The sequence below is a fragment of the Lepidothrix coronata genome, unplaced genomic scaffold, assembly GCF_001604755.1.
Source record: "Lepidothrix coronata isolate B3197 unplaced genomic scaffold, Lepidothrix_coronata-1.0 Scaffold40, whole genome shotgun sequence".
Classification (NCBI taxonomy): domain Eukaryota; kingdom Metazoa; phylum Chordata; class Aves; order Passeriformes; family Pipridae; genus Lepidothrix; species Lepidothrix coronata.
In genome coordinates this window covers 3,327,551-3,471,729 of record NW_016690220.1, presented here as the reverse complement: position 1 = coordinate 3,471,729, position 144,179 = coordinate 3,327,551, and the positions used below count along the sequence as shown (strand labels likewise).

At 40.2% G+C, this 144,179-nt stretch overlaps 4 protein-coding genes and 1 long non-coding RNA gene across 11 annotated transcripts; 2 read left to right on the top strand and 3 right to left on the bottom strand.

Annotated features, from left to right (window-relative positions):
• The first annotated feature begins 28,638 nt into the window (after positions 1–28,638).
• On the top strand, positions 28,639–32,119 carry LOC108496504. Its single transcript, XR_001874495.1, has 3 exons — positions 28,639–29,052; positions 31,674–31,760; positions 32,026–32,119. It is a non-coding gene; the product is annotated as an uncharacterized LOC108496504 (long non-coding RNA).
• Positions 32,120–38,171: 6,052 nt separating this feature from the next.
• On the bottom strand, positions 38,172–81,161 carry ANKS6 (ankyrin repeat and sterile alpha motif domain containing 6). 7 transcript variants are annotated; one of them, XR_001874493.1, is made up of 19 exons: positions 75,957–76,312; positions 72,061–72,560; positions 69,718–69,762; positions 66,168–66,372; positions 63,986–64,092; positions 62,435–62,583; positions 57,921–58,131; positions 57,259–57,308; positions 56,035–56,238; positions 54,075–54,240; positions 53,243–53,409; positions 51,885–52,074; positions 50,346–50,462; positions 48,390–48,457; positions 47,032–47,148; positions 46,040–46,136; positions 44,150–44,537; positions 38,884–38,929; positions 38,663–38,681 (listed from the first exon to the last, which is right to left on the bottom strand). XR_001874493.1 is itself a non-coding variant. In XM_017813267.1 (18 exons), the coding sequence occupies exons 1-18, from the start codon at positions 81,144–81,146 to the stop codon at positions 38,582–38,584; spliced, it is 2,610 nt and encodes an 869-aa protein (XP_017668756.1). In that variant the 5' UTR covers positions 81,147–81,161; the 3' UTR covers positions 38,172–38,581. The 7 variants fall into 7 exon arrangements, 4 of the variants coding, with proteins under 4 accessions (XP_017668756.1, XP_017668753.1, XP_017668755.1 ...); XM_017813267.1 differs by lacking the exons at positions 44,150–44,537; positions 75,957–76,312 and adding an exon at positions 81,076–81,161 and having other exon boundaries at positions 38,172–38,681; XM_017813264.1 differs by lacking the exon at positions 44,150–44,537 and having other exon boundaries at positions 38,172–38,681.
• Positions 81,162–82,670: 1,509 nt separating this feature from the next.
• Positions 82,671–86,139, bottom strand: LOC108496459. The gene is made up of 2 exons (XM_017813169.1): positions 86,055–86,139; positions 82,671–83,382 (listed from the first exon to the last, which is right to left on the bottom strand). Exon 2 carries the CDS (start codon positions 83,307–83,309, stop codon positions 82,671–82,673), a length of 639 nt encoding a protein of 212 aa, XP_017668658.1. The 5' UTR covers positions 83,310–83,382; positions 86,055–86,139.
• LOC108496460 (endogenous retrovirus group K member 18 Pol protein-like) lies at positions 84,883–86,095 on the bottom strand. The gene has a single exon (XM_017813170.1). The coding sequence runs from the start codon at positions 85,891–85,893 to the stop codon at positions 85,066–85,068; it is 828 nt and encodes a 275-aa protein (XP_017668659.1). The 5' UTR covers positions 85,894–86,095; the 3' UTR covers positions 84,883–85,065.
• A 10,198-nt stretch (positions 86,140–96,337) lies between the features above and the next one.
• Positions 96,338–142,402, top strand: GALNT12 (polypeptide N-acetylgalactosaminyltransferase 12). The gene is made up of 10 exons (XM_017813165.1): positions 96,338–96,717; positions 109,917–110,086; positions 110,775–110,964; positions 114,231–114,416; positions 116,652–116,769; positions 122,733–122,909; positions 125,464–125,595; positions 131,779–131,892; positions 137,859–138,014; positions 140,621–142,402. The coding sequence occupies exons 1-10, from the start codon at positions 96,338–96,340 to the stop codon at positions 140,756–140,758; spliced, it is 1,761 nt and encodes a 586-aa protein (XP_017668654.1). The 3' UTR covers positions 140,759–142,402.
• Positions 142,403–144,179: the final 1,777 nt, after the last annotated feature.

Here is a 144,179-nt window from a genome sequence, read left to right as displayed (position 1 = left end):
GAACCAGAATATGTACATTTTTGTGTACTGTACTATCAGTCTGGTTAATATCTCCAGTTGTTATTTGCAGAAGCATACAGTTGCTAATGTCTGCATTTTATTACAAATATATAGATTCAGAACCCTGAATTTTCAAATAGAACATCAGAGCAACTACATTTCTATTATCATGTTTTACTCCTCTTTTTATTCAACATAATTTCTAAACAATTGTACTGTCTAGTCGATTTTTACAGCTTCATCTGATATTTAATAAACAGAAACTGCAACTCTCATACACAAAAGATATGATACCTCTTTTTAACAGGAAAACTGTAGTTCCTTCAAGTATTCATTTATGAGTCTATATAGAGAAAAACATAAGTTCAAGACCACTTAATTCTGCGTTATTACACATAATGAAGGCTGAGAGAATAAGCATTTAACATTTATAGACATTTTTTAATATAAAATACATAGCATGACTCACCTAGTATGTTTGTAACAGAAATGTTAAAAGATAATTATCAAAGATGTTAAAGAAGTCTTGATATTTCTAAATCTCCTACAGAACTCCAACCTGCCAACATACAAGGACAAAAAGCATAACAAAAGCTTAATGACTCTTGTACATCATTATTTACTATTAAAAACAATCATATCTGATGTAATCAGTTTATGTTCAAGTATATATGGCACTTGAAGCAACTTTGTGATATAAAGGTTACATTCCTTGGTGTTTGAGATTTTATCTACCTCAGCCCATTGCAAAAATGGTTGTCTAACACTTAATAAGTGAGCCAGTGGAAAATGTAGAGGTATGCTAAAATGTATTTTCATACATTTCCCCTCAAACTTCAGGGTGACTGCAATCTGGTCTGGAATTGACAATTCACACTTTGAACATAGTAAATAAGACTGGTTATGTCATAGCATATTATACCATGATATATGTGGATGATAGTATGCAATCATATATTATTATACACTTACATAACTTTGCAAAATATAAATAAGATTGCATATTAACATAAAAAGAGCCTTTCTACAAATAACTTTTCTCTTACTGTCTTTTCCCCTTCAGGAAGCTCTTACAGAGAAATCTGTCCTTTACAGAAAAAATTGTAGTTGTTAGTTCCAATAACTTGGACAGCTAAATAAATATTTACAATATCAGAACATACAGTAAAAACTCATTTGCATGGACCTAGGTGACCTTATATGGATTATCAATTTTTGCAATTAGTGTGTGAATAAACAAACAGGATTAAAAAAGTCAAGGATACTGCATCACAGAGTGTACTTTGTTCCTTTATTTTGACAAGTACAGTTTTGTTTAAATTGTGAATAATAACACTACCAATCATTTTATAGTTAAAGTGTTATGGGATGTTGATGAAAAGAATGTACTTTGAAAATACATCTGCAAGGATACAACAGGGAGATAAGCTCAAAAGAAAATTTGATATCTGTCTTTTCAAATGAGTTTGAACTTTTTTCCTTTCATTTCATAGCAAAATTTCTTTATATTTCATTTTAATTTCAATTAACCACAAATTTTTTTGCAGTTATCAGTTGCTGAGGCAAAATAATTTTATTTTTTTTTAATTTCACACTTCCACATCCTTTTCCCTTACTTTACTCTTTTTCCGCTCTTTTCAAGGGTATTAACTTAGTTGTGTAATGTCTGGCAAAGCAGATTCTCCATGCTTTGGCTTACTCACCTACAAAAACTGTATAACATGCTGATTGTGCAGAATTAGTATGATGCTTAATCAACCTTCATAGAAGCACTCAGCTTCAGAATCTTTCGAGCACGTACATAGGAAGTACCAACACATTTGATTTCCTGGGTTTGCAGCATCGACAGAGTGGTAAAAAAGGAGTGGAGTTCCACTTATTAAATGTTAAAATTATTAATGAGTCATGCTTTTCACATTTTAGAGACAGAACATTTCTCCAGGTCAGAGCTGCCATTTTGCTAATGCAGCACTGAGTGTACTGGAAGCATATTAAGGTATAAATGAAACTCTGTAGTAGTGCTCCTGAGACTGAGAGATTGTCAGAGATTTCACAGTATGTTCCATTTTATTTTTCTCCAGTGTGTAAAAAATGTTAATGCTTAAGAACAGGATGTGCTATATGTCATCAAACCATCTTTTTAATGTCCTCTGTTCTGAACTATGTTTCCTATGCCCAATACTCTTATCAGATTGCAAACAGAGCAGCTGCTTAAGTAACTGTTAAAGATTTCCAGAAGTTCATTCCCAAAACATATCAGATGCTAGACAAACTTTATAGCAAGATGTTCCCACCCTCAAGCCCCCCCCAACCATATAATGGGAAAATGTGTCAGTGATGTTCCTAATTCATCACCTCTGAAAGGTGATGGACAATCAGGCTATATTCTTGCAACTAGAGATCACAATTAGAAAGTTTGTAACGCTGTACTGCTTCATAGATATGATAGCAGTTGTAGTGCAGATGCTTAGTAAGAAAAACACCATGTTTTTCTCACCGTTAATGTTGTTTCTACTTGCTAAAATACATCTCTTTAAATAGATTTGTTGGTTAATAATATTTTAAATTAATGTGTTCTGTTGATCATTAAAGAACAGATTGGAAATTGAAGTAGCTGTGCCTAATTGAGTAACTATTACTACTCCAGTAATGGGATGTGTGAAGCATTTTATTGGCCTTCTTTGCAGATTGTTAATTTAAATGGATGGCATAGCAATAAACCAGTTTGAGTTAATTAGCTGAACAAAACTGTAGGAAGACAAGTAAGGATAATTTTAATGCTAACTCAGAAAACTACAGCTGTTGTAAAATATAAAAATTAATAATTAATAAAGTTGATGAGAAACTAATTTCTGAAAAATGGAACATCATTCTAAAGCTACTCATGGGTAAAAGTCCCTGAATTTCTTCAGCATAACAGCCTGAAAGGGTCTCATATTCTAATGAGAAAGACTGAACTGTAGCAAAGGAAGCTGGTATTTCTCAGCCTCTGTACTTGCAGTGAAAGCAACTGCAAGGGCTATGTACAAGCCAGCAGCCCAAAAGGGTGACACTTTCAATTGTAAAACCACAGAAAGCTGCTTTATGTGCTTTCAAAATTAATTAAAAATTTCTTTTACACCTACCCAAGGTCTCAGTTTTTCACGGACCCTTAACAAAAAGTGTGTGTTCAAATTATCAGTACTAAATGGTATTTTTTGTACAAGTTTTCTCAAACATGAACAGAAATTTTGGGGTTTGGGATTCTTTTTTTTTTCCCCAGCAGTTAGAAATTTATAGTATATATCCTAAAGGACTAGGACCCTGGCCCTACTGTCATTATTAATATAAATTCATCTGCAGTGTGGCACCAGTTCTACCAAAGTTTTAAAAATTCTGTATATCCTACTTCTGTTTGGAACTGGAAGGGCAGTGGAGGGAAGATTCTTGTCTCGTTATTAACATCTGTTTAAATAGTTCCTCACCTAAACATTCACAGTGTTGGATGCTCATTGTGATCCATTCCTTGGGAACCTTTGCCTACGCATCCCTCACAACCTACAACTTCAAGGACCCTACAGCTATTAGAGTGTTCCAACACAGCACTTCTTCATCAGAGTGTATGGGAAACAAATAGAAAAAAAATACATTTTTAACAGACAACCTTTACAGGCTGCAAAGTTCTTCTTGAAGTCTATTCACCTTGTGACCACCACAGCAATGGGTTGTCAATAACAACTGTTTGTTGCCTTAAGGAGACTGCAGAGAAAAAGACTCCAGGCCAATTTAGTGTATTTGATGAGATATTGTAATCTCAGGCCTGAGGCCCAGGGAATACATGTGACACGTGTGCTTCTAGACAGTGGTTCTACGATTTTATAATAAGGTCCATCCAATCCCAGATTTGTCCACTCCCGGTTCTGGCCCCTGACACGCCCCTTCGGTAATTGGGTCTGGGGGCATATGGGACCCCTTCTTCCTCATCTTTCTCTTCATCACAGCATGTCCAGTCCTTGGAGCTCCTCCAAAGTTCTGGGTTTTGAAGGATGCTTTGACTATGATGTATCTTGTTGTCCAGGCCAGGGTGCAAATGTTCTTAAACAGAATGATGGCCTACCTTGAGAGAAGTCTAATCAAGCTAAGGAATTTAGAAAGTTTGATATGAAAGGGGGTAGTAGGGTTGGGTAAATGTGTAAACTACTATGTTAAGGGTAAGGGATATAGTACAGTTACATTAAAATCTACATTCACTACACAACTACTTCTAAAATCTACAAAAGTTAAAAAACCAAAAAGCTCTGAGGCAACAGTTCAATAAGTCAGTGGAAAAATATTGATAGCAATTTGGTCCTAAAGTCTTGCCTGACATTTGTTCAGGTTTAAACTGGAAGTCTCTTTAAAGTTGGTGTATTGTAATCTGATTACTCAAACCTGTAGAGCACAAAGGATTACAATCTGTAAACAAGGTTTCTAGGTTAATGTGGGGGTCTCAAGGGGAACGCATCATTACATAAATACATTGAGATCAGTAGGACCAAACAGCTGTAAATGATCTGCTGAATGTGAATCAAGTTTAATAATGGTCTGGATTTTAGACTAAATAAAATCACTATAATCTGAAAGTTTTTACCCTAACTCCATGGACGTTTGTTGGAGGTCCTACACAGAGCCATTCACTTCAAATCATGAACAAACTTTGGACTGATAGCTAACACTGCCACAGAATAAAATTTGTAATACCGGGGATAATTTATACAAAACAGACCATGACTCACATATTAGCAGTTTTGATGTTTCATAGATCTATATTAGAGGAGAAGATAAAAATATCTTTAGTGAAATTATGGGCACAACAAATATTGCATCTCTTCAGGTTCTATGAGTATCAGCTTAATAGCAGGGGATTTAATATTACATCTTATAAAAAACTCTGCTTACAAGAATAGAGAAAGCAAGAAAGCTGGCTTATGTTTTTGCATAAATTCCCAAAGTGGAAGAAGCAGCACCTATGTTAAGGCACAGACAAGAAAGATATGTATATGCAGGCTTTTAAAGGATGACATATCAAAGACATTGGCACGAATACGCACTGGGCCACTTAACCCAATAGAATGAGGACTGCAACATTTAAAAATTCCTTTGTCCCCAGTCTTCTCAAGATCAGAGAAATGTTTAAAATAAACTACAAGGTGAGGAAAACTAGAAGACTGGGTAAGCAAAATGTTGTGTTTATCTGCTTTGTCAGCCTCCTTTGAACCAGCAGGCAGAACAGCCATGAACCAGCACAAACTCAGAATGCCATGGAGATGCAGATGCCTTTGAAACGTGTTCTTAAACATCTGTCTGAGCAAACACATCAAGAGGGCTTCCCCTCTTACCAGCCCTTTGCCAGTCTGACACTGAAAAGTTGTCATTTCCATGAAAATGCCAGCCCTTACTCAGGAATGCATCCTGTCCCTGTGAGGGAGAGAGGGGTCCATATTCTTTACGTGCATACTGTTTGTATCACAGAACTGGACAATGTTTTTGTTGTAGTTTGATATGCTTCTTTGCTGATATACTGTAAATGTACAAAAGTATTATTGCTCTTTCTCAGATGGAAACTACCTTTTATTGGGTGCAATTTTATGATTATCACCAAGAAAGGCAAATACTGGGGAAATCATTATTAAACACAGTAGGCATGACTTTTCCCATGAGTCTTGTGGCAGTTTTTTTTTCAGTCAGAGATCACTCGAATCTCTTCATTAAAGATTCCTTAAGTTTTTGGAATTATTGTCCTCAACCTGTTAAAAAAACAAACAAACAAACAAAACCAACAAAAACAAACCACAAAACGCCCACAAAACCAACAACGAAATATTCCTTTTATTCTTCTAATCGTCATAATTTGACAGCAACACAGATCCATAAAACCCCTTCCTGCAGGGAAGCCAGCTACCACAGCACTCCTAATGCATGACAGAGATCAGTGAATGATGGTGCACACCCCTGACCTCCAGCTATATATACTATATATACTCTGTATATACTATGTGGGCATACAGATGGGCAGAACCACTCTGCAAGTCTCCACTACAATGATATTTCAGAAAGTTGGAACGGGAAGTGCTTCTGTGATCCCATTCCCATTTCTTCACTGTGGTGGTGGACAAGGCTAATTGACGAACAAACCAGTAGAATCTGCTAGGCCACCTAGGGAGTTATGAAGGAATGGTAGTTTTACCTCCACCCTGGAGAAAGAAGAAAAAGAGTCTATTCTCCCCTCCTTCTCTGGCAAAAAGACCTTAAGAAAACTTGGCTCTTCCAGGTGTAACAGCACTCTTTCAATTTAAAACATTGACATTCTTGCTGAATACTCCACAACTGCATCAATAATCATCCTGCCTCCAGATATGAAATAAAAATCTCTTATTTCCCTGCTTACATTGTGGCACATGATCAATAGAGGCACTTGCATTCATGAGGGTACAGTCATCTCAGCAATAAAAAAAGTCTGTAGAGCAAAAGCTCCCGCTCTTTAAGAAGTAATCTATAATAGCCACCAAAAGCTGAATAACCAGAGAAAATTCATAATGAATCTTGCCTAACACTACATCATACAGATCACTCCAAATAAAAGGAAAGTTTAATTTATAAATATAAAACTACTCTCATCCTGTGTTGATGTCCCTTTTCTCGTATTCCACAAGTCACATAGTGAAAACAAGAATCTGATGCTTTGCACCCTTGGGTCCTATTCAAGTTTGTACAGAAATGTAGCTATTTTTGATGCTGAAATATTTTCTGGCATCAGGGCCTGCTTGCAGCTAAGTACCAAATGCTGCCAGAATATCTCCCTCTCTCCTCCACGCAGTATTGGACAACACAAAATGCTGCTCATCCAGACATGAAAACCATATATGGATGCAGCCTTCAAACAAGTGCTGAGCACTCCAAATCTTCTTTTGGATCCAGCTGCTATACACATCTGTCTGTAAGAACCAAGCTAAAGCTTATTTATGCTTTGTCAGCAAGCAGACTTTCTGTTCCAGGCTTCCTCAATACCCATATTATTAGTCCACTCAATGCTAAAGTATCAGAGGATAAGCAGGAAGCAAAGTTGCTCTGGTTCCTTACTGCAGTGGAGAGGTGGAGAAATAGCAGGAAATCAGAATATTCAATAACTGCACACACAGGTGGCTTCTCCTCTGAAAAACATCAAAACCAAAGGAGGGAGGAAAGATTAATTCCTTCACCAGAAATCTTCTCTTCAGTTCCCCTAATGGCAGCATAGTCTACCTCTTCACAACATCAGTAATTTCCAAAACTTAAATACAATTCTCATCAAAGACCAAACACCATACCGATTAAAAACAAAACAAGCAAAAAAATCAAACAAACAAAAGCAAACAAGCAAACAAACAAACAAAAAAAATAGTAGAAATAATTTTAGAAGAGATTGCCAATCTTTTTGTCATCAAGCCATATTTCATAAATTTAGCATTATTTTGGACTTCTTCAGGGAGAGCTCTCTGTCTTCCTTGCCTCTTCTTCCTTGCTATCTCAGTCTCAGTATGGCTGTTGTGCTTCCCCTACCACAAGAATGTGTTGGAAAGGGTTTCTTGGAATTGGCACCTTATCCTTCCTGCCTCAGAATATCCCTGCCACCTTATCTCTCACTGTTTGGTGAAAAACTGGCTTCCCTGATGAATAATCAGTGCCCTGAAACATTTAGGAGTCAGTGTGATCTCTAAACCACTCATTTTTTAAGAACTTAGAGACATTGGCAGAGTAGCAAAAGTGAAATAGTGTACCTAAAAGGAAGGAAAAGAAAGATGAGAGGAGCTACAAAACAGCCTGATTTCAAGACCCCAGGACTATCTATTAAGCAATCAGCATTTAAGCATATAAGAGACAAAGAATTTGCCAACACATCAAGAACCGGTAGCATCAGTTCGAGCTACTTACTTTCCTTGACAACATAACTGGAAAAATGGGAAAAGCAGCAGATGTGATACACTCATTTTTCATGACAGTCTTGTAAGTGGACCAGCAAAGGCAGCGGAGATTAACTCACAATAGAGCGAGCACTCACTTGATAGAAAACGTGCTCCTTAGGAACATAAATGTTAGGTTGGGAATACATTTCAATTGGAATAGAACATGAATTTGGCCAAACTCTCTTCAACACACTAATTTAAAATTTGAATGTCAGAGCAAACCAAATTACCAGTTTGCAGATGCCACTGATCTGAAGACAGCACACCAGGGATAGAAGTGTTATCAGAATGACCCTAAAAGGTCAGGAAGATATTCCATAGGCAAATGCAAAGAACTGTGGCCTGAAGAAGTGAAGTGCATAATAGGATATAAAGAATAACTGAATAGCTAGTGCATAGAGATCCATAAATTGACAGACTCAATATTGTGATGTTGCTGTTGTGAAAGGACAATCTTTTTTAGCATTTTAGGACTGCCATATATATGACCAAAGTGATAAAGACCATTTTACTCTGTGTTCAGTCAGGTTGGCTGGAATACAGCAGCCACTTCCCAGCACCATACTTTAAGAAAGCAGAGAAATAATGGAAATGCTCAGGAGAAAAATGGTGATAGGTTTGGGAAACCAACAGGGACCGGCAAGGGCTGGTTTCTCCACAAGGTAAAGAGAACCAGACAGCAAGGGAGGCAGAGACTTCATCAGCAAGGGCACAGACCTGCAGTACCTAAAAAGGAAGAGCAAAGTAGGTCTAGTGGCAACAAGATTCCAAACTAATCAACAAATCTGTAATGCTGAGGCAGGTCTACAGCGAAAACAGGGAGTTAAATCCACAAGTCCGTGTTTGGCTCAATGGAGTATGTAGCCATAGCTGCAATAAGGGTCAGGTAGCAGCAAGGAGCAAGGGTCTGAGTTTAAATACAGCACTCAAGCAAAATAGAAAAAAAAAACCAACAAGACTTCTCACAGCTCTTTCTCAGGCTTCCTTTGCTGCAGCTGCATCCAAGGCCACGTTGCTGGGCCATATCAGCCCTCGTGCCCAGGCTGCTAAACCCACAGAGTGGAGTGGATGCACTTGGAGACCAACAAATATATAGGAAGTGACATAAAAACCAGTGTAGCATTGATTTACCTTTCTTCAGTAGGTACCTCCTAATATTTTCGTGGTTTTAATAAATACTATCCACAAATTACTACTCTGGCAAAAATCAACATTTTTAGTTGCCTCTTTAGGAGTGCTAGTACAATTCCAAGGTAAAACAACTGAATCAGCATAGTAATAGAAAATCCTGACATATGCATGGAAAATACTAATATACTAAAAAGAATGACTTCTTGGAATGAATAAGTACACATTTATATATAGAAGATTACAGCAAATGAATTTAAATGTCCTGATTGCTGATAGTAATTGCAATGTTTTTAAATGTTAATAATGTTTTAATAAGCTAAATTTTGTTAGGCCAATTGTGAATGCATTCTGTAACTGTAAATATCATTATTAAAGTCAAGAGGTTTCCAAGTATTCTTAGTGATAAAATGAAATTACTTGAGAGTATGCCATCAATTGAGTAAAAATCATAATCTAAATGAATTAAAATTGTATCACTAATTCGTAGCAATGCACCAAATATTTCCTTTTAAAAAAACTTCAGTATTTCAGAGCTACACCATTACAGGAGTGTCATACCTGGATTCCATCCGGGGATCAACTACATCCCTTTATAGTAGATATTTCACCTGACCTTCTAATCTAAAGCTTGTGCTTGCTACTTTACAGTCAGCTTTTCTTCAAGCCAACTTGTCAAACACATGGGTCATGTTTTTCAAATGCCAGCGATAATCTGAAGTACGATCACCCAGAATGCCTTATCTTCGGGAAAGCAAGAGGTGGGGTCATTCTCTTCTGTTAAGAAAACAGAAATAAGTGTTCAACATGACAAGTCTCAGATCTCTGAGACTCAGCTAGCCATGCAAAGCTTCACTTATCAGAACCCACAATTCCCGTTCAGCTCAGATTCCTCTCTCCTTTCGAACTAAAAAGCTATCTGCCAGCTTGAACTGCTGCACTGGGCCTGGGCTTCCCCACAAAACTCCTCTAAAGAAATGGAGCTGTTCCCCAGGCCTGCCATGTTCCTACTGCAAAATACTTTGCTCAAGTCTCAACGAAAGGGTCAGCAGTGGCTGATAATTGACTGGTGAGAAAAACAAATAGCAACTCCAGTACCAATTATTGTTTTAACTATAAGGAAGTTCCAACACTGCTGAAATCAATGGCCAAAGATCCAGAACAGGATTTTAGTTTTAAGATCACCTCATCTTTATAATAAATGTGAGAAGTTCTCCACTGTGTTTAATTCAAGTGTTGCAAATTTAATGTGTTGTCTGTTGGATAAGACTGTGATTTTCAGAGCTAGTCTATGTAGGTGATGGAGATGATGTTGCTTCTGCATTTGCATTGTATCTGTCCAACATTAATCTTTACATGAACTGGCACATACATGAGGAATTGTGCTGTTTGTGGTAACTGCTATCAAATCATTCAATGTATACAATATTTGCAACTGAGTCCTTTTAATATTCTACCACAGAGTGTATAATTGAATGGATTAAGTCAGTTTAGCTGATGCTTAAAATGACAGAACTTGTCATATTATACTGTGGTGGGATGTTGTAAGAATGTGTCAAAAATTAAACCTAAAGTTTGGTGATAAATCAGACAGATTATGAGGTGGTGTGTTAATCAATGACATTAAGATACCTCCGGTTCCCTGTCTGCCAGAGCTCAGAGTAGTTTCTGATACTTTGACACATTTTTATAAAAGGGCCTTTACATTATTAACCAAGAAGAGTGAATGATTGAAAAAAAAGCTCAGAGTTGTGAGATCAGTTTGTCAGGCAATAATATCTGGAGACAAAACAGTGAGCTGACCAAAAGTACTGAAGAAAAAAGGACAAATAAGGACCTTTCCCTTTGGATATGAAATAGGGCAGCATTTGATATATTCAAATTCTCATCATTTTCTCAATCTAACGCTTTCCAAATCCTGCCCCCTCCCCAAAAGAAAAGGTGGTGTGGTTTTTCATGTTGAAGCTATTCCTTCTAGATCCTGGACTCCAGTCCTTGTCCTCCTATTTTCATAAAAACTTACTGAAGTGTTTCCTCTAGTTCTTCTTGTTAAAAAAGACACATAAGATACTTTTATTTCATGAAAGTTACGAGAATTTAACAATTAATAGTATATTTTTCATACTAGTAGTGCCAATTATATGCTGTTTAAGCTTATCATCTAATTGCATGGTAGTGCTGGCTTCAGAGACAGCATGACATTAAGTCAGACTTGTGCTGCATTCCCCACTAGTGGAATATTCAATTATTTGTTCTGACTCATGTAATTCCCTGTATTCCAAGCTTGTTAATGTCATTACAGGGCTGAAATAAAGTGATTACTCTAAATGAGTATTTATCCAATAGGCAATGCAACTCCTGCCTCCTCTGGCTGACAACAGATGATTGCAAGTGTTCTCCTCTACTCCCTCACCTGCACCTCCCCCTCCTTCCTCTGTCAAGGAGGACACCATAACATTGTGGTGCTCTGTGAAATACTGTCAGATGGTGTAAAATATATATAATAAAATAAAAAAAACCTGCAACCTTCCCCAGCAGAGTTAAAGCTAATGACCACTGCTTCCACTCCCAGTCAGTGATGACAGGTTGAACTAACTGATAATGGCATGCCTGCTGTTGAGCTGGCCACTTATGTTATTTCTCTTGACATGGTTCTGGGGAAGGCCTAATTTTTTTGACATTTGACCATGCAAATTTGAGTCCTGATACATTATTCTGCATTTACATCCTCCCAGTGTTGCTGTTTAAAATGTGCTACAAGCTCCTTGAGCTCAGCTAATAAAGGCCACAGAATGAAAGAAAGTTAAATATGAATGTAAGAGGAGACCTAAATGAAGGGCTAGCTTGTACATCTCAGAGATGACCTTCTGGAAATGAGCAAGTGCAAAATCCTTTTTAAAGCAAATGGTAAGAAGTGTAACACTGATTTTTTTTCTTCAAAATTTTTTTCAAAGATTCTAAAATATTCACAAAAAGGAAAACATTAAGTTTTACATAGACATTTCTTCAGTCAGCAATTCAGCTGTGTGTATTTTAAGCCTAGGTTCCATTAATGACTCTTAGTAATACACCTTTTCCAAAGAGATAGAAATTCATAGTGCTTCATTAAATATAAGGAAAAAAATATGGCTTGCTCTCTAATTCTTTTCACTTGGTCTTAAATTTTTCACATTGTTGAAGTCCACCTGTGAGCAAACTCAACTTTTTTCCATCTCCTAAAATTAATTTGTATAAATTTACTGCTTATGAACAGCAATAGCTTGACAGCTCTGAGAAAAAAATCATCTCCATTAATTACAGAGAAGGTACAGACAGGACCTGTAGCTCCTCTGCTAAGGCTTTTACATTAAAACTGAATGCATCATATGCAGGGAGACCTCAGAATTACATGGGTCTTTTATACTTCTATAAGTCAGGGAAGTTGTGGTAAAACTTTAAATCCCAGGCTCTTCTCTGTTGTCTTTTCTCTTAAGTGACTCTGTTTACTACAACAAACCTGTTGTTGCATAAGCCAATATGCACTGAAGTCAAGAGAAATTTTGGGGGGTTTTGTGTTCTGCTTCACTCTCACGTAAAAACTCCAGGAATGCCATGGCTGCAAGAGGATTATGCTGCATCCAGATTCCAGTGTCTGGCATGTGGTTAGCACATGGAATATATCAGACTTCCCCCGGTCAATCACTCTTGAAAATAATGCATTTTATAAAGAGCACAAATCAGCATCTCTACAAACAAATAAAATAGAAATCTAACATAATAAAGAAAACTTTAACCACTGTGCAATCTGGACCTCCAAGGGAGACATCCACAGTTTGTTTTTAGCTATACTCATTTATACTCTCCTTACTTTCGTTTTAAGTTCACCTGATTTCACATTTGCCAATGACTAAACACTGTGCAACACAAAATATAAGACACTGTCTCTGTGATCTTGGTATGTTTCAGCTAGAAAATTTGATGATATTGTGTTGTATTTTGTTGCAATTACATTACACTATATCGTATCATTCCCAGTTTTGGATATCATGTTATAAGGAAAGCAAATACCAAGAGACTGATTTTATTTTCTTTTTATTTCTGATATCAGCTAGTATCAAGACCTGGTTTTCAAATTATTTTTTGATACACATATTAAATAGGTACCTAAAATTTAGCTCATACTGTCCAACAGTGGGGAAAAAAGCCATCAGTGATCTTATTATCAGTTGCTAACCACGTAAATATGAAGGTACTTCCTCCAGTTTTCAAATAAGTGTTTCTTTTGCAAGACCAAAACCAGTAACAACTTGATCAGTCATCTTGTAGTAACACTGAGGTCAAGAAAGATGAATTTTTTTCTTACTTACTTTAAATGTATGGTCCCTTCAGAAGACTCAGCCAATTTGCAGAGGTACTTGATTGTTAATCCTCAGTATCTCTCCTTCTCACCTGATCCACAAGGAATAGCTCCACGACAAGGAAGCCATTTGCCCTATCTGTTCCCAAGACTAAGGCAGAGCCACTCACCAGTCTCTTCTCCTGTCTCTGTGGCTTACATAGACAACAGGAAAATGCCCTCTCTTGCCCTGTGAAGAAGGAGAGGACTAGCAGGCAAGCGCACAAACCTACCTCAAAAAAAAGTGTATAGCAGTCCAAATAACTATCTGCATATGCCCATTTTTACCAGATTATCCCTGCTTCTCCTATGATACCTCCTAAGTTGTTTCTTCAAACTACCTGGAATAACCCAGTTTCTTCTTTCCTTTACTTTTACGGAAACATAATTAAAAGTAGATGGTGGATTCGTAGCACGGTATGGACCAGAATTTGCACATCATTTAACAGAAGCAAACCAAAGCAGAAACAAACTGGAGTATGCATTCATTGTGCTGGATAGTGTTGTGAGTGAAATAAAGGGAGGAGAACAGCCAATAAATTAACTCAGAAATTAATTAGATTTCTACTAGAAAGCCATCACCTGAGCAATTATCAATATCTGTAGTTGCTGAGAAAGTAGCAGTAACAGCACCCAACACATTAAAAAATCCTGTACATTTTTCTATTTGTACATCTGTCTAAAATATGTTCTCATTCTGCTAAAGTATGAATCATCTTGAAAATCCCGCCATGTGAAACAACTGGCTATGTAATATCTTCTCACCATTTACCTCACTTAAACTACAGAGGATCTAATATAAGGCACCTACTCCAAATTAAATAGCATTTCCCACTGTAATTCTTTAATTCCATGAGGACTGATACCTGAGACACAACTTGAACATCCCTATCAGATACCCATCCGACAGTTTTAAAAATGACAGTGTGGGCATGTGAAGTCACAAACTTGCTTTGTAATTTCCCTTAGAAAACTCAACAGACACCTGCAACATTTGCTGTAGTAAAGGGAAATCACATTTTAGCACTGTATTTCCCTGGAGGGAGAAGTCATGAACATCCCAGAATTCATCACCAGTCTGGTTTTGTAATCCAGTAACACAATAGCCATGAATCCAGTGACACAGAAAATAAAAGATCTGAAACAAACAGCCACCAGTTTTTCAAAGAACTGTGGTGCAGACAGTTTTTAAACACTGCAAAGCATGTTTGTCTGGGAGAAAAGAGTTCCAAAGGCACAGTGGCATGAGTGGAAACTAGAAGAGGGAAAAAGGACACTGGTCAAAGCTATAAACACCCTCATGATCATGTTTCCTCTCCTTTTACTATTGGAAAAAAATTCCACTGAGTGCAAATGCTGCTCAGTAGTTATTTAGTTAGAAAGGCTGATGTCCAGCTTTGGACATCAATGTAAGCTCAAGGGTTTCTAGATCTACCCAAGNTCCATTTCACATCCAACAATTATCACCTAAGTACTTCCCAGGGAAATGAAGAACTAAAATAAATGCTAAGAGATGACAATGGAATGGGATCATATTAACCCCTTAGAAAAGAGTAAAAACATGAGAGTTGCTATTTTGTTTCAAATACATACAGTCTCTTCTCATGGTCTGTTTATCACACCTCTCCTATACCAACAAAAGGCAAGTTGGAACTAACAAATACCCTACAATTCCAATCTAATTAGTATAGCATGTAACAGCACTGCCTAAATTGCATGGGCTGTCTTTTCACAAATTGAATTAAGCCTATTTCTACAGCAAATTACTTTAAATATTAGCATTTTTCCTTTTATATCTCAGCAAATAATCCAAATTTTGTAGCCATATTAAAAACCAGCTACTTACTACACAATTCATCAGCTTTTTTTCAACGGAAGGTGACTTAATAAAGAGTAATGCAAATATTTAAGTATTAGATACACATATATATATACTGCCCTCTGCAGAATGGAATTATACCACCTGGGATGTTCTCTTTCAAGTAAGATCATGTTATTAAAATACATAAAACAGATTTACAAACATTCAACTGCTATCTAGGTACTCACATAACTTGAAGAATACATTCCATCCTTTCCTGAGCTAGGATCATGTTTTATGGAATCACATTATATACATTGAGATTTTCCCACTGTAATTGAAAAGTATTTAGCCAGCAGCTGCATCTTTAAAAACACATCCTGAACTGCTGACCAGTTATGACAACATCAATAAATCTCCCAAACTGGGACGTCTAATGATCAGTAGAATTTAAGAGCTATTACAAGGATTTCAATTAAACTCACAAAACTCACAGATAAGTGAGCAGTAAAGCTTAGTCAGGTTATCAATAATAAAATCAGAATGACAAGTTCAGTTAATGCCTAAAAAGAGAAAATTGGTCTATGCAGAGGAAGCAGGTAGATCCCTTCCAAAGACCACTACTTCTTAAAATCCCATCTCTTTACAAGATTAATACAGGATTAATATCAGTGCAGCTGTATTTTTGTCACTTTAGCTATCCACAAATATTCTGCTTCTACATGACATTACCTTAATGCTAGCTAAGTATAACTTGCCACGTTCTGGGGTTATTTGCTGTTGCAATTTTAGCTTGCATTCATACTTTGTCCCAAGCCAATAAATAAAAAAAATCTTACCTGACTAAAATAACTTTTGCCAGAGCCATTTTGATCTTGCCTGTCCCTACTTGCAATTTCTGCTACCTTTGCAGCTTCTGTTATTAATATATATAACCTCGATTAAGCAATAGAGTTAGGCCACAGGCTTTCTGCTCTCTTCTGCTTTTGTGCTCTCTTAGACTACAGTCTTTATGCTTAGCTTACAGAGTTATGTGGATTTTCCATTTTTCAGAGAATCTATAAAGTAGCAGTTAGTTAATTTGGAGAGAAGAAGGAACAGCAACATACAATGCCAAACTTGTAACTCAAAGGCATAAAAAATAGTTTAGAGCCTAGCCTGAACCAAGAGAGAACAAATTAACAGCCAGAAGGTGGACAGCAAAGACCAGGTAACCAACCTGAAAGAGCAAGAATGCATTCCTGACAGAGAGGATACAGTGACACAAAGTGGAAAGGATATGGCAATAAGGAAAAACTGATAAAATCTCAAAGACTCTATGTCAAAATACACTCACTGATTGTTGCTTTTGAAAAGAAAAATCTACACCAAAAGTAAGAGAAAGACCAAGGGCTGCAAGTGCCCTGAAACACAGCTCAGCACTGCAAAGGGTTAATACCTCCCGGATTATCCATAAAAAACTCCACCCAGTTCTCTCTGCAAAAAAAATAGGAAGCAGTATGTATTGAAAGTAACATGAAAGGAGGCAGGGAGGCAGACTTTAGTGGGAAGTGGAAAAGAGGCATGGTTAAACAGTGAAGCACATGCTCCAGATAACTTCAGGAGGCTCAACGGTAGCTGCAATAAGGCATTACCAACACTTCAGACAAATCTGAAGTAGCTCTGCTGTAAAAGAACATACTGATATAGAACCCATAACTAACTCCTGGCAAACCTAAAAGCACCAGTGCCATTTCTGTGTAGGACTTAAATGGTTGGACTCCCTAGGAGATGAAGCATGCAATGACAGCAATGTAATGCAGAATGTGCCACAGACAGAATATTTCAGAGTGTTGTCAAGAAGCAACTGGATCAAACACAGTCTGATCTCAATACAATGTTTTATCAACATGCTTGATCTTCCCCAGATAGGACATCTTCTTTGACTTGGAGCAGTTTCCACTATTCCCAGAGGAAACACGGGATTTGGACATGTCTCCTGGACTACAGAGCAGGGGCAGTAGCTTGGACTATTTGCCAGGTGCCCAGAACTCAGACATAAATGACTACTGTGTGTATGCATAGCACCCTGGATTTACCACTCAGACGCAGAGGAGACACTCTGGGTGCACAGTGTAAGCTCAGTGAATCCACAGCGTGTGAGATTTGCTACACACACGGAGCTTGCACACATGGCAAGCCTGGCACGACCAGTCTGTCAGAGGCATTGCATGTGCACAGCATTGTGTGTGTGTGTGTGTGTGTGTGTGTGTGTGTGCGCAGGCATGTATCTGGGTGTTAAGCTGCTGGGCAACTGCAGTCCCAGCTGTACTACAGCCAGGCTGGTGGGATATTTACAGGTTCACTGTACATACAACTGACTTGAGAGCAGCAAACCTACCTGTAAATGTCAACACATTCCTGATCCAACAGCCCTGCAGCCAAAATCGTCATGGAGGTGTAGAGAGTAGCAGGTGCCGTTGCAGGAAACAAAGTGACTTCCCTATAAACAAAAATAGGGATGGAGTATTTGTGAAAGGAAATACCAAATTTCTACCCTCTTTCCCTCCATTTCATGAACTTGCTTAAATACATGGTGGCTAAATCTCCTTTAGTTTTGCAAAGGATATCAAGTCTGCAGAAATGTGATGTCACTCGACCTTGCAGTTGAAAATAACAAAGCAGCAAATAATACGGATCATAGTTTAGTCATAAATAAGCTGGTCCAAATGAGTTGGTCCATCTATAGGAACCAGTGCTATGCAATGAGACTGTCCTGAAAAAAAAGATATACTTTCATTAATCCACATAGCTTTCTGTGTAGGCCAATTGCCTCTTTATGGAGCTAATTAGAGCAGAGTACATTAATCCAGGCACTCTCCTTATCTTGCCAGCTGCTCCACTGAGATGCAGAACACACTTGTGTCCTCGCGGCCAGCCACAAGACAATCGCATGAATGTCTGCTATGAAAAATTCATTGTTAATACCCATTCCATAGCTGGCAAGCTCTCATTTGTTACCAGTCCCATCGAGTGACTTCAAAAGATGAAGAAACTGTCCTTGCAAAACTAACAATCTGGCTGCACATTTAAATATGACAAACACAAAGGTGGATGCATTAATTAGATCTTTTCATGGAGATGATGCCTTAGAATTTTTAAGATTTTTAGCTTTTTGTGGATTTTAATGTAGCTGTGTAGTAAATATGGATTTTTAGTATGGCTGTGCAGTTTCTCACATTTTAGAATAGCAGTTGACACTTACCAAACCCTATTCTCACGCTTCATAGCAAATTTGATAAATTCCATAGGCTTATTTAGTGTTCTTCTCAAGGAAAGACTCCAGCAAACACATCCTGTTTAGGACATATGCACCTAGACTGGAACAACAACATATCATTGTAGCCAAAGCAATTTTGAAGGCCCAGAACCTTGGAGAAGCTCCAAAGACAATGTGTGCCGTGAGGATGAAGAAGATGAGGAAGAAAGGGGTCTTGAGACCTCCAACTCAATTCCGGGGAGGCATGTCGGAGGGTAGATCGGGGGAGGATCTAGGGGCAGATAGTTCTTGGATTGGATGGATTAGTACTATAAAATTGTAGAACCCCTGGGCACGGGTGTGCAGCTTTGTACTCCATGCACTAGAAGGCCTTCATTCAAAGAGCTGCTCTTTATCTTCTCTCTACCAACACTGTCTGGACACAATGTTTTTCTCCCATTTTAGGCATCAGAGGCGAAAGCAGAACAAACATCAGGAAAATGAAACTGGCATCCAGGCTACCCAGCTTATAGCAGTGATGCTAGATGAGTGAGTTCAGATACTTTACCAAGGCGTTCACACAAACCATGAGAAAAAGTTCTTTCCTACGTGTCACAATCTCTTCGCTAGTGCTTCTGGAGTGTGAAAGTGCACCGCCCTATTGTGGGGAAAAATCAGGCATTCCTCCTTCATAAAACAGCTGCCAGAATCTTCTCAGAACTGGCCTTCATATTTGATTACACTTCTGGAAAATTATTCTATTTGTATACAGTGAAGGAGGTATAATTCACTTCGGTTTCCATTTGACTCCCAACTTCCATTCAAAAGTGGTCCCTCTGCTAACATCAGTATTGTTTAGTGTTGTTTCAGAAGTCAGATTCTGACCATTTCATGGCTTTGCTATAATGGTCTGTTGTGGTTTAGGAATGGTGTTCTCCAATGCAGTACTCCCATTGAAACCATGTGCTCCTCCCCCCTCCCTCTTCCCCTGCAGGGCGCTGCAGAGGGGAAGCACAAAAAGCAAAGATCACAGGTTGAGATTGATTCACATATCAAAACGCTCACCGCAGAGCCTGCAACCCAAGTGCAGCCACACCACCCCAACTGCAAGAGAGACCTTCCCTCTGGAAAGAGATTACCTTCCCCTCACTCCTGACAATGAGGCAAGGTGGTACAGAATAAACTCTAGGTCCTGGCCATGACCCCTCCTGGCTACTGCAAAAATCAACCCTGTCCCGGCTGGAACCAGAACATGGTCATACTGGGGAAAACTGATTATTCTTAAGTAATAAAACTATAAAGCACAGCAGCATTTGAAGATATTAAATCTTACACTTAAATTTTGTGTTTGTACCTTTTAAAAACTTTGGATAGCACATAGAATTTGAAAGCATCTATTTATTTGTTTTAATTCTCTCCTTGCAATGCCATTTTTCTGATAGTCTTATGAGGATTCGGCTGAATCAAATGTAAGTCTTTTTTTTTTCTAATTTTTTTTCCCCAAAAGGAGCTGGATTCTGTTCTGTAGCCTCATTTGCAGTAATCTGGAGCTGCTATCGGGCTTTTGATCAGACCAAGCCTCACAGATGGGAAAGTTCTACTTTAAAATTCCTCACGTGTTTAGAGATGTCAATAAAGTTCTTTTAAAGTGTCAGAAACAATTGCTCTGTTTGTAGTTCTGCAAATACCAATTACAATGATATCGTCTCCAGTCAGGAGAGGGTATAAAGAAACAACTAAATGAACCCTTCTTATTCCACTTCCTGCTCAGACACTAGATTGCACACAAACACCTAGGCATAGAAAGAGATGCACACATGCACATGCATGTCACCCTGCTTCTTTGGAAGGAATATATTGAAGTATTTGCACTGTGGAATAATGAAGGAAGTATGTAAATACAGCACTCTATTCTTTCAGGAAAAGCTTTCAAAATGCACATACTCCACTCCCCCTAAATTATGGTAGAAGATGGGTCATAATAGCTAATGTAGTAGGCAAGAAGGGAGAATTGAGCACAATTCCCTAAACTCGATAAAATAAGCAATTACTCTTGTTATCTGAATGGCTCTGTCAGTGGAGAAGTTGTCTGTGTCATAACAGAATCTAACAAAGGCTGTTGCCTTTAAGCATCAAAGGCTTTGGCCTTATTATCTTTCTAAGATGTGCATGTATAATAAGTTTTCCAAACAAATGGTGAGGAAGCATCTCTGGCAAAATATAAAATGGTGATAAACTATGTCCAAATGATTAATTCACAGAAATTCTCCATCACACTGCAGCTACATGTGCCCATCTCTTCTGTTATGCCCTTGGAGATTTTCATACTAAACGTATGTGCATATTTTTCATGGCCACTGATATTTGAATTGCAGCCTGCTCCCATGCAGAACATAAAACACTTCAAACTGCATAATGCTGACTAAATTATAAGTTCTCCAGTGGCCTGAGGTAGCAAGGGCCATAATAATGAGTGTGCTTAAGTGGTTTGTGTAGATTTTTTTCCCCTTTAATTTTAATGCCCTGACTTGCTGCTGCCTTTTCTAAAGCCAGGGATTGTCTCATACAATCATAACAACAGGGAAATAGAAACTGCATTATGCTTTGAAAAAATGTAGGATGCAAAGCAGAAGCTTCCATCATCAAGCACAGTGATAGCCAATTCAGCCCTGTCGGTCACAAGGAATAGAAAATGCTTTGGTGACTTCGTCCATACCTGTAATTGTATTTGGACTGTTTCATATACAAAGTCGATTCAGACCACATTTACTGCATACACCAAAAAGCTGTGACCCTTCCAATCACATTCATATTGCACATGCAAAAAGAAAAAAAACCACATCTGAAATCTCATTTGATTAAAACTATAACGAAAGCAGGTAAATGAAGCCTGCAAAAATACCGAGAATTTTATTTATGGCATTACAATAGGTCAAAGTGGACATCTGTATGAGCTGTAATGAACACTTAGTGATTTTGCAATGTTTTCAGTGTTCTGGTATTGGTTATTTTTCTTGGGTTTACTCAAAAGACAAATGGACAAAAATGCTTACATAGCAGCAATGCTCACTTCCATGGTAATTGGAAAAATATACACAAACTGTGCTAATATCCACGGATGTTTACAGTCAGGCAGATAAAAAGAGCCTGGGCACATGTTAACTGTTTCCATCAACTTCCCCCACCTCTAAATAGAGACCATATTTGGCTAGCACATCGAGGAGCAAGGAGCTATTGATTTCACAAACCAGCACAAAGGAAGACAGGCTCCTTGCAAAATCTTTTTCATGTGCCCCTCTTTTGTTCCACAGTGTTTTGGGAAGTTCATTTCTACATTCCCTGCTCTACAGGATTCAGGCAGATGTTTAAACTCACTTCTCACAGGAATCAGAGTGACCCCCATCTGCACCTAACCACTTTATCTAGCCTTAGGTCTGAGGCCTTCTTTGCAGACAACTGCAAACTGATGAAGCTCAAGTTCTCCTATATCCGTATGGCTACACAAATCTTTCTCTGGCAGCAATTCCTGGACCTCTTCCTCACTGTGAAAACACAGACCAATATTCTTTTGTAAGACTTAAACGGAAGGAGTGAATATGACAGACTTCTGCCCTACATCCAGGTTGCTCCAGAATCCTGGTGTAGAGCTCCTGGGTCAGTAAGCAGTAAGGGCAGCTCTGCTGTTGCAGCAGAAAAAGATCTTCAGTGGCTCTGACAACTGTCTACAACAGGTAAGAACTCCTGATGCAACACCAAGAGCTCTCAGGAAGTATCATCTCTTCTCTCTGGCCTCTCTTACACATCTTGCATATTCTCTTTCCATAACTGAGAGAAATGAATACATCTTTCATGTGGCTGTTTAATTCCCCATTGTTTTGGATACTGTTCAGCCATTTTACTTACTCAAAGCAAGTCCAAAGTGAGACATGAAAACTACCTGTTAGTTTTCAGAGAGTACAACCCTACTTGTTACAGTGTCTTGACCCTCTGCAGCTATTTTCTTCACTTTAATTTTATACTTTGTGATTCAGGCATTGGGTTGCAAACATAGATTAAATTTATTTATTTATTTATTTTGTCCTCATATATGAAATAAAAGTATGGTTAATTCACTGAGTCACAGCATGGCTGAGGTTGAAAGAGACCTCAGGAGGTCACCTGGTCCAATGCAGGGCAACCTAAAACTAGCTGCCCATTACCATGGTAAGATGACTGTTGAGTAACTACAAGGACAGAGACTCCACAACCACCTGGCTCTGTCATCTTTGCACCCACCTTTCAAATATTTGTACATACTGATGAGATCCCCTAAGTGGTCCTTTGCTGAACTCTCTCCAGTTTTCATTCTGCCTCACTTTCTGCTCAGCCATTTTATACTTTATCAGCTTCTCCATGAGCATCTCATGGGAGTCATTATCAAAAGCCTTACGGAAGTTGAGGCAGACAATATCCACTGCTGTCCCCTCATCTACTAAGCCAATCATTTCATTGTAAAAGGGTATCAATGTGGTCAAGCATGACTCCCCTGGTGATGACTTACTTGTCCTTCACATGCCTGGAAATTGTTCCCAGGTTTAGTTGCTCCATCACATTCAAAGGGATTAAGATGAGGCTGCGACCGGTCTATAGTTCCTTGGATCCTCCTTCTTGCCCTTCCTGGAGACAAAAGTGACATTTCCTTTCCTCCAGTCCTCAGATACTTCAAGTGACCATGTTGTTCAAAGATTATCAAGAGTGACCTCTCAACGACGTCAGTTCCCTCAGCTCTTATCAGTGCATCCCATCAGAGCCTGTGGACTTATATATGTCCAGTTCGATTAACTATTTTCTAACCTGATCCTCTTCAAGCAAGGATAAACCTTCCTTGCTCCAGACTTTCCCCTTGGTCTCTCAGCCCCCAGATTTCTGAAGATTGGGTCTTACTAGTAAAGAGTGAGGTGAAGATGACATTTCATTCAGTACCTCATCCTCTTCCACGTCATGTATCACCAGGGCTCTTGCCCCATTCAAAAGTAGACATGTATTTTCCCTAGTCTACTTTTGCTATTTATGTACTATGAGAAGTCTACTTGTTACCTTTAACATCCCCAGCTAGATTAAATTCTAGATGGATTTTGGCTTTCCTAACATCATTTCTGCATGCTCAGACAGTTCCTCTTCTTTTTATGTTTGAGTTTTGCCAGGAACTCTTTGTTAATCCATGTAATCATCCTGGCACTTTTGCCTGACTTCCTGCTTCTTGCAGTGGATTGTTCTTGACCTTGGAGGAGGTGGTCCTTGAATATCAGAGCTTTCTTAGGCCCCTTTTCCATCCAGGGCCTTATCCCACAGAGTCTACCTGAACAGATCCCTGAAAAGGCCGAAGTCTACTCTCCTGGAGACATGATCTTGCTTTTTGCCCTCTTTCCTCTTCTTAAGATTCTGAACTCCATCATCTCGTGGCCCCTGAGAACCTCACATCCTCAACCAGCCCTTTCTTGTTTGTAATTATGAGGTCCAGCAGAGCACCTGTCTTCACTGGGTCCTCAATACTCTCCAGGAACCTCCAGGACTGCATATGTCCGTCTGTGTTGTTCCTTCAGCATATATCAGGTGGTTGAAGTTTCCCACGAGGACCACAGCCTATAACATGAGGCTTCTTCTCTCTACAGAAGGCCTTATCCATTTGTTCTTCCTTCTTATGCCTGCGTATGCCATATAGCACACACCTACTACGGCGTCAGCCACATTGGTGCGCTCAGTAATAGACACCCAAAAGCTCTCAGCTGGCTCACTGTCCATCCCCTAGGCAGAGCTCTATATACTCCAGCTGTTCGCTCACATTAAGGTCAACCCCACCACCTTATCTTTGTAGCCTGTATCCCTCCATTGCAGTACTGCAGTCCCATGAATAATCCCACCTTGTCTCTGTGATTCCAACTTCATAGCCCTTCAGCTGCACGCAGGTCTCTCCTTCCTGGTGTTTACTCGCCATGCTGTGTGCATTAATGTGCATGCTCTTCAGAGAGACACCCCAGGAAGCTGACTTCCCAGAAAAGGTCTGAGATTTTTTGATAATGATGCCTTGTAAGCACTTCCTTGCTTATGTACAAATGGTTGAGGTGACCCTGCATAAGCCCTGTTTTGTTTACTTTGTTTACTACCATTCTGACCGCTGTTAATATTAAACAAGGTCCTGAAAGCCCAGTAAACAGGACGATGTTTGATGTCTGAGCAATTATTTTGACTATAAGCATACATGGCTACCCATAAGTAATGACACATATCATTATAATTATTCATGATTTTTGTAGAAAAAAATAGGCAAGGCTTACTCAGCATACCTGATTTGATTTCAAGGGGTATCAAGCATATTTCATAATTTCTTGAAATATCTATCTGCATATTTTGTTACCTTAGGCTGCCTGAATTTCCAATCTTGGCAGGCATAGATAAATCATTCATTTGGTTTGGGCCACTTTTTCATTTTATAATCTGTTCAATACATTGTTTTTACTGGCAAAATTAAATCGGGCATGTATTTTAACACAGGAAAAGTAAACTGGTATGCTGGTTCATCACCTGGATTCATTTGACAGAGATTCTTAAACTGCAAAAAATTTAAAATTATTCTATTCTGATATGTGAAGATCCTTGCTTGCCAAATAAACAAATGGGCAGTGATCTGGCTTCAACCTTTTTGTCTCTTTTTCTGGCATAACTTGTCCCATATTTTAAAGTGCAAACATCTGCAGCACTTCAGACTTCTTCAAGTCAAAGGTGCTTTACTCAGTCCAAGTTGACAGCTAACCTTCAAATAGGCTTTTTGAGGAAAGTGTGATTTTTGATTTGTATGCTTATTCAGAGAACAGTGAGCTGAGAACTCATCTGTGGCTTCAGGCAGATTTTAATTTAAAACTGAAAATACTACTAGTACTACTAAAAGAATAGTCAGCTCTACGGATGGTGTGACACATCCCACATAACACTCTTCTGAGGAAGACATCCCAGTTTTTAAAGCTGAATAAAATGTTTTCTTTATCATACTAAACTTCGCTTATCCACAGAGGTTTTTCAGAGGTTTGAAAATAAAAGTGTGTTTCAGAAAATGTCATTCACAAAACAGTATGTAAAATAGTCAGGTTTCATTACCTTTTAATGAGCAGGTAAGCTTTGTTTAGACCTGCCTTCAGAAGCAGAATATTTATATCACCTTCCTCAGTAAAACAATGCACTGCTTATCTCTTGGGCATTCACATGTGAATTTTGTCAAGATCTATTGCCAAGTTTTCAAGTGTCATTTTTAGGATGAAAGATTCTTAGAGAAGTATCTCACAAACAAACTTTCAAGAGCTGATTGATGTTTGAGGCATCTCGCTGTGAGTAAGACACTGTAGTTGGTTCAAATTAGTTTACAAGATTTCTCATTTTAGCTCATTAAAACACAAATGCTGGATGCTAATGACTTATGGAAGTAAGGTGCTTTTTATGTATCCCTTTGGAACACACCCTGTGTTCCCTAGCTCTCTTAGGACTTAATATGTGATGAAAGGTTCAATTTAGAAAAGGCTAAATTAACAATAAAAAAGGCTTCCAGACAGTACTTCAAAAGGACATGTAACTCATGTCTTTAAAGTTCAATCCCACAGAACTATACAAGTTTTGAGCACCTATCTCCTACAGGTAAACTAAATCTATCCTTTTCTAAATCCAAACCTAATGCTCATCATTATTCTTCAGATAAACACTCATAAAAAAAATCAAAACCACATTTTTCAAGCAAAATGCTGCACAAAATGGTCACTCAAACTGAAAGGATTATTTAACAAGGCCTTGTTTGTGTGGCTTAGCCCCCTTGTTAAGGATTTCCTTTCCCCATAAGAAACAAATACAGCTTTCCTACCACAACCAGCCCTAATGAAACACTTATCAAGAGCAGGAAACAAGCTGATAACTTGGTAATGTGGCCACCTGTCAGTTAGGCACTGGTCCAACGTTACTGATTACACAGAGGCAGCAGAAAAAGCTGCAGTAGAAGCTGTAGGCCACAGTAATCAACTTGTAGTAACTTTCAGGTGTAACTGACATAGAATTAATAAATCAGATGTCTCAGAAGGGAGTAGATTGCTTATGATGCAAAATTTTAGTCTCCCCGTCTTGGAACCTCATCTCTTTGCAAGCTGAAACAAACTGCGGACACACGTTCCCCTTTCTTAAATTACTCTTGCCTTGATGTCATTCATGCTGTGATTTTAAGACTACATAAATAAAATGCCTGTATGTTAACCAAGCACTGGGCAGAAATAGGAGTATAAACTGGTTTCACTTGTGACTCTAAGTAAATGTAAGCATTTTAAGATTTACTTTCTAGCTTCTGTGTAATATCTGGTAAAACCCTCAGCCTGGGTCTATGAGAAACTACCTACAGCCAAACGGAGGACACAAAAGATGGGTACATGCCCAAGTAGTTAGGGACCTCATTCTGCTTGGATTTACAGTAATGCCTCCCACATGTTACAATTACCTAACAGCTCACCAATTTTTATCTAAAAGCCAGCCAGACCATTTCTCTATCCACCAACTCAGCAAATGTACTAGATATAGCTCTTGTGGTTCAAGAGATGCCATTGTCACTATAAAATTTTCCTATTAGCATAGTTGAACACTTTCCACAGCAGTTTTGCCCATCTTAAGGAGCCATTGCTGAAAGACATAAAAAGGAATAACCGCTGATTACAAAAATATTCTATTGTCAGAATTATATACAGCATTTGCTCTTTATGGTTTTTAATTCAGTTTGGAGACCGCAACTTTTCTGATGATGAAGACAGGTCATAGAGCTTTAGTGATGAAAATGAGCACCTTCAATCCCCTTAATTTATTAAGTATTTAAATCTTTGTACTTCTGCAAGGGCTGTCACTTGCATTATTTGTCCTTCTCTCTTTAATGGATAGTTGTAGTTCCCCTACGTTGATCTGAAATCTGACACATTCTTTTCTAATTAAGGACATCTAATGGGGAAGTTACACTTTCCCATGATGCCTACTACAATAAATCCTTCTAATTATTAATGTATCCAGGCAAGTGACATCTCATTATTTTGGGTGACTTCACAAAACCATTTGGCAGGGAATAATGATGACTCAACGCCAAAACTAAATTTGGAAGAAATTAAGCAGATCAGAGATTTTTCACTACCACAAATATTTTTGATTCATATGGATTAAACTAATAGATACTCAAGCGGAGGTTTCAGATCAGTTATACTTCTTTGGGGATGCCAACTGCAATGGAGAACAGCGCTGGTGTGTTTTGAAGCATACATGTGAATATGCTGTTCCTGTCACAGTTCCCTTTCTTGAGCTTTCTAGACCTTATTTCTACAGCAAATATGTAGCCTAATGACTGGAGCAGAGAACGCACAAGGGCAATTTTAGATAATACTTAAAACTTGGTTTGCCAGTCACTCACCAGTGTTATTTTGTGGGTTCTCCTTTCCCGTCCGTAAACAGGGGGGAGCTCAGATCCCCGGCTCTGTTCGGAGAGCTCAGCCGCCACCCCGCGGAGCTGCCGGAGCATCAGCTCACACGCAGCGACCGCCTTACATGGGAGAGGACTGCCAGAAAGGCTTCGAGGCCGGCATTAAGCCGCTGTGTCAGTGCAAGTGGACTCCTCGGACGCCCTCTCCCAGCAAACCTGGGGACTCTGCTCAGGGCACAGCAAAACCAAGACGCTGCAAATGCTTTAGGAGCCTCTCTCACCGCCCAAAGCCACGCTGTCGCTGCCAAGGCAGCCACAGTGACACTTTCCCAGCCTCCTTCCCGCTCCTTGGGGCACAACCCGGGGCAGGAGGTCGCACCGACTTCCCACACTGTATTTTCGGAGACCCAGTGTGTTCGAACAGCCCTTGGCGCTGGAGGGGAGGGCTTCTCCCCTGCTGGGAAATGCCTTGCCTTGAGGCAAGGCGAATCGGAGGGAGAGCCCATTAGCTCCACACCAGTTTGCTGAGGAAAGGGCCACGCGGGCGGCCAGCTACCCCCAGCTATCCCGGCCCGGCCCGGTCCGGTTGTTCCTCATTCCCGCCGGTTTCTGCTGGCACGGACGCACCGCCAAAGCCGGGCCGGCAGCTCCCCCTGGCGGGCGGCCGCCGCCATGGCGCCCTCCCGGCCTGGACGGCCCCGGCGCTGAGGGGGAGCCCCAGTAATCTCACCTCATCTTTGATCATTACTATCAGGGTGCTGCATTGCGCTTCTGCTGAGGGAGCGTTAATTTCTGTGATTGTCAATAGCCATGAATAATTCAAGGCGCTGCCGCGGAGGCTGAGGAGCCCGCGATAAGGGTATCGAGAGATCAGCAGAGCCTCAAACTCTTTGGAAGTGAAGGGGAAAGTGTCCAATTCGATCCCTGGTTCGCCTGTATCAGCTGGCCCCCGCGCAGCAGTTCACATCCTGGCAGCAGTGCACACTCCTGTGCCGGCGGGACGCTGAGGGATGTGGGGGTCCAGCAGCAGACCTCAGGGTGTCCAGTGCTCTGGTCCAGCTCCCTGATCAAGGCTGGGTCAGCTCAGAGGTATGAGCAGCCTGTCCAGGGCTTCATCCCCTCAGGTTTCAAAGTCCTGCAAGACTGGGGAATGCACAGCCCTATGAACAGCCCTATGGACAACCTGCTGCACTGCTTGGCTATCTTTGTGGTGAAAAGCACCCCAGATAGGCAGTCTTGTTTCAAGACTGTGACACTGCCTCCTGTCCTCCCACCCTGCAGCGCTGAGAAGAGCCTGGCTTCGTCTTCTCAACAACCTTGCTTTAGGAATCAGAGGGCTGCTGTCTTCACTAGCTGCATAGCTATCAGAAGGTCCCACAAGGCCCTCTTTCCCCCATGCTAAACAAACCCCATTCCCTCAGCCTCTCCTAACAGGGCAACAGCTCTAGTGCCAAACCATTTTCATGCCCTTGCTGAACTCATCCCAATTTATCCATAGCTTTCCTGCACTGTGGGTCCCCAAACTGGATGCAGTGGGGTCTAACAAATGCTGATCAGAGCGGTATTGTCTCCTCTCATCCTGTGGCTACTACAACCCAGGATGCTGTTGGCCATCTTTGCAGACAGTCTGCACTCCTGTCTTATGTCCACCAGGGTTCCCAAATCCTTTTCCTCAGAGCTGCTGCTACACTGCTCTGCCTGCTCAGGGTTCTTCCTTCCCAGGTGCAGGACTTGGCATTTGTACCTGTTGAATTTTGTAAAGTTTCTGCTGGATTAACCACTGAAATACTTCACTTTCTACTACTCACTGCTACCAGGTAAAGCATGAACTATCACTATCTGAGCTTGACCATCCAACCCATTTTTTTACCCATCTAGTTGTCCACTCATCCAAACTGTGGTATCTCACCTTGTATATAAGAATATCATGAGATATGGTGTTAAAAGCCTTGAAAAAGTCAAGGTGCTGCCCTTGCATCCACAAATCCGGACATTTTATCATAGAAGGCAATCAGGTTGGTCAGGCAGTGGGTAAACTCATGCTGACCTCCACCTTTCATCATGAATCTTGGGAAGGTGCATGATCCAAAGCCTGGGGATGGTGGTGTTCCTGTCTGGGCACTAACACACTTACAAATATTTTTGTAGTGCTTTTACTTTCTCATTTCAACACCTAGAAAATATCAAGAATGTCAAAGAGCAGTTTACCACTGCCGCCAATGTTAATTCTTCCCAGAGCTTCCTGTTGTCACTCTTGGTGGCTGCATAACCAGCTAAGGATGAAACATGACCAGCTATTGGTGAAGGGAAACTGGCAGGAAAGCGATTTACTCAACATCACACAACGTGTGTGTTGTCAAGGCAGGAGCAGAACTTAGGATGTACTTCCTTCTGGTCACATACTTGTCCCCAGATTCACCACATGACAACTATTGCCAAGAACATACTCTTCCATTCAAACCTGTGAGACAAATAAATACTTATTCTATCCAGTGACCTCAGCTTGAGGTTTCATTGCATTCATGTCTAACGCGTATAACAAAAAAGCAACACAATGGTGAATTATTTGGATTGCAACATGCACTTGGCTCTGGTAACTTACAGGGAACATGAGCTCATTGGGGAATGTTAAAAAGCCTGGGATGACAGACTGAAAAAAGCAGGTACATGAACTAAAAAACAGTAAAGCTGGCAAAAATATTTTTATTGGAAATGAAAAGTAAAAATTTCTTGGTTTATGGGAAATTTCTAAATGTGTGTGGTTTTGTTTTGATTTTAGAAATACTACATTTTAACAGAAATGTAGTTATACAGCTCTTATTCATGTTTTAAAACTTTCTGTGCAATTTTTAAGTGCAAAAAGCACAGGACAGTGTCTTTCTCCTCTTATTCCCTTCCTGAATCATCCTTGTTCCACCTAAAAAATTACTGGTGTGTCTTTGCCAGAAGTTTTCTTAAAGGTACAAAACAAAGAATCTAGTTTTTCTGTGTCTGTGTGGAAGTAAACCAGAAGGAACCCCATGTAAAATGGGGAGCCAGACATAGAAGTTGAAAACAGTCTAGCATGGATTCCCAGCCTATCATCAGCTCTACCTTCTGTATTTGCTTTTTCTTTGGCTTTTCCTGATTGTGAAGAAGAAAAAAGTTACAACAGAAAGCCAAGAACACTTTTGTGAAATGGTTGTGCAACTCTTCTTATATTGCACGTTGTCTCCAGGAGAGAAATTAGGAGTTTGTCATGTTGTGCTTATGCACAGTTCTCCCAAATTAATTTAAAATATACACATGTACATAATGGCTAACATATGAGAAGGCTCTTCCTAATTTCCACAGGCTAAATCAGTGGCTTAGTTTTGTTGATATATCTAGCCAGGTCAGGGGTTTCTGGTGGGTTTTTTTTAGTTTTCTTTTATCCTCTTAGTCTCCTCATCTCTTTAAATGAACTGCTCTTTGTGTTGTTTTGATCCAACAGAAAAGAAAGGCATTATAAAACAAGTCTATTATTAACATTTGTAATACTTACCAAATAACTACTCACCAGATTAAAGAGTGGCAGGGGCCTCCAAGGGGTTAAACAGTGGCAGAGTGAATGCCATCAGGGAGATGAGCACCAACAAATTAAAGAGATATCTAAAGCGACATGACAGACTCATTCTGCAGCTCCTTGTCTAAGAACATACCAATGGTCTCCTTGCATATTCCATTTCCAGACTATCTTAGCCCAGATTCTGTTGCAGTTCCCTGCACTAAAATCCAGAGCGGCTTGGATGTGGTGGAGTTACAGCAGTACAAATCAGGTCAGTATTTGGCTTTTTAGTTTAATACACAAATTTACCCGGAAGGTAAAAAGGGGCATTTCTTTTGTTATTACAACTTTTCAGCAAGCATTTTGCAATAAAGTAGTAAACCACTATCATGTTTAAGCAGTGCTATCACAAGCCCCAGCACATATATGAGCTGTCACAGGACACTGCCTAATTCAAGAACACCAATCCCCTCTAAATCGAGCAACAAATTGACACTATTAATGTTAGAAGTCAACATCTTTGTCTGATTATCAAGGATTTCAGGATACTTCAGAAGGTGCACCCCTCTCCAGGCAGAGGAAATGAGGAAGAGCTTGGCTGCAAGTAATTGCTGCTGTGTGGAAAATAGCACCTGGAGCAATTGGCTTCCCTGAGAGCTGGGCCCAGATCTGCTGGCTGGCTGGCTGAATCATATGACTAGTCAGCACGACTTCACAGTCTGTAATCTGAATAAAGCACAGGAAAACACCTGTGGCTACACTAAGGAGATGTATTCCGTTACTGCAGGATTTGCTATCTGTTTCTAAATCTAATAGCTTGTTTCCTAACTGTGCATGTATTTGAATGAATTTGTTTTATTGTACTCATGAATGTGGTGAGTGCCAAGAGTGATGTTAGGTCAGGCTAGGAAATATAGGGTATTGCAGTCTTCAGTATGTACCAGTTCCTTTTCCTCAGAATATTCAGAGCCCACCAAAGTCTCAGCATTTTGAAACAGATCCTTGTCCACTTCATGATGATGTTGTGTTTACTGGCATGCTGATAACACAAAAAAGTGCTGGCAAATTTTAGTTGCAACCTGTTCACTCACTTTGTCCAAGGAATTGGAAGGAAAATCCAAAAGTTTATATATCAGTGATATGTTGCTAAGAAGCAACACAGCATGCCCAGAGAATGGTAACCATGAATGCTGTTGCTGCATAACTAAAATGATGGGAGCTGACAAACCACTATGAAATCCACTTGAAGAGGATGTCCATAAAACACCAAAGGACTAGCAGAGACATAGTATGCACAACACCTGTGGTATAGTCTGAGGGGGACATGCAGATAACAAAATGTCCTTACATGGCATTTGTTGCCATGGGATTTATGGTGCTGAAAAATCTCCGGAGCAGTTAATTAGGGGTGAGATAAGAAAGGGTTTATTTTGCCAAGGCTAAAGATGTTACAAGACGCGCGCCCCTGTGCCCGAGAGGTTACATTTTTATAATACCCTCCATCCAATCCCAGATGTGTCCACTCTGTGGCCTTTACTCTGGTCCGCCTTGGGTCCACCCCCTGAAAATGGGTCTGGGGGCATTTCGGGACCCCCTATTCATCCCATCTTCATCTCCCTCAGAGCACAAAGGGTACATAGTTACCCAGTTTTTGACCATGTTCTGTGGTTTAGGCCCTGCTATGCTGTTCTGCCAACAATCTAGGCCTTACCTTGACAAAAGACTAAACATTTCTACTGGATTCAAGAGTAGGATTGATATAGGGAGCATAGAATGGGGTAAGAGGGTTAAGGAATGTATAAACAAGGGTGCTACAGAGAAAGGGAAAGGGACAAGGGACAAAGGAGGGAGGGTTGCTGCTTTTAAAATCTACTTATAAAACTTATAAGGCTTACCAATATTAGAAAAATAAAAAACCATTAGGGGCTTAAGGCATCATTCCAAGAGATGTTGTATGATAGAGGTGAGTCCATAGGACCTGATAGGATGCACCCCACAAGTACTGAGAGAGCTGTCTGGTGTCACTGCAAAGCCACTTTCAATTATCTTTGAAAGGTTGTGGTGATTTGGCAAGGTTCCTGCAGAATGGAAGAAAGCATGTCATCCCTATCTTCAACAAGGGCAAGAAGGAGGATTCAGGGAAGTGGAACCAATCAGCCTCACCTTGACTGTGGAGAAAGTGAGAGAGAAAAGAATACTGAAAATCATTTCCAGTTGTTTTGACGTGGTGTTTGGGAGTAGTCAGCAGAGATTTACATAGAGGATATCATTTGGCCGTGGTCCTGGACAACCAGCTCTAGGTGGTCTGCTTGAGAATGTAGATGTACTTCAAAGGTCCCTTCCAGTCTCAGCCATTCTGTGATTCTGTGAAATGCATCTGTGGCACTGTTAAAGACTACAGGTTGTGTGTGTGCTTGACACATAAACCAAATAAGCAATTAAAATGCAGGATAGGAGATAAACAACACAATGTATTAGGAGCATCTATAAATTGGAGCTTTATTTTACATTCAGTGGCCCAAACAGCTGGAAAGGTGGATCTCTGCATACACTACTTAATTACTAGCACAGAGGATGATGCTTTCTGTTTGCTCTATGTCTGAGTAAAGGTATGTGAGCAACAGATTTTGAGCAAAGTCCGTGATAAAAAGTAACTGCTTTGGAGTCCTGAGCTGCTGAGGTAAGTGAGTCCCAGGGCATTCACTTGTGGTGGTCCAGTATTAATTCTGACTATTCAAGAAACAGCCTAAAGGAGAGGCAGATCCTGGAAAGAAAATGAGAAATCCCAATTTTGTAAAAATACTACCCGTGCTTCTATGCCTAGCTTTTTTCATTCTGTTTTCCTTTCATTCCATCTTCCCTTTCTTAGGACAAACTGGCAGCAGAGAATGACTTAGAAAAATCATATATGAAGGAATCTTTTGAGAACAGTTGAAATCGGGCCCATGGTGATAAAATCCATGGCACTTTGCTGGCTGCTCTCTGTGCAGTGATTTTGTTCCACAACTCAGAAAATCAGAAATCTCTGCACCAGCTATTGGAGGCCACCAGTTCTGTGGGGTAACAAATCACTTAGGCTTACTAAAAACAAGAACTCACAGCCATGTATCAAGTATTTCCATGAACACAGAATATTTTTAGGTTGTTTATAATGAGGTACCTTGAATGGGCCTGTTTTTCTACATGCTCCTTTACCTGTTTATCACCTTCAAAACCCTGCTCCAGGTATAGCAATAGCCTCTCTGCTAACAGCCATGATAGCACACTCCTCTTAAGACCAGACAGACTGATTTTGAGAGTATTTTACCTACCTATGGATAAAAACTGAGAGAAATAAGAGGCCAATTAAACTGCTATAGATACAATGTTGAGAATATGGCAATCATGCTTCAAAAATCTGCTTTTGTTTTTATTACTGCATGTTAACTCCATTAAGTTTTAACGCACACTGGAATGCTGTGAATGACAAGTGGCAAAAATCGCTTTGAAACAATTCTTTGCTGTGACACTTTAAGGAGGACATTGCATTAATGGTTTATTTCAATAATACAAACTTCTGAGAGACTGGAAATTAAGTGTTCCAAATGAGCTTTAAATATAGCACAAGAAGTTTCAGTTTTAATGGACAAAGCCTGTTCCCACTAAATGTACCCTTGTACTGCCAAGAGGGCTTTGAAATAAAATAAAGTGGCAAGTTTGAGGCTATTAGTGTCAGAGTCAGACCAGCCAAGCAGTTCTAAATTAAGCTGATCTTGGTATTAAAGAAATCTCTTTGCATGAACTTTTATGTTCCCCTTCACTCTGGAAACCAAAGTTATTCCCTTGAGAAACTACCTGGCTTCTGAAGCACTTGCTGAAGCATGATAAATACTACAGATGACTGCTTGAATCATTTTCAGATAACAAAATATCTTTATTTAAAATCTGATCTTGATTAATGCTTAAAGTTCAGAAAGAAAAAATTAAATTCAAAGAAACTTATAAAAGTTTCTTGTAAAATAACAGTACTCCTCAGCAAAATATTAGTGTTAATAACTAAAGATTAGTGAAGTCCGTAACTCTAAACTGAATCAGAACAAGAACTGTTTCTTGTAGAGTTTCCTTCTTTGGCAAAACCCAGAAGGTATCACTTTTCATTATGAGGTAAGCAAAGTTTGCTAACAAAGATTTTCATTTAAACTAAAAAGGAGGACATAGACTATGAAGAGCGAATGAGAAACAGTTTCTCACCTTTGAAAGTCTGTGACAAATCAGGACAAGTCAATGAGTCTCCATCTCTGAATGGTCTCTTTGTCCAAGTAACTGCAACAAACAACGTGATCATAACCTTAATGTAATGTCATGTCTGGCACCTCTTATGGGTGCTTTGGATGCCTTAGGGCCTGGCAGGTGCCAGTGGACGTCTCGAAAAGTGAATCAAACTTCTGGCCTAGACCGGTGAGATACTGGGCTTTGAGGCCCCAGTGATGGTATTAACCAGACCTCCACTACCTACCGTGGAGTTTAAACAGCTACCCACATCAGCCCTTACACACACACACATAAATGCAGGTGTCCATCTCAAACTTACCTCCTCTCAAAGCCAGAAAAAGCAGCCATGGTAAGCAACCTGTTTTGTTTCTCTACTTATGATGGCAGCTGAATCAGGAAGAAAAAGCAGGCCACCTTTAAGAACTGAGTGCAGCAGAAAATAAGAAAGGTTCCCAAACTCTTTTTGTTCCTGTGTTAATAAAGCTAACTCTTCACAAGGTGGGACTCATTCATGGGACAGCCTGAGGAGCCCTGTCCGCCTGCTGTGTAAACACAGAGCCTACACATGTATGCTGGTAGGTCTCCTCTGACAGTGTTGCATTCCATTTAAATCCATTTTCTGCTTGTTCTTTGATGCACTTTGGTTAACATTCCCAAATTTACAGCACTATTTATCTTCAGTCACTAAGCAGGAATTGGTAGATAAATCTATCAACTAGAGGACTTAAAGCCTAACTCCTCCCTATCCTAGACCAGTGTCTTACAGGGCCACAGTCCATGAATCTTGAATTATCTTCTTCACAGTGAGACAGATTCAACCAGAGGAATTAAGCATGCCCCTACCTTGCCTTATAGCCCTGAGGTTATGACAGTCTTCTGGGCAGTGGCATACATGAATCTGAACCCTCTCAGATTGTACAAAGAATGCCTCTCTCCACTTTGCAAAGTGTTTTCCACACTGAACTGTTCAATGTCTTACTAAAAAGGACTCGAAAGAAAATGAACACCCACCCCTCAATCTATTGCAGGTGAGTCTGCCTTTCGAGGAATATGGTCCACAAGCTCTTCACAGGAATGGCTGAAGTGTTCTCATGTTGAGGTTTCCCTATCAGCAGGCTTCAGGTGATGCTCTGCTGAGAATGTTGGATGTTTGGATTAAAAGCACAAAACTGTACAGGGAAATGGAGCTGCCATAGGGCCCCACAGGCACTCAGTAGTAAGTGAGATGTTTCAGCTCATTCCAGATCATCTATTCCCAGTTACACTGACAGGAGGCCAAAGGTGCCATGCAGTGTTTTGGCTCCAAAGCAGCAACTGTTACAGTTTCCTAATCTTAATAAGAAGCTGCAATTGTTTATCTGCTCCATTTTGAAGTGCTTTAACCAAAACCGTCTAGGTTTCTTCAGGAAAGGACAGGGCCATTACCTTGATGCTGTATGGTTTGCACCAACATTTCTGTAGATCTGTCCTGCCATTATCATCTTTGGCTGCAGATCTTGAAAACTGTGAAAGCAGAAATTATATATTTTTATGTTAAAGCTGAAATAAATCCTGAAGCACAATTCTGCCTAAGGAGTGATTTTCTTCAGCCTAAGATATGTCAGAAAAATAAAATACCATGCTAAATGTTGATAAGTGTTCTAAATTTGGTGACATATGTGCACTGAAAAAGAAAAATGGAACAAAAATTATTTTGCACATGGCTATACCATTCCACCTGAAATGTTATTAGCACAACCACCAAGGACCTGAAGGTACTAACAGGTTCTGATTGCCCTAATCAGCTCATAACCATCCTTTTTTCTGAAATACCCCTCTGTAATCTCTTCTCCTCTTCCTCCTAGAGATTTAAACTTACTGTCTTCAAAGTCAGCTCTCACAGCACAGCTGGGTAAGCTGGTGCAGCTAAGCTGCTCTGCTGTTTGCGGGCAGCAGCTTGGAGCTGTACCTCAGATGGCCAAGCCAATGAAGCCATCACACAACCAGCTGACACATTCAGGCACCCGAGGGACAGCAGGGCACCACCACTTTCACTGGTGCTGTTATCTCTATCAGTGCACCCAACTTCTATCCCTATTTTTGCTAAAACCAGTACAGTGAGGAGGGTGGAGAAATGTGTAATCTTTAGGTATGTACTGAAGTAATTACTTGAGATCATTCCTCTGCATTGGAGCTCCACTATCTTCTTGCCTTTACTTGTAGTACTCCTGGACTCATATTAAAAGTCACGTATTCGTGAGTCTTCAGAAAGATAAACAGAAGCTTCTGATGACTTGTATTTTAATTGCTCAATAAAAATTGTATTTATTAAGCAGAAAATTATTTCTACTCCTAATTACTACAGCTTTCCTTTTAAAATTGCTACAAAAACAAGTTACAAAAACGTATTTTAAGGACATGCTAGCGTTAGCGTTCAAAAACACCCAGCCAGTGTCAGTAGAATGGTTTTATTCTCAAGAAAAAAAAAACCAAACAGCAACATAAAATATTTTAACACTATTTTTGTTTAAATATTGGTGACGGATTATGCATTTCCTCAAATAAAGTGCTATTTTTATAAATAGGTATTTCATATTTACTTTTACTGTTGTTCTAACCTCATAATATTGAATAGATAAAGTGTATTTCAGTTAAAGAAGAATGCAGCCTTACTCTTCCTCTTCCTTTATATTCCTTCTCATGAAACCATTACATTTTCAATTTGGACTCCTTTATTTGTATCCAGTCAATAGTGGCATATTCAATTTATATACTTCTTCATGTAGAAGCTGCCATAATTTGTGGTGTTTTCCATGCCTTCTTCGGTGCTTTTGTTATGTAGGTCTCCTATGGGTTGTTCATCTATGGGTATGAGTAGAATGAAAACATCCATCTTCTTGTACCATCATTCATTTTTCTTGCTCTTCTGACTTGGTTCTTCTCAAATCCAGACCACTGATGCCTTGAACAATTCAACACTTAGGTTGAACTATAAAAGCAACCTCTTTATTATTTTCTTTGATTCTTTGTGAGGTTTGTATTTTACTGCAGAAAGTACTACACAGGTGTAGTTAGGACTAACTTTACAAATTTTCATTTGTACGCTTGGATTTGCTTAGTCAGATGCCAAACTTCAAGATAAGAAAAAAATCTTTTGTTGCTACCTTTTAGGAGAAACAGCTTCTTGTGGTTTTAAAGAGCAGCCAGGTGCTATAAGAGAAAAAAAAAAAAGTTTGAAAAATTTCCACCAGCAAGACTTACCGCTTTAAAGAAGAGAGAAATTCCACAACTACTGGAACCAGGCCCACATTTCCCAGTGTAATTGTTACACCAGAATCCAACAACTTGACCCTGTAATTCTTTGTACTCATCTTAAGCTATCTCCTGTATGGAGAAGGTATGAAAAGTCAAATTCATGTGTGAAAAAGTCATCTACTAATCTTTCCATTATCCCTCTTTTTTCAATTTGTACTTTCCAGCAAGTGACTATCTGAATCCTGTATGATTTTTATTTGCAAGTCTACATTGATTTTGTTCCTATTTTTACTTCTCACTCTACAATCCCTAACTTCTTACTCTGGATAATTTCCATTTGATATTTTTTGACTCTGAATCCAAAAGTGGAACGTAAATATAAAAACAACTCTCTACAGATACATATGTGTAACTATCTATCAATATGCAACATACTATAATATGTAAAGAAAAACCAGAAGACCAGAATTTCCACAAATTATAGACTGAATGGGATCATATTCTTTTTATCATAATCATAGGCATAGTTACTCTTCATTTAACTTTTGTCTGGAGAATATTCAGCTTATCCAAATCCTGCCTTTTTTCGTTGCCCCTGCCAGATGCTGGTGTGTTCTCTTTCATTGCCACCTGTTAGAAGTATTATGTTTAGATAGGGGAGACCACCTGGACACTTGTACCAAGTGACAAGGCTCATTATTTTCTTTCAAACATTTCAATAAACTTGGTATTAGAAGGCAAACTGAGCTAACCAGCAGTTAGCTTTACCTCCAACCAATCTTAATGGGTTTTTTTTCCTAATGAGGTTTGTGTCCTTCAGAGTACAAACCTTGGGTGCTCTCTTGCCTTTTTCATGTCATTTTTGCAGAAATGGCAAATTCTGTTACAAGCCATAGACTTGGGAAAGGGAACTTCCATGAAATGTTTCCATTTTTTTCTCACAGATCTAACATGTAACACTTCCTTACATATCTATTAATAACTAGCATATAGGATTTTATTTGTACTCTTCTGGAGGAAATAATTTCAGTTGGTTTGCTCCTTTTTTTCTTTCCCATAGAATCCACATGAACTTTTTTTTCCTTTTCATTTCTGATTTGGCAAGTTTGTGTTGAGATGCAACTCCCTCTCCTTTGGTGCCATTTCTTTCAATTAACCTGCAGACCACTGCCAGATCTGTTCAACCTGTTAATTATCCAGTTGATGACTGCATGAATCTTGACACACACATCCAAAATAAACTACACAATTAGTCTTGGCAATTAAGCATTCAAAAAGTCCTTTTTTTTTTTTTTTTTTTTTTTACCAGAATCATGTAAGCAAAAAGGTCACCTTAAGCTACAAACAGAAACTTTTCCTGAGGTGATATAATTTCTCAAATCTCTTTCCTCAGAAATCTGGACTTTATGCTGCCACTTACTGTTTCATCGAAGCTGAGAGTCCACACAAAGGAGGACCATTTTGTTCCACAGAGCAGTCATTTTGCCTTATGCCTCCATGGGCTGGTCATCTGCTCTAAATGGTGAAGCAACAAGCTAATTCTGTGTTTGCTGGACACAGTTCACTGGGTTATTAAGAAGTAGTATCTTCCTAGTAGTTTCTCTTACCAAAGACGGAGTGATTACTACGCACTGGCAATTTTCCAAGCCATAATTTTTTTCCTTGAAAACCAATGAAGTGTCAAAACTTGTGGTAACATGCACTCTTGGAATGACCTAATTTCATCAGAATTTTCTGAAGGCGACCGATTCATTTCCATTAAAAAAAGAGATGGAGGCAACACTCCCTATTGCAAGTACTGTTCACCTGTTCAGAATACTATGGTGCCTCCGAGCCTAATGGCTTACAGGTCCAGTAACCACTGCATTATTTGCACTGCAGTCAGGGCAGCCATCTGCCTTATGCCAATAAGGCAAGGACTGGAATGTGGACTTTCCATAGCCTAACCTGGTATCCCTGGCATGGGGTGGGGAGGAAGCAGTCTCAGTATCCTTCTGACAGAAAGCAAATTGTATTTTGAAGCCTGTTGTTTTTTGCAACACAGAATCATCCCACTTCCAGCCCCAGGGATGACACAGCAACTAATGCACAAAAGAAACTTTCTCCCAACCGTGAGCTTTATTATAACTTAAATAGCTCACCTGCCAAACACTCAACAACTTTTCTATGAGTTCTTGTAGTAAATATCACAGGGAGCTCAGAAGCAACAATCTGAGCAGGAGATGCTCAAACAGAAGCTACAAGAAGTCAGCAACTGATTTTGAACTGCCAAAAAAACATCCGTAGGAAACTGTGGTATCTTCTGTGAAGGACCAGGAATCAGAATGGGGAAAATCTCAGAAGTGGAAAAAGATGTACAGTGATTGAAAGGACTTTATGATACAGACTTTACAGTTATTATGTATATATGCATTGTATGCTTCCCCAGAATTTGTATTTCCCAGGCATGTCCCGGGCATGTCCCGGCCTGTCCACCTCCCTGCTCCTCTGTTTCTCTGCCGATTGGCTGGAGAAGCTGCAGAGAGAGGGGACAGCCTCCATTCGCCCCTTCCCTTCCCGGTTCTTCCCACGTTCCTCCCTCTTTTGCCCGTGTCCCTATCCTGGTTTGTCCCCCCACTTGTCTGCCTCATGCTCCGCCCTATGTTCTGGCCCTTTCCCCTCCCGAGCTGATAAAAGACTGGGTGCACGCTTGGATAAAGCATTCTACCTGCATCCCATCCTCGTGTCCCGGACCCGTGCTGTGCCACGGTCCCACCCCCCCTTTTCGGACCGCGGTAGTCTTCCTAAACAAGCCCGTTGTGTGAAATTAGTTATACCATCAATCCTCTACGTCTCATGGTCTTGCTTTTATTTATTCTGCCTCTCCTTGTTTTCTTTCTACTGCATTCCTTAGAAGAGTGAATGTAGGTAATCACTGCAGCTCTTCTTTCCATTCTACAAAGACTCATCCAGATGTGTATCTATTTCTGCTGCCTTCCAATCTCCTACCAGATTTGACAAGCAGCAACAGCTCCTGACTCAGGGGTAGCAGCAGAGGAACTGAGCCTGAGCAGTGTGGATTGTGGCATTTTGGGCAGAACTAAAGCTAAGGGGACACTGGAGCTATGGATGAGGAAGGGTGTAAGAAGCTGTAGACATTTACAGGCTTGGTGTTGGTAACCAGCCTACAGACCTCCCACAATTATAAGCTACATTTCTGGAAGGTAAGGATTAAGTTTCTTTCCCTCCTGCTTTTTCATTTCTGAATCTTATGGATATATTCGGACTGTATTTCATTTTCTTCTTTACAGCCCTACAGGTTGGAAACTTCCTAAAAGCAGAGCTACACTGAGAGCCACTCTGGTTTAGGTACTAAGCTTTTAAAATGACTCAAAATATTGAGGAAATCACAAGGACAGTGTGGAAAACAGTGGTACCAACATAGCTGGAAGAGCAGGATGTTTCCGTCATCCTGTGAGCTACACCTAGCTTTCTAGAAAGGCAAATCATGATGTGGCTTTCTTGCTAATGGTGTCCAGACAGGCTCCTAGAAAGAGCTGTAGAGAAATGAGTGGTTGTGGACCACGCAAAAATGATAAAAATTTCACATATTACTTTTCAAACACACCACAAGAGGCAGCCAGTTACAAATGACATGATGTCAATCAACGAGACCGTAATGAGCTAGAGAAGTAAGCTCACATCAGAAAAAAAAAATGGTATTCACCCTGGAAAAACTTGGGAAGGTTCCCATTTCAGAAGCTTTCTTTATGTGGGAGTCCAAGATATCTTAACCTGAGGTACTAGTAAAACAGAATATGAAACAAATACACAGAGCAAGTAACAGCAATTTTCCAAGCCAGATGTCCTAAAGAAGCAAAAGGATTAAGCAGCTAAACTGCTGTGTACAGAACACAGGTTGTTGTTTAAATTGCCACATAACTGAGATGTGATAAAATGAAGCTAATTGTTTTAATAGACAGTAATACCAGGCAGATTAGCAAAAACTGTAACAAAGGATCTGAAATTTTGTGCAAAATCAAAAAGGGATTTGAGAAGTCTTGCCTCACCAATCTACTGGAATTCCTTGAAGGTGCCAACAGTCTTGTAGACAAAAGAGGTCCATTTGATGCCTGGATTTTGACAAGGCATTTCACAAGATCCAAGGTTAGCTCTTAAGACAATAAATAACCCACAGGATAAAAAGAAAATTTCTTGTGTGGATAAATAATCTGTTAGGGAGGCAGAGGACAGAAGGTTGGAGGAAAAAATTATTATTTCCATAGCAGAGAAATTCACCCACAGCATTTCAGAAGGATCTACATACAAATATTCAGGATATGAACAATATATTCAATATATGATTTCGAAAGGGCATACAGGGTGAAGGGACAAACCTTCTTAAGTTATCCATGTAAATAAAGAGAAAGACAAACAGAAGATTGGCAAAAGGACTTCATGTGACATCAGTGCCCAAACAATAAGATGGCAGACAAAATTTGATGGAGATAAATATGAAGTAATATGAAGGCAAATGGAACAAAAAGATGTATGCATGGTTATATAAAATTATAGGCTGTGAGCTCAAACTCTGTAGACCCACCAGGGTTACAAGACATAGTTCCAATTAACAACAATTCAGAAATAACTAGGAAAGGGTAAGAAAACTGAAAGAATACAACTGAAAAACAAACATCACTGTGTCATGTAAATCTGTAATATGCCTACATCTTGAATATTGTATGCTAGACTGGTATCTCCCAAGTCTGAAAAGATTATAGTAGAAAAGAAAAAGAGGTGAGAAAAACTATGGTATTGGGAATGACAAAGGAGCCTGTAAGTCTTCCATCTAGAAAAAACATGACTGAGGAAAAGTATCACTGTTATTTGTAAAATCATCAGTGGCATGGAGGCAGTGAAGAGGAAACAATTGCCCACTGTATCTTCTGATCCAGTAAGATGAAGCGAAAGAAGTCAGGACATGTCAAGTTCACAGAAAATGAAAGCAAGCAGCTCTTCACATCAGTGTCAGATGAGACTGGATGAAAAAGTTGAACACAACTGTATGTACCTTGGATCTGACTTGGTACAGGCGCTCTTATGCTCTAAAATATTACACATTCCTGGAAGTTACTTCAAGTTCCAGAGACTGCATAAGGGTCCCACTGCTACTTTTTACAATAAAAAGCAGCTTACCTGGTGCAGAAACTTCTTTTATCTACATGCTCTCTTCCTTCTCTGTCAGTGCTTCTGTTGCTATTTCACAGCCAAATCTGTATCATGGAGCTCTCATACACAAAACCCCAAAAGCTAGATCTCTCACGGCAGCCTCCTTGCAGCATCCTGTCAAATGGTTAGCAGTAGCAACTGTTGCTTCCATTCTTACAAAAGGATGTTCTCCCCAACTCTGTGCCACCATTACTTCCTTTGCTGTCTTCAAGACACATTCAAGCTCAGTGGTTAGGTTCAGCAAGTTGCTTGGAGACACGTTACATCTCTATGCTTCTTCGGTTCTCGAGTAATTCCAGTTCATTACACCATGTTATCAAATCCCAAATGGCAGCTTCTGCTCACCTAATGGTACCTATAGAAGAGGCTCTTCAAGTCTAGGATGTTATCAAGAGACATCCAGAAGTTCCCACACAGGCTGACTACTCTGAGAACGGGAAGTAAGCTGCACAATGCATAGAGGGATATCTGAAAGTGGCTTTCAGACAAGAAGACAATACAGAATACTGAAAGCAGCCCACATTCACTAACTACCCCAGCAATTCCCAGTTTTCCCCAAGACACCACGAGGTCTGCAGTTAGCACCTGCTTTCACACATGTAGTGATAAGCAGCTGACTGAGACTGGAACTACTGGGACTTGTTCGTTATTAAGGTCTCCTAAAGCATACAACACCTGAAATATTATTTAATATAGCCCCTAAACAAATGAAATTATTTTGTGAGTGGATGCAAGCAGCAAAATGAGCAAATGAAAAAGAGGCACTTTTAACATAGTGAACTTCTCAAGGCCATTCAATGGCTTCCATTGTTTCTCCTAAAACATGGATATAGAAGTACAAATCTGAATAGGTTTTGCCCTTTTCCTTAACCTTGAGTAACAGATGAATATCTGCCTTTGTCCCAGGTGGCTGGCAGGGCAGGGATTTGCAACTTTTATATCTGTGACTGTGATAAACGTATTCATCAGTTATAGGTCAGCAACACCTTCCTGTATGTTTTGGTTATAGGCAGTACATTTTGAAAGGCAGTTTCTCCAGCTTTGCTAGCAGATAACACTGGTGGTTGGTGTAGATGTATTCCAAAGAAACCAACTGTAGACAATCACATAAAAATACTACCTATGCAAAATAACTAAATGCATGCATACAAAAATACATAATTAACATAGCTACCTAAGCCACTATACTAAACTGTAAATCTTGAATATATTTATTCTACTTGATCACACTAAAGAACTGTCTCCTATAAAGAGTATGCAAAAGTAAACTATGTATCATAAAGAAACGCACCTGCCACTGATGCTATACATATACACATACACTGTACATGGTATACTGTATACTCTAGTTTGCTATACTTACATCCATTTGCAGTGTTTAGTAATTCACAACAAAAATCTTATGCTTATTTCCGATAGTACTGTAGTGTGTATAAACTTCTTACAGCATCCTCTACCTTTTTACATTGAAATCTTCTCTACAGTCTCAGTAAGAGACAGGGACACATATGAATCATTAACCAGGAAACCAGTTAACTGGCTTGTTTGTCACATTCTGTCTTCTAGCCAGTATTAAATGGAAGTATCCATACATTCGGACATTAGGAAGAATTTCTTCACAGAAAGGGTGATTACACATTGGAATGGGCTGCCCAGGGAGGTGGTGGAGTCACCGGACCTGGAGGTGTTTGAGGAAAGATGTGATGTGACACTTAGTGCCATGGTCTAGTTGACAAGGTGGTGTTGGGTCATAGGTTGGACTCGATGGTCTCAGAGGTCTTTTCCAACGTAATTGATTTTGTGATTAATTCCGTGCTTTTGTGATTAATTTTTCAATTAATTTCATGTGCTACTTACATTGAGAATGACCTGGTGGTCGTGTGTTACTAACACTACTCTCAAAGGAAGAGTGGAAGTTGTGTATAGTTTCTTGTAAAATCTGTCTCTCTCGACCCTGTAAAAGAAAAAAAAATAAAACAGTTTTTAAATTTCTGTTTAAAAAACGAATTTATGAAGAGTTCACAAAAAATGTGTAAATACATGTTTCCATGCTAAATATACTATTTGAAATAATTAGAAATCCTTACCTCACAGATATATATAGAGAAAACATGAAAGTAATCTTTTCCTGAAACTACCAGACAGCAATAGAAACATTTTCATTATTTTCTTTATCTCTTTATAGCATGGAGCATCATCCACCTCCCCTAATTTTTAGCCTCATCACTTGTTACTGTCGCTCTTAACCTGGGGAAATTATGTTTTGTTTATTCAAGCTTCCACTATCAGAGAGAGAATGGACCTCAAAACTGAAAAAGCAGCTGAGAAGTGTCAGCAGGCCTAATCAAAGTCATGTTCCAGCACCAAATCCCTCCGCTAAGAACACTGCTTACTATATTCTTAGCAAATTTGTTTCTGTCATTAAAAAATTCAAAGGCAATGAAAGTGTAAGAAATTAGAGAAGGGCTGTTTACCTAATCACAGAGGAATCAAAAACTGTTAGGCTAAACAAGGGACACCCTTCCTCTTACGCTATACTCTGCAGCTGGACTATCGCAGCCAGGAGGTTCTTTTTAGCATTGCTGAAATCAATATTTGGTAACTGCAATACTGCTCTTGTTTACCAGTAGCTTCTTCACTGGACTAGGAAAGAGTGATTGAAAGACACCAGGGAGTACCACAAAGGAAAATATTTTTCACACTAATCAAATAAACGAAATACTTTGTTTGGAAAAAAATAATTTAGCTTTTCTAACTAACATCTGCAACTGAATTTCAAAATGTATGTTGAATTAACAATATAAACAAGCCTTGAAATAATTTACTAAGTACAGTACTTCAAAACACACCTTTCCTGCATTCAGTTCAGAAATAGCTGCCAGAATTTGCTGCCTTGATCCATCGGTTTTAATACCAAGCTCTTTCAGATCACCGTCAGTAAGTGTAAGGAAAGCTTCCATATCCACCTGCATATGAAGAAAAAAAAGAAGAAAAAAATATAAGACAAATTTACCTATGAAAAGATTCATCACTGCAGGTTAAACATGGTTTGTTGAGTTTTTTTAACTGTATAGACTTACTGTAAATATTTTGCAAAGAAACATTTTAATGAATTACCAGCAGCAAATGGTACATATTTTAACACGCTGTTGTAAGGTTTTTAATCTGTCGTTAATCATTCAACTAATTATGATAGTACATTTAAAATATTAATGGATTTTAATTTTTTTTCAGACAAGCTCTATTAATATACACTCTCCACAAAAAATTCCTTTATCTACAGTAGCAGCTAGCTGAATAAGCCTAAGGTTTCTCTCTCTTCTTTTCTTCCCCCCTTCCCCCAAGTATTTTTGGAATTTCAGAATACTGTGTTTACTTTTACAGTTCATCCTGAGAAAAACCTATGTTTTGTTCATATATCAGTTTTTATTATAACACCACATCCATAAGGCTGTGGTAAGAACAAACATCTAAAGCATTTCATATTGATATAAACTTCACACATAAAGCATATTAATTTCTACACAATGCTCCCTTGCCTATCATGCAGGGGAACAATAATAACCCATTGTTTTGTGATGCAGCTAAATAGTCTGTGTTTGTGGTGCTGAATTCTGAACTCTGCAGCAACGTCTATTTATTGTATGTTCATTCACTACTCTTTGCCTTGACTGAATAAACACACAATATTTGCTCACATCTGATACTGTCTTAAACATTGTAATGAATTAATTTTACTTATTTTCAGCAATATTTCTTTTCATTGCATCCCTCAGCAACTGTCACAGGCCTCACCTACAAGGATGCCTACGTTCCCCCAGTTTAATTCTCCTGTTGCTTATTCATGGTGGATAAAAAAGATAAAGCAGCCATCTCAGTGACTCATACCCTCCTGTTCTCCATCTGCAAATGAGGATCCAGCTGTGACTGCAGGGATGATACAGTATGTCCTATAAACTGTTTAGCCACATTGGATATAGACACATATAGAAAAGCCAGAGTGTAAAAACAGAGAGAAAAAGAAAAACCCTGAAGCACCTATTTATACAAAAATTGTAGGTTAAGCATAAAAAGCTCTGATATTTGCAGTATCCTGGAAAATGCCATGAATATTGCTTAGTCCATGTTTCAAGGTCATCTGCAACTGGAAATGGTTGTAGAACTTGAAATCTGAGATTCTGGATCACAATTCTGATGCAATACATACCTCTTGTTCCTCAAAAATAGGCTGATATTTCTCAAGAGACAATTTTTTAAGGATGCCAGTCAGCTCATCTGTAGTAACAGAAAAAAAGAAAACAACCCGCACATGGATCAGAAAATATTTTAATGATCTCTGCATTATGAACTGCTGAAAATATATATTAAAACATACATTCCACATAGTCAAATACATTCATTAAAAATCACCACATTTATTCTCCACCAGAAATTGAAATATTTGCTTACTCTGTTCTCACCTACTTCCATATACTGTAACTCTGTCTAGCCTCACCTTGCTAGGATAAAATCTTTCCACTGAATTGCCCTTTCTTCCTCATTAGAAAGGGCCTTAGAAAACCAAACCACTAAGGCAATTTAGGCAGTTCAATCCCTAAAACGCAGGGGCTTGGCCCCAGATGGCTGATTATGCAGGTTAATCAGCAAAACTCCTCAAGCAGACAAGGAACTGAACAGCATGTTTCTACATCATCATCCAGGAAGGCAAACTGCAGAGCAAACAACCACCCAGCTGCTCATTCAGAACCTCAATACAACACACATCTATCTGAACCTCTTCTCCTTAAATGCCTGACATCCAGGCAACCTTGAAGTCCAGGTAAGATGAAAACTGGTCCGAATCTAAGTTTTATAAGCTTACCTTCCAAGGCTAAGAGCACTGAATATTGGCTTTCCTCTCAAAGTCTAAGGAAATTAAAATTTGGAGGACCTGATAGTGACTCTTCCCACATATTTAAAACGTGTTAAAAAGCATAAGTGCACTTTTAGAATAACCTAACATTACCTCACTTAATTACATGCTACCTCTCTCAACTCAGGTTTTCTTTTTATTGCTTTGATGTCACAAGTGACTAATTATCTTTGTTTTCCCAGAAGTACCAAAGCAGTCAGTTAAACTAAGAAGTCGGAGTCAAAATTAAGAACATGAATGATTTACATTATACAACAAAACTATATTTAAATTCACCATATAAACTCACTTTCACTTTAAAAGACACCAGTAGTCCATTCCCAAATGTACTTTGGTTTTATTTATTTCACTTCTTTGTCTTTTGACTGTCACTTTTCTTTCATCATCAGTAGAAACATGAAAGAGAATCTCTCTCTCCAAGCTTTTCAAAAGACATCAAGTAGCTTGAGATAGACACACTTCCATGTACTATTCGGAAAGACTCCTTCTTTACATAGAGGAGTCCACAAAAATCTAAAGAGAAAAATTCTAGTTGAGTCTTATTTTCTGCTAGGGTTTTGGGGTTTTTTTTACCTCAAGTTCAATTAACTTGGTGTGCTTAACATGATTTGCAAAAGCTGGCATGGTCTCAGGCTAAAAGCTTTGGTACCCTGAGGTTAATCAATAAGAAAAGGTAACCAGTTTTAAAAATGTCACACTGTTTGATGAAAAATACCACCTTACAGAAAGAAAACTTCTTTCATTAGAAGACCTTAGATATATTATTAATTTTAGATATTTTATTATTAATTTTAGATATAGTATAATTTTTTTCTTTTAGGTTGTTAGTCAGGCTTCTCATTTTTCATCACATTGGTGGGCTTAAACTGTGGGCTGTGATATGGGAAGAAAAACAGTATCTCTGAGCTCAGAGTCTTGTTGCCATAAACAACTATAATGTCAACACCTTTCATGCACAGAGAATGCTTTCTGCAGTAGGAGCTTCAAGTTTTCTCTTCATCTTCCCCTCTTCCAGTTCCTGTATTATCACACCAAGTTTGAAGAAACTCCCAAACCTCTCAGTTTTACAACTCTTGCATAACATGTTGTTTCTCCTTTGCTTTATCATTCTCATTTGCTCTACTCTTATCTTGTCTCCTTACCTACATCCCTGGAGAAAGCAAAGGTGCTCGGAGCTCTTACTGCTTCTGCCACATTACTCCCATTTAGCCCCTCCTTTCATACTACCCTGTAGTAGTAAGGTAAGATTACCTTTCTCCAAGTTTTCAGAGCCTCCTTTTACTCTCACATGGTTTCGTCTTTCATGATTCTCTACATCACTGGTTCTCAGAATAGAGACAAGCTGTTGATGGTCCACCGAGTGGTTGCCTAAAGAGAAACCAAGCACACCTTTGAACCCTGCCGCCTACTGTTCCTTCACAGTAATATTCAATGCAAATCAATTTATCTAATTAATATGACTTGAAAGAAAAGCAAAGTTAACATTGCAGGCCTTCTGTACTTACTCTTCTGATTCTTATTTGGCACATAAGCATTTGTACTGTTGCTACTGAATCAAATCACAGTAAGAGAAGCCCTTGAATTAAAGGACCACTTAACTACAAAAGCTTACAAGCTTAATGAACCCAGAGCTACTCAGGCTTCTGACAACATTTCCTCTGCTACACAGAGAACTCACTGTATCATGGCATTAGTGGTGCAGTCACAAAGCCCAGCTTCACTGGGTGAGATAAGAACAGCTGATAGCTTGGGGAATTCCCTTTGTTATCCAACAGTGAGTTCTCTTTCTTTTATATATTTCTAAATTGACAACTCTTATGTTATCAAGCCATCATTATAAACTAATTAAATGTGAAATGATTTTCTCCAGTGGTCAGTACAATATGTCACAGTTAAGCCATGAGATGAGGACAGAAAGAGGGTCAAGTATCACCTCTCTTTAGTGTCAAATGGAAGTAGAGTGTCCATGGATAAAGTTACCATAAATGAAAACAAACCAAAATCAATACAGACAACATCAGAAAACCCAAAAATAGTAGAAAGTGCCTCTCGCAGAAACCAGATAAGGTGCCTCCATTTCTTATTTAAAAGATTCTGAGTCCAGTTATTTTTTTTCACATTTTTGAGATATTTACAGAACAAAACGAAGTTATTGATATCCTGTTTCCAATGTAGTAACATGACTTTATTATAAAAAGTATTGTAATGTAGACCTAAAAGTTTAACTTAAAAGGTAGTAATCTTACTGGAAAAGTAATGACACTATTATTCTTTCATATGACCTTAGGTTAAAAACAGGTTGAAATACAGCTATTTTTGCCATTTAGAAAAATAAATGCACTACAGCTCTTAAAAATCAACTGCATGTAGCTATGACTTGCTATTACTCAAAAATGTATTTCTGTAGTGATGTGCTTCACTGCATTTACTTAAAAAAAAAAATAATTTCTAACATGGAGAAAGTGCATTTTCTACCCCCAGCAAAGAGTGAAAAACAGGATTTAAGCCATCAAAGGGCAAAGGAAGGAGGCCACATAAGAGCGGCCTACCTACATGCAAGCTTTGAGATGGTACCAGTCTCCCTCTAAATGGAAGGGATCACAGGTTTTGGGAGAGAAAAAGGCAGTTACTGCAGAATGCCAAACTCACTGTAAGAAACACCATAATACATTTTCTAGAAAGAAAAAAGCTCTCATTGTCATGCAGATACACACTATTTCAGTACAGTTACAGCTTTAAAGTCGGTGCTCTTGACTAACGAATCTCCTATAACTACAGTGACCTACTCACCGTCTTCTGTAATAGTACCACTGCTGGAACCGTTGCTTTTGGCCTGTCTGTGAGAAGAAGAGAGAGAAGACTCTGCGTTTTGAACCTTAGGAGATGGGGAAGGTGATGGGGAAGGTGTGAGAGTTGGTGATGTGCTTTTAGACGTAGATGAAGTCCCAGATGGAGGTCTTTTGTTCATCTCCAGTTTTTGCTGTAGTTAATGATACAATAATTTCAGTTAAAAAAACCCAAGAATGTTTACCTATATATGATGCTTCATTATTACTTAAGTTGCATATCATTTCTGCAGAGCATGTAGTCATAACTAGAAGTTTCTGCTTGATCCATATTGAAATAATTGGAGCAATACTGATTTATCCCAGATGAAAGTCTGTCACCTCAAATTCATCAAGAAAAATACATTTAATAAGGCTGTAATTTTATAATAAGAAAATTATTTCTTGTAAAGCAATACCGCACACAAGCACTACAATTATTCTTTTCCTAAAAGGACTGTCCTGGTTTGAGTCCATCTGGCAACTATGTGGCTTGCTCACCTCCCCCCCTCCAGTGGAATGGAGAGGAGAATCAAAAGTAAAAATTGTAGGTTGAGATAAGAACAGTTTAATAATAGAAACAAAGTAAATTACTTTGACTCTGATAACAGGCATATGAGATGCTCATTTAAAGTAGCATTTCATGCTGGATTAACTAGAAATATGTGGTAAGCATAAACTAAGTTTTGGGTGCATTTAACAACTTGCTGCACTGGAATGAAAGTTTCCAGTCAACTCTTAAACTCGTTATTACCTAACACAAGTCAAATGATTCAAGTTTAACACATTTGGAGGCATGGAAAACAGGAAAATACATGAGTTAAAATGAGGAATAAGAATATATATGTACGTATATTGGTCTTTTCCAAAACAAGTCCCTGTACCTCATCTCCTAAATTCCTCAATCTGTATATCACTTCATGTTCTGCATTCACGTTGAGCCTTTGAAGGGAAACTAGCTATATCACTTCAGAGTAAAGTCCAGGAATAACTAACACAAAACACTGGATCTGGGCCATAGAAAGAAATAATGAGAAACCAAACTAACAGTGCAGATCTACCCTAAGATCAAGTATTACATTTACTGTTTTTTAAAACAGAATAAAATTAATAATGAAGCAAAATCACGTTTTATTATTAGGTTTGATCTTCTGTAGGCTTGTAATTAAAAGTAAGGTTTGTGGAGCCGAAAAGTTTCCACTACTGTAACAGGTGTTCATTCACTTTAGGCTGTGCAATGTCATGTATCAGCCATCCATCACTGAGACACGACCTATTATAATTAGCCAATTTGGAAGTACAAAAATTTACATTTCTCCATACCTTTACATGCCCATTGCCAACAATCTGAGCACACTGCAAATCAGACAGAGTGGATGAAGTAGTTGACTGGACTGGACTGTGCTGTTGGCTGGGTTTCTGTTCAGGAAAGCCTGCTGCTTTTCTTCTTTGGGCTGCAATCTGAGACAAAACATTATCTGCACTGCCACCTAAAACAAAAAATATAGTAAAACCAGTCAAGGAAATCAGAATTTTGAAATACTTGTTAACTTTCAATTCTCCCATCTCTACCACAACTCACTTTTGTTTAAAAACTGACTGGATGAAGCAAGAGAGAATTGTAAGGTTCAGATCTATCCAGCAGGTTTCAGAAAAAGGAGTAAAAAATCAACTGCAGAAGAGAGAATCCAGCCCTGTCTATATACACACAGAGTTGACTTTCATCCTCTTGGATATGGGTTTTATGAGACACTTCATCATATTGTCTTCAACAGCTGCCAGGTACAGTGCTTGCAGCTTTGTTTTTGATTGAAAACTCATTTTTAATTAAACAACAAGTAAGCAACATGGGTAAGAATCAGTGCTATGAAATGCATGTTGCAATGAACCAGCATCCACCTGATCCACCATGGGTGGACCCAATAAAATCTGCATGTTTTTCTGAGACAGAGGCTGGCCAATGAGACTTCTGTAACAGATGTGAGGCTTTTCTTCCCTTATGTTCAAAGTCCAATCCTGGTTCAACAAAATTTATAGAAGTTTTGCTCTACAGCAGTAGGAGCTCTCAGAAAAGGTTTGTCTTCTACCATCATCACAAACACTAATTTTTTTTAGCTGAACCAGATACAAATTACTTTCTTATTAAAAATGGTACCTGATCTGTTATGCAGTTCTCCTCCATGCCTGTTAATTCCTGCAATGTTATTGGATCCACCAGAAGAATGAGGAGAATGACTGAAGTTGTTGGAATTTGAAGGAGATGCTGGTCTTCTTGCAAATGTTGGTAATTTGACTGGTCTAGTACCTTTGCTAACAGATGTCTGGAAAACAAAATTAAGAATAATTTTCTTTCTCGACTGAGCACAATAAAGATCAACTGCTATTTTACTTATTCCACATTCTGAAACTTCCACTGAAGAACAAAAGGGATATCAGAAATAATCTTATTTTACATATACAAATATACTGAATATATTCTACACTTACATAAATATATATACATTTAATATATATACTCAATGAAAGAAATTATACCATATAAAAACCATTAATTCTTCTTAGCCTTTGGCCAGCACAAAATGAGCATCCACGATGCCCCTGAGATGGGCTGTACAGAATATTATGAGCAGTGGGGAGGAAAAAAAATGGTCACATGTGAAACTGCTTTCCTGAGAAATCCTAGTTTTGTCTCTCCAATCTTACAAAACAGCTACCATCTATTTCTCATCCATCATATTTCTGTCTCTTACAAACTAAGCTGCAAGAAGTGAGATAAACTTTATCTCCACTAGTTGCATTTTTGTATTTTGTTCAATCTAAATTCATCATTTGACCGACTTTCACTAACTGAGGCACTACTGATCTAGCTACATGCTAGCCAAATCCTCAGCCACATCCTCCTTCATTTCTTTTGCTTTTACACCACTGGCCACTGCCAGACATCTGACAAACAGCTTTTGCAGCTTAGCTTTTTCATGTTTCTTATCCTGTTGCTCAAATCACTTCTTCCAACTCTGACTTACTATGTTTCTCTCCTCCCTACTCCCTTAGCAAAACACTTCTTGCCTCACAGAAGTACTGATGACTAGTCCTCCCCTGCTTCTCCTGCTCCTCTCTTTATAAAGTGAGCTAATTATCCACTTATGTTACTACAGTCATCTTTTTTAGGATGACAGATGTTTACCTTCCTGTTATGTCAATTCCCTTCTAAGACTCCACCTTATTCCACCTAAATCGCCCCTACTGATATTAAGCTAACTTCCACTTAAAAAAAGGAAAACAGAAAAAAATTCCTCCTAAAATGTCTTCGGTGTCCTGTTTCTAGAACTGACATGAAACAGTTCTGGACTAGTAAAATAAACTCTTCTCTCCACTTGACTATTTCAGTCTACATTTAGGGGAGTAAGGATTTCTCTTTTTTCTCCTACTATGAAAGCAAAGGTTGTTGAGGTTGTTTTGTTTCTTGTCTCAAGACAAACCAGCTATTTTTCTTTTGGTTTGCGTTTTCACTAAAAACACTGTAGAATCAGGCAAGCTCCTTCTATAAAAACCAGAAGTAATCCAGACTTTTTCCCTTCACAATTTAAGGCTGTATGCCTTCAAGCCCACTTGATCATTGCTTGCTACAATTTTAACTACTGCTAATCTTTCAGAATGTTATGTCTGTATATTTGTCTTACTGATATGACTTCCCTCCTGCTCAGGTCCTAAAAATTGATCAATTCTTATTCTTTTTTTCTGTCCCTGATCTTCTTCCAAATCAGAGCAGTTTTGACCACACTCCAGTGCCTATACCTACTTTGGCTACTAAAAGACATGGGACATGGCTGGAACCAGCAGCCAACTTTAGCAGCCTGCAGCAAATTTGTTACGGTTCTATTTTATTCTGAATAACAGCAAGAAAAAAAAAAAGCCATCTCATTTCATACAAAACTTTTGTTCCATTACGTTCTTTCCTTGGAGGTGTGCATTCTTCCTAAACAGCATTGTTTAAAAGGACAAGCCATTACTGAGACAGTGGGTTAAAAGTAATTTCTAATCAGAAACCGTGTGGCTCACCAGTCAGCATGGCCTGGGCATAACACAGTATTTTCGTACACATTTAGTCTGCTTACTATATCAGAGTTTCCGCTGCTGTTAAAATCATGCTTGATTGCTCTCTGTGGCCAGGCAGTTCTCATCTGTTCAGCTTTTCCATCTTTGCTGAGTCGTGTTCGGTCAGAATTCCAGAGCTCAAAGCTCGAGGGGGGTAAGAAAGGTGGTATCACTGCTTTCAGCTTATCGCTTGGCAGCCTGGTAAATGGGGCACTACTTCTCAACTGAGAGAGAGAAAAAACAAAGAAGGGGGGGGGAAGAGTCACTTCTTAAGAGATTACTAGGAGCTGGTGACGTACTTTCAAAATTTTAAGTTAAGCAAAAAGATGGAGACATGCATTTTTAAATAGAATAAAATGGAAATGAGACACGAGTAGTATTTTTGAAAAAGCACAACATGTAATAACAGAGAATCCAACAAACATCGTTGCACCCTTCAATATTATGCTTATTCATTTGATAAAATGAATATAGTTCATTAGGTGGCAGAAACTTCTCTTCCTTCACTGGGCTAAATATTTTTCAAATTGACTTTAACAAGAATGTTAAAAATTAATTTTCAAAGAAATAACAATGTAGTCCTCTCTGTATTTCCAGAAAGAACAACTGCAAACAGTGAACAATTGCATGTTCCTGCTGTATATGTTCTCCAGAAAGAGATGACACAACTGATTTGGCTCCCTGGAGTTCAGTCCATCAGTTACATCTGTTCAGTTACATCAAAAGATACTCCAACTTCTTACAAAAGAACATAAAGAATAACCAGTCAAATTTAATGATATCACTAGGGAGTAAGCTGCAGGGAAATTTAAAGCTACAGCATAACAAAAGAAGAAACAGAATAACACAAATGAACATGCTGAACTAAATATTTTGTGGTTGCCTCTACTAGTAATTTCACACTTCCATTGCACCATGTGCCATCCACGTGTTCCTCACATCACACATCTTGTCAGCAACCAATCATCTGTTCCATCTACTTTACTAATTCACTGCTGATCAAACAAACGTATGGGTAACTCTTGAAAAAAGTCAGTACAGCTTCCATAGCATACCACTGGTAGTACTTCCTAGTCTAAGAACTACTGATGTATCAAAGCCTGACAGTTCTTGTCTAATGACTATAAACAAATGACAGATCTCCTTCTAAAGGGATCTTGGACAGGAGGTAAAAACCTGTAAAAATTCTGGGAGCCGCGCAACCTTCTGAATGAGGCTGACACACCAAGAACGCTGCAACATACCATGGTTGTCAATAATTCATCATCCTTTCCTCCTTTTGTAGTGTTTGCACCTGAAAAATACATAAATGATGTTTTATTGTTTACATGCTCCTACTTTTGTCCCCAAGGATAGTGTATTGTTCTCAAACAGTCAACAGCTTCACCCTCAGTAAGCACACAGAACAAAGATTTCCAGTGACACTGTCATGCACCTAAATTAAAGTTATGCCAATAGTCTTACTTTGCATCACAAACTGGGGGTAAGGGGGTTTCATGGAGAGCTGTACAATTTCAGTAGATGTGCTTTACAATTTGGGCTTTTTCACTTTCTTCTCAGAATTCTTTCTTTATTTCTTCAAATAAATTGGTTTTCACTATATAAATCAGTTTATCAAAGATAATAACACTTCTCAGTGACCTGTCTCTATTCTCCAAATTAATGGTGCTTGCTAAAGAACAGTAACATGGTTATATCAGCGTTTTCCTGCTTAAATGATGCTCCACTCAGTGTTCAGCATGATCAACAGTCAGGAATGCAAACATCTCTTTCTACATACTACAAATACATTACATGTCTTTTCATTTATATTAAGCTACATAAGAACTAATTCAATAAATTAGAAATAGTATCATCTTGAGTACCCCAGGAGAGCACACTTCCCATAAGACAATTCTGCCTTTACCACTAGCTTTGTTATTTGTGATCCGAGCTGTAGCAGCATCGAGGTTTCCAGAGGCACCCGTATCACTCTGTGAAACTGCTTTTATAGTGGAATTTAATGATGGTTCAGGCTCATCCGGAAAAGGCACAAACGGATTGGAAGGAAATCCATGGCGCAATGTCTGAGTCAACTTCAGCTTGCGGAATCGATTGGACATCCTGCTCCACCAAGACTAGATTGATAAGAAGACACAACAATTTAGTTCCAACTAAAAGAAAAAAAAAGGAAAAGAGATGTACACTTAAGTGATCCTTACAGCAGTGATAAAAAAATTCTGTCAAGGAGTTTTTGAGATAAACTAAAAAGCAACATTTAAGTGGTTTGCAATTATCAACAGAATCCTTCACCATCATTTGTATACTCTTCCCTTATTTGTCATCCGGCAAATGCATTACAATGTTTTTCCACACTATCCTGAAAGCCAAGGTAGATAGAAACATTAGGGCAATTTAAATAGGGAATATTTAAAGCTACATAGCAAATATTTATTCTTTCCATTAGCTTCCAATTTCACCATCGATTCTTATACTCTTTGGCATCAATGAACGGACATGTCTATTTTCTGCTTTTTAGAAGTGTGCATAGAAGCTTATCTGACCTGAATGAAACTTCCCCTTAAGATTTTCAAAATCAGTGGCAAACTGGAAGAGTTCTGATAGTATTCCTGTCAAACTAAAGTCCCATAATCCATACAGTGCTGCTACACAAACAGTTTAAACTCTATCAGGCTGGAAACACTACAAACTGAAAAAGAGCAAGTCAAGGAAATATCAGCTGTGAAAACAACACAAACCTTAGGACTACTGTACCTACAACCTCCATCCATACAGGCATCACATATGCGGAAATTGTAACATAAAAGGACTATCTTTGCTCAAAGTAAAATTCATTCAAGTATTCACAGACTTGCACATTTTTACAGGCAGACAATGTAAGATGCTTCAAGTCTTTAGCAGGACATTTCTCTAGACTATGAAAGACATATGCAATCTGCATTAAAAATTATGTGGTTTGTAGATAAATCAGTCAGATTATAAGTATCTTCTGATTATTTCTTAGTAAAGTTTCTTCTTCCCTTTCTGGAACCCTTTTTGTAAAAAAGTTATATAAAAGTGACAATACTTCATCAAGGCAGCTTTATGTGATAGCCAATCTAGATAACAACACTTCCCTACTTTACTCTCTATTCTTAACCACCCCTTCTCACAATATGTATTCTGCTCTCTTCTTTAGTATTTTTCAGCTGCTCACTGATACATATCTTCTCAATTGTCATATAGTAGAAGTAAGGTAAACCGTAAACTTATCCCCTGCATATTAATCCCTGTAGCAGATCATTAAAAAGATTTTAGATCTGCACAGAGCATTAGTAATGGATAGAGTTCTCAGACCTCCGTGTCTCTTTGGAGTCATAACTGGTAAAGACTTATGTTAATTTCGGCAACAAAGATCTGATGAAAAAAGGCAAGAGAGACAAATAGCTCTGAGAAAGCAATAAAATCTACACCGTTCAGCATTTATTCACCTTCCAAAAGGAACTGAAAGGGCAAAAAAAATCCATCTAGGTTTAACCTAGAGTACAACGAATTTACAATCGAGAGTGCTTGCACGACGTGGTTTGGTTTCATTGACTGAAGCTGGCTTGGATGTGTAAGAAAGATCACTTCTGATTGCTCGTCATCTCTGTTACTCCTCCTCACAGTGCTTCTGTTTCTTTAACTTGTGCTTGCACCACAAACTAATCCCAAATACAGTAAGTACAGCCACCATGTTACCAGAAAAAAAACTGCTGATCTCTGGCAAGAAAGGAACTATACTGGAGAAGTTCATCTTGTGCTCTGGTGTTCACAGTATGATGGTCTGAGCTCCGGAGTTTTTAGTCCGCTGTTGCAGGAGGTCATGGCCTCTCCAAATGCCCCTACCACATCACACAGGTACAGAGGTTGGAGTAAAGGGCTTTGAATTACATTGAAGCAGTCAAGTAACAAAAATGCATTTATGGCTAAAAAACATGTGTCCATCAAGAGGGTGAAATCTAGCAGCAGTGGGAGAAGGGAACAGTATCAAAGAACTAGAAAAATTATGATGCCCCTTGAGAAATACCTTAGACGTTTGTAACAATACTAGGAATGAAAGCATAAGCGGTAGAACTGGAAATCTCTGCCCTAAAACAACTTTAATCTAAAATAGAAACTGAATGTGATAATTCACACTGCTCTAATACGGACATTGAGAATATAACTTGCCGAAAACAAGCAGGAAGAAAAAAGAGGAAATAAAATTTTTGCATATGGAAAAGGCACAACTTTGTTTTCAAGGCCATGAAATGGTGACAAACAAAGCAGTTAGCAGTTCTTGTGTGAGAGAGGTAAATAATGCGATCATGAATATCCACTGCATAATCAGTAGGTAAAGGAACAAGGGCCTTTATTATGCATAAATAACAAATAAAAGAAACGCATAACAAAATAAGAAGTCTACTAGTTAACAACAAAAGTGATCAAAGAGGAGAGACTGAAAAGGGTTTCTTTTTTTAAACTCCAAAACCAGCCTACCTGTGATCAGATATTTTAGTAAGAATATCATTAACAGGAGAGGTAGGAATATATGTCCATTTGCTTAATAGAGCAGGAGTATTTAAATGAGCTTGCACAAATTAAAACCAGACAAGATTGATTAAAATTACCCTAGAGTAACTATAGACAACACAATCTCTGAACAAATATTGCTTATCTTCAATAAAAGAGGATGGAGGAAGTTACAGAAATCGGGCAAAAGGCAAAGGCACAATCACCCAAAGAGGAAAAACTGAAGATTTACTGATCAAAATGCTTAATCTGAAAGGATATAATTGAAAAAACTTCAAACATCATCACAGCTCATATGACATAGCATATGACATGGGTTTGTCAAGAATAAATCCATCAAATTAATATCTCTTTTTGACAGAGTAACCAGTAAGGTGGGCAGAAGGGAGAAAAAGCTGTATTGTAGCTTGACTTTAATAAAATTTTTTTTTGCTATTTCATGTAACATTTATTGAATGACTGAAAAAAAAATTCACAGGCTGGTCAAAAGAGAGATGAGTGTTACGACACTGCCCTCCACTCAGACAATTTGAAAATACCATTTTTACCCTGTTGCAACGTTTGTAGGGAGAGTAGGATATGTAACATACTCATGGTCAGACAGGTTGGTTAATAAAACATTAAGCAGTGATGGAAGAAGGGACTATATTGGCTTCCAGGTTATATATATATCAGAGAACTACAGAGAATATAATTTCTGCTGAAAAAATGCTTGATTAAGACTTGTAAACACTGTAATATTTTGTAGTTTTGAGACCAAATACTTAAATATTCCCAAATATGAAATTTGTGTCAGTATTCATTTGTATGTCTTTGACAATTTTTTTTATATTTCACTTCATAATCTTTTATGACCTTAATTCAAACCTTTGTGTCATAACACTGCGAGAGCTGGAATCCAATCTATTGTTGATCTGTATTCCATAAAGCAAAAAGCTATTCTGACAATTTCCCACCTAAGTAACTGCATTCTTATATGGATCAGTTTAAATTGATACTGATATTGCATCATATTGAGTAATAGTGTAATCATATGAAAATAAGCACTTGTTCATTCATAACTAAAACTGCAAAACATAGTTGAGCTGAAGTAGAACTTTAAACAGGCTTTAAAATTCATGTCAAAAATAGCCTGGAAAGTAACATGTCTGTTTCCAACACCCTGATAATATTTATACTTAAAAGATGACATCACAGACTCAAGGAAATTCTGAGGTACATCATAATTAAAAACTATTCAAGTAAATGGACAACAGCAACAATAAAAAAATTAACTAACACTTTTCCCTTCTCTTTTGCAAACAGACAACGTAAGTCCCAATACCTTTGTTTAAATGGCACACATTTATTCTAACTCTATGTTGTTTCCTACTAGACTACCATCAATTTGGAGCTAAGGATACAGCATGGCAGAGGACATGTAAGCCTGAATTGCACACTCTTCTACTACTCTTCATATTAAAATCTCTGCTATGATATTCTTAATTTTCAATGCCAATATCCTGCTTCCATTTCTGGGTATAAAGGCTATCCTCTGTACGGATTTAAAATTAAGATCCTAATGGAAACTGAGTTCCAAACTTATGAACATGGTACCTTCCACTTAATTATGAGATCTATTTCTAAGCACTGAAATGCTTCAATGCAAACTTCCTTAAGTCTTCCTATTGCATTGCCATCTGAGAAAAAGAATGTTCAACACATGCTACTCTATAAACCCAGGAAGCACTGTCAACAAGAAACTCAGAAACACACACATACTCCCCCAAAAACTCAGTTACGTATTAGATCCAAAATGCTTCTTACAATTACTTTCTCTGCTTATACATTGCAGGAATATGTAATTTAATTTAATTTGTGTTATTTAACAAGAGTGAACATATTTACCTTTAGACCTCCTTTGTCATCTGGCAACATTGGGACATTTAAGGATTGCCTACTTCTGGAACTAGGCAAAGATGATCTGTTGTTCAGTTTATTCTTGTCTTTGTCTACTTGCATGCATGCTGATGCCAGTAGTCTTACAAGCTCTGTATCTAAAAGAAAGCAAATTAAGACAATGTTTGGTCTAGTTTACTTTCCTAAATTATGACTCTGACACTTTTCCCTATAAATCCCACATAAGTAGTAATGCATCTACCATTACCCCAAACCTTCTTTCTTGACCTACATTTCCCACACCTCCCCACACAGTGGGATGCAGTCTTATCATCACCTCTCTAAAGGTATTTATCAATATAAATAAGCAAGCTATTCAGTCAGAATCAGTCATGCGTGACCAACTGAACTGCCTCCTCTCACACTTTGTACAAGTCAAGAACAACATTGTGATGCTCCCTTTTCTCACCTGACACAGAAGAGAGTAGAGAAAAATGAATATTCTTTCTTCAAGTGCAGGTTGCAGAAAAGAAGCTCGAAATTAAATCCCAAAGAGAAAGAAGATGTTCAGCCTGGACAATGAAGGGACTGAAAAGAAATGGTAAGAAAAAAGGTGGACAAAAAAAGAAATAAAAGTAAGAGGAAGAAAAAAGAACAAGCATGACATGAGGACAGGAAGGCAAAAAAATATTCTGTAAATCTGCGTTTTATATGGCACTCAGGTAGGATTTTCAGAAGAACAGACAGAACTGATCAAGAGAGAAAGGTTACAGGACAAACTATTCTGTCACAGAAATTAGTTCTAAAACAATTCACTATATTTATTTCCTAAAATTTCATACTATTAATGATCTACTTTTGACAAGGAAAGGAACCTGCTAGTGACCAAAACCATTATAACGTGTAAATACAGAGAAAAGAAACATTAATTTCATTAGCAGTAATGATAAATCAATTTAGGTACCAAGCAAGGGTAACAATAACAAATTATGTAGGCTAAACAAACTAAAACAAAAACTATATGTATTTCATTGAAGTCTTCCCAAAGCATGCTGCTTTTTCTAGAGCACTCCCTTTAAAAAAGTGAAAAACAACTTGAACCCTGAAGTGTGATTTATTCTCAGTCTTTACAAAATTAGTGGGAGGTTCAGCCAGGAGTTCCCTACTTTTGTTCCGACTACGGTCTTTTTGTCCTGTCTCTTTGCTGCTCTTTACCAAGGGGAAATTTCTAGCTCCAGTTCCACGGTGCTAATGACACCATAGAACATCTGTGCCCCCAGAAATGCCATTGAACTGGCTCTCGTGAAACAAACACCACATTTTTTTGAGCATCTTCAAAAACGAAGTCCAGAGGAATGCATAAAATCTGTTATCCCATAAATGTATACACTCATCTAATTAACTCAAACCCCACCATTTTCAGGCAATGTTCTTTCTCAGTCCAGTCCAGCCTGGACATCAGAGGATACTTCCTAGCAACTTTCATGTATTTTCTGGATCGGAAAGGAAGTTTGTTTGTTTATGTTGTACATTTCCCCAGAGTTTTTTGAAATAGCATACCTGGATCATTCAGCAGCATTATGAGGTCAAAAGCCGTGTATCCATTTTTTGCACGAAGATTGACGTCCGCTCCTTGATTTAACAAATACTTTACAACGTTTTTGTTTCTTTAAGGGAATAAAAAAAAGGTGTTGATCACTTAAAAAATAAATAAATAAAATAGAAACACCCAATACTCCATTTTCAACCTTTTATAACATTGCTCCTCAATTAGAGATGTTTTACCTTTTCTGCAACTAATCTATGTAAAATTTATTCACAAGCTCTTTAGAAGCTCCCATGATTCCCTTGTCAGTCACTGTTTTACTCACTACAAATCACATTAATCGACAGGCAGAAAGTCAGCCTTAAAAACCTAATTTGAATAGCCAGTTTCTTAAACTGATCCTTTGGAACTGACTGGAATTTGTTGCCAAATACCTTCCCAATGAAGGGCCATTAATGCCTAGGGCACAAAAGCAGATGAAAAGACAAAGGTCAGCTCAGTAGTCGTCATATGCCATCACTAGGACTTCAACTCAACCTCACATTCACAGCTTGCATATTAAGAAATTGCACACAGAAAAGCCAAATTGACTGAAGATAATTATAAACTTCAAACAGTACTTCACTTAATTACAGATATAAATTATATCATTAGAAAGCACATTATCACTTCCTTGAGGTGTTTAAAATGCAAAAACAATCAGCATTAAATGTCAACCAACACAAACACCTTCCAACAAAAGCTCCTAAAAGGCAGCTGCATAAAAGACACCACCTCAGCTCCATTAGCCCCTCTCCCCTCTCATATATCTGAATAAATAAGCAGGACTTGCCTCCTGAGCTAAAAACAATACTTTAATTCTGCCTACAAAATAAATGAACAGACAACAAAGCTATGAAATAATATACTTAATACAAAACTTCTCTTGAGCAGCAACTGACCTTGTATTAAAACAAATTCTGACATGCATAAACAACACAGAGCAAAAACATACTCAAGCAGCAATAGTGCCTGCAAATTCTAACACTGAAGGCTGACAAACAGATCTCAGTATCTCCAGAGCATCACTTATCATACACACAAAGTTTTCACTGCTGAACTCACTCCAGACAAAAATCAACCCAAAATGGAGGAGGACTGTTACTCCTCTAATAAAAATTCTGCTTATCCTAAGCACAGCTCCTCTGCATACTTCCCATTACTTCTCTTCCTTAAAACTGTATCATCCCTCCATCCTGCTTTCCAGTCCTGAACCTTGAGGGCACATAGAGATGCAATCCTTTAGCGCCCCGGCTCACAAAGAACTTGTCTGCTCCCTCCTTCAAGCCTGAGACCCTCGACACCACTGATGTTCCTCAGGAAGGGTTAGCTGAGGTTCTGTGGAGGCTAAAGATTTCCAAATGTTACAAAAATTTGCAACTGGTCCATGCCAAGAGAAAAGGCTAAGATGCAAAGTACAGAATTACAAGGCTAAGTACTTATTTATGCACATGAGGTGTTCCAGCCAAACTGGGGCACCCCGAATGTGGCTTTACACACAGGACTCTTCTACCCTTCAGCTGTACACCAACACTCGCACTCCCAATTGCTCATCACAGTAAAACTGTATTCAGACAGTGCCAAGTGTATAACAGAGATCATACGTGAAGTACCAGCCAGGCAAATTTCTGGGGTCTGACTCTTAAGTGTCTACCTACATTTATAAAGGAGCTTTAGAGAAAATGACAGTTTGGTTGCATTTCTGAAAACTCCATGAAAACTAAAGGCTGAATAAGGAAACACAGCAATGGTTTAAGACTGGAAAATATGGCACATGGAAGGGTGATTGCCTTGAATTTTCACAGCTTGATGTGGCTTACAACCCTGGCAGGGTGATACTATCTTTCACAATGCTGAAAAACATCAAAGGATGGAAACTGAAATCTGCACCAAAGCTCCTGGAGCACTATGTTCTCAGCATTTATTTAGCAAGCTTCAAGTTCCCAAATGTTTCACTCATTCTGAAGTCCAAACATCATTCAGGTCTGAAAAGCTGAGGACAGTGCATAAGTCACGGAAAACTGAGGTCACAAGTCTCTCAATTTCTTGTAAGACCCCTCTGCTTCCACAGTCAGTATCAAAAAGGTTTTTTTCTATTGGGATGCAAGAAGAATTAAACTTCTTTACTGCTAGACCCAAAGACAGTACATATCTTACCCATGGTATGTGGCCTGCATCAGTGCTGTCCAGCCATGAACATTATCCTGTTTATCAACATCAGCATTTTTCTCAACAAGGAGCTGAACAAGGGGTAGCTGTCCAGTTACAGCTGCAATCATTAATGGAGATGCACCGTCAACATTGGTAATATTGACCTGACTTGGGTCTTCATCAACAATCTCTTTAACCAGCTGGAAGTTTCCTGCAAAACAGGCATAAAACATAATCTACATGGGCAACAGAGAACTGCTCAGCCACTGAATTATTAAGTATTTTGATTTGCTGACACTGCTCTACATCTAGTGGAATTAAAACAGAAAAAAATAAAGCACTAGAGCAACTGCAACACTAAAGCTAAAAATCTGTACTGATCTTTGGTCTTTTAGTTAATTAGTACATCTTTTCAGCCTACATAAAATTGTGGCATAAGCACGGGACACTGTATTTTCCTGATTTTCCCTACCTGTACACTCACAGTGCAACTCCATTAGAAGAATTATTTTCTGAAATGAACGACTAAGCAAGGAAGCTGTACAAACTGCAAACCACATGTGAAGACACAAATAGGGAATATTTCTATTAAATTGTGCTAAGATGATGTTGTGCAAGGAAAACTGATGACTCCAAGACCCCTGTTCCATTTCCACAGGCTGAAATCACAGAAAGCAACAATTTTATAATCAGACTAAGTGGGTAGAAAGGTACTCTAAAAGGTGCCGGAGGAGGCCATGCCTTGCCTTAAGCAGGTAGAAAAATGCTTTGTGTCACACTAACCCATAAGTTCCTCTAACAGAAGTAGTTCACTGATTCAAAAAACCTCTACTGATAGAATTCCACAACCTTCCAAGGAGTTAATCTACTCCAGCGCTCAACTTTCTCATATTCAGAATGATTTTTTAAAGTTCTGCCTCCAGTATTTGAACTAAATCTCCAATGCAAAACATCCCTACTCCCTACTCAAGAGTAATGCATCATTTGACATCTTTCTAGTTTTTTCAAAGTGAAATTAATGTTCCAGTTTCCAAGTATAAGGGCTGCTAGTCACTTGAGTTCCTGTCTAGATTAGGAAAAGCAGTACAAAATATGTTACTGAATATATTTCAACAAGGTTGTGGTTTTTTCTAAACTTAAATTAGGAGCAAGCACTTTTAAAAAATATATGAAGTAGTCAGGCTTATCTTAGAGAGCTTAAGCTCAGCCACCTCCATTATTTTTTTGATGATATATGGCAAGTAAAAGCAGGGAAGTTAAAGGAAAGAAAAGATCTCTCTGACTGTACATACCACCATAGGAACAGAGGCAGGAATAAGCAAATCATAACTGTTGTGCAAATGAAAAAAGTCTCACCTTTTGTAGTGGGTTTCTGTGGCTGGGGTTTGGTGGGGGGGGCTACAGAGGTGGCTTCTGTTAGAAGTTGCTAGAAGCTTCCCCTGTCTGGTGGAGCCAATGCCAGCCAGCTACAGGATGGACTTCCTGCCGCTGGCCAAGGCCGAGCCAATCAGGAGTAATGTCTTTGTGATAACATATTTAAGAACAGAAAGCTATTGCGCAGAGAGAATTCCAGCCAGGGAAGAGAGGAGTGAGAACATGGGAACAACAATTTAGACACCAAGGGCAGTGCAGAAGGAGGGACAGGAGGTGCTCCAGGCACTGGAGCTGAGGCCCCTGCAGCCCATGGTAAAGACCATGATGGAGGCTGTCCCTCTGCAGCCCATGGAAGACCATCAGGGTGCAGAGACCGTGAGGAGGTTGTGACCTCGTGGGAGACCTAAGATGGAGCAGGGTCCTGCCGGAGACCTCCAGCCTGTGGAGAAAGGAGCCCACGCTGGAGCAGGCTTTTCCCAGGTAGGACTTGTGGCCCCTGTGGGGGACCCACATCGGTACAGCTCATTCATGAAGGACTGCACCCCATGGAGAAGTGATCCACGGGAAAGCAGTTTGTGAAAACTGTTGCCTGTGGGATAGACTCATGCCAGAAAGGTCCATCAAGGACTGCCTCCTGTGGGAGGGACCCCATGGGAGCAGGGAAGGACTCCTGTCCCTGAGCAGCATCAGAAACAACAACTGACCATAACTCCCTTTCCCTGCTTCCCTGCACCGCTGGGAGGGAGGAGAGAGAACATGAAAAGAAGGAGGTGTTGGAGGTGAGGAAATGAAGATTGAAAGTAGAGCACCGAATTCAGCATTCTTTCTGACTTTATAAGCAGATACAGACTTTTGTGAACTATTGAAGAATATGCATTTTGGATTTTATATTGTGTTTCAATGTTGTGTTTTGTTTTATGTTGTGTTTGTTGTACAGTTCCCCATATACTGTACCCCTAATGCTGGAAAGTTCCACTCTCCCTCATGGCCCTATACCCTGTCCCCCCACTGGTTAATTTCTACTGCATTGCAGTGGTTTCCATATTTAGTTGCGTTTTCTCGTTAATTTGCATGCACCGCCCTTACCCTTCCCTAATTCCGCCCACCTTCCAGCATGTTCTCGCCTTACGATATGTAAGGCAGGAGCCATTTTGAAGTCCACCTTCAGTTCCAGAAATCAGTTCAATTTAATAAAGTTCCTTGACCATTTCGCATCTGAACCCTTGGAGTGTGTAGTCCCTCATTTCCTGAGTGAACCGCAGCAAGGAGGGGTGGGGTGAAGGTGTTTTTAAGATTATTTCACTTCTCACTCTTTTGCTCTGATCCTGTCAGCAACAAATTTAAGTAATATCCCTACTTTGAATCTGTTTTGTTCATGAAGGTAATCAGTAGGAGACCTCTCCCAGCTCTTATCTCTACTCATGAATCCTTAGCGGGTTTTTTTTCTCTCCTCTGTTCAGCTGCAGAGGGAAGTGAGAGAGTGGCTTTAGTGGGTACCTGGCATTTGGCCAGGGTCAACCCACTACACCTTTATACAGATGGTAAACTGCTTCACGGCATGGGCTGCCTTCAACTCAATCACAGGCGTGTACATTTTCCTTGGAAAGTCAGTCAGAATTCCAGACAAATCCTGCAGGCACTTGAGTGCACTCACTAGAACTAACATCCAACAACAACACTCAGCTGATTTGTTGGAATGGGAATGATACAAAAGCACAGAACTAATTTTTTGTGTCCCAATTTGGTAAAAGGCAGCAGGTGGCTTTTTTAATACAGACCCACATCACAGACTTTGTTAAACAGAAACCCTGGAACCTACAGAGACTCCAGAATTTACTTTGAACCCTGGCCTAGACAACCCTTAACCTAGTGAGTTGCTTTTTTTAACAGTGCTGGCAAAAAAACCCAAAGAGATAGAGTATGCTGAACAGTATTCATGTGGCCCTTCCTCTAGTACTCCTTCTGACCCAGTACCAATATTTGTAAATCTCAGTAATCACAGGGGTACAAGAGGGGAACCTGAACTCTCTAAAAATCTAACAGACCTGAGGCTTTCCCAGGAAGACGTTTTGGTAGCCTACACCCGACGAGAAGAAACAGAAGTCTGTTTCCCGTGTTAGGAAACAAACATGCTCAAAAGTTACAACAATTAGACATGGTGGAAGAATTGTTCAGTACTTACCCAGTTTCAAAGCATGAAAGACATCAGGTTGCTTCTTTTCTGTATCTGGAAGGAATATAAATATTTCTATTAGCAATCAATAAAAAAGCAATAATTTCTAGTAATTTTTTTATAGCAAAAACTACTAAAAATTACATAAAAGTACTATAAAACATATGTTTAGACATACATTTAATAATAACAAAGAAACCACTGACAACAACTTTATCCCCTTTGGGAAGAGTAACTCACCTGTATGGTTCTCTTCGCAGAGCTAAAGCTACAAACCACAATACAGCACCAGCACAGGTTTTTCAAATTCCATTCTCTATCAGGAAATTGTATTTGGTAACTCTAGTGTTTCCTGCCTGGAAGACTAAAATATCCATTAAAGAACCACAGTATGGTTCTGTGGTCAGGTGTAATCCTCTGTACAACAGTGAACACTCAAATAGTACAGGATTATTTTGCAAGGTGTTTTAGAAGCTGTCCCAGTTTCATTTCCTCTTGAGTATTCCTGGGTTAATTTGTGAAAAATAACAGTGACAGTTTACCTACATATCTTGTTATTTGTGCATCAATAGATATCTTTCTGCTCTCAGATTGGCATTCTCATTAATAAGAACTGCAATTATTACAAATTGTAATATTTTGAGTGAAGGATCATTCCTCTGACGTTCTATTCTCCTCGCTTTAACAGCCTTCTTCGTTATACTTTAAGTGGTGTGACCACAGAAGGTTTTTCAAGATTCATCAACCCAACTCTGTCTGCACATATATCCTGTACATCCATGTGTGTATTCATATATATTCATGTCTATTCCTCAAGGGACTGGTCATGAGCAAACATCTACAGTCAACCAGTTCTGCCTGGTAGTGTGGCTGTATGAAAGCCTTAGAGCTCCAGCTTAACTCAGGAGTCAACACCTGACTAACACCTTCCCTGAAGCAGAAACAAATGTCTGATTTTTGTCCTTACTTCTTCAAATACACAGGAAGCTTGACCTGCAGGAATGGCACCAAATGTAAATAAAAATTAACAGTTCTGGGGATTGTGGACGTGTCTATGTGGCAGCACAATGTAGACATAAATAGGTAAGATTTAAGTAAGCCTATTTAGGTATCACAGGTGGCATAGAGTTTAAAGTGGACTATCCTACCCTGCAGAGTTTCTGCCACCATGGCTGGATGGATCTACAAAAGGATCTTTCTAGAGCTAGACACATCCTTAGATTTTATAGCAAGCACTCCAAAGCTGGAAAATCCAAATATAGCTCTTCCAAATCCTCTTGCTGAGCACCTCTCAGCACTGGTCTGCATCACAAAGCATAAATATCTTGAAAAGTGTCTCGAAAACAGCCACATACAGAATAAGGTCTCAGTCCCTGAAATGACTTATTGATGTTCAAATGTCCTACACAATGTTCAAATCAAACTGATTAATTAAGTATTCCCCGCTCCTCCAAGGATCAGAGAAGTAGGGGTCATGCCAACCTGCTATTCATCCACATTAATACTCAGTTTCCTTAGAATACACAGTCCACTTTCAAAGGACTTGGAGTAGGTTTCATATTCAGAGTGGTAGAAGAAAACATTAAGTTAACCTCATCCGGTTTTCTGTGTGTCACAGGCTTTGTATGCAACACCCAATGAAGACAACCCAAAAACAAGTTTTAGAGAGGCATTTAACCTTGATTGCAACTGTTAGAGATTGCACACCTCTATTAAGTCACTTCAGCTCAAAGCTTCACCATAGTATATTATTTCCTGTTTAAATTCCTCTAACTTTAAACTCACAGTTTTTTAATTTCACAACCACATAAAAAGGCCCTCCACTATTTGACCTTCTGTCTTTAACACGGACACTTTATTAACCTCACTTCTTAATCACTTCATCATGAAACTAGACAGACTGAACTCTTCAGTCTTTCCTGACAAGTCACGTTTGCTAGATTTTCTATATTTTAGGTTTTCATTGAGTCTGCAACATCCTTTCTTTGATATCCTATTCTGGTTTTTATGCCACTTCTTCGTGTCATTTCAAATAGGCCTTTATTATTTTCCTCCTAAATGAGCACCTGGATCATGTGCTTTAAAAGTAAAAAGTATGTTTCACATAATTCTTATTATGTTTCACATGATTCTTATTGCAAGACAGTAATCTCACCCTGCTAATGTGGAAAAAAATCTGTTGATGTTGGGCACTCGTACCTCACCTGAAGTAGGTGTACCTACTCCGATATAGTCAAAATAGTCTAGTTACAAACTATAAAGAACATCATGCACATACACAATGAGACTTTCCATTTCTAAATACACAATCAAAACTGCAAGAAAGTGAAACAAAAAAATAACAGTCCATACCTGCCTGAGGTCTGATCGTTGTGAGAGATTCCAAGTAGTCCTTCATGTCTTTGTGTTTGAAGCCAACAGAGATTTCAAAAGGTGTTTTATGTAGTACATTCAGGTGATCAGGATTGGCACCTTTCTCCATGAGCTGCTGTGCCAAGCTCACCTTTCCACTAACAGCTGCCAGCATTAAAGGACTCCAGCCCATCGTCTTCACAGTGTAATTACAATCAGCTCCCCAGTCTAGTAACAGATGTACCACTGCCTCATGTCCATGCTGAGCAGCTGCCATTAATGGAGTGATATCGGGAAGGTCGTCTCTGCTGCTGTTAAGTACATTTGTGCCGAAATGGTCGTAATTGTCTACAAAAGCTCCGGATTCCAGCAACAACTTCACCATGCTGACGTGGCCACCTCTGGAGGCCATTGTGAGGACACTGGCTCCTAACTTATTCTGTGCATTGAGATCAGCACCATTTTCCAGCAAGATGTGGGCCACACTTAGATGTCCAAACCTTGAGAGAAAAAGGGAGGAGAATTAACACCTTGGATGGCCAAAACCAACATATTCTGAACTCAGAAAACTCTGTCATCGAATGGGCCTGTTGACTAATACACTATGAGGGATCATACACACAACACTGAACATGACAGTGATCACCTCATTGGAGGAGAGCAATGGTCAGCTGAGGACTGTAAACTAAACCATTCCACATATACCAGTGACCACGCCCATAAAGCAGACCCCTATTTAAGAGGATGGTCTGGTTAAAGCAGCAACCTGCCAGCCTCATTTTCAGCTGCATGGTACCAACTCATAACTAACATGAACCAGAAGGTCACTTTCATTTTATTTCTAGGGCTGTATCACATTCAAGAATCAAAGCCAATTTGTTTACAGAGATCTTAATTAAGTATCCTCATTACTACTGAACTAGTAAAAACTGCAAAGAGTCAGTGCTAAATAAAAAAAAGAAAAATGGCCATTTTATGAACTGGATAGCTAGTCTTTTATATTTGCATTATCCCCTGTTTTCCAGTTGTGAACCATCAATTAACGCCTACAATGAAAGAAGACATGAATGTGCCTGTTAAGCTCAGATGAACAGCCAGTGGCCACATGTTGTAGAGTAACCTGAACTTCACTCAACACCAAGGGGATCAGAGAGAAATAGCTCTATTAGAAGAGTGGGACAACTGTCTGTGTGAATGGCCTTCCCTACAACAATCAATGGAAAATATTCCGCTTCTAAGTCAACCAGACCAGCATGGGGGAAGTGTTTATACAGTTCAGCCCAACACAGAGCACCAAAACTGAGCAACCAACAAAATGAATTTTGAAGAGAGCAAGGCACTTGAGCTGGGCTTGGCTTCCAGTCACATACTCCTCCCTGGTAATTGGGGATACCCAGTGTGTGAGTTGACACAGACAGGCAGCTGTAACCACCACAAATTTGCAGCTAAAATGCAAAAAGTAAATTCATTTCTGTTAAATTGTGAACCAGGGGATCCGCAAAGCAACACACAGGCAGAGGTAAGCAATCAGAGACACAGGCATCATCATCAGTCCGTGCTAGAGGATCACTGGCCTGCTGTTCACACAGGCTTATCAAGAGTTAGTCCCAGCTGGAAGGTCTATTGGGAGATTTACAACCCTGCTGGACAGTCTTCTGATTTTTAACCCATTCCTCCCAACACCCAGCATTGTCATGGTGAGCCTACAGGGACTGGTAATGGCTATGCTGTTTGTCTTCTGGTTTGACTGTCTATTGTGCAATTGCTATGTCAGGCTTGTGCTACAATTTCAGGAGACTGCTGTATCACTGGGCTAAATCAAAACCCTCTGTAACATCCAGTATGTTCCAATAAAGAAAGCTGGAATGAAATCATTAAGCCCTCCTTGTGTGGAATATCTCAAGAACTTGGTCAGAGTACTGAACTCAGACAACGGTTTCATCAGTAACCAAGCTTTGATACGACTTGATTATCAGAGGCTCTGGTAGTTTGTCAGTAAGCAAAAGACAATCGTGCAAGCCATACACCCAACCAGCTAGGTAACCATGAGGAAAAGGAAAACCTTTACTGTTCCTCAGCTGAGGAACCCCACATTTTAATAAACATAATACTTTGACAAGATGTGTGCCTTGTGCTCTTGTTGCAGACATTATGCATAACTGTATGTTTGTACAGTGCTTGTAACACAATCCAACTTCAACACTAAAAGCAGTCTTTGTACACTGCAGCAGAGCAAATGTTAGTTCAGGAATTCCTGAATAATGCTACTAATCACTAAAAGCAAACGTGAGACCAAATGTCCTTAGTTTCCTTTCAGAAAGTACACAGTTGCAGGAGGAAGCCTCCAGGGCCTGCATAGTCACAAGGTCCATCCTGGTAGCCTTCACTGCATCACCTCAGTAGAGCCTGCAACCCCTCTACACATGATTAATTTTATGCACACATGCTATCTCCTGTGCAATTTCAATAGGACTAACGACAGCCAGAAAATTAAACACTACATAGACTCAAACTTACCTTGGTATAAACACTATGTTTCCTTTTTGGTTATCCATTAAAAAGAAAAAAGGAACATGCTCTTCTACTTTATGCTTTCTGCACAGGTTTCAATAATACATACAATACTTTTCAAGTGTCAGCAAGTAACTTCTTGAAATCAGTGAGAGGGTTATAGTGATTTGACTTTATTGTTTTTAGAGAATGAGCGTATGGTTTTCATTAAGGGGAAAAAATCTAAGACTGTTTCTGCAACTATTTTTCCTTTTTTTTTAACCTTCATAAAATAACAAAATTGTTGAACCTTGTCTTCCTTGTTCTTGCTGGGGAACCAGCTGTGTGACTCATTCTTTGGGAACTTTCTATGGCCGTTAATTGAAAAGAGAAATGTTGACTTTGAAACAGATTCTTTTCTTTCAAGTATTCAAACGCTATGAAACTGAAAAAAAAAGACCAAAACACAAAAAACATTTCTCCTCTCAATTAAGCATTCAGTTATTATAGCAAAGCACTGCCCTCCAACCCCACAAAACATGCCTGTGAGCCCAAGGCATACTTGTACATGTAAAGATAAGCACCAATACCAGCATGAGCAACTCGAGGACCTCCCACAGTCTAGCAGTGGGTTACAGAAAGTACAGCATCACCGATGCAGAAAACAACACAGTTTTGTCATTAAAAACTCTCAGCAATGATTTTCCATATCCTCCAGCGAGGCACTTAGGAACACATGGGAAAGCCAAGGGAAATTAATCGTGTCTGTTTGCTTCAGTATGTTTTATGTCAGACGTGACTTTTCAACAAGTAGGTAAGACACATACATACCCCCCCAAAAAAAATAAAAATTAAGTAAGGGTACGTGCGTATCCTATTGTCACAGAAGGAAAGAGGGGAGCAGTGTTTCCACGTTCGGGTTACCTTTGACTGCAATTCTGCGCTGGCTTTATTCAAGAAATAGCGTTCACTGCTTCAATCACCACAAAAGATAAAAACCTAATGCCCCAGAGCAACACTTAACCAAATCTACACCAGACAACCCCTCCTTACCCACCCCCAGGGACGGGAACAGGTGACGGCTCGATCCCCCGACATAACGCCGGGATACACCGGCCACGACCGACCGCAGCCTCCAACATGGCGCCCACACGCCCCCTCTCCCACACGCCTGACCCGCCTGGAGCTCCCCAGCGCTCCCGGGCGCCCTCCCCTGGCCCGGGGACCGGGATTAGAAGGGCAGGGGAGTCGAGCGCCCGCGGCAGCCCTGGGGCGGGGAAGGGAGGGAGGGCCGCCGAGGCTGAGCCTTCCCCGCCCCGGCGCTGCCGCCGACTAGGCCGGTGCCCCGCGGCGAGGCGGGATAGCGGCCGGAGAGCCGCTCTGGTCCCGCTCCCCCCCTCCCGTACCTGGCCGCTTGCATGAGGGGGCTCCATCCGTAGTGGTTCCTGCTCTGTACCGAGGCGCCCTTCCGCAGCAGGAACCGCACTAGCTGCTCGTGCCCGCCCGCCGCGGCGAACTGCAGCCCCGTGTTCCCGGCCTCGTCCGTGCAGTCCACGGGCACGGCAGGGGTCGGCGGGGCCGCCGCTTCTCCGCGGGGCTCCGCCGCCGCCTCCTCGGGGCCGCAGGAGGAGGAGGCCGCCAGGTCGGCGGTGCCTCCGCCGCCGGCGGGCAGCCCCAAGAGGCGCCGGGCGGTCTCGCAGTCGCCCTGCTCGCAGGCGCGGAGGAAGAGCTGGACCTGGGGGGGCACCCCGCTCTCCCCCATGGGCAGCGCCGCCGGGCCCCGCGCAACTCAGCCGCCCGCCACCGCCTCCCCGCCAGCGGCTCGGCGGCCGCCGGGAAGGCACCGGGAGGAGGGGACTCCGCCGGCGGGAGGAGGCCGGCCCAGGGCGGCCGCTGCGCCCCGGCCGCGCTTCGCAGGGCGGGAAGGGGGCGCCGGGCTGGGCCGCGCCCCGCGGAGCCGGCGAGGGGCTTCCCTACCTGGCCGGGGCCTCGGCGTCTCCCCTGCCCAGCCGGCAGTGCCGCCCCGCCTCGCCCAGCCAGCGCCGGGGTCCCCACGGCTCCTGGCCCAGGGGGATTCTGTCATCTGGGCTGCAGGCGTTTTCCACACCGTGACTGACTCTCACACAAATAAGTGTATGCGCCCGGGGTCATGGCAGCAAGCCTTCGCTACGGAGCTTATTCGCTCTCGCCTGACACAGTAATCCCTTTTCTTTGCTTCACAACGTGACTTCTACAGCTTGGCACGGTCCCTTTATCAGCCCCACTCTGCTTATGTGATACTTCAGCCTTTACTTGGACCTTCCTACTTTGTCTTTCCTTTAGCTCCAAACCAGTCTCTCCCTTCACTAACAGGATTCAAAGATGAGTCTTCCCTAAAGAACCCCCATACTTTTCCCACCGCCTGACAGCACTGGTTAGTCTTTCAGTTCAAAGACTTTGAGCATAATATTTGGATTTTTCAGGTACCTCTCTTTACCTTCAGCCTCCCAGGTAACCTGAAATTTTTTCCAGGTTATTCCAGTTTACAAGATCTAAAGCGAGGGAAAAAATAAAGCAAACTCTTGAATTTAGTCATTGAAGAATATCATGTTGTGTACCTGCAAGTTCAGGCACGTAATCTTCTATGAAAATCAGTTACTTCAATGGCAGAACAGGGCACTTATTACAGTGGTGGAGAGTTTGGGGATGAGAGGACTAGGAAAGCTTATAGGGAGTGTAGTAAAACCACCAAATGCCATTAAAATGAAGCAATCCCCTGGTTTTAGGTAGTGGCATCCTTATCTTCCAAGTTACACAGCTTTTTGACTTGGAGCCACTTGTGAATCCAGATTGCCAGACCATCATGGCAAAGGGCCAAACAAGTTACACTTGGAGAAAGTCTACAGCAGTCCTAGCTGTGGTTATGGCCACTTTTCCTCTGGGAAAGTACCATTCACAGCAAAGAAAAAAAAATTGCTTATTTATCGTTACAGAAGTAATAGAACAAATTCCTAGCGAGGACACATATTCAGTAATGCTTCTTTCATTATAGATGTGTTAACTCATAGAATATTTAAATATGTAACATATATACTTAGGTTAAATAATTTCCTTAACCATAAAGAAGCTTACATTGGCCATCTTCAGAGGGAAGATGCATGGCTAGGTAGACTTTTGATCCAGCCAGTACAGCCATTCTTAAATTACCATTTAAGCTTGCCATTATCAATAAAGGTGGATGGTGCAATTTACTCTGTTTAATATTTCAGAGCTTGGAAGAAGGGAATGACAAGAGTAATTAATGTAACACATTATTCATGATCAAAGAAAAGTGGGTCATACTTACCATGTCAAAGTGCATGCTCAGATATAGTCAAATTAGTGACACAATCACTCCAGTTTTTCTTTGAGATAAGCTAATGTACATAGTGATTGTACAAATTTATGTTATGTAGTTGATGATTACGATATCAATTTCTACTAATGGTTTGAAACTCCAGACAAAGATATCATTAATGTAATTAGAAACCTAACAGCAAAGATAAAACTCTTATTTTAATAAACTTATAAGTAATCAATAGGAAATCTTTGTTGGGGGTTACAAAATGAGAGAAGAAATTATTTGTGATGAATTTTGCTGCTGTTATCTGATGGTCATTACTATCTTCAGTTGGCATCCTAGGCATTTATACTAGTATGATCAGTCAGTGATTTCTGTCACTGAATGAGAATAAGGCAAGGAAAAAATAATCAGATTTCTTCTGAAATTAATGAAGTGCTATAGAATATGCTCATGGATGATGCAGTACCAAGCTCTCTGGAAAACACAGTATTTGATTTCTTCACCAATGAAAGAACAACCTAAGCCTTTCAAACTGTTCATTACGGTAAGATGATGGAGAAAGCTTAGGTTGGAAGATCACAGAATCATAGAATATGCAGAGTTGGAAGGGACCCACAAGGATCATTGAGTCCAACTCCTAGCCCAGTACAGGACCATCCCCAAGAGCCTGAGAGTATTGTCCAAATACTTCTTGAACTGTGTCAGGCTTGGTGCTATGACTACTTCCCTGGGGAGCCTGTTCCAGTGCCCAACCACCCTCTGGGTGAAGAACCTTTTTCTAATATCCAAGTCACCTCCCCTGACTCAACTTCAGGCCATTCCCTCTTGTCCCATCACTGGTCACCACAGAGAAGAGATCAGTGCCTGCCCCTCCTCTTCCCCTCACGAGGAAGTTGTAGACAGCAATGAGGTCTCCCTTCAGTCTCCTCTTTTCCAGGCTGAACAGACCAAATGACCTCAGCCACTCCTCATATGGCTTACCCTCAAGGCCCTTTATCTTCGTTGTCCTCCTTCGTATTTTCTCTAAGAGCTCAATATTGTTTTTATATTGCAGTGATCAAAACTGCACACAATATTCAAGGTAAGGCCACACCAGTGCAGAGTTTACAGTACCATACAGATAATGCAGATAATACAGGACAAAACAAAACCAAGATTCTCAAGTGCAGATTGTGTGTTGGTTGTTCAGAAGATTCATCCAAACTGCATCTTGTTTGTCCACTCAGTGAAATTCCTTCCAGACAAGAAATTCCTTCACATCAATTCTGTGCTAATCTGTATAGGTCAATGTTGGATTGCTCTGAGGTAAAAATAATTTAAAATGACAGAAGAAACCCTAATGAAGAAATTACTTTAGAAAAAAGGAGATGAGAAAAGTGCAAGGAACAGGACAAGCCTGCCAAAAAGTGCCAAACAGATAAAGCAAGAACAAAAATGTGAACTCAACATTTGTGAAACTTTTCTAACATAAGTCTCCACTGCTAATGATATCATCTTGAGCACAATCATGTGGCACATGCAGGACAGCCAAGGGATCAGACCCAGCCAGCATGGATTTAAGAAGGGCAGATTCTGCCTGACCATGATCTCCTTCTATGACCAGGTGACCTGTCTGGTGGATGAGGGTGAGGCTGTCGATGTAGTCTATCTAGACTTCAGCAAAGCCTTTGTCACCATCTCCCATAGCATACTCCTGGAAAAGCTGGCAACCCACAGCTTGGACAGGGGCACTCTCTGCTGGGTTAAGAACTGGCTGGTGGCTGGGCCTAGAGAGTGGTGATGAACAATGCTGCATCCAGTTGGCGACCAGTCACTAGTGGTGTCCTCCAGGGATCAGTGTTGGGCCCAGTCCTGTTTAATATCTTTATTGATGGTCTGGATGAGGGAATCGAGTCTACATTAGCAAATTTTCAGTGACACCAAGTTGGAGGGGAGTGTTGGTTTGCTGGAAGGCAGGAGGGCTCTGCAGAGGGATCTGGACAGGCTGGATAGATGGGCCAAATCCAATGGGATGAGGTTCAACAAGGCCAACTGCTGGGTCCTACACTTTGCCCACAACAATCCTGTGGAGCACTACAGGCTGGGGACAGAGTGGCTGGACAACGGCCAGGCAGAAAGAGACCTGGGGGTTCTGGTTGACAACCAGCTGAACATGAGGCAGCAGTGTGCCCAGGTGGCCAAGAAGGCCAATGGCATCCTGGCCTATCAGCAACAGGACCAGGGATGTGATTCTTCAGTACTCAGCACTGGTAAGGCCGCACCTCGAGTGCTGTGTCCAGTTCTGGGCCCGTCAATTTAGGGAGGATGTTGAGGTACTGGAGCGTGTTCAAAGGGCAACAAGACTGGTGAAGGGTCTGGAGCACAAGCCCTGTGAGGAGCAGCTGAGGGAGCTGGGGTTGTTCAGCCTGGAGAAGAGAAGCCTCAGGGGAGACTTTATCACTCTACGACTACCTGAAAGGAGGTTGTAGCCAGGTGAGAGTCTCTTCTCTCAGGAAACTAGCAATAGGACAAGAGGACACAGCCTTAAGCTGCACCAGGGGAGGTTTAGGTTAGTCTTTAGGAAGAAGTTCTTCACAGAAAGAGTGATCAGACATTGGAATGCGCTGCCCAGGGAGGTGGTGGAGTCACTGTCCCTGGAGGAGTTTAAGAAAATAATGGATGTGACACTTAGTGCCATGGTCTAGTTGACATGGTCATGTTTGGTCATAGGTTGTACTCAATGATCTCTAAGGTCTTTTCCAACCTAATTGATTCTGTGAGTCTTTGAAAACACCAGCAGGAAGATGTAAGCTTTATGGATGCTACTCATCAAACAAAGTTACATAAAGGAGATAAACTTAGAGCCATTCTTCTGCAAGACATAGAACTCACCATTTGCAAAACAAAGACTAGGAAACCATTAGGGCACGTAACACATGGGTGGAACTAGTAAAGTAAGTATAATATGGCAAAAAGCAGGGATGTAGAGCTACAAATTGGCCAGGTAACATGACAAAAAATTCTATTGCCCTTACGGTAATAATAGGTTGTAATACATATGGACATATACCTTAATACATGAGCAAATTTCTACAGGATCACATAGTATGGAAGATTGTAAAGTTACCATCATAATCAAAAGCATCAAACAGAAATGTAAAAATGCAAGTAGTCAAGCAATCTGTTTCTGAAGAAATCCATAAAACTAGAGGCAGCTGACTCACTCATACTCTGCATTATGAAAGTCTGCAGATGATGGCATCTCAAATCCCCAAATACGATGGCCTTTTTTCATGGCAATTCAAGGAATAAAAGGCTTGTTTTCTACTGTAAAACTTTACTGATGTGAATCACAAGGAAGACATACTTCTAAGAAAAAGAAAACTGAAATTTTTAGCATTTGTTATGTGTGATGACACTTATCTGCCACGGCCTGTGGGGAAAGGAAATAGGGACCGGGCACTACAATAAGGGTCTTTGACACAGCAGAGGTCTGGTGGAGTAATGCCAATTTTATTAGGGGTAACAGTAACTTATATAGGGTAGATTCAAGGGTGGAGTTTGGACTAGGAAGGAGCACAAGACAGACAACTCAGGGATGAATGTGATTGGGGAACCGGGCAAGGAGGGGAGGAGTTTTGGTGTATCCGGGGTAATGGGCCAATGGTAGCTCTCCCTGCACTGCAGCACTTAGTGGCCAATCAGGTGCAGGGGAGCAGGAAAACTGTGAGGGGATGAGGAAGACAATATGGTGGATGATTTCAAAACCAACAACTGGGGTACAGACAACAGTATAACAATAAAATAATGAACCGGGGACAACTGGGGATAAACTGTCCAATCCGGGGTAATGTCATATCCAGTATAATAAGGCAAAGTCCAGTGAAGTAATGTCCATTCAGGTGTAGAATGTCTCATTCTGGGTTGTAAATTTTGCGCCATGCTTGAAATTGTTCCCACTCAGCTTTATGTTCTCCAACATCTCCCCCTTCTTTGTTTTCTGAAACGTGAGCGATGTTTGCCTCGATGGAGCTCAGCAGCAACTTACGTAAACATAAGATTAAACATAGTAAGATAGTACAAACAGAAACTAGACCAAAAAGGGATAAAATGCACAACATAATAAGCTTCTTGGACCAATTTGGAAAATTTGGTAACTGGAGCCAATCAAAGAGGTTATCGAGCCCTTTACTTTTCTCCTGGCGAATTTCTCCGACCAGACCTTTTAGCTGGTTAATACTCTGATGAATCGACTCGGCATGGTCGGAGAAATTCATACAACACATTCCTTCAAATTCCTGGCACCCGTGGCCATGTGCCAGGAGAAGGAAATCAATGGCTGCTCGATTTTGCAAGCTAACCTCTTTAAGCTTTTGGGTGTCCTCCAGCAGGCCCTCAATCGCTTGAGTGGTGGCATTCGCTTCCTTAGTTAACCAGCAACCTAAGTGCGTCAAGAGAGAGAGGGCATGTGCAGTTCCTATCCCAGGGATAGGGAAGGACGCCCCAAAGTTCTTTACCTTGACCAGATGTGGATGCCTGAATCACATTCCTCCGGGAAGGGAAGAGGTGTGGGCCAATAATGTGGCTTTCCGACATTCACATGTGGTGGTGGGAGAACATTAGGAAATTTAGCACCGAATTGTGGGGATGAAATTTTCGGAGTCTGAATGGATTCCGACCTTGGAGCTGGTTTCGGGGTAGGTTGAGGCTTAGGAAATCTCCATCCCTCAACCTCCTTCTGAATGTTTGGAAACCAGCTCCGCTTTACTCAGAGGGACCTTTTCCCATAACTTTTAAAAAACACGAACTCATTAGCCAATTAGAACTTCGCTGGGTTGAACAATGCTAACTTCCCTACTGTGCAAGGACCTCCCTCTGGGTAGGCTCGAACTCCTGGCCATGCCCCATCCCCGCACAATAGGAAGTATCCGTTCGGGAGCCGCATGTTCCGAGGAACATGCTCCGTCGGGATGGTGGTGACAACAGAATTGTTACACCACGGCGAAGTGGTCCCCCGGTAAAGCTGCTTGTTTGCAGTAACATTGTGGGGCGTAAACAGAATGGGTTGAGTATACCGATGAAAGATAACACAGGCAGTGGTAGGGAGTGAACCTAATAAATCAATCTCTTGAAAAGGAATATCAATAAAATTAAGTGCTGCAATGGTTTGGGCGAGATTTGGAAAGTTAAGTGGGATGGTTCCTTTGTTGTGGGTTTGGGATACAAAGGAGTTCCACTCCACAGGGGTGATGGGAATGCCTACGAGGCATGTGCGGAATGGACTCCCCGCACTAGCCAAGGACAGGCACAAGGTGTCTGTGCCTGTAGCCTTGGCCAGCGTTACCCACAAATTTTCTCCGGGCTGACTCATCCACTCCCGCAGAGGTATCATGCCGCAGAGAGGGACGAGTCCGAGGATGACGACGCCGAAGATCGTCGTAGAGCGAAGTTGACACATCGTGGTTCCTGCGCAGTTCACTCGTGATGTATTTTAACTCTCTTGGCTGGGACCCACTTTGGCCCGTCCGGACCTGAAATATAGGCGTAGCCCTTCTCCCAGGTGATCAAGGGGAAAGGGCCCGTCCATGTTTCGGTTAGTGGGTCCCGGTACATGATCTTAGCTTTTAGAGAGGTTACAGTGGTGGAGCTTGATCCAAAATGGCGATCTGCTGGACTTCTGTTTGCGTGAGTGTCTGATTCCTCCAGCAGATTCGAAAAATTTAAAACATACATAATTTTATCTAATTTCTCTTGGGGGGACAGGCCAATACTCCCCCTTTTTTGTTTTTTCGCAAATTTTTGATGTTTTGGTGTGCACTCTCCACTATACCCTGCCCTGTGGGATTGTGAGGGATCCCGGTGGTATGGTGTACTCCCCATTGTTCAAAAAACCGTTTCGTGTCCGCAGACACGTAGGAGGGCCTGTTGTCTGTTTTTATTTGCTTTGGGACACCCATCTGTGCGAATGCGGACAGAAAGTGTCTTTTTACATCACGGCTCTTCTCACCAAAATGCGCGGTGGCCACAATCATTTTTGAGAAGGTGTCAATGGACACATGCACATATTTTAGTCTGCCAAATTCAGGGATGTGCGTGACATCTGATTGCCAAATTTCCAACGCGGACAGACGTCTCGGGTTAGTCCCCTCTGGGGCGACTGGCGTGAAATTTTGACAATCAGGGCACGTTTTCAAAATTTCCTTTCCTTGCGATAATTTGAGGCCAAATTGTTTCTGTAGCGACCGTGCATTTTGGTGGAAAAACTCGTGAGAAATCTTAGCTTGTTGGTATAAATTGAGAGTAACCACCATCCCTGCCAGATGGTCGGCAAGCTGGTTTCCCTCCACTACAGGACCTGGTAGAGCGGTGTGTGACCTGGTGTGGACAATAAAAAAGCCAAATTGTCTATTCTGAATTAAAAATAGCAATTTAGTCAGCAATTCAAATAAACTCCGATTGGACACATCTTTTAGATATGAATTTTCAATATGTTTGACCACACCAACAACGTAGGCCGAATCTGAAACTATGTTAATTGGCTCACCACAAAAAATTTGGAAAGCTCGCACAACTGCCGAAAGTTCCACAATTTGGGGAGAACCTTGTACTTTATGTATATCGTGTAGCCAATTGTCTTTTTCTCGCCAAATTATCACTGCATTGCCAGTTCTCCCAGAGCCATCGGTAAATATGGTTTTAGCGTTCTTTATGGGTAGATCCGATTGAAAAATTTTTAGTTTCACCGGGATTTTGATTAATCTCTGAATAAATGGGCATGCCGGGAGGTGTAGCCGAATTTCTCCCGGGTAGCCTCCGATGGCGATTTGAAAATCGATGGAAGTTTGCAACAGTTGTTCTAGGTGTTCAGAAGTCAGCGGGAGGTAGATAAAATCCAGTTCCTCACCGCTGAGTTCTAAGCACCTAGTGCGACCTTTAAATATTATCTTACCAATCATTTCTGAGACGGTGGTGATCGTCTTGCTGAATTGGTGCGGGAGGAATATCCTTTCCCACAAACAGAAGTCCTTTTTGTCACCGGTAAACTGGCCTAGAAGGCCGAGAGGCTTTCTCTCTTCCCTTATGATTACCAAGGAGGATGGCAGTCCCTCCATCCTCCTACACGATTGTCTTTAGGACACTTTCTTTTCAACAGTGGATAGGGCCTTTGTTGCGTCTGATGTTAAGTGATGAGGGGAGGACAGGTCAGCATCTCCTCAGAGCAGCTCGAACATTGGGTGCAGATCATCAGTTGTGATCCCCAGCACAGGTCTGATCCAATTGATCGCTCCCAGTAGTTTTTGGAGGTCGTTTAATGTCTGGACTCGCTTGTCAATTTCGATTGCCTGAGGCCTGATGGCCATTTCTGTAATTTTGAGTCCAAGATACCTCCAGGGTGCTTCCCTTTGAACCTTTTCAGGGGATATTTCCAATCCTTTATCTTTTAGAGCCGAAATAGTTGAATTTAACGTTTTATTCACAACCAATTGAGATTTGGCACAAATCAACACATCATCCATATAATGGAAGATGATTGATTGTGGGTATTTCTGCCGAATTGGACGCAACACTTCTGCCACATACATCTGACAGAGTGTTGGGGAATTTTTCATCCTCTGGGGAAGCACCTTCCACTGGAACCTGCGGTGAGGTTCACAAGCGTTGATGGCAGGGACAGAAAACGCAAATTTAATCGAATCAGCCGGATTTAGGTATATGTGAAAAAAGCAGTCCTTGATATCAATAACCACTAGGGGCCATTCAGCAGGGAGCATGGATGGAGCTGGCATTCCCTGCTGGAGGGCTCCCATTGGTTCCAGGACTTCATTCACTTTTCGCAGGTCCTGGAGAAATCTCCAGGAACCTGAGGATTTTTGAATGACAAACACTGGAGTGTTCCAGGGACTGGTGGAAGACTCCAGGTGTCCTTTGGCCAATTCCTGATTCACTAAATCATTTAAAATCTGCAGCTTTTTTCTTGGTAGGGGCCACTGATCAACCCAAACTGGCGTATCAGTTTTCCAGCTCAGTTTGGGGAGCTGCATCACTTCAGTGACCCCACCTAAAAATTTTCTTCAGGAGACAGGGTTCTCAAAGAGAGCTCCCACTGCTCCATAGAGTCCCGTCCCCAAAGTGTGATTGGTATGTTTAAGATATATGGTTGGAGGGATGCTGGTCTGCCCTCCGGCCTGTAAACGACAAGTACCTCCTTGCTTCTGACTGGGTACTGTGTTCCCCCCACGCCGCTGACTTGCACATATGCCGTCTGTGCAGGCCACCCATGCGGCCAGTCCTTGGAGGCGATGATGGTAACGTCCGCTCCCGTTTCCAAGAGTCCTTCTACTTTGACTCGCTGCGGATGTCTGGGCTGAGAATAGTCGATTAAACATGTTAATAGAGGGTGAGAGGATTCGACAGTTGTTGACCATAGGACTTTCTTCTCGTCCTTCCTCCTCTGCTCCTCGTCGAAAGACAGCACGCGCAGCAAGTCATCCATAGATATCATCTTGGCCACGGGAAAGCGGTCCTCCAGCTGCACAGGGGGAGTATGAACATACAAACAGACCACGATGTTAGTACCTGTAAACCCAGTCAGAAGGGTAGGCACTACCATGATGCCTTTATCCACTGCTGAAAAGTGTGAGGTAATCAAATAAGTGGCATCAGGGTCGACCGTTGTTGATGGTTGAACCCTGGCGAGTTGCTCGTACGAGCTAAGGTGAAGGGAGGGGTGAACAACCAACAAGATGACCCAGGGGAGTGGAGAACACTGGTTCACCACCGGGACTGGGTCAGGGAGCGGCCGCCGAACTACGCGGTAGCTGGGCACGATGGTTTGCGCAGAATCGAGCGCACGTGGGGGGCAACTTCTGTCACTGCGCTCCCCTGAGCGCTCAGCTCCCCGTATCCCGACGGCCCGCACTCACATGACGGAAGGTCCGGCAGTGACGAAAAGGTTACTCGCTTTCGTAACCTAGGTGAACGGCGCGGAGGGAGAGGCTCACCGTTGATGTTCGTGAGGGATTGGCAGCTGGAGGTCCAGTGCCATCCCTTCCCGCACCTACGACACAAGGTGTTGGGTAAATCGGGTGTGGATTGAGACAATTTTGGACAATGTTTTTTAAAGTGTCCCTTCTCCCCGCACTCAAAACAATGGTTAGGACCAGAAAATGCGGCAGCCAATAGACGTGCTTTATGGGAGTTCGATCCTATATTTTTGCACACTTCTATCATCTCTAGTAGAATGGGATCCTTCAAAAGCTTAAGTGCTTTCTGGCAGTCCTCGTTAGCCTTTTCGATGACCAATTTATTAAATAAAATTTCTTGGCATTCTTTTTGAGGAACTTGCCTGGCAATCGCCTCTTTCAGCCGAGTTATGAAATCTGTAAACTGTTCTTTCAGGCCCTGATTAATCATTGTAAAGGAGGGGGTCGGCACGTAAGCATCGGCCACCTTCTTTATGGCCTCTAATGCCAATTCTTTAGATGTGTTTAGCAATTTAGGATCCAATCGTGCTTGATCCCCTCTACGAGCGTAATCTCCCACACCATAAAGCATGTCTATGGCTTGCCGTAGGGGGATACCTCGCCTCTCCATTTGGTCGTTCACAAAGGTCACTACTCGCTTTCTCCACTCCGCCTCAAAAACTGAGGCCTGTACGGTTGTTAACAGTCCTCCCATCACTGCCCTTATGTCAAATGGAATTAATGTGTAGGCCAAGAAAAAGGATTCAAGCAGCCCGAGGGTAAAGGGGGCGCCCAACCCGTACTCCACAATAGCCTTCTTCATATCTTTCAGCATGGGGTACGAAACTGGACGCCATTCGGGTGCTTTACCGTCGTCATAGTATACAGGAAAAGCCCGTAAAAACTCCGTGTCTTTGGCGCATGCCGCCTCTTCCCGGCAGGCTCTCCAGATATCCGGAGTGGCAGATGGCTCCTCCGGGGAGTATGGCACCCAGTGACAATCGGAGTGAGGGTGCCGGCAGGCGGGGTAGGCCTCGGTGGCCTGGGCCTTATGGGCGCAGCCATCTTGGCGGATGTTGACCTGGGCCTTCGCCCTTGCCCCGCCCACTGCACCCCCTGGTTTCCGGGAGGGAGATGGCTCTGGGGAGGAGACTGGAGGGGCGGAAGTGGGTGTAGAAGAAGGCGTGTCTGGGGAGGGGCTCCACGCGCGCGTATACGGGGGCAGAGGCGGCGCTGTGGGTGGAACTACAAGAGCCCGCCTCCGCTTTTCCCGCGTCGATTTTTCCCGCGAAACCCGGGGCCCCGCCTCCTCGACGCCATTTCGAGATCGCCGCAATCCTCTTCTTCGCGCCCTCCCACCATCTTGGGAATCGCTGTCCGTCTCCCGCCTGCCATCTTGTGTAATAGAGCCAATGTCCTTCTTTTCCCTCCCTCCATTTTGATGGAAACTTGCAGTGTCCTTGTCTGAGTGGAAGGTGTCAGTGCCAGTGCTCTTAGTATCCTTGTCCGTGTTTTCTGTGTCCTTCTCTGTACTTGGTTTATTTTCTTCTATCAACTTGGAGGATTCAGTGCCTTGGATGTTACTGCTGATGTTCTTACTCATCATCTGGTGCTGAAGCACCATCAGAACAAGCCTCCAGCTATAAGCGCCTCCTTAGCGAGCCGGTCACCCTTGCCGCTCTCCCGCCAGAGCTGGAACCCAATGGCTTGCCACTTATCAAATGACATATTATCGCTAACTTGGTGACTATTACGGTCAAGCCATCTGGCGAGAGCTTTCGCTGATTTCGTATCAAGCGGGTGACCGTGCTCTATTACAAAGTCTTTGAGGCGGTGGTAAACGAATTTCTGGGAGGTGGAAAGTGTGAGTCCCATGATGTTAATTGGGTTTTTCAGCACTTCCAGATGTTATTCCTCCCTTTTTCGTTTAAACTACGGGGATGAGGTGTTGGGTGAGGGTGTCAGGAATGTCCCCGCTCACCTTTTCAGGCGTGCGACCCGTGCGACTTGTTCGAAGTCCACAGCTGTCAGCTATGCAGAGGAGGGCCGGCGGGACGAGCTCCGCTCCTGGAGTCACCTGAAGCCCAGTAGCAGCACAGGAGTTCTCCTGATACAGGAGACCTCTATAGTGCCCCACGTTGGGCACCACTTGCCACGGCCCACGGGGAAAGGAAATAGGGACCGGGCACTGCAATAAGGGTCTTTGACACAGCAGAGGTCTCGTGGAGCAATGCCAATTTTATTAGGGGTAACAGTAACTTATATAGGGTAGATTCAAGGGTGGAGTTTGGACTAGGAAGGAGCACAAGACAGACAACTCAGGGATGAATGTGATTGGGGAACCGGGCAAGGAGGGGAGGAGTTTTGGTGTATCCGGGGTAATGGGCCAATGGTAGCTCTCCCTGCACTGCAGCACTTAGTGGCCAATCAGGTGCAGGGGAGCGGGAAAACTGTGAGGGGATGAGGAAGACAATATGGTGGATGATTTCAAAACCAACAACTGGGGTACAGACAACAGTATAACAATACAATAATGAACCGGGGACAACTGGGGATAAACTGTCCAATCCGGGGTAATGTCATATCCAGTATAATAAGGCAAAGTCCAGTGAAGTAATGTCCATTCAGGTGTAGAATGTCTCATTCTGGGTTGTAAATTTTGCGCCATGCTTGAAATTGTTCCCACTCAGCTTTATCTTCTCCAACACTTATCTCTGCTTTAATGAAAAGGCAGACATATATTAGAAATACCATCATAGAAAAGCAAGTACTTGCCCAGTATCACTGGACTCATATATGTTAGCTTTGGTCCTTTTAGGCATAGAAACAGAAATAACCTTGAAAAAATTACTAAAAAACACATGGTAGTAAGTGGCTACAGTGTAGGATGACAAAGATGAATTTCATGACATAATATCTGTTTGACTTCTTGGTCAGAATTTTAATGGTGTGTATAGCAGTTTCCACTTCGTCTATTATAACCAGCTGCTATAACTTTGTGAGGAATTTACTTCATTTATGTGTTTCAGAATATGCCGTAATTTTGACCAAACTTTGAAAAATTATTTGCAATTCAGTATTTTAATTTACTGTGTCTGCACAAGTATGTATGAAAACTCAGTCAGGTTTCCAATATAACAGACCTTCAGTAACATGTAATGTCATGCCATATTCCATGCACAGAACTGCAGCTTTGTTCCAGTAGTTTCTGAAAGCTAAGCTTCTGGCCCTGGCTTCCTTTCAGTACAATATCTTTTCCACTGCCTGGAGTTCATGCTGGCTATTTAGTTAAAGAGAACATTTATATACCAACAATACACACCTACAGCAAACAAATATACTGATTGAAGCCTGTGACATATTGTTTCTTCCTTTAAGGTATCCTGACTTGTATATGACCTTTTGAGCAAGGTATTTTATGTGTGTGTATGTGTATGTCTGTGTAGACATACATATGCATATACATGTACTACAGAGATCTGCAAGCTGGTTCAGGTCTTGAGGTCTTGAGGTCTTGAGGTCTTGCCCAAGTAATCCACTGAATGCCACCTGTTTTTATTGGCGTGTCAGTAGGAGAATTGCACATCATTCATCAGTCTGACAGAAGATCCCTGAAATAGCTGACAGTTTCTATCTCACACATCAAGTCTGTGGTTTTAATCTGTTTTATTTTTAGGCCTCTGTACCCACTTGTTCTTCCTCTCATCTAAATTCCCGATGCTCTCTGCCTCCGCACTATGCACCCAGCTTCACTCTTGACCCAAAGTCTACCCTGTAAAGCTGAAGCACTGAGGACCTCAACACCCACCCTTTGGTGCAGACCTGGAGCTGGGGAAGTGGGGTCCAGCCCATTTCATGTTTTGCTTGTGCTACACAGCTGTCTCAAACAGAGAGACTTTCAACACAAACACATTAATAAAAAAATCCCTTGGCACTGGTAGGACAGTGGGCTGAATAATAATATTTAAAAAATACTTGTGCTGACAAAGGAGAGAAAGAGCACCAAGGTGGGAGTTTGGGGGACTGTTTCTATGGAGGGCAGTGCTATTTTATGCACAATTAAAGCGATGGTGAAAAGTGAGCCCTAGGTTCAAAGCTCTCTCCATGGGTATGTTTTATAACTTGGCTGACTCTTCTTCGCCTTAAACAAATTTCTTATCTATCTGCAATGTATTTGTACATCATGTTCCTATCATGTTCCTCTGATAATTTTTTCTTTTTTTTTAGAATACATAATTGTTGACTTTTTCTAAAACGAGGATCATTATTCTGAAATACGTTATTTGATATTTTCTTTTTACCCTGAAAGTATGAATTTAGGAAGCTGTTGGAACTTAATAAAAGTGCAGTCCTTAGTAGCTGACACTTCTTCCTACCCCATTTCCACTTTAGAATTTTGCTTCGTTTTGACAAAGCAAAAATACAGATCTAAAAAAAATCCCCAAAACATTGGATGAAGTAAATTATAAAGCTTTTGCAAAATTTAATAGCTCTATTTTTTTCTGTGTATATCATTGCTACAAAATAACTTTTAATAATTATACACATGTAAAATAGTTCATCTTAACTTACTGCTTTAAGTGTTCCTTGTATGTAGACCATCTCCCTCAATCAGCCCCTGTATTTTAGGTGACTTAATTACTGGCTACAATTCAAATAGATATTTCAGAAAGCAAGATACATCCTTAATTTGAGCTATTACATTCACTATAATGTAAATTCTTATGGACAACTACATATTGTTGTGCTTAATTTTCTTCTCTTAGTGCTTTTTGAAAAGTTTGGTTAATATCTTGATTGTTTTGGGGGTGAAAAAATAAAAATTCACTTTTTAAAAATAAACTTTTAAAATATATTAATTATTTCACTGTTCTGTTTTGATTTAGACAATGGAGAGCACAATGGATCTTTCTAGATAAGTAATTATGGCTTTTATATGATTTGTTTGGTTACTCTACTTATCTCTGACTAAAACTTCTGAAGCAACTGAAATTATGGCTCGCTAAACACTAATATTAAAAAAAAATCAGAACAAATTGTTTTAACTTCCATTGTTATTAAACCTAAAAGGAACTTTTCCATGAAAATCTTGCTACAAGCTTTATGGATTGCAGTAAGCTCATTTGCCTTAATTGTAGATTTTTTTTTTCTCCTGCGGCTTATTTTTATATTTTTAAGTATTTCAGCTCAGAAATTTCTGTTTTCTCAACACAATTAAACTCCACAAACTTTTGAAAAGGTTTAAGAAAATGTGTCTTTGCTTTCATATTCTTTACATCTTGTCCAAACTTATTTGTGAATGTAACTGATTGATTCTTAATGACTTTATCCAGTTATGTTACATTTCCAGAACATGCCAAACCTGGGCAGTAGCCGCAGGTGAGCCAAAAACAAATAGACAAACAAACCGACCAACCGTTCTGGCCCCCGTACACATCCAAGGCTGGAGTGCCTTTCAAGGCCCCAGCCTGGCTGGGACTCCCATTACTCTAAAGGAACCCCACTATTCACCCTGACCATATCCTTCCTCCACTGTGTTACCATGTATCTTCAGTTCGCGATGTCCTCCATACCCGCGTGATGCCCAGCGCAGAATGCCAAACAGACCATTGGCTTGTGCGCTGTAAACTCAACTTCAATCTCACATTCAAACCTAAAAGGGGCAGTATCCCAAGGAGAAGACTCCAAGTTAACAATCTCCAATCAGCCACAGTAAGAGACAGATTCCAGGCTAATCTTCAAACTAGGCTCGAAAACCATTCCACAGATTCTGCAGATTCCTCCCCTGAATCAATTTGGCACCATATTAAAAACAGCATCCTGCAATCCTCTGAAGAATCCTTAGGGTTCTCCCTCAAGAAGAACAAGGACTGGTTCGATGAAAACAATCAAGAGATCCAGGACTTGTTGAGGAAGAAGAGAACCGCTCACCAAGCACACCTTGCACTGCCATCCTGTCACGCAAGAAAAACAGCCTTTCATCTTGCATGCAGCAAGCTCCAACAGAAACTCCGTGACATCCAGAACAAGTGGTGGATCGATCTAGCTGTAAAAACTCAACTATGCGCAGATATGGGTGATTACAGAGGATTCTATGAGGCCCTGAAAACAGCATACAGGCCTACATACCAGGTACAAAGCCCTCTACTCAGCGCAGATGGTCAAACGCTTCTGACAGATAAAACCTCCATTCTGAATCGTTGGTCTGAACATTTTCAGACTCTTTTCAGTACCAACCGTGTAGTTCAAGACTCAGCAATTCAGTCCATCACACAACAACCGGTAAAATATGAATTCGATACTGCCCCCACTTTAGGGGAAACCCTCAAGGCCATACAGCAGGTGAAAACTGGCAAGGCAGCTGGGGTTGATGGAATTCCACCCGAAGTCTGGAAACATGGGGGCCTTGCACTCCATACTAAATTTCGCGAGTTTGTGGTGTGCTGTTGGGAACTAGGCGAACTACCATCAGACCTTTGTGATGCAGTCATCATCACTCTGTATAAGAAGAAAGGTACTAAATCAGATTGCTCAAACTATCGTGGTATTACTCTGCTCTCCATTGCTGGCAAAATCCTGGCAAGAATACTCTTGAACAGACTAATACCCACTCATTCATTCATGACGAGGCTTCGCGAACGAAGATTTGGGAAGGTTCTATCCACATTTGCTACAGGCACGCTGGTGGCTTATGAGGCCAATACGAGACAGACATATCCGATTGCAAAAGGCACAGCAGAAAGACTCCTTAGGAGGTGTATTCTGCAATTTNAATACCCACTATAGCAGAAGAAATTCTACCTGAAAGCCAATGTGGTTTCAGAGCCAACAGGAGTACCACAGACATGGTATTTGTTCTCAGACAACTGCAAGAGAAGTGAAGGGAACAGAACAAAGGTCTTTATGTAACCTTTGTTGATCTCACCAAGGCTTTCGATACTGTGAGCAGAAAAGGTCTGTGGCAGATTTTGGAACGTTTAGGTTGTCCCCCCAAGTTCCTTAAAATGATCATCTCACTCCATGAGGATCAGCACGGCCAAGTCAGACATGGCAACACACTTTCTGAGCCCTTTCTAATAAAGAATGGCGTGAAACAAGGCTGCGTTCTCGCTCCTACCCTATTCAGTCTTTTTTAGCATGATGTTCCAAAGGGCCATGGCAGACCTCAATGATCAGGATGGTATCTACATTCGATACCGTACTGATGGAAGTCTATTCAACCTAAGGCGACTGAAGGCCCACAGCAAGACCTTAAACCATCTTGTCCAGGAGCTGCTCTATGCTGATGACGCCGCCCTTGTTGCCCCCACAGAAGCAGCTCTGCAGCGTTTAACATCCTGCTTTGCTGAGGCTGCTGAGCTCTTTGGGCTGGGAGTCAGTTTAAAGAAGACAGAAGTTCTCCATCAGCCTGCACCTCAGGAAGTCCCCCATCATCCCCACATCACCATTGGCCAATCAGAACTCAAATCAGTCCAGCAGTTTAATTACCTAGGTAGCCTCATCTCCTCGGATGGTAAGATTGATGGGGAGATAGACAACAGGTTAGCAAAGGCATATAGTGCTTTCGAAAAGCTTCATAAAAGAGTTTGGCGAAATAAACACCTGAAGAAAAGTACAAAGATCAGTGTTTACAGAGCCATAGTGCTGTCTACTTTTTTGTATGGCTCTGAATCATGGGTCATCTACCGCCACCACCTGCGTCTCCTAGAACACTTCCATCAACGCTGCCTCCGTTCAATCCTAAACATCCACTGGTCAGATTATGTGACCAATACATCTGTTCTTGAACAAGCAGCAGTCACTGAGGCCATGTTACTGAGAACAGGGCAGGGCACGTCTCAAGGATGAAGGACCACTGCCTCCCTAAGATCCTGCTTTATGGTGAACTTGCCACCGGCTGCCACAAGAGAGAAGCCCCAAAGAAAAGATACAAGGACTCCCTGAAACAACATCTCAGCCTTGGCCATATTGATCAACATAACTGGTCTACTCTGGCCTCCAATCAGGAGGCCTGGAGACACACCATCTATAACGCTGCTGCTTCCTTTGAGAAAGCACACAGGATCACCCTTGAGGAGAAAAAACAACGCAGAAAGAATCGTGCCTTGCAGAATATACCATCTAAGGAGTCTTTCTGCTGTGCCTTTTGCAACCGGACATGCCTAACTCATATTGGCCTTTTTAGCCACCAACGCGCTTGCAACAAACGTGGGTAGAGCCCTTCCCAAATCTTCATTCGCGAAGCCCAGCCATGATGATGATGATGATGATGTTACATTTATAATAAGGTATTTCAAATGCAAAATGGGGAATTTTCATGTAATCTCATGGCCTCTAGATCACAAGTTTAAACAGGTGGGGCTGCATCCTATTGGGGGCTGAAGTAAAAAAAGCCATACAAATATGTTGTTGAGTATGAATTACATATGAAGATATTGACTAATGACTGTTGCTTTTATGACCCCATAATTCTGTCAAACCATGGATTGGACTGCCCATTATCTGGATAATAAATTTGGGATTTTTGTTTGTCTTCTGGATTTCTCTCAATGAGGCCACTTTGGTTGACTTCATTTTTCAACCAAGACCATTCCTTTTTAAGCAAAAGAGCTTGTCATTAATGCCTGTGGCTTCTTGGTCCATGTTTTGCTCTACTCCTAAAGGACATGCTATTCTAGAGGCAGAAGAATGGTTGAAGCCTGGTTTTCTATCTATTTGTTTCCTTCAGCCCCAAAGCTCTTCCTAGTCCCTTGCTATTCTCCTGCAGCCCTGGCTATTTCTGTCAGGACAGAGCAATCCTTAGGGCTGTCACTTCCAATGACCAAAGCAGCTTGCCCCGGCAGCTCTATGCTAGCCGAATTTTCCCTTGTTGGCGTACCCCTGAGTATCTGCCATGCAGTGTTTATGAAGGTCCCTATAGCTTCAGGGTGACCAGATCCTTTTTTTTTGAAGGGTGACAGGAAGTGTGTGAACGGAATATGCCTTCCTCCCTCCTCCCCACATCCCAGCTGTACATGAACCAGCAGAACTGGGATGCCTCCCTGCCCTGGCCTGCGTTAGGACCATTTCTAGTTCCATAGGTTGGATCCCCACGGTGAGCCCGGACCGGGCTGGAGCCGTGCGCCTTCCCTGGGGTGCTGGAACCCTCGGTGGCCGAGCAGCCTTCCGACCACGAGGAAACCGAGAGGCATTGCTCCCAGTAAGATGGCTGAGTGGCGGGAGGGGCGCAGCGCCCCTGCCTGATCCGCGGCTCGAGTTCCCTGTCCCGGGGGACCGTTCCCCGCCCCGCGGCAGCGCCCGTGCCCGGCTCTTCTGCGCCGCGCCCCTGCGGGCTGGCCGACAGCGGGGCGGGGAGGAAGGAGGAGCCGCCGGCGAAGGAGCCGGGCGGGTTTCCTGGCGGGGGCAGCGCTGGCGGCGGGCGGGTGTCGCGGCTTGGGCAGGTCCGTGAGAACTTCGCCGAGTCCGCCCTGGGCGGGGGTGCGCCCGTGTCCGCGTCCGTGAGAGGCACCACCGCCCGCTCGGCATGGCCGGCCGCCTGGGCCGCGGGATGTGCTGCGGCAAGCGCGGCCGGGGCTGCCGGGGCGAGGGCGCCCTGCTTACCCTGGGGCTCCTGGCCGCCCTCGGCTTCCTCGTGTGGTGGCACGGCCCGCCGCCCCGCCACGCCGCCCGCCGCGCCCCGCCGCTGCCGCCGTCCCCCGACACCGAGCTGCTGCGGCGGCCGGTGTACGCCAAGCCTGCCCTGGACCCGGGGGCGCTGGGGGAGCTGGGCCGGGCGGTGCGGCTGGAGCTGAGCCCGGACGAGAAGCGCCGCCAGGAGGAGAGCATCCGCCGGCACCAGATCAACATCTACCTGAGCGACCGCATCTCGCTGCACCGCCGCCTGCCCGAGCGCTGGCACCCGCTGTGAGTACCGGCGGGCTCCGGCCCCCTGCGGCCCCCAGGGCGCTTAGGGCCGGGGCAGAGGAGCCGTGCCTGCCGCAGGTGTGGCTGCCAGAGCCGCTCTGCCAAACCGGAGTGTCTGCTGGCAGCGGCCAGCGCGGGGTAACCGCGTCTCTCTCGGCTGCATCTTGCTCAGGAATGTGGAGGCTTTTGAAACTTTCTTTCCCCTCTCAAATGCTCTCAGATCACAGCGTTCGCTCTCAGAGTTAAGTCCGTCGGTGACTGACTGCCTCACCTCCGCGAGGCAGCACACGTAGGGTGTTGGTGGTGCGTGTGCCAGTCTGTTGATTTCCCCCGGTAGCCCTGGTAGTGTGGTTTCAGCCTTCAAGCAACGGTATGCTGCCGTGTTTCTCCTGATGCTGTCCCCTGTGTTAGTCACCGTAGGCAGCAGCGTTCTTTTCCAGTCCCTCCCAGCTTTACAGATATTACACTTCCCAGACTTCAGTTGTTCATTGTATTCAAATGTCTTGTGCCACACAGTATAAAGTAGATTGTTTTGTTATCACCTGGAGTGAGCTAGAAATGGTGATTACAGAGGTGCGTTAACGTTATTCTGAAGTGAGACTGTTTGTTCCGGGATGCTTAGTTGTTGGGACAATTTTCATTTGCAAGTTACATTTACAGTTATGAAACCAGTGCCAGATGACGTAAGAAATTGTAAACTAAGGATTAGATACTGTTTGATGAGGTGATTCTAGTTTACAGGCAATGGTTCAGTGCAGCTGTAAAGCCAGTGTAGCACAGCAGGTCTAATTGTCCTGGCCTAATGCAAATACTTGGTTTAGCTGCATGTTCACTGCAGCGTGGGCTTTCCTGTGAGTGAGTGACCAGCTGGTGAGAGAAACAGGATACCCGCTTATGGGTGAGATTAATTCAGTTGGTTAAAGCTTGGTGCTAAGGTCACATGTTCAATCCCCTGTATTTGGCCGTTCACTTAAGAGTTGAACTCCAATGATCCCTGTGGGTCCCTTGCAACTCAGAATAATCTGTGATTCTATGTGCCATCTGGCAAAGGGCTCAGGATGGAGCTGTGGATGCTACTGACTCCTCAAGAGTCCTCTCCTCTGCTTCGCCTGAGCTTGGCTTCGCCAGGTTTATTTCATTCCAACAGGTTTGTGTGATATGGTAGCAAAGAGCTGTGAAGAAAGCAGGGCTCTGTCTCTCCCATGCGTTCATTTCACATCAGCGTGTCCTGGCCAGTATTTCACCAACTCTAGTTATAAGTGCTGAATCTAAGATATGAATCTTATGATGGCTCTCAAAAAGCTCAAATGCAAATGCAAGGCCTTTTTATTGTAAGTTTAAGCCTGACACTAGCCTTGTTTTTCTTAGTTTAGTATATTCACCCCTTATAAGCAGTCTGTAGACCATAGGTCCAAAAGGACCATTTTAGTTGCTTTTCCATGGGAAGAATTAAATAATTTCAATAAATTATTTTGGACTTGTGCCATTTCTCTATTACAGGATGTCAGAGGAAATGAGAGATTACAGTTGTTGAACAGTAGACATTATAGATGTGTGTGGATGACGATTCTAGAAATGAAAAATTGTAAAGAGATGAATAGATTTTGCTACAACGACAGACCCTTTTTGATTTGAATATTTGGATGTTGAAATGGCAAAATATATCCAAACCAAAAGAATCACAACACACCAGTGATGTAACCTCTGAGATAATTGCCTTCTGAAGCTGGGATTGTATTGCACTGTTGTAGTATCTGCTGGCAGGTGTTTAATTTCTTTGTACACAGTTAAATCTAAATTATGGCAAAAATGTTACAGAGCATCTATCCAACTCACACAGCAAATGTAAAAAAACTTCCCCAAAGGCAATTTTGCAATGAAGTTGTTAACTCCCTCTCTTAAGAGGGAAGACCATTTAAATGATTAAAGTAAAAAAAAAAATAAAATTGAAGAAGGTATCACAGGGCCTATAGTGATAGACATTCATTGCACTTCCTTGTAAGATTAGAGGCTATACAACTTTAGGGAAAACATTACTTAGTTTTTTTATTTTAATTTTGGTAGTGACCTTTAATGAACATTTTGGTGATAGGTGAGGCTGTAATGGTAGACTGAAATTAAGCTTCAACTGTCCACTAAAATGGTGCAAAGGCTAAATTTCAGGTGTGATCAGTGAAACAATTTTGGTACCTGAAGACCAGAAGGTGGAAAATACACCGTTTTTTTAGTGGAGTCCCAGAGGAGAACTAGAGAACTGTGTGCTGGCAAGCCTTGGATCTCTTTCAGCCATGTTATTTACAAACTGTGGTAAGGGAAAGATGGGTAGGCATGATCTATTGAGAAAGTCAACTTGGCTTTTGTCAAGGATGACGTGTCTTACAAACCTATTTGAGTTCTTTGAAGGTCGTAATTATATGGATAAAAAGTTATTTCCAGATGCTTTTGATGAGTTCCTAAGCAACTGTGAAATAAGATGGAAATTTCTTGCATTTATAAATAACTGAATAGAAGCTAGAAAGCATTTGTTCTGGACTTTTTTATTTGGTTGGTTAGTTCTGGGGATTTTTTTTATTTTGTTTTGTTTTAAATAGTGAAGGGTCACCAATAAAGTCCCGTAGAAATCTGTGTTGGACCCAGTGCTGTTCAACTTACAGCATGGCTTTCATAAAGAAGTGACTAATTGACAGGTCTTCAGCCTGAAAGACAGATGTGTTACTGGTACCTCTTCCTGGGCTGCTGCAATACACGGTTGATGAAAAGTGGATGAAACAAATTCTGCCACCTCCTTGTTCCAAAAATCCATTTACTGTAAAGAATAAGGAGGTCCATCTACTAGAAAATTTAAATCAAGTGTTCAGGAGATATTGGCAGATACTGTACTTGGAGACTGTGTTCTGGGCTATGGGCTTTTGGTCTGTTTCAGCATATTCTTTTGTGTATGGAGGCATGTCTGGAAATTTTAAATGCCAGTAAAATAGGAGGATGAAAGAAGGAAGAATAGAAGCAGCATTACCACCACCTGAGTCCTCCCTGCTCCTTTTAACTTTAATGTCCTCCCACACTCATCAATGAGCCTGCTTTCTGGGTACAAACATTTGAATCCAATGAAAACTAGAATTTTGCTAATAAGATTGAGAGTATCTGAACCAATAAGACATTAAACATGATATGCAAAATTATGGCACAAAGTGTTTCTTTATCAGAAAATGATGACAAAAAAACATTTTCTACTGCTACCTTTTGTACATCCCAGACCTGCTATTGGAACAGAAATGTGGCAAGTTACTTGCTAATACCTACGTCTGGTAATACTATGCAGGAAGAGAAGAACAGTTTGGCTGAGATTACTGTCTCAAATAATGTACTGACTGATGATATTTGACTATGAATCCAGGAAGTTTCAAAATAAGATGTTTCTCCTACTAATAAATTCCCAACAATGCAAATATTCAAAAGGTTTTTATTCCTTCTTTTTCTCACCACTGTAGCATGCTTTTTGTGAGAACTGATTCTGTTTCTATAGAACCACAGACCTGAAGAACTCAACGACTTCTGTCGTTTTCTTTAGACAGTTTCTGCTTCCTTTAACTGTCTGCTCTTGAGATCAGCAACTGATAATGTGTTTCATCACACAGGAACTCTAGTTTTATTGGTGGCTAGAACTGTGCGTGTGATTGTGTGTGTATGTATTTATGAACATATATTTATTCATATACACATAAATATATATATTTAATCATACATATAAACAAACATAGTATATAGACAATCTATAAAAGTATTATTTTGGAAAAATCTCATGAATAAGAATGTGAGGAAGTTACTAAATGATCATACAATTTGTACAAGGCTAGAAGTGAAATTTGCTGTAGGGTCAGAGGACAGAGGTTGGAAGGAACCTCTGGGGTGTCTGCTCCAACCTCCAAGTCTCCAAGGATAGAGTTTCAGCAGGTTCTTTGGATACCTCTTTCAAGGCTACACCACTGCTACAGTGACTTTTTTTTTCACCTCCCTCCCACTCTGTCCATAATGTTGTCTGGATGGCCTTGCTTGTCTTCCCAACATCTATTTTTTAATTTCTTGTGTTTTCACTCATAAGGGAAGCAACAATTGGTTTAAAACCAACAAGCATCTTGTATCAGACACTGACTTAGTGAGGGCCCCATTGGGGGGGCGATGCGATGAGCTCTGAGCTGTGCGGTTTGGCCAGTGCTGCCCTGCCTTTCTTCCCCCACAACAACACGTCTGCATCCTGTCCCATGGGGCTTCTTGTCATGTGCTTGTTTTACAGGACTGCGAGGTTAGGCAGACAACTGATATGTTCTCTTAGACAGCCTTTTACAGGTTGTTTCGGTGTGTAAGAAATACATTTCCAGGTTTTCTACTTGTGTTCTTTTAGATTAAGGGCTGTTTTCAAGTGCTGTTCCTCATTTTAGACATTCTAGCTTCTTTTTTTTTTCTTTCAGTATTTCTCACAGGAGGGGTGCATTGCACGTTTATTTTGGGGATGGTTTCTGTAAAATCACACCAGCTGCCTTTTGGCCGACTCTTGCCAAGAAGGAGCAAGTCAGGAATATGCACTTTTGTGCCAACTCAGCGTTTTCGTGTTGTCTTTTTCCTTGTAGAAACCTGAATCAACCCTTGGGGCTCATTTTACTTGTGATCACAAGGAAATGGATTTTTAATTCTTTCCTGTATTTCCTTAACTGGCAAATGATTTTGAGTGGCCACAAAAGCCCTAAAAGTGTTGAATGTGGTCTGCATATTTTGCAGCTATTAAAAAAAGTTTGAGAGGTTCATTCTTTAATTCTAGGTAATTTTCTGTGTTTTGGAGATGGAGATAGAGATTCTTTATATAAAAGTTTTTTAGATGTATGATTTTATATATCTCTTTAAATATCTGTGTTTATATGTTTAAGTGTCTTTATATAGATAGCTAGTTTACACAAATACTTAAACTCTTCTGTCACCATCACTTATGCCTGTAATATTATTTATTTTGGGGGAATATTGTGTTTGAGTTTAGCGTAACAATCTTGTGCTAGGATTTTTCTGACTTTCAAAACTCTTTTTCCTGTTTGTTCCCAGATTTCAGTGTGATCCTTTTACAGTCTCACTTTCTTCTTTGGTTTGTTTTCTGGGCTGTAAATACCAAATTACCCAGGATGCTCATCTGATAGTATCTTGCTAGCAAATTCCCATAATAAACCTTGATATTGGGTTTTGGTCCCTTTTCTACTCCAAAAATCACAGCATCCGATTTTGATGAGCACGCTGCTCCTGCCAGGAGTTTTAACCTGACTCTATTCCGGGAAAAGGCACAGCAGCCAGGTGTTTCCTCCTCAGCCTGCCATGACTGCCAGACTTCACCCAGGAGCTTTTCTTTCATCTCTTATCTAGAGGTGAAATAACTGCAGTGACTTTTTCTTTTTGTTTTGCAGTGGTCCGTATAGGAAATATGAACTCTTTGAAGAAGTTAGCTGCAGCAGCTTGACCTTCCTTCACATCCCTTCCCTCTAAACACACAGCTGATGATGCATCTTGGGCCCAGGGCTGGCTTTGGCATTGGGTGTTCCCATGCTTTACATCTAATCAGAGTCCAGAAGACACAGTATGCTACTTCTTGTGAGCAAATACTTTGCATTAAACACTTAAAAGTGTATTTGGTGTAGTAGTTCTGTAACACTATGTTCACTTGTTTAGGGTTGGATTTTTTTCATTTGTCTTCTGACCTTTTCCGGTAGTGGTTATTGTAACTAGTAACTACATTAATTGTAACATCTTTGAGTTATTACTTTAGTGTTAGTTGGCAGGATTCCTTGCATATATAAACAGGCTTTAGATTGTCAAAGCAGTGTATCTCTGGGACATCTCATTCCTTTCTCATACAGTCAAGTGGGGGAGTAATACTTCATCATTGGGTGGTTTGGTTTGGGATTTTTTGGTTGTTGTTTCGTTTTGGGTTTTTTTGTTTTGTTTTGGAGGGGATGTTTTGTGGGTTTTTTGTTTGTTTTGCTTTTGGGGTTTTTGTTTATTTGCTTGTTTTGTTTTTTAATATTTTTCTTGTCCTGCATCAAATTGCTATGATGAAAGTAAGTTTCTGAATGTAGGTGTAGGAAATGGTATGGCTATGTGCCATAAGGTTAAGTGTATCTCACTACCTTGGAAGCATATTGCACACAGGTAACCATTTGAGCAAAATGTAACCACTGTTTCAAATCAGGAAACTAAAGTGAAAATCAATTTGTTTTCCCCATTGTCACATGCACAAATTCCTTCTCATCTGCACATCCAGAATATGGGCCAGGTAGGAACTTCTGTAACTTTTCTCTAAAAATTTGGAATTAGGAGGCTCTATGGATTTCTTAAATTTGTGGATTTTAGGATACAGATTTAGTCAACTCTCATAGGTGGGCTTTCTAGACATTTTTTTCTTAATTTTTTTTAATCTGTGTTACACAGATTTGCTTTCCCCCCTCCCCTCCAAACTTCTTAGCAAATATTTTCTTCTGTTTAAGGCTTCCTATCTCTTTCTTTCTTGCTTCTCACCATGTTTATATACTAGGCAGTGCAGCCCTTTATTATCTGAAATCTTAAAACAGCATTTGGCAGTCTGTCTTCTCAAGACCTCATTGTCACTGAGAGAATTGTTCTATAAAACATCAAATAACCTGGAAAACTGTTTCACAATCTAGCTCGCCTCTCTTTTCAGAGAGTTGATCATATCACGGTGTTGTAGAGTGTACATGGGGGCTCTCTCTAATGTGATTTGTTTCAGCAGGCATAATTTAGGGATCTTTTAGTTAGGCTGCTGGGCTGGGACCAGGTGGTGGGGAAGTGTAGGCCAGCATCACCTGAACTTGCGCTGCTTATGTGTTCCAGCCTTGCCCCCAAATAATTCGGGCATTATGGCAGTTATCTGCAGCTTGCTGCTATCTGCCTTGCTCATTGGACCAAGACACACCTTCAGCAAACGTTGCTGCCTTTTTCTGTAATAGCCAAACACACGTGGCATGTGTAGGTGTGCAAAACCAGTGGAGCCTCTCCTGCTTAAATAAGACTTTTTTTTTTTTTTTTTTAAAAGAGAAACCCCCAGAACTGACAGCTGGCTCAAAGTAGTTTTATGTGAGAAAATAAATTTCACATGAAAAGTTGGGTAGTGTTTGAAGAGGATAAGAATAATGTTATTTATCATATTATTAAATTTCACTGGAAATACCATGCTTCTATATCCCAGGCTTTGATTGTATAGGGTGGCATTGCTTTTTGCTCACATGCTGGATTTTATCCATGGGTTGATTTCCCCCAAGGAGGGTGAGGAGCAACTGTTCAACTGTATGTTCAGCCTGGAGTAGGTGACACGGCCCTGGTAACTCTGTGGAGTGGCTTAGAAACCAGTGCTGCCATCTGTGTCATGCTGCAGAGCTTGGGATGCTTCTTAATGGATGTGCTGAACCCTGAGCTGCCGCTGGGAGCAGTGGGGAAGGCAAAACAGAAAAGGGGGGAGAAGACCCCAGTACAGCTGTGTTCTCTGCCATGACCTGGGGAGGATGGGAGAAGGAGGTGTTTTCTCTTGGGTGAAGACACCTGGCAGATCCCAGAGCCCACACTGCTGCCTTTGCAGCTTATGGAGTGAGAGTGGAGATGGTGAATATAGATTGAGATGCCTGTGGCTGCTACCATTTGTCCCCATCAGCTTTATTTGCTTACAGCCTACAAAATTCCACATTTGAGCACACCTCTTACTAAAAAGAAAAATCTGCTGTTTAATTCAATGTTTCAACCATTCAAATTAGAAAGAGAAAAAGAGATTGTGTGGTGAGTCAACACATCTACAGCCCATCATAACAAACCCATTGAACCTGGTTCCTAGCCCACCATGTGAAAGCCAACTTGAAGTAGGACTCTGGCAGTGTTGTCCAGGTGACACTATGGTGGGGCATATATGGCAATGTCACGTACTGTAGTCACATAAATCACGTTGAATCAGATACAGCTTCGACACGTGCTGTTTTGCACTTCTTGAGAGAAGCTACGCAATCTTGAACTTGCCTCAGGCATTCACATTGAAATTTCAAAAGTAAAACTTATATAGTGTACCTTTAGAAAGCATTAAATAATTTATGAGAAGTTTGAATTCTTAACAAATCTTTGAAAACTCACAGAGCATATAATATTTTTTTCTTAAAGTATGAGTAACTGCATATAGAAGATCAAATTTGGAGATTAAAAATATATTTTCCCTTGCTGTATCGTTGTCACAGTTGTGGTGAAAGTCTTAAATAAGAGCATGTCAACAACCATTCCTAATTAACTCATGGCAGCATGCCCGGTGTGCACACATTCATGCTCTCTCTCCCTGTGTGTAGATACAAATCTCTAAGAGAAAGAGCTCCTTACAATGAAATAAATTGAGTGATTACGTTAATTGACACAAATGTTCTTCAAAGCAACCCATTTAATTTTGTTTAGGCATTTCCTGACTGATGTTTCCTTAGTTTCTAATAAATAACCTATTGTAAAACTTGCTAACAGAAGATTTTATAGTGTAGTAGATTCCAAGGTTAATTTACTAAACCTTTCAGCCGTATACTCTCGGTTAGACTGCGGCTTAAAAATGTGGTGTAAAAAAGGCAAAACCAAACCCATAGGAATTTGGATGTATGATGATACACTTTTACATGCTTTGCTTCAGTTTGCATTTGTCGACTGAGATGAGTTGCTGTAGTAAAAGATCCAGGAAAGATGGTACATAGTGAATGTGGTTTTGTGTTCAGGTGCGTACCAGCATTATTTTCTCTTTCTTTTTATCTAGAGACTTAAAGATTTATGAATGAACACAATTAGAATTTTAAAATGTAGATGTTGTCTTGGTATAAATTGATAAACAGAAGCTTTGTCTCTTGGCATTTCTTGTTTTATATTGGTCTTTTAAGTCACAGTAATCAAGCAAAAGGAACCCTGGAACACCCACCCAGCGTGGCAGAGAGTGCCTGAGGGAAATGGAGGATAATGCAGAAGCGGGCTGCTGCTGGAGCAGAGCAGTGTCCCAGGCCACTCCTTGGGAGGTGGTTAGAGGCAGTCCTGGCCACGTTTTCTCTGGGTGCCACTCTGCTGTGCTCAAGGATTATGCTTGTATGTTTTCTAGTGGGTCTGCAGAGAGCGGGAGTCGCCAGAGGGCAGACGCTGAGCAGGTGTCACTCCTTTGCATTACCATACCTTTTATGGTTATTATCCAGTATGTATCAATGTTTTTCAGTGAAATCTGAGTTCTGTTTAAGACTTTATGCATTTATTGTCTCTAAAAAAGCTCCTCAGATATGCTAGCATCAGGTTTTTCTTCAGCGACTGACCCTGGTATTTCATAACTGTTTCCAGAATCAGCATGACTAGAGATATTGTATACTTCTCTGAAGAAAATGAGCCCATTCAACATGCACACGTTTTTAATTCAGGTGGTTGTTTATTTTAAAATGTATATAATTATTGCAAAGCAGTAAAGTTCCTGTGGTTGAATAAGGTCATGAGAGTAGTGAAAGAATATATTGAACTTCAAATGCATCTGCATTTATTGTCCATGCTTGGAAATGTCACGCTTACAGGCAAATCTATTTGTTTTGTGTCTATGTTATGCTTTTACAAAGCATTTGCTAGTTATGATAATGAGGTTCAAGGTGATGTATCAACTGCCAGTAGTAGAGACTCTACGTACTTTAACTTTAGTCATAGAAAAGTTAAGCAGCTGTTCTGTAGATGGAGGTGGGAAGCCACAGAGGTCTGTTTGGCTGTGCTAGATAAATGGCTTAAGAAGGGTGAGGAGAGTCGCCCTCTAGATCTGTGTTTATGGACATGCAGAGTCCAGATGATTAGCTCAAAAGTAACACCTAGCTTTTGGGATGGTTAATGTGAGATGCAATTAATCCTGTCTTAACATGATCCTCTGTATTGGAAAGGACAGAATTATGGGTGGCACTAAAAGAACACCTTAGAAGCCAAAAGCAAGTTGCAGTATAGGCAGCATAAATATACATTCCTAGTGTCTGCAAAAACATATTTTGGGACTGCTCTCACCAGTTTTTATCCCCCCTGTCATTTTAATGACATACCATAACTGATACGCATTTGTTTTTCTGAATAACCCAAAGTAGGAGTGAAATGATTCACTTGGAAAGTAGCAGCCTGGATACTTGGCTGACACATGGAGAATAAAAGTACATGAAGTTTGCAAAGGTGAATACAGAAGATGCGCTGCTAAGGTGCTTCTGTGGTAAATAGGCATTGAGGAATGGAAAAGCTGAGTTATGACTGCTATGCTCCAAGTCAGGTTTTGTACTCGACATGGGTTTTTTGAAGCTTCTATATCTTGTGAAGTTGTCCATATGCATGCCACTTAATTGTTATTCAGCAACACTTCCAAGCATTTCCATTTCAGGGATTCATTAGCTTTTTAAAGATTTTCTTGCACTATAATTTTTGCAGGGTTTAAATGCTTTGGGTTTGTAATCTCTCCAATGGGATTAATTTTTAAGGCTTAGCAAAACTCTTTGAAATTTCTTTCATTACCGACAGATGAGGAAAAGTGTGCCTCATTTTAACAGCCATACTTGAGACTGCTAACAGTAGAGATCTTGTAGCAATTTAGCAAGAAATATATGTCTTGGAAATAATTTTTGAGATAAACATGTAAGTCTGCATAGAAGTTGAATAATGGATTTTTCCTATTTTTTTAAATTTTTTTCTAATTTTCCTTTAAAGAGGAAGTTTAAAACCATTCCTCCTTGTCCTATCACTACAGGCCCTTGTAAAAAATCCCTCATCAGCTTTCTTGTAGACTCTCTTTAGACACTGTAAGTTTTAGTTTTGACCTCTTTCTTGACTTCAGAAACTTAAAATGTGTGCTCTGTTATGTCCTGTAGGAGGCTGACCTTTTCCTCCTTTCCCTTTCCTGCAATGTGAGGTGTGCTTAAGGAAGGAGGCAGCAATACACAGTGAATCACAAACACTTTGGGGATTGCCTTGCTGTGTGCCAAATTATGTTTGCCATCTCCAGCATGTAATTTTCAGGCAAATCTGTTGAAGTCTTTAATCTATAATTAGGCTTATAAGCTTCTTTAGACCTTTTGGATTTCCTTCTTATTTAAATAATGGAACACAGCATTGTTATTCTGTGAATCTTTCTGCCATATTTTCCAGAGAAAGTTTTACTTGAGGGGTTTTTATTTATTTATATTTTCCTTCAGTTCTCTAAAATGGGTATGTGAAGATCCTATTTTCATCAAGAAATTAGTTCAAAATTATGTGGTACAAGTGACTGTAATAAAAAGGGAGAATTTTTTCCTGGCAGTACTGAGCATAAATAGTTTTTCAGTTAGGCTAAAGTAAATATGAGTTTTCAAAACTGGATTCATACAGTAGTTTTTTCTGCATTAAAAAAAAAAAAAAGTTAATTAAAATGTCACTCTTTTTTCATGTGTTAATGTGCGAACGTTTGGCTAAATAAATGAATTCTGTCACCAGCCAGAGGTGAGGCAGTTCTCTGTGTGAATCCCCCTGTTTGCCTCAGGACATGTTACAGCCTGGAGGAACAGGCATTTTTGTACTTCACTAGATAAGTGTGTGCGTGTATGCGTACTTGCCTATCTGTGTATATCTGTTTGTGTGTATGCGTGCATACACATGGTATATGAGTGTTGTTGCATAACATTCCTTTCATGTTTGAGAAGCAGCATTCTGTGAGCCTCCTCTGCTCAAGTGTCATTTCTCCTCCTTCCTTCCTCATTTTCAGGTATTTATTACAGAAATATTCTACAGACCTTTTGTTTTCCTCATAAGAATTTTAATTCTGCAAATATTCAGATTCAGACCTTTTTTTCTTTCTGTACAATAGATCTTAATAGTTGCATAATCTTTAAAGAAACCTGCAAGTCTTTTTTAATTGGAAACACAGCAGTGTTAAATAGTTTGTGAATACTTTCTCAATGTGCCATAAGTAAGCAGTTTGCTTTTAATGTTGTTTTCTGAGTGTTTTGGGGAATTTTGGTGCCCCTAAATTGACCTAAGGGATTTTGCTTTCAGGTTTCCTACTGATCAATTTGATTTCCTTTTTCTGCTCCCAATACCATGGGTTTTGGAGGACTCACTGCTGTTCTGTTTCAGTAGGAGGGATGTCCTGCCTGCTTTGGTATCTGTTGTGACCTAGCAGTCTACAGGAGTTGAAGTGTGTCCTTCTGCCCCTTATAAGCCCTGGTGACTCCAGGCAGTAAACTGGAGACATAAGAAAGTTCCAATATCTCTAAACCATTTCTGTTGAGTTTTAATAAAAGTGCTAATGTGGAATGCTCTAAGCAAAGGGGAGAAATTGTAATAAATACGATCATTATTTTAAAATTCTTTCAGACCAGTGGATTCTTTTAACAATTTATACATTTGGCTCAGTTGTAATTTTCTTGGCATCCTTACGGTCATTTAGGGAAGTTCCTATATGTATTTATAGCAAATACATTCTGGAGCTTAATTCAATGGCTTGCAAACTTCTTGGCTCTCTGTAGACCCAAACTCACGCATTTCTATGTCTGTTTACAGTTTTTCCGGATTTCACTGTTATATTTTGGCAGTTCTATGGTCTTTCCAATTTCTGCTTTAGTGTACATATGTCTCAGTTCTGTTGCTGGTTGTTTTTTTCTCTTTATGTGTTGCTGTTCCTTCACATTTATATTTTTACTGTCTACATTTGTTTTATTTTCCAAAGCACGAGTGATCAGTAATTAATGTTACTGCTTTTACTGCACTTAGGTTGCTGGGGATTTGTTTGCTTGGGTTTTATTTGTTTGTTTTTTAATATTCTTTCTGTAATCTGAGGCATGTTTTGGCTTTTGCTTCTTCTTCTACTTGAATTAATATTGTACAAAGACAGCTACTGCATGTACAGCAGCCCAGAATACCTCTTATTATTTTTCTTTTTAGACATTTTGGGAGTTTGCAAAATTTTAGTCATAAAGCTTCTAAGAAAATAGAGCTTCTAGAAGAGCAGCTTCCTGAAAGTGTTTGCATGACTTTTCCACAAACATACAGTTCTTTTAAGATCCTATGTTCTTGCTTACATTTAGTAAATAGCATACAAATTCTTCATTTGAGAATCATTTTCTGAAAACTAACAAATGTTTTTGCACTTGTACTAAATGTAATACCCTCCCTTACAGATGCAGAGAGAAGATGTATGATTATTATAACCTGCCAAAAACCTCCGTTGTGATAGCTTTTTATAATGAGGCTTGGTCAACACTTCTGCGAACTGTTCACAGTGTTCTTGAGACATCCCCAGATATTCTTTTGGAAGAAATTATTCTTGTAGATGATTACAGTGACAAAGGTAGGAAGAATAATTCTAAATAATGTTGATTGTTGATGGGCTTTTTTGGTCAGCCAGTCCACAGGAGAAAGTTATGCTGTTTAGGTCACATACCATAATATTGTACAACATAGGCATCTAATTGGAAAATATTTTTTCTTGTAGTGTGCCAGGGAAAAATTTGGCTTCTGAACCAAATTTAGTTTAGAATGGGGAAGCATGTGTTGTATGTGAGTGCTTGCCTGCACAGATAACCTACAGTCTGTTGAAACATTTTAGGTTGCCTGATTTGAGCAAGTTTTGATTGCTCTAAGGTTGCCCTGGTGTCTCAAGTAATGACAGCTACCTAGTTCTTTGGTTTAGTTTGAATAATGGGACACAAAGGCGCTGCTGGCATTTTCCACTACACATGAATTGTGTTAAGAGTAAAACACAGACAAATCTTTAAGTAACATTTGAGAAGCACTTGACAATCTGAAAATGAATTGCAGGGCCAAATGTAAAGCATTTGATTTCTTAAAAGTAACCATTATTTTTGTCCATCTAGGTTCTGTGCTTTTTCCATGTCCTTTCTTAGGAGTTCAAACTGCCAGTATCTTTAGGGTACTGCTATAAGCAGTATGCTACTGAGGAGATAACTTTCTGTAGCGTGATATTAACAAATTGTTCCAGAACTATTATTACTTTTCTGTTTGTTTGTTTGTTATAGAACATTTAAAGGAGACTTTGGAGAACTACGTGGCTGGTTTACGCAAGGTGCGTCTTATCCGGGCAAATAAGCGAGAGGGGCTGGTTCGAGCCCGGCTGCTGGGGGCATCTGTGGCAAAAGGAGACATCCTGACCTTCCTGGACTGCCACTGTGAATGCCATGAGGGCTGGCTGGAGCCACTGTTGGAAAGGTGAGCTGATGCTCTGGGCTGGTTTTCTGTCCCACTGGAGAAGAAGAGACAAGACAATTTGGCACTCCTCTGCACTGGAAAAATGACTTGTAGTTTACCAAATGTTACTGCAGCCTGGTCCCTGAGGCACTGCAAGTGTTTGTCTCCTGGCTATGGGGAAGCAAATGGAAGTGTGAAAGATCAGGAAATGTTTTTTGTTTTTTTTTTAATCCTGGGGACCAAGCTGCTCTTTTTCTTCAGACAAGGGAAATTTTTCAGGAAGAGGAATCCCCGCACCCTCAGCTTTGAAACTACCTTGGGAAAGGTGGCTGCTTCTGTCAGCCAGGGTTGTGGATGAGAAGAAGGTCTGGAAAGATGCGTGCCCCGAGACATGCCCTATTGCAGGACAATGTGTACAGACGCAGAGTGGAATACAAGTCAAAAAACTTCATCTTCCTAGTCCTGAGGAAATCCCTCTTTCCAAACTGGTTCTAATATAAAACATGATGGGGTAGGATAGGGAGGAGTTAATGCTATGTCAACACTGACTTTTACTTGGAAACCATCTGTTCTGGGACACTGAACTTTACACCTATGTAGTCTCTTGTCTATACTGCAGATCTGCCAGGCTGTTCAGAAAACTTCCACTGATTAAAAACAAACAAACAAAGAAAACAAAAACCCGAAGAACCCTCCAAAATCTACAAGAAAAAACCCTGGAAACCAGAATACAAGCTCTTCATTACAGCTTTGAATATTTAGGGTATTCTTGAAGCCTCATCTATGCATATTCATCAGCCATACATGCACTTTTCCTGCTGTCAGTTCCACCACCTCACCACAGCACCCTGCTGCCCTCACATCGCATCCATTGCTTTGTCCCCCTTACTGACAGCTTATGGCTTTACCTCCTTGGATGCCATTAGGATATGCTGATGCATAGAGTACCTGAATCACACTCCTAAATATTCTGTATAGAAAACCAGTTCTCTTTAAAACACAGTTAAAAATAATTCTTTCCTCAAGGCCAGTGGTTTGATTTGCATCCTGTAAAGATTCCCATGGGCCACTATAGACTTTGGATACAGACCAGAAAAAACAGCCCTATGCAAAATGGAGAAAGACTTCCAAAAGCACATGCTGTCTTGATGTATGCAAGTCTTCCTGATACCTAGTGGGATGTGTTCTCAAACTCCCCAGGTCCATTTGAAATTGTATCTAGAATACTATTTTAGTTTTTTGTTTTCTTAAAATTGCCATACTCACCTTGTTTCTAAATTTCATGCCGTACATTCCAGATGACTGTGGGTTAACTATGATAGTTTGAAGAAAGGAAAAAGGGTAAACATCAAATAATGAGCATGGGTTTAACGACTGGCTTCTAAAGAAACAGTGTGACTGTGGAGACGATTCTGAAATTTCTTCACTTCTTTAGCACACCACTAGATGGCAATCTTGAGGAAGGATTGGGATAATTTTACACGTTATAAATCACCTTCTGTAAAAAGTTAGCCCTGAATGTGTCTTGGAATTCTTGGTCTTCTTGCTGCAGATGCAGATGTGCATCTCTAAGGGGAATTTTCCGTGGCATTTCTGACTGAAATGTATGGGAGCAATACAACAGTGCATTTTACAGCACAAACATGGTTGTATTTGTAAGCCGCCTGTGCCTTGTACTATCTAATTAATTCTTAACTTATGGAAAAAGAGATGGCTTTTCACTTATGTGATTCCTTTCATAACTAAAATCATATTCCAGCTACCTAATTTTTACTCCTTTTCCTACTTGTTACAGGAGCAGCAAAGCATTTTTACATTTTATTGGGATTTTTTTCTCTGTGTACATATGATTCTCATTGCTTTGTACATTAGTTTTATGTGACTGAGAGAGGAGATAGCAATATTTGTATAAGCCCTTTTGTGTGCTCAAGATTTCAATGGAAAATGATAATGAAGAAAACAGCTGTGTTGCATATTCCCTCCAGCAACAAGAGACCATTTCATACTTAAGGCAGTCTTTGTCAGCTCAGACAATACTTCTGTGGAACTGCTGCTGTTCTCTGCTGCATTTAACCTTCACAAGCTGCTCTAATTTCAGAGTCTGAGCCCTTGGTCAGCCTGCGGGTTTTAATCTTAATAATCAATAATCCCATGAGGAACTGGCTCTTTGAATGACAGATACACTGCATCTGTTACTTATTTGACAATATAATATGTTCATTTTTCCTTCACCTCTGGAATATGTAAACCAGAAGACTAAGGGCTAAAACAAGTACTAGCATCTTAAAGTCAAACATCACTTCGTTGCACTCAGCTATCAGGGGATGTCTAACACTAGTGTAGAGAAGATGCTAAACAGCGATTTAGAAGAAAGACCTTAGCTTGAGCTTGTGTGCTTGAAGTTGCCCCTAGTACTGAGACAGGCCTTTCCAGAAGTTGAGGAGAAGGCAAAGAATCCTGCTGCCATTTGTAAGGGCAAATGGCTTTGGAAAGGAATCCAGAAAACCCTGCATGGTATTAAGAAATGGGAGGAAGGGGTTTATCTTCTTGAAGAAGTAGACCTGCAAGAAATGTCATCAGCTCTGATGTATTCTTAGTATGATAAAGATCTTGACTATCTTTAGATCACCCTTGCTGATAGGTGTGTAATTCTGCAGTGCTATCTCGTTTCTCCTCTCCATCTCCTATGTTGCCAGGGTTTCTGGAAGCCTGCTTTATGTATATTTCACTGTTGGAGATCTAATTCCAGTGTTGTGTGTTCAAAAGAACATGCAACATTTAAGCTCATGGCTTCTTTTTGAGTTATTGTTGCAGTACTTAGTGTAACTTTTTGTGGATTATCACAAGAACAGCCATGACTTTGAGGGCCAAGAGGCTGGCTAATTTATTATTCACCTTGGCAGAACTATACAATCATGCTACTCTCTTAAACGCAGCAACCTGTACAAAAAGAAAACAGACTTTTTTTTTTGTTGAGAATGTGATGCTGGCTATGGAAGCCAAGCCAGATGCTTAATGTGTTATCTTAAGTCATCTGACATTCCTCCCTTCCACTGTCCAGGAAGATTGATGCTTACCAGGTGCCTATAGCCAAGTCCATCCTGATGCATCCTCAGTAGGAAACTGGTGGTTATTTCTGTAGCCATCATTTCCTTGTATTGCAGTGTGAATTGAAAAGGAGCAAAACTCTGTGTTTGGTCTCTGTAAGCATTCCTTGTTCTTGTCAGTTACAGCTTTTGAGAGAAGTTTCTAATGGAAGTTACCCTTTTGTTTTAAAAAAATACCAGGATTGCGGAAGAAGAAACAGCCGTCGTCTGCCCTGTTATTGATGTTATTGACTGGAATACATTTGAATACTTGGGAAATGCTGGTGAGCCACAGATTGGTGGATTTGACTGGAGACTGGTCTTCACTTGGCATAGTACCCCTGAAAGAGAACAAAAACGGAGGAGGTCCAAAACTGATGTGATCAGGTTAATTTTTATGCATCTTATGCTGTGAATGTGTTTTTTATTTCACCTGAAAATGCCAGGTGCTGAAAAATATTTGAGAAATAAGCATATTACTAAAAATCACTTATTTTGCTTAGTTCCCCATTTTTTACAAAATAGCTCCTGCTTACCATGGTCTTGGAAAAAATACTGGTCTAAAAGCTGAAACTCCTATGTCATCTTCCATAATAGAATCCTTATTACAAAGTAGTCTTTTGACTCCTCTAGGCAAACTCCCAGAGATGTTTATCAGCGCTTGGAAGGGGTGTAACTGATAAATACTGAAGGATGTTCTCTGTGCAAAGCGAAGAGCTCTGTGTTGTAAAAAACATCATGAGCAATGATGAAAAGAGAAAAAAATCATTAGCCAGTTAGAATGCAAAAGTTATTTTGAAGACTCTATCTGTGCTGTAACCATAGTGGTGGCTATTTTCAAAGGTGAGCCAGCTTGCCAGTTTTTTATTGAGATGAAATGATACAGCTCTATCCACCAAGGTTTCTCTTAAGGGCTATCTCACAGGAGCTCACTCTGATGTCTTCCTTGTGGGTATTAGTTTTGTTTTAATTTAAGATTAGTTACAATTGGTTGGTATTATTTGTCACTCTGTGTTGTGTTTTTAGGAGAGGTAAGGTAATAGAACAAACAAGACATCTGGAAAATGGGCACTGTAGATAAAATCCTAATAGTTGAGGGTCTGCTGTGTTCAACTTGAAAGTTGCTCTATTTCAGCAGTGTATTGTAATAAATTAAGCTGTTTGGCATTTTTGTTAGTACTTACTTCTATTTATAATGTTATCTTATAGACTACAGGAAATACAGAGTGATTAATTTTTCTCAGTCTTTTCTAGGTGGCTTATCATGATAATAATATCCAGTACTTCACAAATATTAATGAACTTATCCTCAACTGAGAGAACAATTTTTTTACGTGAGAAAAATGAGGCAGTAGTTTAGTCCTTCTCAGCATGTATTAGTCCACATCCTTCTTCAAAAAAATTCAAAATAAGAGTAAATGTTTTAAAATCCTTTAGCTCAAATATGATGCTTTTTTCTTCTTCATGACAAGAAGAATTGTTTTTGACATGCTAAGAGGAGAATGATGAGGGATAAAGTTTCATAGTAGCCTGGGGACTGTGAGCTCGACAAGTGTCTGGAGAAAGCAGCAGTGCCAAGAGTGGTGTCACCAACAGCTGTGTTTGGAAAGATGAGTTCTGGAGGGAGATAGAAGAACTTGACTGGTTATGGAGTTTGTTTTTTTTCCTTCTGTCTTACCTCATCTCATTCCATTATTTGAAACAGCATATGACAATGTGAGACAGTGTTGCTTCAAAAAAGATAGCTGGTAAAATTGGTTTTGACAGATTAAGACTAATTGATCACTGTACCTTGCATTTTTTAATATTTACCTCCACAGCAATTTAGTAAAATTCATAAAATGTCAGCTGAACTCAGTTCCAATCAGCATTATATACTTGGTACTTTAAAGAGAGTAATTTTCTAAGACTATGAACAATTAGGAACAGTATTGAACAAATACAAGTTTATGTATGTGTGCACATGCTACCCTACTGAAAGTACATCCTTTAAGTGCACTGTCACTCTGGGCCTTGTGATCTTCCATGAGGATCCAATCTTGATTCCTGATTTTTTTTTTCCTCAAACTTAGTAAAGAATTTAAGAATATACAAATGGGCAGATCTTAGAAAGAAAACAAATATCTTTAGAGGTTATGTTTACTTAATTCTTAATTGATGTCCGAGAGTTTTTTCACTTGATTTTAATGGGATCTAGAATGTTGTTATTAATTACCAAAGCACAAATATTTCTTTAATTATTACTTAGGTAAAATACATAAAGGTACAGCACTTAGAATTTCAGAGCTGACTAATACAGTTCTGCTACAAAAACCCCAAACTTATGTTCTATTATGTGAAGGTAAGAGACAACTCATTTATACACAAAGACACTGCAATTGCAAAAAAGTATTTTAAGACAATATTTGTACATTCTGGAGCTTGTTTCAGATACAATTTTTTTACTACAAAATTAAATTTAAATGGCCTCATGATAACCAATCAATGTCTGACTTTTACTTTGTATCCAGAAAAGACTGAGAAAATAGAAAATAAAAATATATGGGTTTTTTTGTCTGTTTGATTGGTTCATTATTTTTTTTTGCTTCTTATTTAATTCAGAGTTACTATTCTCTTTTACAGGTCTCCAACCATGGCAGGTGGATTGTTTTCTGTGAGCAAAAAGTATTTTGATTATCTTGGTTCGTATGACACAGGAATGGAAGTCTGGGGAGGAGAAAACCTTGAATTCTCATTTAGGGTAGGTGGCTTAATTGAAAGTTTCTTTTCCTGAGAATAAAACAAGTTTCTTCTTTCTTTCTTCATGCCCTTTTACATAGTGAAATAGCTGTAATAAAAGCAAGTGTTAAGAAGAGAGTATTTTGGAAGGTCTTTATATGAATGTTTTCCTCACACTTTGGTATAGCTGTTATTTTCCTTCCAAATAGGCATTTTAAAGCAATTTTTAAAACATGTCTTTGTTTTGAGTGCCAGTATAAAATACAAGTGTGATACTAGCGGGTAAAGTTTACATTCTGTGGCTTGAAGAAGGTCATTGGAAAGAAGCATTTGTAATTCTTTGATGTGGTTGATTGAGTGAGCAGGAGGCAGCTGGTAGCTGGTCCCCGTGGGGCAGGACAAGGCAGCCTGTACTTCTTTTAAGGCTTTATTCTGTTTCACCTCAGGAAAAGTTTATGTAAGTAAAGTTTATGTAAGTATAAGATGATGGGGAAGATCTCCAGGAACTGTAGAGCTGCACCTCACCGGGGGTGGGCCGTGCTTAGGTGTGAGGCAGATAGATAGCTGTAATGAAAAAGATTTACAGCAGGGAAAAAGAGAGGAGACACAAGATAGTCCAGACTGATAAGCAAGATAGTCTTGTCCTCCTCAACTGAGCTGTTATGAGTGTGTGGCTGATTCCTACTGAGCACTGGCTGCCTATGGTTTGCCCGATATCACACTTAGCTCACTGAAGCAATCCAGTCATGACATAGGAGGGACACTGTAGGGCCGCTTTTGGCTTTCATGGAATTTACAACTTATTGTTCTGGATTTCCCTTGTCTGTTGTGCCCATCACCAGTTATGTTTTATGGTCATATTTGCCTTTCTGTGAGTCACTGAATTGTGGTACCGTGTGACAACAGATTTCAGGGATAAATTGCATTTTAATGTTACAAACCCACTTTCTTGAGAAAGGAGCCATCAGCAGACTGTCTCTCTTGATGTCTGCCTCTCTTGATGTCAGAGAAGCATGGAGTCTTCCTGGCTGCTGTTCCTGTCTCCTGCTGCCTGTAGTGCAGGAATCCTAGCACAGAGGGTACAGAAATATGGAAAGAAAATTATTAGGAAAGATAATAAGCACAGGCCTAGAGTTGACATGGTTTCTTTCTGGAGGGGGGATTTCTCAGCTGAAAATGCTGTTTGCGTTTATGGCCACCTCCTTTTCCACACAGGGAAAAGTTTCTGTCACGTAAGTCCAAACACACAGCCTACTTAGTAGTCTTGGTCTAATTCAGCAGGCCTCCACCTGAAGCTTAAAGTAGTTAACCCACCTCCATCAGCACTGTGTCCCTCTGAAGCAGAAGTCTCCCAGCTGTCTCCAGTTCTGGGGTATCCAGAACTGCAACTCCTTTTAGAAAATCTAAAGACAGTGTGCTCGTCATGCAGTTGTTGGCTCTCCGCTCTTTGTGTCGCTTTTCAGGAGACAAAAGCTTGCAGGCAGAACAAGCCTGATCCTTTCCCTTTATGACCTGAAGTGCCCCTGTGCTGCCTGCTGCTTTAGAGCCAAGTTTTCATTGCCATAGACCTCTATGAGGCTCCAGCAACCAGTGTCATTTTTTATGAGGTGCAGCAGCCTGCATGAGCAGTGCTTTTACTCCTTTAGCATGTGGTCTCCTCATGGGACAGAGAAAGTATCAGAGGTGGCCTAGTGCACAGGAAGACCACAAAGGAAGCAGCAGAGTCTCCAGGAGAGAGCACATGAGCACACTGCTGTGCCCCACAGGGGCCAAGCAGGCACGTGGGTGCAGGTGGATCAAGCGACTTCTGGGACACAAATGATTTTACAGGGCAGACTATGCAACAGCCAACCAATATGCCTTGTCATGTCAGTTTTGGTGGTGCAGATTGCCAGTAGGATCTGGCAACATGCTTTCCTCTATTTGATTTGGAGCCCCTCTATTTGTGCTCCCTGTGGTGAGGATTTTTGTGGAAAAGAGCAGAGTGCTATGATGTTATTTAACTGTGTTCTTTGGCTGCCCACAGTGCTCGAAGAGGTCAGGAGGGATAAATCAGTGTTAATGCTGTTGTCCTTGTGTTTTCTAGATGTGTCAGACCTGAAAATTAGGAGCAAGACTACTCAAAAACACTGTAAATTAATTTATTTTTGTTCTTCTTTCTGTAAACACCGCTCTCTCTCGATGACATGAAAAGACTTGTCCTCAAGCTTCCTCTTTCTTGTACTTCAGTCATTCTAAACCAAAGAAATTCTCTGTGGTTTTGAGAGGTGTAACAAGGAAAAAGCTTTTGCTAAAAGCATGATGACTAAGAGAGGTGGAAGCTACGTGCTGAATGCAGAATTGAGTCAATCTACCTTGATTTTGGATTGCTTAATGCTATTTAGCTGGATAAAATTTCACTTCATGGGCATAATGGGCATTCGAACTCCTCTTTCAGAGGGATTAAAAACATACTCTTTCATCTTCTCCCTCTTGTACAAGGAGCAAGGGGAATCTGATTGCAGCTTCCTTCCTCCCTCTGCTCTTAGTCCTGCTAGTGGCACTGCAATGTAAGTTTGTTTCTGGAGACTGAGGCTTGATACACCTGAGGTCTGTTCTTTAGCCCGCTATGTGTGAAAAGACCTTTCTTCTTTTAGAAATTTTATTGCCCATGAGCCTGGATGATATGCCTCCGATCGCCTGGGGTCTTCTGTTTTCTGACCTTTTTGTATTGTTTCTTTCTGTCTGGATATGGAAACCTGTCTTGTGTCAGGAGTAGCCAGGATGGGTCCGTGTGTCTGAGATGCCTCCACCCACCCAGCTTCCAGCAGATTGTGCAAGAGAACCACCCGAGGGGGGGGCTCAGCTGCAAATCAGCAAGAAAAATTGTAGCAGAGAGAGGGGCAGGAACATAGTGGTTTTTACATTTTGTCTTTGTTCAGGATGTAGCATCCTTTTTTTTATTTTTTTATTTCCTCTAGAGAGTCCTAGGATATTAGAATGAACTGGTAGAGCTTATAGAGCTTTTCTTCTTTAGCATTCACTGACCCAGCATTACGTCAGTTGTCCAATCCCCTTCCTGTCAGGGAAGGGTGTTGCAAGGCAAGATCTGAGCATTTTCAGTAGGTTTTCATAATGCCACCACCTATCTCTGAAAACAAAAGAAAAAATACTGGTAGTCTGCATGCATCAAGATGAAAATGAAAGTAAAAAGGAATGTGACCTTGTTTTCTTCTCGAGGTGAAGGAAAAATGTATGCTTTTATAATGCTAGCGGTGAGTTAGCCAGACGTAGTAAAGAAACATCTCTTTATGTGTGTGAGCATGCAAAATATGCATGAAACCTAATGTGCTTTTCTGTTACAGAAGAAATAGTTTTATGGGAGAATCTTCTCCAGAGTCACTTATTTAGCATTTAGTACTCAACTTTAGTTTCTCTATTAAATTCCTTGCTTTATTTTATGTCTGTTCATTTGTACCTGATTTTATATAGAGGTCATGTTTTCCATTCAAATGAAAATAAATAAACCTTTTGAGGAATTGTTTAGCTGAAATATATTTAATTTGCTTTTGTAATGGGAAGACAAGATAAGTTTTGACTGTTTTAGTGAAATAAGTAGAATTCAATAAGCATTGTTTAGCAACCTACAATTATTTTTTAGAGAGCTTTAGCTATTGAAAATTCAGCTGTTATGGACTTCTCTTTTTGTCATCAATTTAACAGAGTATGGTCAGTCTATTTCATTCCATTGAAATCAAATTTTATCAAGGAAGAGTTGAAGCATATGCTTCCTTTAGCTGTACATTTTTACTTCAGTAGTCTTCATTGTCTGTTCCTCATATCTTGTTTAAAAACAGACTGATCTAAAAAGTAATGATGAATTAAAAATGCTTATGTGGACTATAACAAATTAGAAATTGTTAAACTAATAAATTGAATGGTTTTAATATTTGCTAACAAATTTTGCATGATAAACTGCAACTTAACAATTAATTTTGAATATAGAAATAATAATTATGAAAAACACTGTTTTGGAACAACTCTCAAAAAGGGAGATCTTAAAGTGAAAGTGGATAGCTGGTTTCATAGCAGCTTTCAAAATGGCAGTAGGGTAACTTACATGTGAAACTATACAAATTGTTTAAAAGATCAGTACAGAATTTTAGATTTCTTGTATAATTCCTTTAATCATCTTTCTGTTCAAATGACAAGTATACTGTTACCCTGAAAACCAGTGAAAAAGAAGAGAGAAACCTCACATGAAAAACAAGAAATATGAATTTTAAATCCAGAAAGAAAAGATTATCCACTGCTCCCTATAGTTGAATAATGAATTACCTATACCTTTAAGGAAACAGTTTGTTTCAGAAGTAAACATATGTATGTGAGTGCTTACACTTTTGTAATTAAGCACAATATTGTGCCACACGCAGAGGTCTGATGTCGTTATCCAAAATCAAATCAATAGAGACGTTCATTGTTTTCTAAATTAAGACATTTGAGAGAAACTCTAAGTATCTTTTTAAAAAAAAATAACAGCGTAAAGAAAAGCTCCATTTTATGTATGCTGAAAGCCTTCGTCTGTAGTGACTTTTTAAATCTCTAAAAGTCCCAAAGAGAGAGGTGGGAAAAATCCCATCACTGATCTTTTGACATTGTTGCAACAGAACTTTTACTTGCAACTTATATGTTTCATTCCTGCTGTGTTCATTTGAATAACATGTAATTAAAATTGTATGTCTTATACGAGAAGGTTGTCAGGGAGCAAACCTCTACCCTTTAAACCTATCTCAGCTAATTTCCCTCGTCTTCCATTACAAAGGAATAATAAGCTGCCACTTACGCACACTTGAATACACAAGGAGAATTCTAAAAATCTATGGAAAGTCTATCAGAGTCATTGTTGATAACCTCAAGTTAGTTCAAGTGCAGTAACATGTCCCGCCTTTCCTCCCATCTGACCAAATTTCAGAAACCTTGTTTTAGGCACCTTTCAGGAACAGGACATCTGCCACATTGTGGTCCCACACAATATTAAATAGGAAATACATAGCTGTGCTTTCCTTTCATTACATCAAATTTGAGATCAGAATGGGTAATGGGAAAATGGGTGTGTAGGTGAACTGCCAAAAGTCCGTGGTTGTCAGAGGAGAAGAGTATAATTAGAAAAATGTGCACAGAGTGCTGAGGCTAATGGATCCTCTTGGTGATTACTTATGGGCAGTACATTTCCTGACCTGGGGAGCCAGAGGCAGGAGGATGAGCACAAGAGCAGAGTTAGTTCTGCCAATTCCGTATGCAGATGCAAGTACTTTCCTTGGCAGCAAGTAGGAATATTGGTTTAGATAAAAGGGAGGTTGTTTCACTGTTGTTGATTGGACCACCATAAGTTAGTTACAGAAGTAGTTTGCTTCTTCTTTTCATTTTGTTTCATTTTCGTTCCTTTGCCAGCATTCCAGTGGAAAAGGTTAGTTTGATTTTATCACCAGGCACTTATGCCTTTCTTCTACAGTGCTGATTGTACAAGTGGGAATACAATTTACTGTTCTCCAATGATATGACAAGCTTACCTGTTTGGTTAAGTCAGCTTTCCAGTAGAATATAGGCAAAGATTTCTGGTAAGGATTAGTTATCAACCATTGGTTTCTTTCAGAAGTGGCTATTCACATGGTTAATTTGGTAAAGAAACAATGCCTGCATAACATATATCATAGACCACATCCTATCATAAGTATGTAAAGCTAAGAAAGGGATATTGCACACCAGATAAAACCAGAGATGAGGTTATCTCCTTATGAAGTCAGAGCAAATTACTGACAGCAACAAGAATGTAATTTTATCTAGTTTAATTATCAAGTGACACACAAAATTATTGTATGTGTTACTTACAGTATGGTGTGATTCTCGAGAAGGTATCATCCTTACACAACATCCTTGTTGTTACTATATCCTTCTTCTTGCAAAGTTTCAAATTAATGATACACGCAATGTCAATTCCTTGCTCAGATATGGCAGTGTGGAGGAAGTCTTGAGATCCATCCTTGCTCCCATGTAGGTCACGTTTTCCCCAAACAAGCTCCATACTCACGGTCCAAAGCTTTGGCAAACAGTGTGCGTGCAGCTGAAGTGTGGATGGATGAATATAAAGAACTTTATTACCACCGAAACCCACACGCTCGCCTGGTGAGTTCAAGTCCATTGTTCCTGCAATTTCAGTAGGCTTTGTTTTCAATGAACTATTAATTAAGCTAATATTTAACATGAAGTGCTTTTTATGTTCATTTCTTATTTCTTCTAAAACTTTTTCTCAAGCATAGAATAAGTGTATAATTTTTAATTCCTTGGAAAAAATTTGAAATTCTGTAAGACTACAAGAATGCCAAATCTATGTCAATATTAAATGAATGAATGAAAGAAAGAATAATGTTAAGTGAGGTGGCCAAAATAAGGAGGAGTTTAGCTTAAATTGTGCACTTCTGTGAAATGGCTGATACAGGATTCTCTCAATAAAGAATTACAGAAATGCAATTAATGAATGCAAATTCACAAGTTTGAGTGAACAGTAGACCTTTAGATGAACAGCATGATAATAATCCTTAGCAAAATTACCTGTCTTGTGATAATTGTAAAACTTTGGACTGATGTAAAATAAAATACATATTTCTGTTTGCTTTACTGCTGCACCACGTTTGTTAAAGAAATTCCAAACCCAAAATCAATATTGAAAAGATTAAATTAATTAAAATAAGTCCTGGGAACTCAGATGAAAATGTTCCCAATAAAATGTTTAAAGTATCAGTTCTGTTGTTTTGGGTGGGGTTTTTTTAAATTAGTATTTTTATTTGCTTTGAAATGAAAATACAAGATCATTTGTTAACAAAACTTTTAAAGAAGATAAATATTGTGAAAATTGAGTATGTCAAAATAGTAAATCAGTGTGCAATTTAATAACTTGGACATATTTATCATGAGAGGCTGGAAGACACATAACACTGAAAATGTCCTCACAGTGCCTAGAAATGGCACTGTGAATGAACCTCTGACACAAGGCCCAGAATTCAGGCCCAAAAGAAATCATTCTGTGCTGTTGCTTGTTTCTGGAGGTGCCTGATCTTCCCAGGCCCTACTCTTTGTATGGAAAGTTTTCTAAGCACTGGCTTTCTGGTTTTGTTCTTCAGGAGAGCTGTCCTGCAGTTGCTGCTGGGCACTTGTCTCCTGCTACACCAGACCAGAGCTTAGGGACTGAGGGACAGGGAGCTCCCGGCACATTTGAGTGACCTACCCCAATAGATATGCCAGGGGAAAAAATGCTCTTGAAACCATTAGGCTTAGGATACTGGAGGATACTGGGGAAGCTGCATTTGGTTAGCTTCCATCTTGTGTTCCTTTGGATTAAACTGGGTAATTAGACTATTATAGTCTACACATTTGTAATTTTTTTTTTTACTTTAACGTCATAAAAGCCATTTAGGTTTTATTATTAGAGTCTGACTTAGAGAGAAATGTGGGATTCACCCATAGGCAATGACAGGCTGATTCTGCTTGTCATACGCAAAAAGAGCAATGAACACTGACAATTTTTCTTGTAAAATGCTGAGCAGCTTATGTCTCTAATGACAGAGCTTTATCTTTAAAGGATATTTGTGTGTTAGTATTGGAAGTTTTGCATATTGGCTTATTGTAGCACCGTGGATGTAAGCTGAAACTCATGTGTTTTTTTTTTTTCCCATATCAGAGCTCTTGCCAATGAACTTTGGTTTCTATAATACTCTGTGCACCACTTATTGCATCAGTTGAGTTCAGACCTTTTTACTTCATCAAACCCAAATAATCAGTTCTGTAACATAATGGAAAAAAGATTGAAGCTATGGCTGCAAAAATTGGTTTCATGAAGTTTCACTTCAAGATTAATGTTCAGACCTCAGAACTAATATGTCACGCTGTTTATTTATTCAAACAGGCATCTCTGCCTCTGCTTTACATCTGTTTTGTGTTTTCAGTGGTATTTCCACAGCTTTGAGAAATGCAAATAAATTTGTTGTTTGAGGAAATAGTGTGTCAAGTGACCTGTAAAAATCTGGGGGCAGTGAACACTATTTCATGCCTGACTATCTGAAGCCCTAGTCAATATAAAGATAGGTTTTTGAAGACACACATGAAAAGATGTGAACTCTGCTCCAGTCCATAGACAGAGAAAAAGCCTACAAGGAAAGCTTTTCTCTGGAGGTTTATGACTTCATACTCCTCACCCCCCAAAACTATGAAGTTCAAAGGAAGCATTAGCAGATTTTACAGGTTTCATCAGTTAAGTGTAAAACTGTACAGGTAGTTTGCAAATGGATGGTGACATAATTTAAAATCCTCAAGATTCATTCACTGCTTTTGAGATTTTCAATTATCCAGTTAAAGGAAGTCTTATTTTCCAATACGCCTTCTTAGTCTCCAGCAATCTGTATTCAAGGGCTTCCTCACTTGTGGATTCAGGGAGTTTTCTCAGAATGTCTTCTAGAATATTTGAAAGTTTTACTTGCACAGTTCCAATTCTTTTTTGTCAACATTTAATGAATATAAGGATAATGAAATCAAATCCAGCACCCAAACATGGTGATTTTTCCTGGCTAGAAGTCCTACTCATCACTGTAGCATACGGTTCCTAATAATGTATATAGATAATTTAAAAGAGAGCATCTGTTCTGGATGGGGTTTTTTTAATCTTTTTTCTTTCTTTTTCTTTCAGGAGCCATATGGAGATGTGACAGAAAGAAGACTTCTTCGAGAGAAGCTGAAATGTAAGGACTTCAAATGGTTCTTGGAGAATGTGTATCCAGAACTTCACGTACCCGAGGACAGACCAGGCTTCTTTGGAATGGTATGTGGCTGCTGAGAAGGGGCCTCCTTGCAGTTCTCTGAGCTCTCCTACTAACTCCGTGTGAATGTGTTTTTATGCCAAAGACAGTTTGGGATTTTAGTAGAATTCAGTTAGAATTGATAGGCTTTAAAACATGGTTTCTATGAGAATCTTTATTTTAGGGCATGCTGTTTATGAAAGAGTTCTGTGAGAGAGTAGATCAGGTAACGTTGCCATCAATTTCTCCTTCTGAGTGACATCTTGAGACTGTTAAACTTGGCAAAGGATGTAATTTTCATTTCTTTAAACTTTGCATAGTGAAAAAAGAGAACGGTAGAGTGTTTTAGTTTTTAGTTGTAGAGTTGAAAGGAGAAAGAGTGTGCTTTGAAACGTATCTTTGCACATTTTATCTGATGAAAACTATGACACTCTAGGGTAATGGGAAAGACAGCTGGTGCTAAGTGCTCCCAAGTCATAGGGGATTCTGTACGTCAAAACCAACATGTTAATTTTTAATCAGGAGGTCACTTTAGACCAGCAAGGGTTGGTTCAATATCAGAATCCACTTCTCTTTTTAAGATTTGACAGCTTACTATGCTATTTGCAGCTTACGAATAAATATAAACTATAGCTCCATGCATATCACATTACTGTAATCTCATTTGGTAGGGATGAAGGCAGAGAATGATGCAACAAATAACCTGTTTCTTCTGAAAAATCATCATATACCTGCTGCGTGTTGGGAAGACAAAACTACACCTTTCCGCCAGGCAAAGATGTACCAAATACCTCCCTGATTACCAATGCCACATTGACTTAGAAGTACTTTTGGTGGTAGCTTGATCACTCTACAGATCCAACTAAGCTGTGTTCCCATACTGCTGCAGCACTTCTAACCCTTGTCTTGCTGCCATCTCTCCTTCGGTTACTCAGTGTCTGCTGGGTCTCCTTCAGGAACAGAAAAAATCTGATCACTGTGGGCATACAAAACATACAAGAACCAAGTCTCCCCACAGTCTACCCTAATAGCTTTGTTACTTCTTAAATGAAAAAGGCCCTAATGTGAAAATGCTGTGGTTTCCCATGGGGAACTGTATTTCCCATGGGGAACTGTGGGAGCTCCCACAAGGGAGTGCATCAGTTGTCAGCAAAGCCCTTAGGAGCCTCAGGGAGAGTTACCACACTCTTACATTTGTCTTGGAGCTTGTACTGGAGGTAGTATCTCTGTGTGATCGCTGGCATGAAAGGTATTGCCCACCGTTACCCAGTACCTTGAACAAACCATCGTACAACATTAGTTTGGTTTTTGTTGTTTTGTGCTGGATTGCTACTCATAAGGTCAGGAACAGTTGAAGCAGTAAGATATTATAAGACTTACCTTCCAGGAGCAGTTAAGTAACTTCATCTTCCCTCCACCTCCGTCCTTCACCCTCCAAAAGAAAAGCTGGACTGGTGGTGGTGATAATGCTTCAACTTCCTGGGGAGGGGGAGGAATTTGTGCAGTTTCTTTCACGATTTAACTGCACATGGCATCCTCAAGCAAGATGTTGACAGTACCTAGAAATAATAGTTCTTGTTCGGAGCTGCTTGAGGTATCTATAGTGTAATTTAGGTGTGCTCTATGTATTTCTCTAAAAACAATTCTTAAATGCTGTCATCTAGTTGTGAACATAATAAGATTATACCATTTTTGGGGGGAGGAAGAATTTAAAATGTGATTAAAGTACAGTTGTACTCTAAGAAACTGAGTGCAAAAATGACACCTACTGATTCAACTGATTTGTGGATTTTGAGTTCTATCTGCTCTCTTCAATGAATCATTGATCATATTTTTACTCCTGCCTTAGCTGTGTAGTGCTTTTCTGGTTCACAAAAATACTATGTTTAAAAGTGGCAGCTTTGTTAACAGCACAGCTTAGTGTGAGGTTATTTAATTGTTCAAAGAGAATACTAAGGCATGTGGGGATTTGTCCCTCCCTTGAAAATCTTTACACTTTTGAACTGAAGTTGACAATCTATCTAAGATTACCCATAAGTCAGCCATGTGTTATTGAAATAGAATAAACAATTATTGGGCAGCATTCAGTGCCATGCACTGACAAATACACCCTTGTGCTAATTTTTTTTCTAGATATGTAGATAAAAATATTCTTACCAAACTTGGTCATCTAAAAAGTTATCTGCCTAAAATTTTATTTAAACATACTGAATTTTGAATTTTTGCCTGAGATGTGATTGCATTTCTGCAAACTGCCTGAGGCCTAGAAATGAGAGAAATATCATCTTATTTCTCCTTGGGCTTCAAGTAGCTTTGGAACTTTGTGTGGGACATGAACTAATCCTTTTGACTTGACTGTGAGACCATACTCTGTTCTGACATGAGAAGTTTCTCTTTGTTCTTCTCAAAGACTTTCTAGCTGATATTTCTTCCATCTGAATGTGAAGCAACTAAGTTGGTAGATGTCTGTTGAGACTATCTAACCATAAAGGCATCTGTGACTGACTGAATCAATTGGGAGATCAAAAACTCTAATCTTTCTGTTGGCAGCTTCCTTCCACATTTTCCTCTAAGACCATCTCATCTTCAATTAATTTCCAAATGCTTAGTCATAATTTTCTTTTAATTTAAACCAGATATAACCTTGAGAAAATCAGAAAGAAAGATTTTAAAATCATGAAGAATTTGTTTTGCTGTGACATGAAAGAGCACATTATATAAATTATTTAAATATCACATGAGATATATGGACACGCTTACAGAAGAAGAGATCTTAACTATTTGGCTTAAATTACGTTATCAAAGATAACATAACATGTTTGAGATTCCAAGTTCTCAGAGGCTCCAAAACAACCTCCTCTAGGGTATACCTCTAAAACTGCATTATAATCCAAATTGTAGAGCTTCCACTCGAAATTGAACTGGTACCCAAGATTATGACTGACTAGACCTGGAGATCTGATGTCCATCATGGGAAAATATACACTACTTTGCTGGCTGTACAGCCTCTGAAAGCTTGATAAAGACTTTTAAAAGGAAGTGGAAAGAAATTTAAGCATTTGATAGTAAACTCAAGTGAACACACCGTGGCTTGAACCACATGCTTATATGTTTTTGAGCCTCCCAGGGAGATGTGGACTTGCTGGGGTGAGCAAATGAATCCAGCAGTGAGTCCTGCAATGAATCATCATTAGTTCCTTCAGAGGATCTTAGTAGTCAGTGCCATATAGCCATTTCAACATTGCACTTAAGTTAACAGGTGATATGAAAATAGCAAACACACAGTAAAATCATTCCCTGTGACTGCTCAGATTACCTTTGCGGTAAAAGCTTATGTCTGGTCAGTACTAGTGAAGCTGTTTGGCTTTCCACAGTATCAGCTGCCCATAGCACTAATACGTCAGCACCACTGCCACTGTGGTAAAATAAAGAGGATTCTGATCTATTTTGTGGATGAAGAGAAAGGTTGGCTGTGCTCCACTGGCTGTATTTATCAACTAATGTAATGAAGTTTTCATGTCAAAAATCTGTTGTTGATGCTTTGCTTACAATGGATTTTATCTTAAAAAAAACCCAAGCCCAAACTAATAATTATTCATAGAATGCTGTCTATATCATGTAGTTATATGCAAGTGTCCAGATGTTGGGAAACAAGAGATTTAAATTTCTCCAAGCAGTAAGGGATAAGGTCTAAGGTGAATATCTCAGTAGTTGCTGTTTGTTACCTATCCCAGCCTCCAGATTGGTGACTAAATGGCATTGTAGAGTAACACCAGCAACATTTCAATAGGAGGCAAATGCTGTACAGAGACGCTGTGAGTAGTCCTGCATGGGTAGAATGTTTTAGAACTTAACTATGTGTTTCAATGGCAAGGTGATCAACATTTTTTCTTGCTTCTGTTTCTCTAATGCAGCATTCTGCAAAAGAATTAAGGTAAGTCACAGACAAAATTTTGTTCTTATTGCATGACTTTTTTATGATAGATATAGGAAAAAAGATAGCTTCAGAAATGAGTGGATTAGCACTGTTTTGGTAGAGCTGTTACACGTAAAAGGGTCTTAAACTGTATATTCTCATTTCACAAGAGAAAAATATTTCACAAATTCTCTCATACATTTTTTCTGCCTTATAACGGGGCAGATTTTATTATTTTTTTGCATAAATGGTGCAGATTTTCAAATCTTTGTGTGTCATTTCAGATCAGGTCATTTAAAAGCTTAGAATATATTATTCCCACAGATTGGGTCTTGAATACCTATTCAGCTTCCTGATAAAGTGTGGGCACAAAACAGCATCTACTGATGTCTGATAAAATGAACTAAAAGAACCAGGTCAAAATATGGACCATGTATATGTAGGAATATGTCAGCATGTATCACAAGCATTTGTGCATGAAAGAGACAATGAGAGAACGTACATAGTAGCATCCTGGGGGTACAGCCTTGTTTTTTAACCTGTTTTTAACCTGTTTTTTAAATTTATTTTAAGCTGAAATAAAGCTTAAGTTCAATAAGCTTTTAAACAGCTTTTGTTGTGTGTATTTGGGCATTGAGTAACACATATAGGAGAGTTGCAGTAGTTCTGATGGTGCATGGCATTTTCAAATAAGGTTATTTAGAATTCCGAGCCACAAAGGGGAGCACATCTTGACCACGTGCCAGGGGCTGATGGCGAAGAGCGGTAGCAGAGGCATTGGGTTTCCTGGAAGGGCACCACAGATAAGGGCTTTGCTGGCCTTGGAGCCAGGACACAGTCAGCCAAAGTCATACGTTATTAAACATACTAATGAGAGACCCTGTGATCCTGAAGAGAGCTGCTGACAATGACCGAAACTGATTCATATTTTTAGAGATACAGTTACCAGTTTTAAGTTGTTATGACTTTTAAGTTGACATTTCTTGTTGTAGAAGGTAGAAACATGAGAACCTTATTGTTTGGTTTATGTAGTTCCATGGTAGCTTAAAAAATAATCTTAAAAACCTTCTCTTTCTTGGTTTTCTAAGTGTAAATCTTGCCTTGCATTAGGAAGGTAAACAAAATGTCCTCTTTTGACTGCTCAAGGAGCTTTGCAGTGGTCTAGTGTGGGAATGGGCACAAATCAGTGAAAAGACGTTGGGTGGCGCTGAAAGTAGAAGCTGGGAAAGCAAAACATATGTAGAACACAAGAATCTAATTTTCCAGCTTGTGTGGTTTGCTCTGTGGTGGATTTGGGTCCTGGAGGGTTTGTCTTGTTTGTTTGGTTTTAGCCTTCTGCAATTCCTTTGTGTCCCTTCATTCTCCACACTAAGAACTGAAGATAAAATTATCATGACTAGGGAAGAACTGTGAAATTACACCTTGCTAAACTAACTCTTGTGAGATTTATGTTGCTTATTCTTTTTGTCTGTGATATAATTACACTCAGCAACAGGGGCATTCAGCTTCTTGTTTACAGAACTTATTTTGCTCTGTGTAATTTCAAATTTTGTTAATCAGTACTTGTTAAGGCATTGTTTAATTTATTTTCAGTTACTTTTGCCTCCTGAATACTTAAATGCAAATCCTTACTAATTAGCCTGTTGTTTTTAAAATCAGCTAACTTAATACTTTAAAATTTAAGTTATGCATCTCTTATGTCAAAGCTCAGGAACACTAGTAAAGAGCGTTTAATATCATATCTAGTTCTTTTTCCAGGGATATATTTTGTCTGCTTACATGATTTCTGATCTTAAAATCTGTCTGCTTGTTCAACCTCAAGAGGGTACTGGAGTCCTTTCGAGAACAAATCCTTCTAACATTTCCCATTTGACAAACTGAGAGAACTATGTAGTCATCTTTTCATAAGAAATTTGAACAAGTAGATCCTGGGGGGGAAAAAAAAGACTTGGCAGACTCTTTTGTTCTGCATGACTTGCTGGCTTGATGGGTTCCAACAGTTTTTTGTAGTTTCTACCTACTTCCTTTGCAAATACACTGGAACACAGCGTCATTCCTAGGGGAAGCCATGGTACCTGGCTGTTTCAATGCCCAAAGTCAAGATGGTCCCAACAGCTTTATTTCACATTAGTCTGAAAGGTGTTACCATTGGATCCATTTGATCTATTCCTGTTAATTTGCACTAGCTTTGCGATGGATCTCACAGCCCAGCTGGATGGGTGTAAAGTGAGTATAGAATATCTTCCTTACTTCAGACTAATACTTATAAACATTCTTTTGTTTTGTTTAGCTGAAGAATAGAGGGATGGAAAACTTCTGTTTTGATTACAACCCTACAAATGAACATCAAATAACTGGACACAGGGTCATACTGTACCCATGTCATGGCATGGGACAAAATCAGGTAAGATTCATGTTTTATTATCATTTTGATTAACACAATGGTTGTAATGTAAGGAAGTATGGTAAAGTCATTGCAGTAAGGCTGAGAGAACATGTTGCCACGGTAAGGTGATCTTAGTTCTACTTTTGATTCTTGCACTAAACTCTTTTTATTTTGATGTATCTTCAGTCAGGTTTTCTTCATTCTGCAGATGTGTCTACCAAGTCCAGAGAACTCATGCATACCTTTATTATGCCTTTCATCAGAGCTCATTAGCAGGGGTTAATAGCATAGCAGTGCAGCTATAGTGCTTATAGGCCAGTGTTCACTCATCTCCAGCTGGTCTTGGGCAGACCAGCACACCTCTGAGATTTTGTCTGTCCATGCCTCCAAGACCCTTAACAGCTTTGAAAACCTCACCTAGTTCCACCTGGGTCTGTCATCATGTCTCCTCCTCTTGGTGCTTGTGTAAATGTGCAAGAGGTTTTGGACTGCATCTTCTCCCATACTACATTCTCCAGAAATGTCCTCCTGGACTCAGGCTCCACAACCGTGGAGACCAGGGATCCATTTAACACTTTCATTTTTACTCTCTTGGTTTTAACTTCTGAGGCTGAAAATGCTGGTGTTTTTCTCCATGATGATTGAAACACTGTGTGCAGCAGTGGTTAGTTATGATGCCCACAAGCCTCTCTGCATAAAGCCATCATAAAAGTGTTGTGAGGCACTGTATGCCAAGTTACAATGGCTGTTTTGCATGATTTTCCATGACCACCTTCCATATTTGAGGTTTGCTGTTTGATGTGTGGCATGTGGCATGTACTTGCCTATCGAGCTTGATTTTTGGCTTCTAACCCAGATTACACTAAACACAGTACTTGAGGTGTGGTCTCACCAGTGCCGAGTATCAGAGGTCTTGTGAGACCTCTTGTACATAACTCTGTGACAGCTTGGATGGCTTAACTGTTTGGGTCTTTTTTTAAGGAAAATAATCCAAACATTCGGTTGAGAATGTTTGGAAAAAGGAAAAAAAGGGAAAATCTAGCTCGAAAAAGAACAAGAAATGTGGCAGATAAGCAGCGTATCTGTTGTTGTTCTGGATTCTGCTTAAAAGAAGACATAAAAGCCCAAGGACTGAAAAACAAGTCTGTTTTGAGGAGAAAGCTTCTAATATGAATCGCATTTTATATGAGAAAGGGAAAAGGAACAACAATCTGAGCACTGTACTTCAGATCTTAAAAAGAAATAGAGTTGTTGCTGATAGAAAGTTTATTGTCTTAAATATTAGAACTGTTGTTTACTATTATTTGTTAGTTCATGTCTGGTTTATGTCTTAATTTTCCTAATGTTTCTGTCCTGGAGGCTAAGATGCAGGGGAAGGCAGAAGGAGAATCTTGCACCATAAAAGCCAAAGGATGTCAATACTCACAGATGTATGCCAGTCATGCTAAGCCCCACCCCACCAACCCATTTTACTCCCTCAGTTCGGTTTCATACCTGAGTTAAGCACAGTTCTATACACCTATATAGAAGAGAAGTTAATAATCAGATAACCCAGTTAAGCCACTTTCTTATAAGTAAGAGCTGATTGTTTTTATAGATTAAGAAGTATTTAATTTATAAGGTTACATGCTAGCACGCAGAAGGTGTTTATACATTTATTTTTTCCTTGTATTACAGATTACAGAGAGGAGGGAGGTTGAATATTTGTATTTCTCTGAGCCAAAAAAGTTCATTTAAATTTTATCCCTTTCACCAAGAAAAATAAAGACATGGGATAAAAGGTGAAGGCAAAAGAGAAGTACAATTGAGAGATGAATTGTCATGAGATGACATTTTTACAGTTATCATTTGTTTAGCTAGCACTAAAAGATGAACTGAATTTACTGCAAAGATATCACATCGCTGGATGTTAGTGCTCTTCCATCTCTGCTGATGGTACAATGCGTCTGTGTACCTGCGGTCACAGGCACGAGGCTAAAAGCACCGATACTCTGAACTGTGCAAACCGCTCCCTCTGCTGGCATCCAAGCAGGAGGAGGAAGGAGAAATGGAGAAACTACCTGACTGCAATATAAACCAATAAAAGAAAATATGAGATGACTCAAGAGAACTGCAGAGCCTGAGGAAGGAAGGTCAATCACAGGAAATGGATAAAACAAGATTAGTGAGATGGGTAAAAGGCATGGGAGGGTTAACAGGAGCCAGGGAAAAGGGGCCAAAGTGACAGAGGGCAGTAGTAGTTTTGGACAGAGGTTGGACAACAGGTGATGAACAGGGCATGTGTGATAGAGGGAGGAGTAGTTAGGAGCTACAGGGAGGGAGAATGAAACAGAGTCACTGGAGAATATTTTAGAGGAAAGGGGCAGGGTTACGGAACATGACAGCAGAGATACCAGTGTGCAAATAAGGGCACGAGTAGGGGTGTCAGGTAGTTGCAAGAGAATAATTGGACAGCAGGAAGAGCAGCGGATGGGGGAATAGAGAGAGGCTAAAATGAAACAAGATGTAGAAGCATAAGTGAGATAGGAAATGGAAGTCAGGGTTGCTGAGCTTGCACCTCCCTTTTTTGGCTCATAAATAGCTGTGAAATCTACCAGCAGGACATTTCTCTCCATTTCCTTCCCATCCCACCACGCTTTTGACAGTTATTCTTAAAATGCTGCTCCTGGTGGTATGAATTCCTTGGTAGATGACAGTGTCAGAACCAAACCAGTCGAATCTCCCATATGTACATCCACCGCTGTCAGCTGATGAAATGAGGATGGCAAGGTTGATCATCCTCTTCACTGGAAGGAATTCTCCACTTAGAGTGACCCCTGAATATCTGTGTGCACTGTACTGAGAGGAGAGAGCTCTGTGATCTTGGTTATTTGTAAGGTCCAGCACCTGATCCCGTTTTAATCTGAGTAAATAAGAACCACTCTCAGATAAATAAAGTCCCTGGTGATTTGTAGGTGTACTTCCTTGAACCCCTGGCCTAACTGAGAGGGTTCCCTTTAGTCCTTTTGAGTTGCTTTTGTGTAAGCAGTAAGAAAACTAACTGGGAGTTGCTTAAAATTGGCAGGTTCCTTACAGCAAGAAGGTGAGGATAACACTGCAGTGATAGGAGCTGATTGTATATGGAAGAGAGGCCAGAAATACAGGTACTGGCTACTCAGTGGTTGCACCTCAAGGTGCTTATGTTTTGTGGAAGTGTCTGCCCCAGTAGATGAGAATGAAAGGCTTTGAAATTTAACAGCAATAAAGACCATTCCTCTTCTTGGTTTGGCTTGGAAGCAGAACAGAGAGCACCAATGCATGATGGCAGGAAGTTGACTTGATGTGGTAAGAGGATGGGAAAACACTGACTGACAGTATCCTTCTCAATACTCCCATTTGCAGCTGAGAGATTTGGTAAATAGTGAGAGGCAACCTAAAGAATTCAGCAAAACCCTTGAGTTATCTGCAAAAAGAGTATCAGACCTGGTAACCTCTCTGCTGGTTCTGCCCATGAAGTGCAAACTTCTTCCTACATGCAGAAGAGTACTAGCCAGGCACAGAGAGGGGTGAGAGTTTTTCAAGGTCTGGTGAGGTAGCCAAAATCTGCTGCTAGCCCCAGTACCAACTAGCACTGGTGCAGCTGGGGCATATCCTATATCCTGTAGGTTGTCTAGAAGCCATAGGCACTGGGAAAAAGGCCTCATCAAGTTTCCCAGTAGCACTTAAGGGAATCTACTGATTCCCAGAAGGAAAGAAATGCAGTAAGGCTACTAGTTACCAGATCATGGATCAGTTTGAAAATGCTTCCTTTCTACCCACAGAAGGCAAGAAAAGAGAACTAAAAAACACTTCACCTTTTGAGGAGCAACAAATTTATCTCATATATTACCAGATCTTGAAAAAGCCCAAAGCCTGAAGTATTTATTCAGTTTAAGCAGTATTGGGCAACAGGGCAGGAGTGCTTGATTGTGAATACTATAACCCCATTCCTTAAAGATATCCAGAAATTAACCATTTTACTTACTCTTCAAAATCTGGTGCAAGTCCTTGAGAAACCATTCAGGGAAGATATCAGTAGTAAGAAGTGCTCTGATCTAGTAGCTGCTCCATCTACTCTTGATGCATCTGGTACAATAAGCAGCTTACAGGCTTTCACTGATACTGAATACAAATTGTTAAAGAGTTATTATATGTAATAAATCCCCTAACAAGCGAGGCCTTGTGGAAGTGACAGCTGTAAAAAAAGTGTCCATCCAGACACAAGTGAGCAGGACTGAAGCTTTTTCTTTATGCACAAACCATAGAATTAAAATTCATGCCCCTATAGCTCACTGTGGTGCCCAAAGTGGCAGACTTTCCATGTGCCAATCAGATACTGAACCTGGGAATAAAGCCTAAGGGCCAGGGAATAGACCCTGGCTATTAGGGTAAATAATAATAATAGTAATAATAGGACCAATATCCTCACAATTTACATTTTTTGATGATGAGACTTCTTTTGCATAAGGCAAATGTAAAGGCATTACAGCCTACATCATAGGAACAGGCTCTAGCAATAGGTTTCAGGGGGAAATCACGGTCTCCAGGGTGTTATGTCAGCAGGGAGACTTCAAACTTGATGTTGCTTTCTTGAAATAGTCACTTCCTTTTGTGGCTTACTGCAAATGAATGGTGGTAGACAGGTTAATTCTGGGGGGGTCTGTCATTTGCATTACTGCTGGAAAAGAAAAGCCACGAGGCTCTATAGGGTGATGCAGTGAGCAGCACTGGTCTGTGTATGGCAGCAACAGCCACTGTGGCAGAGAAATTCCTGATTGTGATAATGGGAGGGTAAGATTTCATGAAACAACTATCATCACAGAAGTCTAGATCAGAGCTCTTACACCTGGAAATGGATGACTGCAGACTTTGTAACCACAGGGTCCTGTTTACACTGAAACTCCATTTTCGATTTCTCTTTCAAGGTTATTAGCCTTGCTGGTTGTTAAGGATGTTTTTGTGGTATGGTCAAGTATATACATTTCTGAATTGGTACAGCTCCCATCACAAAGCCTTACAGTCTCCAGGGGTGAAACAAAACAAAAAAGGATTCCTTCTCTCCCTCATCCTTTTATTGGTTTCTGCTAATGCAGCTGCACTATTGGTAATAAGCAATTTTCTGATGTTTATAAAACTCTCCTCTACTCTATTGAGTATTATCTAAATTAGATCTAAACACACATCTGTGCACTATAGTCATCTAAATTATTTACAGGCATGATAAATACAAACAACTCTCAAACTCTGCCACTCTTTAATGAAAGTCCAAAAGTTGGCAGGTGTCCAGGATAAATATAAAAATTTTAAGGAAGTCTTCAACCATAATTGCTACAGAAGCCAAGATGTTTTAAAGCATTCTACCTGTGTAGAATATCGTACAACAAGCAAAGCTAGTAAATTTTCTATAAAATTTTGTTCATGTTTAAAAGCCGCTGTTACTTTTTTAATGTTGTAGAATAAGGTGGTTATCACCATGCATCCTGAGTACTTTGTAACTGGAAATGAACTCTGACCAAACTGCATTTGAAATATGCAGTGAGCAACTCCTTAGTTAAGAGTAAATTGTTTTGTGCCAACTGAATTAAGAAGGTGCAGCATCAGGCTAGAAACTGTTTTCCGTCCTATTTCTAATAGGTGATATAGAATGTGAGAGTAGAATATTACAGTCAAATTTTATAAGTTCTTTAATGCTGGAATGCCTGTTTTCCAGGACATTTATTCAGCATTTCATGCACTTGAAGTGCTCCCAGAGTAAAGCAGTGCTGTGATGAGATTGATTTTCTTCAAAATAGTAAGCAAACAGCAGAAGTTAAGGATCCTTGAATATTTTTGGCAGAATTTCCCTTCACAATAGCAACTTTCATATATGAACTTAATTATAGTATCTTAGTATATATCCTTATAAATACTCTCATGTGTGCATGTGAAATGACTGCTGTCCTTTGTTTTTTCTCTTGGGTTTGTAGTTTTTTGAGTACACATCCCATAATGAAATACGTTACAACACGCGACAACCAGAAGTCTGTGCAGCAGTCGATTCAGGGACTGACTACTTGACAATGTACTTGTGTCAAGAAAATGTCCACAGTGTTCCTGAAAACCAGAAGTTTGTTTTCAGAGAGGTAAGTGTGCCTCATTGAGTTTGGGTTTTGTTTTTTTGGAAGTGGGTGGAAGGAGAATTGTTGAGGTTTTTTTCTTTTTATCTTAGGCCACAACACTAGCACAGATCTCTGGGAGAAATATGCTATCTTGGCTTTTAATATCTGAACACAGAACCAGGATAGCAGCAGTGCATTGGCAAAGAGTATGCCAGTCATAAAGAATAGGAAGATGAGAAGAAGGAAAGCAACCTTGATAACCTCAAAGGAGCTGGGAACACTCTCTTGCATCTCACCCCTGCTGTCTTCTCCTGAGATCTGATGAGCCTCAATATACCCCTTCCCCAACCAGTCTCATGACTGTCCTACTTCTGCTCTCTTTTCATTGACTTGTTTTATTTCACAGTATTTGTATTACAATTTATCCCCAGTACTTCACATACCACCCTTACTTTATACTCTTCCCTGCTTTGGAACAGCTGCTTCTCCTCTGCAGACCCTCTCTCGTAACCCTTCCCACAAGCACCAGGAGTGCTCCCTTTTTTGCAATGTAATGTGCAGTTGTGTGATTAGATGCATCATCAAAAAATACCTTCTACCCTATTCCTGCCCCTACATAGGACACATCTTACTGGCTGTGGGGACTCGGCAGATCTGTACCTCTCTTTTTAAACCCTCAAGCCTACTCCCAAAGGGGGGAAATACTGAGAAGTGTGGTATATTTATTAAGCATAACATGATCTTAGAAAAACTTGTTTTTAGTAGTTTTTAATCTCTAAAGAAGTTCCTGAATGCCTGAGAGAAAATAAGCTGGATGAAAAATTATGGCCTTGGTCAGGTTCTGGAGTGTTATTATTTGGCTACGGGTAAAGGTCACATAATATATCAAAATGTTATATTTACATAATGTGTCTGCATAATGCATCCAAACTCTACAGGATCTATGGTTAACAAATTTCATGCTTAGATACTACCACCAGTGGCAGGGTAAATTCTAAAAAACTATGTGAAAATTACTGTCCATTCACTAAATCTAGTCCAGACTGAAGCTCATAGTGGTATTACTGAATAAAAGTGTTTAAAAGGCTGACTATATAAATGATGTGTGATTTTAAATGCTGACTTTTAATAAAATTGCTCAAGGTCATATGCATTAATCTATAAGAATATATTGAAAGTTCTTCAGTCACTTCAGGAAGTAATTGAGAAAACGGAAATTTTGAAATTGAGAAATCTGAACAATTGAAAAAAAAGTTTTGGAATGCATCTGTTTCCACTGCATTCCTAACCATTAACTTTTAGCATCTGAAACGTTAGGAATTATTTTAAATTTTCTTCCTTCCTCATGATCACTTTGTTCCTGTGTGTGATTTGAACGTACTGCTCAGCTCCAATTCCTCTTCTTATACTGCATTAAATCAAAATCAACAGTCCCTAACTTTCAAGGCAAGTGATGGGTGAGGTGTCAGTACCACATTTCTTTTGCTTTGCACAGAGTAATATCAGACAGCTGTCCTTATGGATGTAGCATAATCACAGATTTAACCAGCCTTCCCAGCAGCCTGACAAGAATTAAGTTCTTATGGGCACTGAGTCAAAAATGAGTGAGGCAAATACTGATTAGTCCTCTCAAAAATGTGAATTATCACAACAGAAACAGGGAAGTCATTTAGAAGCTAAGCAAGCCCATGAGCAATAACACGCCACTGGGCATCAGGAGCTGTGGCTCAGGATGCAATTAAGTACAATATTCCTGATGACGGAAGGAGCAGACTTCCAAAGGAGTAAGGGTTATGCTCAGAAGCAGGGCATTTTTCTTTTGAAGCTGCTAAAGGCTTTGGAAATGGTTGCATGTGGGAATGTCACCCAGGCAAAGGGATGGTCTCAGAGCAGGGCAGTTCTCCATGGCTGGCTACACTGCCTTTCTGCAGCTCACTATCCTAGTTGTCAGTGCTCCTGGATTGGAGTGAGAGACGTGAACTGGAGATTAAATGTGCTTGGACACTACTGTAACAGGAGGGCCTGAGACCTAAAAATGTGTTTGTTAGGGAATTTGACTGTGGAGGCCTGTCAGACCTTACACATTTGAGACAGCTGCGCTGCCCTCCAGCAAAGCAAGTGAACTCCACACACATCCATAGGCAAGGGGCATGCTTAGATATTTTTACTTTTTCCACCAAAAATATCCCCTATGAAGAAAGGGGAAAATTTCTTCCTAAAAGTATGTTCAGCATCTACACTTAATGAACAATATTTACCTTTTACTTACAAGATGTGCAATAAATTGCTGAATTTGGGTAATGCCTGTACTTGGCTTTGGTTTTTACTGCCCATGTTCTGATGCAGTAACAAAAGGCAATGAAAGTGAATGAAGTTAACACATACTTTACAGGCTGAGATGTCACTACATGTATCCCTCTAAAGCAGTGTTAATGTAAGTTTAAAAGCAGGGTCTTTTGATAAAGTTCAGAGATCCTCAAGTTAGGCATTTTGACTTTACCGCATGGTCTCATTGGAAGGATATGCGTGATATTTCTTTGTGGCAAATGTCTTCTGTTATTTTTAAAACACAGTGATGTGTCTGTAATTTTTAAGACCTGAAAAGCAAAATTTCTTTCTGTCTGTTGTAGGATAGTACCTTGTTTCACCTACAAACCCAGAAGTGTGTACAAGCCGAGTCAAATGTTTACAACGGTAACCCAGCACCATTGTTACGACCGTGTACCAACTCGGACTACCAGAAATGGTTCTTCAAAGAACGAAGTTGATCCAGATGTTGTCTAGGATATAGCTGAATACGAAAAATGTGCTCTTTCTGGTCAGCAGTTAGTCAGCCTTTTTGAAAATCATGAGTGATATATTTTTGTATGGAAAGAACTGTAATTAGTTTACAAACCTTGGATCTTGTTTCCTGGAGCATTAGAAGGCACTAAGCATTGAGAGCTGTGTAAACTGCTACAGAATCTGCTCCTTTTCTCTATATTTGGCAGCTACATAACTGCTTCTGAAGTGTCTTAAGTTCTTTTCACGAGTGACAATGTATTTTTTTAATCTACTGTGTGGAAGTAAGGCAGTCAAAATAATTGCACTAATGTTAATCTGCCAATAACTTAAAATGTTTATTTTTCTACTAAAACATTCTTCAGTTGGGCCTTTTAACAGATAGTAGTTAATAGTTATTCTCATCTTTTAAATACAAAGAAGGTAAATGTAGGCCATATTCTGCCCTAAGTGACTACCACAAACTCCTCACTGAAGACAGTGTGGATTTACACATGAAGGCAGAGTATGTCTGCATAGTTTTGCACAAATAACAGTCTAGATGCATACAGATTGCACATGCCTGACAATACTATACCTTAAATGTTGTGACAATTTTAGATGCTCATGGCACCTGACAAGTTTCTAATCATGCTTAAGTCTGGTCTGGGAGTAAAATGGGTATTTTCTCATCTTTCTTAAAGAAATAAGGCAATAGTATTTAAAGATGATGCTTTGGGAAAAGCTATTTAGATTCACATGGACCTAGCTATGTGTCTGTGTCTCAGACTGCACAACTCATTTTAACATTATATGGATTTTTAACATGCATAAAACTTGCAAGATCAGACCTAGCAATAATTCTTTTGAAAAAAAAAAATCAAAATTACAACTAAAGAAAATGAACCTAATAAATACTTTCATTAAATTTTGTTTAAATAATTCATGTAAAAATGATAATATTTTAAAGAATGGTTTTGCAAATAATTGATATGATATGCAGCTAGTATTAATACAAAAAGAATTGTCTTTCAGGTATAACTTGCATTTCATCTGGGGACTTCTGTTCTGATGAGCTGGCCATGTCAAAGCATATAGTCCAGTTGAATACGTGAGGTTTAATCTGTACCAGTACAAGATGGTTTCTGCTGTGGTGTGTGGGATCTGCCTTACCCAATCAGACAAGTAATGTGTGTATAGCAATGTATCTGGTCATTGACCAACATCACTACAATGCTGATTAGAAGGGTTTCAGCTCATAGGAATAATTTCTTTTTTTATCAGATGAATGTATGTTTATATATAGAAGGATGAAAATGTCGACCTTTTTCCCCTCAGAAGTCTTGGCATCTATTTTATTAGTTTGGGATGTATTTTGTTATTTGCCTTTGTTCATGTTTTCTATAAAAAATGTACAGTCTTTTCTTTGAATCCCCATAAGCTCATGCCATTTTGGCATACCTATTTATATGATTGGGGTGTGGGGGGAGGGTTTCTGCCTGTAGGAGATACATATGTAGGTTCTTCCAAGGTTTTTCTAAACCTGTCTAGATAGAATGTTTTTGTGAGCACCTTTAAAGTTTTGTCTCTGTGGGCTGTGGACTGATGAAATTGATGTTAGAATTAATAAAATATTTTGTGATTCAGTAGAGTGGGAACTGTCTTACGAACTATTTCTTTTGTTTTTCTTATGGTCAGTGGTTTTCATTTAATCCCTTCTCTAATCTCTTAGGCCCAGATCCCTGCAGCATTTGGGAGAAGACAGCTTTATTTTATGGTGTCTCAGGTTCTGTTTCCTGAACTCAGTAATGCTTCTGTTCACTTGTTAGCAGCAGTAGTTTGCACTTTGAACCACAAATAAAAAATGGATAGCCGCGTGAGAGAACTGTGAGAGCTCTAGCAACACAGCAAGGATTTTCTCTTAATTTCTGCTTTACCTTCTTGACTGTTGATTGAACAATATTAGTAAGTTAATAAAAGCCCAGCTATTACAGTCAGAGACAAAATTCTCATTGACCTTCCATGGTCAGTGAGGTTTTCTTAGTTCTGGGATCTCAAGATTTCATCATCATGTGGAGGTATGCAAGTGAAACTTAGTAATTGGAAATTATTTTCCATACATCTTTCCACTCTGCCCTTGTTTAGAGTGAAGTATTGATGTTTTTGGCTTCCACTTACATGCAGCTGAGACATTTTTGCATATGCCAGCAAACCTGCCAGCCTGGGTTGCACATTTGCTAGACAAACACACTTGAGTTCAAAAGAAGACACTGAACGTTAGCAAAATCGTCGCCTTGCTCCCCTTCTGTAGGCCTTTTACCATCTACTTACCATTTTTTTCTCCTTGATAGCCTTTTCTTCTTCTCAGCTCATTGGAGCTGTATTAATGTCTGGCTTCAGGTTCAGAGGGTGAAGGACTCCATCAAGCATCCGAGTCACATCCGCAGACTTCCTTTTGCAGGAGGTCAGCTGAGTAATGGACTGTGGACTTTGGGTTTCTCCTGGGCAGAGATGGGGCTGCATGCCTCATAGAAATGGAAAAAATTGGAGGACTTCAGTCCTATCGATGCTAATTTCTTAGTCTTTGTATTCCCTTATTTAAACAAAAACAAACAAAATAAGAGCAATCCAGATTGCAGTCTGGTGTCTGGTGTCTATCATATTTATTTATTTATTTATTTGAAATCATCAGGTAACTATTTTGACTTTTTTTTTCTTTTATTCCTTCACCATTTTCCTTTCATTTAAAAACTGTGGGTCTTCAGTATGGGCTAGAACTTACTGGATTTTTACTTCAACAGAAAACAGTATACAAACCGTTTTTCTATGAAATAAACCACTAAGATTTCTGTATGTGCAGTCTTGACCAAACCATTATGATGGGGAACTGTTAGAGCTTGTACAAACACCTGGGAACAACAGTCATCATTGTACATGCATCAGTCAACACAAATTAGAAACAGTATTTTTTACTGGCTCTGCTGAAACAGAGACTCAGAACTGTATTCAATTTTTGTTATATTTATAGGAAGTGGTAAGATGTACTGCAAGGGGAAATTCATATTGGTTGACAACACCAAGACTGATGAGACTGTGCTTCTATTCCCTGTTTATGAAAACACGGGTGGTTACACAGTGATACTGCTTGGCATGTAATTTAAAATCTGATGCTCTTTTACCTTCATTCATGTCTCTTACAGCCTTTAGATTTGGAGATTAATTTGAAGCTGAGCTTTGTTCTTATACCCTGATATCAAGATGACTAGAGATCCTAGGGCTAGGATCATGCAGTTGCATATACATGCTTGCAACTGTGCGGGTTTTTTGGCAGTTTGGAAACGCTGTATAGGCTTGTAACAAACACAGAACTTTGTGCTATCAAATTAGCTGAGGTAGGTGGGAAAGTCCTTGGGAGGGAGGGAAGAGAAG

Excerpts from the sequence above, each read along its gene's own strand:
- ANKS6 (XM_017813264.1), bottom strand. The coding sequence starts at position 76,312 with ATGGGGGAGAGCGGGGTGCCCCCCCAGGTCCAGCTCTTCCTCCGCGCC. Across the intron at positions 69,763-72,060 it reads AACGATCAGACCTCAGGCAG|ATACAGAAAAGAAGCAACCT; the intron begins GTATGGACTGTT and ends TATTCCTTCCAG. Across the intron at positions 38,930-46,039 it reads ACCACCAGGTCATTCTCAAT|CACCTGGCTGCTCTTTAAAA; the intron begins GTAAGTAGCACA and ends TTTCTCTTATAG.
- LOC108496459 (XM_017813169.1), bottom strand. The coding sequence starts at position 83,309 with ATGTGTCAACTTCGCTCTACGACGATCTTCGGCGTCGTCATCCTCGGA.
- LOC108496460 (XM_017813170.1), bottom strand. The coding sequence starts at position 85,893 with ATGCAGCTCCCCAAACTGAGCTGGAAAACTGATACGCCAGTTTGGGTT.
- GALNT12 (XM_017813165.1), top strand. The coding sequence starts at position 96,338 with ATGGCCGGCCGCCTGGGCCGCGGGATGTGCTGCGGCAAGCGCGGCCGG. Across the intron at positions 114,417-116,651 it reads TCCAAAACTGATGTGATCAG|GTCTCCAACCATGGCAGGTG; the intron begins GTTAATTTTTAT and ends TCTCTTTTACAG. Across the intron at positions 116,770-122,732 it reads ACCTTGAATTCTCATTTAGG|ATATGGCAGTGTGGAGGAAG; the intron begins GTAGGTGGCTTA and ends TTCCTTGCTCAG.